Consider the following 112,661-nt stretch of genomic DNA (forward strand, 5'->3'; position numbering starts at 1 on the left):
AACGACATAGCTCATAAAAAAAACCACACACACATATTTAAAAAACTTAGTGACAGGGTTTGAAATGATGTACCTACTGTACGCACGGCCTGTTTAAACATCTTGACAGGATTAGAGTAGAGTTAAACTGCTTTGCGGGCGCAGTTAATTGAAGCGGATGAGGTTTTTAATAAAGCGTGCAGTGTTAGCAGCTGACAAATGGCTCGGCTGACACACAGGGGAAATTGCATTTAATGGCATCAGGTATGTGCTTTGCTGGAGCTTATCACATTACACTGGTTGGTGCACACACACACAGGCACACACGCATACATGCATAGCAGACACACACAGCTTTCACCTTCATTTGCAGCAGTGTCCACACACACACCCATGCACACACACACACACACACACACACACACACACATATGCATGTATTTACGCTTACCTGAGTCAGTCAAGGTGTTTTCCCTCCTGGATTTCAATTATAGTTCAGTAGGATGCCTCCTGTGAAGCAAAGGGAGCAGTGGATAGGTGGATGGAGCTGTAGATAGACAGATGTATTTGTGTACAGACCACGGTTATGTCAGCGTTATTTATGCTTTATTTCAGTCTTGGTGAAATCAATAGAAATAGCACATTTAGTTAATTGCTACTGTTCTCAAAGTGAGAATAAAATGATGACACTGTATGACTCTTCAAGCCAATGGTAGATAAAATGTCAATATAACTTGTCATTGAATGATCAGTTATTTTTTGCCATTCCTCTATAAATAGGAGGATTAGGGTCAGGTGATGTGGTTGGGCTGGATAATGGATATATGTATATTAAAAAAAAAAAATCAACCCTTTTCAATTGAAAATCAGAGTTCACATCCTAACTCCTGCATGTGAGGAAAAGACCGGTTTAAAGCTTGAGAAGGCAAATATCACTGGGCAGAAATTTTATGATAACCTTTAGGCATATTGAAACTAAAAAACAGACTGAGACAAAAGAAAAAGACCTCAATCATATGTCTTTTCAGATATAAATCAAGAAATTTGCAGCTCATATATGCTCCTTGCAGACAAAAGCCACATGGTAGTTTCATGACATATTTTGACTTGATTGTTTTTTTTCCCGTGCTGGATTCTATTTACTACAAATTTAAAGATCACTCAATGTCTGGTGATATTTTTGGGGGGTTTCCTTACTTTTCTATATCAAAACAATCCTTAGTATCTTTCCATGACCATATAAACTGTTTGATAGTTGCATCTTCAGAAAAGACAACACTCAAAAGTATCATGAGCAACTCTAATGTTGATATGTGCGTGTTTAGAAGTGGAAATATAAATGTTTGAGCTGTAGTCTTGTGTATCATTTACGCTGTGTCAGTGCTGTAGGTGAGTCTAGGACCATCTACTGTTGTTCTGGAATAAAAGTAAAAGTTATCTGGGTTGTTTGACAAGTTCCAGGGTGGTGCTGAGTGCAGGATGCTGTAACAATGCATTTGGAAATAGTTTTTTTGGTGGGATGTGTGCTTCAGGAAGTGGATTGTGATATTTAAATGACGAAATCCATACAAAATGGATGGTTGTGGGCACAGTGGTTTGCACTTTGAGGTTAGTCTCACAACACAAAGGCTCTGATTTAAAGTTAAATGGAAAGAGGTCAGCATGGATTTACGAATGTGTAGCTCATTTTTGTTTTGGTTTTTTTTTAAAAAAGGTATGTACGGCAATTTTTGAAGGTTACATTAAATTACCATTAATTTGGTTGGTTATGTTTTCTGTTTTTTTTTTTTGGTTTAGTTTCACTTCTTTGTATTGTTGCTTGTTTGTTTGGTTGTTGGCATTTTTGTTTTTTGTTTTTTCTATTTTGAACGCTGGGTAGCTTAATTTGTTATGAAGGACAGGCCTTTTCAGTCAGTAACCTGTTGGTAATGTTGGTCGTGTTGACAGTGGTTGTATTATGTGATGACTGAATAAAGAATTTCATCATCATCAACCATGGATGTTCTGTTTAGAGTTTGGAGTTTGTTTGTTTGTTTGTTTTTTTAATCTCTTTATTTAGTTTTATATATTACATGTGCAAGAAATATTAACCAAAATTAACAGACAAACAACCAAAAAAAAAGGGGAAAGAAAGAAGGAGAGATGGAGCAGAAATTATCATGTAGTTGAGTGAACACTGTCCGTGTCTTTGAACAGTGTCTATTTCCTCCAGTTTTGTTCAAAGTCTTTTTTACCACTTTTTAAATCGCTTTCTGGTAATGGCCTTCTTAATGACCACAATCATTATTTTGAAGAGATACATGTCTTCTTTCATAATTAACCCTTCTGGGATCAATCCCAGAAACAAAATCTGGGGATCCCTGGGGACCTTATGGTAGAGTTTGGACTTTGATTTGCATCCTTGTGCTGTGTAGGTTTCCGTCACCACCTCAGTTTTCCAGTGCTATCAAAAATATGAGTGCGAGGTTAATTCCTTTGTCAGCACCCTTGACCTAGGTACTGGAATAGATTTAGTCCACTGGTTCTTGTGTGTGTACGAGGGTGGGTGAGTTTGAATGATGCAGTTGATGCTCAGGTTGAATTTCCCTGTGACATAAAAGATGTGCATGTTCATTCAAACTTGACGCTTTTGGGTTGTAATGTTTGCAATGGGAGCATTTTATTCTGACAACTGGGTTGGAAATCATCTGTTATACACCCTTCTGCTTAGTCAACCACTAATCAGGAACTGTGCATTACAATAACAGGATAAAGTGGATAGCTAAAAATGCACAGGACTAGCATACAAAATTATACATAAGGAGACTCACAAATGCATTTCCATGATGGCAGTGTGTGCTGTGGATAGGAGAAGCTGAATTGAAAATGGACTGGTTGGTTGATTCGGAAGTGAACTTTTAAAGGGCCAGTGTAAGAAACATATGCAACAATTTTCGGTATCAACGTCACCAAACACGAAAAACCACTTGAAAGGCCTAAGTTGCATAGGCTGACATCCAACGGCAATTCAAAGAGGGCTGGATTAAAATCGTATAAAATTGTATGTAGCTGCATTTTATTGATTTTAAAGGCTCAAAGACATGCTCCCATAACTCATAATTCATTTCATTGTGGGTGAGATTGAAATCATGACTAAAACTCATGCCAGTGGATTTTCTGATTTCCAAATAGACTGCATAAATACAAATAGTCAGTGGTTCGCGTTGAACAGCCAAATCTGACTCAACTGACTTTAATGTTAGGTATAACCCTAGAAATCAAGAGAAACAGTAACAAGAAAAAAAGAATGTGTATTTGGACAATGAAAGCAAAATTAAACAGAAGTTTCACCAAAACACAAAAAAAGACAGATGTAACAGAGGCTGGAGAGGAAACATCTTTTTATTTAGAAATTGGAAAAGTTTACAAAGTTATTTAAGAGACAAAGCAGAAGTGGAAAACTCAGAAACTCACATCTATTCAATATTAACTGAAATATTGAAGATCGTCTCTTTTGAACAATCCACGTCGCACAGTTCCATTGACATCTACATTATCTTTATTTCTGAAAAGGACTCAAATAAGTGGAAATTTATAGGATCTCAAATGTTTTCTTTGTTTTGTATCTCAACTTTTAAGCATAAGATCCTATGTCCCTATCATAGTTTTTGTTTCTTATGTTATATTGATAGCTGATTTTTGTGATTTTTGCGTGATTTTTTAATTATTATGATGATTGTTGATATATGATTGTTTATATTAAGGGGAAGTAGCTATTTACATTACTGATTTTTAACTTCTCATCTCTCAGGCTATATATGTTAACTCTTACTGTAAGGTATGTGCAAATAAACTAAAAGCTCAAAAACAGTGAAGCCAAATCAAAGCATGAAAATATTAACATGTAGCTTCGATCAAGTTACAACAAGAAGATAAAGGAGGCAAAATACATGATAAAATTTGTTGAAACATGAAAAATGCTCAAGGCAAAATGTTGATAGAAATAAAAAGAAGACAATTAAAGCGAAGATATTGATTGGAATAGAGTGGTTGCACTTTTAGAAAACAGAAACGTCAGACAGACTGAAACATGTGAAACTCTTTCTGTGACTCATTTGGCTGTATTCAGAGTAAACACAGACTTTAGGACTAGGACTAAAGACACCAGCCTCTCTTTGGGGTTGTGTATCCATTTCTGCCCGATGCTGTTGTGTCTGGATGTAACACGAGGCCACTAGATGCCACAAAGGCAAGAAACTGTCAGAAAGGACAACCAGACAACATGAATTATTTCAAGTGATATGTTGGGAGACCGCTGCATAGATGCCCTTTAGGAGTTGTCAGTTTGATATCTCACCCGGTTGTGCACACACACAAATACACACTGTCCAGAGTGCGGGCCTGAACGAAATTCCTCATAGAAGAGGACAATTAGAGTGTCTCATTTTCTCCTAATATCAATCACACAGCTCATGAATAAAGACAATTAGGTCCTCACGATTCCATACAATTGCATCTGCCCTTTGAGCTCCCCCTCTGATTTGGGAGCGATGCCTCTTGGGTATATGGCGCTCTCATCACCCACCGAAGTCAATAATAGGAGACAAAACAGAGGAGGCAAGGGCCCGGTTTCAGACTAGATCAGATCCTCCGGACGCGTGTCACTCTTCATTAGGGAGGCGGGGTAGCAGGGGACGCCCGTAAGGTGAGGATGGCCATAGAGTGGAAGAGGAGGAAGGGGGGGGGGGGTTGCAGAGGAGGGAGGGGCAGAGTGGCAGCTGTGGAACAATGACAGAATCTGTGTCCAAGGGCCCCTCAGGCCAAACACCAGCTCTCCTCCACCCTGAACTGATCTCTCGCCTCTAGATCCACAGTGGGAGGGAGGAGGGAGGGAGGAGGGAGGGAGGAAAAAGACAGAAATAGACCAGTCACACTCAGTGGACTTTCCATCCAGACGCGCTGTACTCAAGACTCGGGCCTGACATTGATGTAACACATCAAATCAATGTGTCTAATGTCATATTCATAGAAATGTGATTGGTTTACCTCAGGCATGGGTGGTTCCCTTACAGCACAGCAGCTTGGATAATGTCAGGTATTAATCTTTTATAGCCTCCATTAATTTAAGCACTTTGATTTACTTATTATTAATTTATACTGATTGCTCCAGTGTTGGTGTACATGCAGGCAAAGGCAAAGGATATCCTACTCTGTAGGTGCCATTTAAGAAGGCAGTGATCTTTTCACAAGTAGGTGTGATCATTTGTAGTGCTGCTAATGAAGTTTGGTTTTCACAGTTAAGATGATTATATTACTAGATAGAATAAATACCAAGTCATTATTTCTTGTAAAATTGATAGTGGAGTTGTGCTTATGTGTGACAGAAATTTGAAATGTGGGTTTTGAGCTATTCTGTTCTATTCTATTCTATTCTATTCTATTCTATTCTATTCTATTCTATTCTATTCTAAGATATTTTTTTCTTTCCACCCAGTGCTGACACATTGAAATTACATTATATGAATCATCATACAATGTACTAAACATTTGTTGATGGTGTCATCAGTTGTCTGGTTTAATAATCTTAAAGATGTATCCTCCAGCCCAGAGCAAAGTAGCTTTTACTTATCAGTAGCTTTGAGGAAAAAATAACTACATTTTAGAAACCAAAAGAAGGAATGCAGAATTCTCAAGACATTACGAAATAAAAGTACAACAACTACGAAGATCTGTGAAGTGTGACAACTTAGAAAAATGACAAATTGGGTAATTTGTTTATGCCAGAGGGGTAACATCATATCAGAAATAGAGTTGAAACCCTGCCCAATCAATTATCCAATGACAATTGTACATCTAGTCTAGGTTGACTGTAATTGTTTGCCTCGTGTCTTTGTTCATTTTGACTCTGATGAAGACACACTGTTGTCACAACGCAAGTCTGTGTGCACAACTAAAGCCTGTGAATTAATGGCTGTGCTCCAGTTCCCTTTTTTTCTCTGGAAGTTTTCTTTTCTTGAAATGATTCTTGCCTGGAAGCTGCGCCACAAACCATGTTTTTACTAAATACTAATTTTTGTACTTCCTGTATCACACATCATTCATCACACCTAGAGGTGTACTTCTAATGCAACTGATGTTTGAGCAACACACGCATTTTGTCATCAGCTATACATCAAACTAATAACCTCATCTAAAAGAGGACAATAGGAGCTGCGATGGAGGCCACAGCGCTCTCCTGCCACACGTAGGTGGCACACACTCGCCTTATTAGCCAGGTCAAACATAATCAGTGATAGACACGGCAGGGCTGCTTAATTATGGCTGGCAGCTGGCAGCGGGGGCCTTCCTTTAGGGGCCGGGTTATGCCCATGCATGAACCCCCCACCAACCCCACCCACACACACACACACACTGCCCCAAATGTAGAATAAATCTAACCTCCCTTTTGTTTGGAGTGAAGCATGTGGCAGCCCCTTCATTTAAAGGAAGAATAAAAATGTGGACAGAATTTGGGATTAATAGAGGGGAATGGGGCATTAAATTAGTGTAATTGCAAGGTAGCAGCAGTGCATGCATGTGTGTGCACTTGTGTGCATAAAAGTAATAAAATTTGTTTCCTTCCAGCACCAACAAAAATTCCTTTTCTGGGAACAAACCATCAAACAAACAAAGCACCTGAGCTAGAGGGCTCAAATTTTTCAATTTCATAAAACAGAGAGCCTGACAGCTTGTTTGCCGCAGTTTGGATGACACAACAGATGTATTCAGATGGCAGCTTCCTCCCAACTAGGCAAACCGCATCTTGAAAAGGCACCTAAGCTCATTTCAAAAACAGCTTGTAAATCTGTGCTTAAATGAGAGCAAGCGAGAGCCCGACTCCTGCCTGTCTGCTTGCCTGCTGCGTCACTGAAGAGATATAGCTTCATGAAGTTTGTAAGCCACTCAAGGGGGAGGAAAAACGCCAGACAGAAGCGATATACGGTGCGATTATATTGTCTCTGCATCTGAGTGTTAGTCCAGTCTAGGAAACTTATTAAGGCTATATTTGTGTTCATCTCTAAAATGCAGCTGTGTGTGAGAGAGACGCTGTTTGAAGCCGCGAGCAGTTGTGCACTCTTATCTCCCAAGGCTGTCTGCCTGCACACATACAGACACTCTCACACATGCAGAGCCCCCCAATTCAGCCCCTCTGGTATATTGATCCACTTCATTCTGCCTCAATGAGATGCAGACAGCATCCCAGCACCCAGACCGCTCATAATCATGATATAACGCTCGGCTGTATTGAAACCTGCCATAGGAAGGCATAAATCGGATAACGCTACGGTCCGGATAATGAACAATATCAGATGACATATCGGTGTTGTCATGCATGGGGCTGTAATGAAACATAAATGTAGCTTTGAAGTGGTACACCGATGAAGGAGCACACATACACAAAGCGACAAACACGTTTTCCCTGTCCTTAACACTGTTCCGTACCTGTGAAAGCAAACGAGCTGCGCACTTTTTCAGCAGGACCTTGGACAGCTCTCTATTCACACTCAAGGGCCGCTCTGTGCTGCTGCTGCTGCTGCTGCTGCTCTGTGTGTTTGTGCGTGTTAAACCTATGGCTGCGCACTTGTGTGCTCATGTGTGCGTTCGCTATGGATGTGAACTTAAATCCACTTTCCTCTCGTCCTCTGCTCCCTTTGCCTCCAGTCTCTCCCCATCACATCCTACCGCTGTAACCATGGCAACTATTCTGATCGATCCAGTGCCATCTAATACCAATCTTTCTCCAAACCAAAACTTAAACAATCAGGCGGCCGTCAATGGCTCGCTGTGGAGGCTGATGGGAGTGAGGTTTGTTTTGTGAGTCTACTAGCAGCAGAAGCAAGAGAGGGGTTTCAGTGGCACTCGAATTATTATTTTCTTGTGCTGGAAATTTGCTTTAAAGACAACAAAAAGGGCTCCTGGGGATCTGTAAAAACCTTAAAACAAATAGACCTCTTTAATCTAAAAGTAAGGTCTAAATTGGTATGAAAGTGTCTAAAAAATATTCTTTTAAAAGTCTGCTGATGCAAAAGATTTAGGGTTTTATGAAGGGGTCAAGAATGTTTTATTCCAGACCAATAACCAATATTCGGAACCAATGCGTTTGCAGTAAAAATTAAAAGCAATGGGGCTTCAGAATAACTCCTGCACTCCTTTTTTTCTTTTTTAATACACTGAACATCTTTTCTCATCTCAGTCAGAGCCTTCACAGTCACAATGTCAGCCTGTGCAGTTATATAATCACACAAGGCTGCATTTCAAAGGTCCAGTGTGTGTCTCGTGATATTTTGGATCCAGTGACACTGAGCAGAGAGGTTAGCATACAACCAAAATGAAAGACAACATATTTGTTCAGTTTGTTCAGTATTTTTTTTACTAGTTACTGGGAGATGCACATTTCAAAATAATCTTTACAAACCAAGCAAGTACAACCAGTCCACAGTTGCAATATTGTCCACAATAATCACAAAAGCTCAAATCACTCTGCTCTAATTTCAGTGTTGGTGGGCCTTGATGTGTACCCAATCAAATGACAGACAGCAGTAGCACATTTTCAGTTATATTTATTTATCACATAAAAAATACCAATACTGTTGGAGCCTATTATCAGTGTATCTTTAATCTTATTAAAGTACTTTTTTTCTGATCTTGTTAGTGGAAATTTTAAAGTATCTGGTGACATATAGTTTTTGTTTTTTTTTTTAAGTGATTTAAGGTCCTGTTGTATTAAAGGTCCACTGTGCAAGACTTAAGGTAAATGAAGAGCATCTAAATGGAAATATTGAACATATTATTAATAAATCTGTTTTTAATGCAAAAATAAGACTACAGACTTCTACAGATGCTGCCAGTTGTACTGTAACTGTAAGATTTCTTTGTCTTTTTTTTTTTTGTATTAATTTCACAACTCTCATCCAGTGTTAAAAGATCCTACTGTGGTCTACAGTGAGTGTAAACTAGATAATATTCCATTAATTTAAAGGGGTCATATTTTGCTAAACCCACTTTTATTAGTCTTTGGTACCTTTATTTGTGTATTTGGACCCTAATAGTTCATACAGTTTGAGTTTGAACCCTCCAGGTGCTGCAAAGCTATCTTTGCGTTCATTTTGGCAAAATCAGAGTGGATTTCTACAACCTGTTTTAATTCCTTAATTTGTTACATCTATAAGTAGTTATGTCATGACATTTGCACATATAAGGTTGAGACTTCTGACGAACATTTCTCCGAGTATGACATAATTGTTTGTCAGCAGCAGCGGTTGTAGTAAAAACTGAAAATATGTCCAAACTTCGAGCCAGTTACCTAAAATGTTCAGCTGTTGGTTGTATTAATGAACACAAGTGGCTAAACGGGACAGAAAGCACAGTCAAAAACCTGGAGGGGGTGGGGCATGAAGTGGCTCATGTGCATTTAAAGGGCCAGCTCTTAAAACAACCTTTCTCGTGTCATTAGTCAGAAATAGGGTTGAAGATGGACCTGTGGAGTTGAATTAATGAAGAATTCAGACCCAAGCAGAGCATTTACAGTTTATGTAGACTATAGGGAAATGTTTGAAAATGCATAATTCCATTTAAAAAAGCTAAATATCACTCCTTTAAAATGCCACTGTAGAGGAGTTGAAGGGGGGTTGTCAATTGGTTGCAATCTGCAATTTCAGTACTGGATTCCACTAATGATTACACATTGAACCTTTAATCTAAGGATAGCAGAACAAATACCACTCTAATGACAAGTGTTGCAATAAGTATGGGGTAAAACTGTTGAACCTGAGCCATAGGTGATTGATTTTTTTTTTTGTTTGTGTTTAATTCTGAGTGGCATTACGATGCAAGAACCCTGTGCAAATATATCCATAAATCGACTGATAACGAGTGGAAATAGAGGCTGGAATAGTGAATATATTTGGAATTTATAAAACATAATACAATGAAACAAAGAAAATATAGGCTAGGGTAGACGTTGCTGTCTGCCCTGCTTCTTGAAGGTTTATGTGAGAAGGGATGTGTCACATGTACTTTATATCAACAGCCATGGATAACTGGTCAGGGTTCAAAGTTCATACTGTGATATTTCACCATGTCTCTGTTCCTGTTTAAAGCCAGCCAGTGTTTATATCCAGAAGCACTGATCTCTGTTCGTCTTTTAATGTCGTTACATGTTTTGTATATTTATATGGAGCAAAATTAGAAGCGCACACAGCAGAGAGAGCAGGAAAAACATGTTGGGAGAAGATGTTTCACTGGTGGAAAAAGGGAAAGAGAGAAACACAAGAAAGGATGACTGAAGAGAAAGCTTATTACCAGAAAACAGATGGCCCCCCAATTCACACCGGCCCCTCGGGGACCTGAAGGGACAACTCTTTGCACCTCCGGGTTACCAGCGCTGCAGAGAGGGGTGGGGTACTTAAACACGACTCTGTGTGTGTGCACTTTTGTTTGTTAACTTGTAAACAAAAAGCAAATTTGCGACATCTTTGGCAAGGTGCCACTCTTAGCTCATTGTCGATTTAAGATTTCCCTGGAGTTGGTATTTAACGACATTTTCATTTGGATGTTTTGTTACATCTGAAAATGAAAGCAACTGTTTAGCACGATGTCGCCTCTGAGGAAGATTTGTTTCTGATGTTTGTGTGGATGCTATAAATGTGTGCAAACTCAACAAGGCAGAACAAACAATTATTTCAAAACGCGCATTTAGGTCCAACATTTTTTCTTGTTTTTTTTTTTTTTGTCCAGAATCATCAAACCCATCACTCAACATCATCGCTGGATGAACTAATGTCACAACATCCGTAAAATGAGATCTCACACACTCTCAAACATTCACACCCTTCACTTTATGTGTGCATATCCAACTGTATGAGTGGACACACACACACAGTGAGATGACAAGCAGTGAGTGGAAATGAAGGATTTGGAGTTCCATCCCGTTACATTATGCAGCAGATGGCGTTCAGGCCAAGCCCGGCCAGGCCTCTCCCAGGAGAGAAGGAGTGAGAGAGAAAGAGGGAAAGAGAGAAGATGGGGGAGGTGTAGAAGGAGGGGTGAGGGACAAAGCTGTTGTTTTTTTTTGTTTTTTTTTTTGCCTTGCGTGAAAGCACGTGTTTGCTTTCCCTTGATTTTTTTTGATGGACTTTCTCTTGGTTGGCCTGTGGGACAGAACCTCCTCCTCTCCTCTCCTCTCCTCTCCTCTCCTCTCCTCTCCTCTCCTCTCCTCTCCTCTCCTCTCCTCTCCTCTCCTCTCCTCTCCTCTCCTCTCCTCTCCTCTCCTCTCCTCTCCTCTCCTCTCCTCTCCTCTCCTCTCCTCTCTTCTCTTCTCTTCTCCTCTCCTCTCCTCTCCTCTCCTCTCCCCCCTCCTGCCCAGCTGAGGCTACACCTGAGCCCAGCCACGGAGGCCCCGACCCCAGCTGACCTGCCACAGAGAGAAAGAAAGACGAGGGAAAAGGTGAGAATGGCGGGAAAGAGAGAATTAAGGTAAAGTTAAAAGAGCAGGTGTAATAGATGTGCATGTGAAAGGCTGTGTCAGGTATCTGGACCTTACTTGAGTATCTATTTTATAACACAGGTATCTGTACTTTCTACTCACTTGCACCATTTCGGTTTAATGTAGTTTATAGGAATTCTTTTGTTTTGTTTTGCATCAATCCTGTAGTGTATCCTTTGGTGCATATCATGTATGACAAAATGTACATATGAAAACAGTGTAAGAAAAAACAGGTAAGGGAAAGAGACTGGACTGTAGAGAAGAGGTGTCTGGAGCTGTCACTGAAAATACTGATTTACTTATTGATGTAAAGTATGTTCTTTATTGGTGGTAACTTTATATAGAAATGTCCTTCCCAGGGCTACTTTTATACTTTCAGTGCATTTCAGAGTCCGTACTTTTTCACTTTTACTTGAGTAAAGTTGATTCTATATTTTAAAAATAAAGTTAACTATAAACAATGTGCAGGAGACGTTAGAAGCAAGAAATGACATATAATCACATTGCTTCTATTTAAACAATCATCATAAAGATATTTAAAAAATGATGAAATTCATCAAAATTTCAAGATCAACTTCAGATGCATGAATGAAATCCATGATGTGTTGACAACCTTCTTGGATGTTTTTTACATAAGGATAATGTACATTGTGTCATTTCAGTGAATATTAATAAAGGAAAATTTGACAGGATGAAGGTCCTAAATGTGTCTTTCAGTGGGAGTGCATGGAAAATGCCAGGTTGAATCCGCAAGTCTGAAATACATTCACATTAAAAATCTGCATTTTCTTCAGCGAGCAGATGAGTTGCATCTTCTAACAAAATGGATCATTCTCAGTAATTTGTATTGGATAGGAAAGTCTCATTGAATTAAGCGTAAGTGGTGTCCTACTTACAATAAATGATAAATGACGCTGTAATAAGAAAAAAGGTCATGGTCTTTTTACAGAACAGTTCAATGAGGTATTTCCATGTCCATTGTCTATTATGACTCTTAGGAATTTAATAACTTGAATTAATTCAACGATGTCTTAGGGGGGCTTTAGCCATTTTCTTTTGTATTGTTTTCCTTTATTTTAGTTGCAAAATATTAATCTTTCATCTTGACAGTTTATTCATTAATTTGTTTCATGGACAATTGTGCTAAAATGTTTAATATCAAGCAAAAACTCTTCACTAATCTGGCCTGTTTTTTATTTTAATTTAATGAAAAAGAAGAGAAATACAATTGTTTAGCTTTCTGGAAGGCAGCTGTAGGCTTACACCTTGACAAATCTGAACAAAATTCACACACTTCCATGCACACACACACACACCGCAGCTGAGTTGATCAAATGCCACAATCAATACACACACACATACACACTTATAGACACTCATACAAAGCGGCCTGTTAAGTCCCCCAGATCTTTGCCCCTGGCGCTTTTTGTTTTGTGTTTTCTGAATTAATTGAGCCAACGCACAAGTGTGGGGCCAGATGTCACTGCGACCTGTGGGGATTATTAGAAATCTGTTTCCCTCATTGTTTATGTGGACCCCTTCAGACCACAACGCCTCATGCTCTTTATACTGAAGTTTCAGGGAGAAACAAGCCCCCAACCAGATTGCTAATGTACAAAATAACAGTCTCCAGCTCCAAGGATGGACACAGAGCTGAATATTGACATGTGGGACATTCAGGGACTTTCTGTCCCACCTCCAGTGCCCATGGCCAGTGCCCAATGGCCACCAGGGGCCCATGATGCCCTCCTAGTTTGGCCTGAACAGTTCCATGCTCCTTGGCAGAGCTGTGGGCCTAATGAACTCATCAGCCAGCTGGAGGCCCTGGATGGAGGGGCAGGGGCCACTTGGGGTGGGAGTGGAGGGGGGGGCTGGGGGCCACAGGGAGAGAGGGGCAGTGGGCTGAGGAAAGATAGAGGTTTGGGACATGTGAGGATAGCTCAGCAGCAAGGTAAATGAGGCAGGTGCAGCTTTGGAAGGGGGGCAGGGGGCCAGGACAAGCAGGTCAGCGGGAGGAAGAGGTATGAGGAGAAATGTAGGTCTGTGGTAACGCAGGAGGAGATGGAGGAAAGATATACGAGTCAGAAATGGAGAGGAACCAGGAGATCAGATGGGCAAGTGTTGAACAAGCCAGAGCAAATGGAATTGTTTGGTTGTATAAAACAGACAAGTGTAACCTCAGTGTTTTTGAATGTTTCATGTTAGCCTTCATATGTATTAATGTGTATCAGTGTTAAAGTGTTAATGGCACGTTTCATGCATATGTCTTAGAAATTACATGCACGTACGCCTTTAATGATTATTATTATGGTTATGATTGCACAGAAATGACATTCATATGTTACTAGTGATTGTTATGGCTACGATGTGTTGAAACATCGGCAGTGCATTGAAATGATTGATTTAATACAGTAAAAGTCTACAACGATGTGACTTGCAAACATCTAGTGTATTTAATAATAAGTAAACTAAACTATGGTGGGGCATTAAAAGTGAAGGTCCCATTTTGATGTTATTTTCACTTGATTATGACACCACTTTTGCTTGGATATAGATGAAACGCCCAGTAAATAATCCTGTAAATTGCACAAGGAATCTTCCAACTTGGTGCATTAGATAATACATTAATAAGATTGGACCCTAAAGTAGTTACATGAATGTACTTTTTATTTAATATGATCAACAAGCACCAGTAAGTGCTTTCTTTAGAGTAGGCAAAACTAGCAAGATAGCAACTAGCTCAAGTTGTAAGTCATAGATAAATTAAGTCAAGGGGGTTTTATTAATTGATGACGGATTATTTAAATTAAAATCAATTTGTTTTAGAGATTTATTGTATAAATCCAGCCCCAGTCTTTGACCAATTATATTCAAAGCACTTGTATGTTAGAAAAGGCCAAAAAAATTAGAAGTTGTGGGTGATTAAAGGACTAACATTTATATATTCACATAGAGAAATATTGATGTGAAAAGGGTTTTTGCTTCTGAAATATAAATGCTCATAGTTTGCAAAAATGTATAATGGCCGCATTTTTCTGTCGACTGAGTTGTGATAAAGCGTTAAAGATATCAGAGAAGTGGGGAAATGGATAATGATGTGATTTTCCATGGATTGCAGAACACAGCTGGGTCGTTTGCTGACTAATAATGCCTCCTCACCCTCCTCTGGCTCTCTGAAGTCATCACACTTATGTCAGCATCATCAACAAGGCACTATCATCCCATTCACTGCACATCCTCATTCTCCAATTTCTCACTGTTCACTCCCGAGTGTTTTCTTTTCCCGTCAGTGTATGTGCGTCTATGAGACAGTAAGACGGAGAGAAAGTGAGCACCTTTGTGTGTCCATATGTGTCTGGGTGGCGGAGAACGCACTGGGCGCCCTGCTGGGAGCACAGATGGTGCCGAGGCCTGCCACGGCAGCGCTGACGATGGCCACATTCTCACATGGGACTCCCAGTTTTCTGAATCCCACACCTCCTGTTCCGGCCTGAACCAACACCCCACCCCACCGCCACCACCGCGCACACACCAATAGTACAAATACACACACTAATACACACGGACATGCAGGCCAGGGTCCAGGATACTGCCTATTTCACTACTCTGGAAGAAAAGACAGAACACAACACATGGACAAGTTGGTGCACACACACACTGCCCTGAATGTTATCCTTTGCGTGTGAGTGTGAATCAGTGGTGGAAGAAATACGTAGATCCTTAAAAGTACTAAAACAGCACTGGAAAAATACTCCAATACAAGTAGAAACTTTGTATTCAAACTATATAAGAGTGCAGCAAAAGCATGAAAAGTAGAATGAGATATTGTCCAGTGTGTGTGTGTGTGTGTGTGTATATATATATATATATATATATATATATATATATATATATATATATATATATATATATATTGTCATAATCATACCTAACACTATTATCCATACCTTTTCAGAAACTTTTGCCCATATGAGTAATCAGGAAGGCAAGCATCAAAGAGTGTGTGATTTGCTGAATGCACTCGTCATACCAAAAATAGTTGGAGTGTCCATAAAGACGGTTTATAATGGAAAGAAGAGAATGACTATGAGCAAAACTATTATGAGAAAATCTGGAAGATACTATTAAAGAAGAATGGGAGAAGTTGTCACCCGAATATTTGAGGAACACTTGCGCAAGTTTCAGGAAGCGTGTGAAGGCAGTTATTGAGAAAGAAGGAGGACACATAGAATAAAAACATTTTCTATTATGTAAATTTTCTTGTGGCAAATAAATTCTCATGACTTTCAATAAACTAAGTGGTCATACACTGTCTTTCAGTCCCTGCCTCAAAATATTGTAAATTTTGCTTCCCCACCCTGTATATGTGTGTATATATATATATATATATATATATATATATATATATATATATATATGATGTTTTGGATTTATTTTACTGCTGCATTAATGCTTGAAACAGACTGATTGCTTCTACATGGAGATTTTAACCAGATTCTACTCTGATGAATGAGAAACTGTCTTTGTAAAGTTTCATTTCTGTTGCCACATGTATGAAGTGAAATACCTCTACTTGGAGAAAACAAACAAACAATATATACATCACTATAAATAGATGTAAACAAAGCCATGCATTTAATCAATGTAATAATTGAATATGTTGCATTTACTGCTGTAGATATTTAAGGTTGAGCTCATTTTAACCACTACAAGTTTAATGTTTAACCCCAACTGGTCAAGGCAGACGGCCATCTTCCAGGAGTCTGGGTCTGCTTGAGGTTTCTGCTGTTAAAGGGAAGTTTTTCCTCGCCACTTTCACCAGTCACAAGTGTTTGCTCCTGGAGGATTCTGTTGGGTTTCTGTAAATTGGCTTAGAGTCTGGTTTAGACTAACTCTATATATAAAGTGTCATGAGATAACTTTTGTTGTTATCTAGCGCTATATAAATAAAATTTGATTGACTGATTGATTTGATTGGTTTTCCCCTGTAAGTCGCTTTGGAAAAAAGCATCTGCCAAATGCATGAATGTAAAATGTAAATGTAATGTACGCTAAGCATCATATTGTACTGTGTAAGACCATTTTCATTCATTCATTCATTTATTTGTTTATTTTGAGCATTTACAGAATACAGGCAAGTTCGAAAATTCCAAAATCATTCATTTACACTTGAAAAGGAGTAGGAAGAAGAAAAATGTATTTAATCCCACCCCCCATTCTCATCATCAAACAACTTAACATAATACGGTACTCACTCCTGTCGTCGTCCTGACTATCATTGGTTTGTAGAGTCGCTGTCCTGTAGCTCAGAAACGCAACCGTTTTCAGCTTTGTGATGTTCATTTCTAAAGCAAATCGGAAACAAAATCGAAACCCTTTCATTGTACGCCATCATTTTTCAGTCATGACCAATGTTAGCACAATTATTTTTGTCTTGTGTTGTTGATTAGGGTTAGAAAAAGTGTGCAAAAAGGCAGAAATAATGAAATTACATGGTGAACAAAGGAAACACAGTATTTAGTCAGTTGAAAACAGAACAGTTAGTTTTTCTTTTATCATATCTTCCCTGATTGCTTCTATTTGTCCCTTTTTGACAATGTTGCAGGACTGATTTTTTTTTCTTTTTTACATTTTTTGCTAATGACCATGTTGTTGTTTCTCTGGTTAGATCCGCAATAAAGCCGTAATGGAGCAAAAAGTACAATATTTGTAGAATAGTAGTTTAAAATATCTTAGCTCTGCACTTGGGTACAGTATTCGACTGAAATTGCTATCCTGCTTGTGTGTCTGAGTGATGTAAGTGATGCGGATGCAAAAAAGAGTCACAGTGGCACAGTACAAGTCGGTTAAATGATCAGTTTCCACAACCTACTCCATACAAATTGCACTTTCTCCCACTCCGTCTTCATTTTTGCACACTTCCATTTCTTCTCCCCCATGTTTGTTCTTTTCTGTCTTTGCGGCCTCTAATTCTTTTCTCTCTCCCAGATGCCCCCTGTGGCTCGCAGTCCACCTGAGAGAAGCCTCATACATCTCCTGACAAAGTGACTAATCCTTCCCATTTCACAGCTCCATCCCACTGCGCCCTGGGAATGTTCAAAAACCGCATGGATGTGTGCGTGTGCGAATTGTCAAGTGTGATAGGTGACAGGTGGGAGTATGTCACGCAGGTTCAAGGTGTTTTTTTATTGTAACAAGCAGTTCAGACAGTGGCAGCATTGACTGAGCTCTGACTGATTAGAAAAATAACTCCATTACAGGCGTCTCATCAGACTGATTCTGACTTTCTGATGACAGCCTTTTTTACATGACACCCACCTATTCAGTTATTTTTACTGGTCTGTATTGTCTTTGCAGGTTGGGTTTTTTTGCTTTAGTTTGAGATACAATTTGCTTCATTTCCGAAAAGTCAGGATTCATATTTGCATCTTATTTCCTCAGAAACTCTGTAATATTTGGGCTCAGCTGGATTGGTGATATAAGCCCTGCAAAGCTAAATCATAACCATAAATCAGCTTCTTGTGTGTCGACCATTTCTGAATCTTTATGAGAAACAAAGAAAGAAGACATTTCACCCAGACACTGCAATCGGAACACTTTTATTACCTACGTTCAATTAATGTCTGATACTAAGCGGCATCTAGTGGTTACGCTGCGGGTTGCAACTAATTAAATACCCCTAAACCTCCAGTACAGTGGCCACTAAAAACCTGACAGGCCCTCATTAGAACCAGTGTTTGGTTTGTCCATTCTGCTTTCTTTTTTTACTTAAGGGGGTATTAACTCTGGTATACACTCAGACATTGGAGATGATGGTAATGCACCTTGTCACTGGATGTCACCCCCCATAAGAAACAGAAAACAAGGACCAGAATTTCATTCTGACCAGTGAAACATTGCAGACATGAGGACTCACTCGCTCTGTAGATACAAATGGCTTCTCCTTAGGTAAAATAAATGTTTTCTTTGAGTCATTTCTATGTGATTAGACACATTTAAAAGGGCAGGGGTGGCCAACCCTGGTCCTGGAGAGCCACCATCCTGCATGTTTTAGATGTATCCCTCTTCCAACACACCTGATTCAAATGATAAGCCTATCATCAAGCTCTGCAGAAGCCTGATAATGACCATCAGGTGTGCTGGAAGAGGGAAACATCTAAAACATGCAGGATGGTGGCTCTCCAGGACCAGGGTTGGCCCCCCCTGTAATAGAGGTTTCAATTTCAACCTGCAATGACAATGTAATTTTTCATTCTTTTACTCATTAGTTAATATCACTCTATCCAAAATATATCCATCCTTTACGATTATATATTCACACAGACTGACATTACAATGGATACAATTGCAGCTCAAACACTGTTTCATCTATTAGATCATGCTCTGTGGATGTTTTTAAAGCAAAGCTCAAGACCCACTTGTTTACTCTGTGTTATAAGTCTTGATGTGCTTTTACTGTTAATGTTTTTAGCTTTTATGTTTTATTGTGATTGATTTTATATCTGTACAGCACTTTGATTGAAAGCGCTTTACAAATAAATTATTATTATTAATTATTATTATTATCCACTTAAATCCACCTTAATTGTAAATACACTCAATGCAAAAGTCCATTACATTTGATGTTTTACCAAGTTGCACTGACCGTACATATAAGGTTTGTACAGACAGTGTGAGATTTATTGCACTAATCCTCTGTTGTTTTACACCAGATTTCATTCAACACATGTCAAATGATTGTTTGTCTGATGTTTAGTCCTGACAGCAGAGGTCACACTAAGCACTGGCTTTGGCCTGTAGACACCACATATAAACATACAGTATCTACTTATTTTCTCATTTAATGAAGAGTCTAGTAAGCAAAAATATACATGTATGCCATGTACAACCCTTAAACTTTATCCACTCTCACTGGTCCTGCATGGAGTGTGTGTATAGTTGTTTTTATGTTCTTGTGTGTCTGCGAGACATTTTGTAAAATGAAGGTTGCAGAGATAGGTTTTCTTTTTTAAACAGAGGAGGAAAATACCCAATTGATGTGGGCTAGAATATAGAAAGTCTTTTACTGGCAATGTCATGACTAAACGAAACGTCATCCTTCTGAAATAATTGACCATTCTCTGGTGACTAAATCACCCCGCAGTTTCACTCCACGTCTCCAGAGTCAGTACATCAGCTGTGGGATGTAATTGCAGCAGGCACAAACAAAATAGCCTTGGAGGGGTCCTTCATGTCTTTGGCCAAGGGCCTTGCTGACTGAGGAGGGGTCCACACAACCCCGACCACCAAGCACCAACATCACGTCTTACGTCTTCGGAGCAATTAGGGTCGTGGGTGTGTGTCCGTGGGCTCCAGCTGTCAGGAGGCTTCTGTCTCCTGGTCCTGACATGTCTCTGATACTCCCCACTGAGAGTCTCTCTGTGTCACACACTCCACGGACACGGCCAGAGCCCAAGGCAAGCTGTCCATCACTTCACACACATGCACATTCACACACACACACACACGTACCACATTACCACTGGTATGGTCCTTCTGGCAAGATGGTGGTACTTCTCTCTCCTAGTGTGTGTGTGTGTGTGTGTGTGTGTGTGTGTGTGTGTGTGTGTGTGTGTGTGTGGTGGCAGTAAGCATGGCAGTGGCTGTGGGCCACAGCAAGTCATCCATGGTTCCTCTTATTGTTTTAATCACCTCGTTAGGCGCAGCTAGTCGCCACACTTACTGGCCGCTGCCCCTCCTCTGGAACCATGCCCTCCTGACCTGACGCTGGTAGTACCACCAGGCACAGGGATGCATGATGGGAGGAGAAGATGAGTGAAGAAAGAGGAGGAAGGCAGGAGCTTTAGGAAAGATGTAGGCTAGATATGTAAAGTACTGCTCTGTGTGTAGACTTAGTGAGATGTACTACAAACTTCAACATTTTTCTGTACTGTGTAATTTATGTTCTTTCTTCACTTTGTAGCTATTAGTTTCATAAAAGCAAATAATCATTCCCTATAAACACTATTATTTACTGCTCTGAGTGTCCTACTTTTTAACTGTTTGCTGTTCGCATGTCCACATATGTCACGGTCTACATCATTTCACACCTGATTATGGGACAGATGCACCAAAACATGATTGATTTGAAAATGTGTGTGAACAGAAGCATCATGGACTAAGTATAAACCAACAGTGCAGTGCACTGAAGTTAAACCATTTTCCCGAGAAGCAATAACTGTGACAGATTGTATAGCCGTACTCTCTCAACATCCTCAACCTCAGGTGTGAGCAATTTAGGAGACAAAAGTCCCACCCACACATGTGTAAAATGAACCCAACATGAATAAAACTACTAGTAATGTTTTTCTAGTAATTTTTAGATGGTCAAGGTGCATATTTATCGGCAGAACAGAGGACAAGAAATGTGCAGGTGGCTGATGTTTTTTAGAAGGATGTGAAGTCCTTCAAGTGAGGTAAAAAGATGTAGACCTGACAACTTTCATGGGCCTTGTGAGATTGTTTTTCACAACAGCACAAAAGGGATTTGTAATTTTTTTTTTTAGCTTGTCTTTAAAAATTAGATGTTTGGTTAAAAATATAGCACAAAAATGATATAAGGTAATATGGATTTTGTCTTTGACAGTTTGAAACATGGAAGAAACAAGGAGACTTGTGTATATATATATTTTTAATATAGCGTTAGATTATGGTATTTATGAAGTAAAGATGTGTGTTTTGATGTAATAACAGGGTAATTTTAAGATCTTTGGGGGTTTTTCTCAACACCGCAAAGGCTTTGGTTTTATATTTTTTAATCTTATGATAAGAGGTTTTGAATAATGTAGAAGTAGATCAAGTTATGAGGTAAAAATGTGTAATTTGATGCAACATTTAGACGAATTTGAGATCTTTGAATTGAAAAGTTTTCTCAGCACCACTTAACACCTTTGGTAGTCATCATTATCTTATCTTATCTTATCTTATCTTATCTTATCTTATCTTATCTTATCTTATCTTATCCTGTGTTGCTGATGTTCCTCCTCCTGCTCCATCTCTTCCTACCTTGTTGAGGTCTACTATTAGATTTCTCAATCATTACCATTCACTTAAACACAAACGTGGCCAAACTCTTAGACACGGGCGCTCCTGTTTGTTTCCATCCTTTATCATGCACACACATCTCTGCTTTCCCTTTGCCCACTACTCCCACGGGAGCGGGAGCGCTTGAGGGCTGAGGGGCGTGAGGAGGGAAGGAGGAGGAGGTGTGTGTTGTGTTTGTGTATATGTGTGTGTGAGAGGAAGAGAGAGGGGTAGAGAGAGAGAGAGGGAGGGAGGGGGCGGCGTTAGACAATACCATTCCTCAAATATATTCCATCCCCTCCGTCCCTGAAGTGAGCCTTTATTAGTCGGGATCGTTTGGATCTTATCTCGCACATGACACTCGGTGGAAGAAAGACTGCGAGAAAGAGGGGGATTATCTGCGACCTGCCTTCCGATCCGCTGATTCCTGACACCGGAGAGCCTCGCTTATCTCGCCCTTTATCCTCATCTTCCACAGGCGGATGGACCAGTAGCCCTGTCTGCACTTTCACCACTATCTGCTCCATCTCGTCTATTGTCTCTCCATCGCAGGGATCACACACACACACACACACACACACACAGGGGCTGACTGTCTGACTGATCCCTGCTTACACTTCCATCATTACTATTACTATTTTTATCTGCCCGATCTCTAATCGTCTCCCAGAGACTTCAGGATCCGCAGAAATATTTCCCCTGCTTTGACACCCCCCCCCCCCATGCGCCGATTCCCATGTCGCAACTTTGCAGGTGAAAAAGTCAAATAAGTTTGTTTTTGCATTTTTTTTTTTTTCCTCTGAAGACCCCCTCTGTCGATGTCAGACTTTAACATCTGATGCATGTTTGGCCGGTGGAATATGAGTTAATTTTGGAGTTTTTAAGTTCATCTCAAGAAAAAAAAATTGCCTCCCAACTCTTTGTCAAGGTGAGTCTCGAGTGGAAAAATAAACAAATCATGCACTTGCATATTATTACTAGTTTATTCTGAAGTTTTCGCTGTATTCTTCTACTTCTTTGTGCATTGTCAGTGAATGTTTTTCCAACGAATTTCTAGAAACACCCTAGCTCCAATAATTTTATGTCCAGCAGATGTCAACATTATTTTTTGCCGTCTTCTGCCTCCATGCTGTCAAGTCACTGTGGCCTCAGCCAAGCAGATGTGTTCATCACACTGTGACAGATGGCCAATTTTGATTATGGTAATTCTAAAAAAGGAGCTTCTTCTGCAAAAAAAAAAAAAAAAAAATCACAAGTTGCTTTGGTGTTCTGAAGAAAAACACTGAAATCAAAACATTTCAATTGGGGAAATTGAAAAAAAAAAGTGATTTATCAAATACAAGGCGCTTTTCAGATGCTGATTCCGTGCGCTTTTGGAGGCCTGTAGGGCTGTAATAAATTAACCATTTCACGAATATCGAGCCATTCATTATTTATGGAGTTTAATGTTATTATGCAATGGATGTAGACTGGGTTTGGATTTATGGAGAGGCCCTGTAACCCAAACTAGGACCCACTGTGGGATTTCTCATGCAGGGCCTCAGGGTTGGAAAACATAAAAAAAAAAAATAATAATAATAACAGTAGACCGTTTTAATTGTCATTTTACTGGAATTTATTCAGATTGACAAAAGAATTGCACTGGTCAAAAATTATATGGAGATTGGATTTTTAAAGAATTTATTTCAATGTTTATATGTGATACAGGTAGTTGCATTGAAAAGCTGCAGGAATAGATGTTTTAATGGTTTTTTGCGTATATGTAGGTATCTAAGGAGGTGTGACTGTTAAAAAAAATCCGGAGGTGAAAATGATGCTGAGCCCGGACCAGGCTGAGGCGGACCTCTCTTGGACTCAGTCCGACCCGGAGACGATGCTGAACGGCCTCAAGTCGGCCGGATGCGCGTCGGACGAGCCGGCGGAGGGCGAGGAGAAGGCCAAATGTAAAGCCGAGCAGCCCCTGAGCCGGGAGGAGAAGAGGAGGAGGAGGAGGGCCACGGCCAAGTACCGTTCGGCCCACGCCACCAGAGAGAGGATCCGAGTGGAGGCGTTCAATGTGGCCTTCGCGGAGCTGAGGAAATTACTCCCCACCTTACCTCCGGACAAGAAACTCTCCAAGATCGAGATCCTCAGACTGGCTATATGCTACATCTCCTATCTCAATCACGTGTTGGATGTTTAGACATGACCCCCTTCTCCCTCCACCACCACCACCACCACCCACCCACCCATTGAAGACAGAGATGGTTTGGTGGGGTTGTTAGGATGGACTCAAACGCATGCTGGGCGTCAATGGGGCATGGCAAGGTTGGCATTTAGGATCAACTGAAGGAGGAGACTCTTAAAAAGCAGTATTTTGTAATCTGCGCCAAGCTCCATATGTCTGTGTTTTACGCAGGCATTCGCTCCCTTTAAATTTGTCCAATTTCAGGTAAATTATTAATATTGAAAGCCTCATTAGTGTAGATCTGTGAGGCGCATGGGGGCTCCCTTTTTAAAAATGCCTCACATGGCCTGATTTTAGATTTTAATGATCATTTTTGAAGAGGGAAAGTCATTATTGATACCATATTTGGTTTACGCACATAAGGAAATTCTATTAAAATCTGACTTTTATTGACAGAAAATCCATTCGTTTGGAAACTAACTGATGCCAAGAAGTGCTCCGCCTGTTCCCTAATGCTGACAGGGACTTTGCCATACCTTAGTTGACTTACATGTGGCTCCAGTGTTGTGCGTCCGCAGAAAAGCAAAAGGAGGAGAGGCAGCGGCGCCAAGTTGTTGCTCTGACTGAGTGAAAAGCCTCAACTTTTCAGTCCAGACCGCTCACTGAATAAAAAGCATCAGGCGCCTAGTCGTTTGAGCTGTTAGATGCAATAATGAGAATACTGATTATTTTCCGATACAGGGGAGGATGGACTGGAAAAAAAAAAAAGCCCCTCAGGCGTTTTAATGTCTGTCTCCGCCATTGAAGTGTTGGAGAACCACAAATGAGGGGGGCTGTCACTCAATTTGGCTTCAGAAATAAACAAAAACCACTTTATTTTGATTTCCTTAATGCCATGTATTAATTTGATCGCATTAAATCAGCCTAAAATTGCTCCAAACCGATATTTCGGCCTAAAACCGTGCGTAAACGGACACCTCCCCTCGCTCCATCACTCCTAAGGTCTGTACAAACAAAACACTGGGGCATCTTTCCGGTTTTTATGAGACATGCGCAAAAGGCAGGTGTAAGAAAAACCAGATGGAATTAAAAGGATGTTAACGAAAATAGCTGCTTTAGATCTAGTTTAGACGATGTTTTCCGTGAAGGAAGAAAAAAAAAAGATTCAATGCGTAAAGTGCCACTTATGACATATGAAATTGTGACCTTAATCATTTTTTTAAAAAAAAAGGTGTATTGGATAATTTATTTAATTGTGTTAATATTTAAGGTAATTTATTTATGTTGGTATCATAGGCTGGCGTCTTTTTGTATAAATGTATATTGTTTGTTGCTTCTATATTTTAGGCTGTGAAATTGAACTTGGAAAGTGATGGTGTTACTCTTAAAAATGCACTTTCTGTTTTTATGGGTTAACCATAGCATAACTTATTCGTTGATGTTTGTTTGATGTTTGTCATTACGTTTTGTTTTTTTTTATTTGTTTGTTTGTTTGTTTTAAATGTCACGTCTATTGTCTATCAATAGCAACGATAAGCACTTCAAGATGGGGCGAAATGGCCTCAAAAATGTTTATTTCCCTAAATTGTTGTGTTCAGAGGTTGCTCGACAAATAAGAATTAGGCTTCCCACAAAAATATTCAATTTCCATTCAATTTTAAATCATTTTTCCTGCCAGGTTAATGTGTCGGTAACACTTAATCATGCGAAGAATGATTATGTCAAACCGTTTCTAATACGTTATTTTTCAATTTAGAGGCAACCCTCTTTTTTGCTGTGACCAAATATTATATTAATAATAATTTCGAAAAAAATAGCCTGAATTATTATCTTCAGTGTTTTGATTTATGTGGCTGGTTTATTTAGACCAATTGGTTGTTAATTAATTTATTTGTCTCTGCTTTGTAAAATCCAATAAGTAATTTTATAGTGAAGAAAAAGAAGAACATATCCTCTATCCAAAGATTTTTTGTCTCTTCAGGGTTGTGTAGGCTACTTGTTGCTTTATGCAGATCTTTTTGTAGTAGAGGTATCGTGTGACAGCTGGTTTCTAATGGACAAACTTTTCATATTTTCCGGTGTTATTTTTAATTAAAACGGAAATACTTGAAAAAAAAAAAAAAAAAAAAAAAGTGTCTTTGTCATTTTTAAACATTGCATCCCAATGGGTTCAGTGTGCTGTGGGACCGGTTTGAGGAATGATGGTACGGGTGAGGGTGACGTCACTCTCGGGCACGCGCGTCCGGGTGCACGCGGTGACATACGTGCAGGGTGATAACATGCAAATCAGCACACATGGCTTTCTGAACACAAGTGCACATGAATGCAACCTACTGTACACACACACATACAGAGACACACACTCATGCACATGGGTGATATAAGTGCAAACCTACTTTTGCATGCAGATAGGAGAAAAAATTCACCCTTCTGTTACTGTATACACACACATACACACACATACATACACACACATACACACACATAGTGGTCAGCAGCTAAAGGCAGTGGTAGCCTACATGTGTGCTCCTGGCTGAAAGGCTCTCTCCCTTCCCCAGAGAGGGGGCAGGTGTTACTCCAGACGAGCCAAGACAACCAAATTACTGGCCGTCTGGCACCTCCCGTGGGAAACCCAGGGAGAGAGAGAGAGAGCGAGAGAGAGAGAGAGAGAGAGAGTGAGGAGGGATGGGAGAGATGGAAATTTATGAGCGAGCAAGCACCAAGATGTAATATTGCCAAATGGTATGAGCAAAAGATCCAAATATTTATATTCATTTGTGATATAGGTGCATGCCCATCGATTGTGCTATAAAAGGCCTGTAGTTGAGTCACGTATCAACAGGGGGATGTGTGGATGCTTTTATCCCAGCTACATGAGATTAGCAAGAGTCAAGCTTTTTTTTTAGCATGGGTGGCCCCAGTGGGAATCAGACCCTTCACCTAGGAAGGGCCACAGTTAAGCTGCACGCTGCAGTGTCCTATCTATCTATCTATCTATCTATCTATCTATCTATCTATCTATCTATCTATCTATCTATCTATCTATCTATCTATCTATCTATCTATCTATCTATCTATCTATCTATCTATCTATCTATCTATCTATCTATCTATCTATCTATCTGAAAAGTTTCTTCAGAACTGTACCTTCAAATGTGCTTTTCTTGTCAGTTCAACTGCATCCCTTACCTTTTGTGTCTTTATTTGTCATCTGTCAGTCCTCAGTCATCTTCTTCTTCTGCTTTACCAGTAGTTCATTTTGAGTTCTTCAATAATTGTGCACGAACCCACATTTGCAATGATGTAAAATGTCATAAAACACAAAGACAGAAGGAAATACTTTTCAACAAGTAACACAGACCATGGATTGGCTAACCCATGGAAAAAGCAACTCTTAAGATTTCAGTAACAACACAAGCAAAAGCAGTTGGATCGAGTTTGGTTTTTGTCAGATAAGGAGGTGATGTATTTTCTCAAGCATATGTGATAATAGAACACCAACCAACTTTTTTATACTAAATACGAAGTGTTGAAACTCATGCAAAACCAAAAGTGCAAGTTTGATCAGAATTACTTGATGACATCGAGTAGAAGTGATAATTGCAGCATTTTCAGCCCCAGTACTTCAAACCACTATACACTTTTACAGAAAAAACATCAGAAAGCACCGATTTGTTTGCATCAACAGATTGTCCACTTCAGAAACACAAAAACACGCTCTGTGGTTCTGGCATGGCGTTGGGACAGACTTCTGCTCAAGCTTATTGAATAGAGGAGTCCATCTGTACGTCGCCATGAAGCACAAGGCCATTTGTGCTCCTCATCCCCGAAAAGCTTCCGTAGCATCAGTCCTCTTCAATTTATTCTTTACAAACCCCCAGAAGGGGCAAGGGGAGAAAGTGACAAGCAAAGCCCAAACTGCTGAGGGCACTGAACAGCCTGGCTGACAGTGTGGCCGGTGCATGCTTCGGTGTGTGTGTGTGTGTGTGTATATGTGTGTGTGTGTGTGTGTGTGTGAGAAAGTGCCACGTTTTACCACAACCCCCCACCCTTTTTTTGCACTGTGGGCTTATGTAATGGTGGAGGCCTAGGAGTGACCATATGTCAGGAGGTGTGTGCAGACGGCAGGGGATTATACAGCAGCCATTATCAACGTTTGGACATCCTTCTCCTCATCATCATTCAGGTATACAGCAAAAGCCAGGAGGAGCACACACATGCACATAGTGTACCGCACACACTCATTTAATTCTGAGAGCTCACTAGCTCTGTATAAATTGGACAGGGAGAAAGAGTATGACAACAAACAGCCATATGTTCACAGTACGAGGAACAACATTTGGGCTTTTTGTGCTGCCTCATTTTTTCGCCTTCTCCTTTATTCTTCACGTTGTTGGTATTATGGAAGTGTTCATGTTCAAGGCGAGAACTCCCCCATCAATTTTGCTACTCCTCCCTCCCCTGTTTTTCCTACCATCTTGCCTCTCTCTCTCCCTCTCCCTCTCTCTCTCTCTCGTAGAGGTGTGTGTTTGGAAGCACACACCCCTATGTGTGTGTAGCATGAAGGGTGCTCGTGCAGCAGAAGTACAAAGCCCTGATCCATGTGTTGAAATGCAGCCCCCGGGATGGGCCGTATTATCCCTGCCTACTTCACCAGCAGGGTCCCGGGGCTCGAGCTGGCTCGTGGCCCTTTGTCTCCAAACAGATGGAAATGGGCAGAGGAGAGAGGAGAAGTGGAGAGTGAGAGAGGGGAAAGAGGGGGAGGAGGAAGCGAATGAATGGAGGAAGGAGACGGGGAGGGGAGGAGAAAGAGTCAGTCTGTTCTCATTAAGTGCTGTATTGAAGACGATGTCCCCCCACAATGCGTCAGCAGCCGCGGATGGTTCCCCTCTCATTCAGACTCACGCTCGGACCATCTGTACCACGGGCCTGTCATAAGGTGTGTGTGCATGCATTAGGCCCCGGCACACGGCCCAATCTGGCGAGTTAAAATGGTGATATTCATTGGGTTTCAATTTGATTAAGATCTTTTAAATCCAATTGTTGGGCCTTTGTTGCCGGTGCCTCATTGGTTGTGAGTCATTGTGAGTCAGAGCGAGAGTTTATTCAACATCCTGCTGTCCCTTTTTGGAGTCTCGGACAGCAACACGCAGACTGGACGCAGATTTATAGTCACTGAATCATAAGGATGTTGATGATTTCCATTTAAATCCCATTTCATTTGTACATCAAAACAACTTTTAGCTTGTTGCTGTCAGTGCGCAAACTGAATTTCAATACTTTTAGATGAAGTGCTCATAAAAGTGTGTCAGATTAATCAAGTGAAACAGTTTCACCAAGATAAAGACTGGTCTTTATTCAAACTTTAAAATTTTGCAACAGTAAAGTCTGAAATATTTCTTGCATCACAACAGCAACGTGACAGAAAAGACAAATGAAGACATTTAATGTTTTACATTCACATTCCAGCCATTCACTCCTACCAGTGGCACCAACTAGAAAATTAGGCCTTAATTTGATGTTTGTGGTTTAATAATGTTATGGAGCATAAAATGAGAACAGTTTTTAAAGTTTCCAAATACTGTACCTCAACTTTCCACATGAAACATCTTGCAAGTGTTAAAATTAGTCCTGAAAGTAATAGTGTTGAGTGAACTGAAGTGAATGATCAGAAGTGGTGGTTTACTTAGAGTCCGTAAATTCTAGAATTAAAATGTTTTAACCCCTTCATGCATGAATTATGAGAACCTTAATCAAGAATTTTTTCCTGAGTGTTTTTATTCCTCTTTAGGCATGAAAAACAACAATGTGACTGAAATTTTTTTTATGAACCTATTTTTCATGGAGTTACAAAAATGTCCACTCAGCTGGACACCATGCATTTAATTTTTGAAGCACTGTGTGAAAACTATGAAATACAAACATTTTTAATGATGCTAATCTGATGTTTTCTCACATTTTAACATACTCTAATACTAGTTATTACTCATTTATAATAATATGCAACAAAAAAAAATTTTTGTTAAAAAAAACAAACAAACTGATAATTACAGTCTAATGACAATTAGCAATTGATTCCCACTGAAATATGTTAGTGCAGATCAGGTTTATCAAGAACAGAAAAGTTACAGTAATGGTATAAATTGCAGTGTATGGGATGATGCATGAGCCTCCACTGTCCACTTGATCAACAACTAAAACAACAAAACCCATGAATATACAAGAGAACAGCTGTAGAATAGCTGTCCACTGTAGTGACCACTATGCATGAAAGGGTTAAATGTCCATCAGAAGTCTGACTTGATGACCTCAGTTTGGGATATTTACACAGATATGAATCATTAAAGATGCTCAAGTAGTGATTTTACTTGTCATGGTTTGGAGTCAGGTAATTGTTTTTGGTTAATTTGCTTAAATTAGAAACAAGGACACGCTGAGGCTCAGAGAGAGGTAAAACACATAGGAGGGTGATTATGAGAGTACTTTCTTGCCAGATCTGAGTCTGATATTTCTTAAAAAAAAAAACACAAAGAAAAAAACATCAACAACAATAATGAAGACAAGACACATATAACTGTGCACAAGTCAGGATTTTCTCTGTTATTGTAAGCTGGTTTTGTACTGAAGAAAAAAGAAAGATAAAGTGGAAATGTGTGTTGCCTCTCTCACTGCACAGATTTGTTTATTTCATTCAGCATTATTGTCTACATATTGCACTGCACATACAAGGGTTGGACAAAATAATGGAAACACCTTCTATGATGCCACAGTGTTAGGTGTTTCCATTATTTTGTCCAACCCCTGTATATTGCTCCAGTCCAAAACCATGCAAAAAAAAAAAAATCAACATTGGGTTCATTGTCTGTTTTTTGGATGTCATTCTGCAGTGACACCAACACAAACAGATGAGTAAGTGTGTTATTCTTAGTCAGATGACTTCATTCTTAGAGGGTCACTCACCACCCTCCAGAACTCAGGGAAACCCCTGCAGAAGTGGAGGTGGATTTGGTTTTGCATGTGTTTACTGTCATCCCACAGACCACCTCTAGTCAGACTCTGATGTTTCCCAGACATTCGGACTGGGTCTGAACCTGCTTTGTCCTGCACTGACTGTGACTGTGTCCATCTCCATCTCTGACCTCTACTGTACCCCTCCCCTCTCCCTCTGTCTGTATGTATGTGTGTGGTCTCATCAACTGCATCTCGTCGCACTTCGTCTTCATTTTTACGCGCTTTCATTTTCCTCCTCTATTTACCAAAAAAATCCGCTGCTTAACTCATAAACTCCGTGTCTTTGGGGAGGAATCCATCCATCTTCCGGACACCAAATTGAATTGATCTCAGCCCCCCCACCCCACCCCACAGCCGCCTCCTCAATAGGAGCCATCTGCGCGCGCTTCCCCCTTTGAATAAACGTGAAAAAGTGACAGCACGTGCTGCACACGATGCGCGTGCCCTCCGCGTAAAAACACACGCCCCCCCCCCCCCCCCCCCCCCCCCATACAAGTGTGTAATCTGATTTCATCGCTTTCACTGCAGCTGATTGATTCACACACTGGCACGACGGGCTTTTGTTAAATCAAAAAACTGTTGTTGAAAACTTTTATTTTTAGGTTAAAACACTGAAACACATTTTTTTTGTCTTAAACCCATAAAATAATTGCTAAAGTGTTTATTACTTAATTAGCTTGACGACAAATATTTATTTTCCTACATTTAACATAATCACATGTGTTTAATGTGGAAGTGAAGCCTTCTATGTTGACATCATCTGTCTGTCAGTGTTGGTGCGCTCAGGCGGCTTTTAACCTCTGTAGTGTAATGGCCGCTTGTTGCCACAGGGTGGCGTACTAATCTTGAACTATAATGTCTGCAAACTGCAGAATCACAATACTGATTTAAAATAAACGTTCAACGTTATTACACGGATGGAAATTCTAATGTGCAAATGAAACAGAAGCACTGCCACAACGTGAAGTTACTATATAGTTTAATATTAGTTCTTTATATAGCAAAAGAATAAAAGTGGCTACATTGATACACTTTTCTTAATTTTCTTATTTTTCTGATTTTTTTTTATGAACACAGAGCATACAGGTTTTATCAGTTGTCATCATTTTTAAAATAACCCTCCAAATGAGTAAATTCTGTATCCCTGAAGATGTCTACTTTCCCTTTGTGATGAATTTAATGATATTTGTACAAAGTAAGTTTCATATTTTGTTGTAGCTGACATCTGATTAGTGCAGGCTCTTAATTGTTTTAACATTTGATGGCTGGATGGATGGATGGATGATGGAAAATAAAACAAGAAGAAAGAAAAATATATGAAGAAAATGTATTTACAAGTGAAAAAATAAATGTGTATTTAAAAAATTATAATAATATAATTTTTCAAAGAATGTTTTAAGCAGATTTATTTTTTTGATGAGTACTAAAAAACTGAATATCAGACGGTTGTGTGAGGGAGGTATCATACTATTTCCAAAATGTTCCAAAAGTGTATATACAGTATCAACTAATGCAGATGTGTTATGGTAGCATAGCCTGATGCATTTTTACAGATTAATAGCAGGTTTAGGCCCATATGCAAGGTTATGGATTAATATTACATTTGTTTATAATTGAATTTACAATTAAATCATCTTTTCATTAAATTAGCAACTCTGCAACACCCTCAGCCAGTCAGTAGTATAAGGCTGTTTTCTCATCCTAAATGTACCTGAATTCACTTAAATCTTTTTCTTGTTTGGAGTGGTGTTATGGGGGGTTTTTGGGGTACCCCCCCCCCCCCCCCAATCCACAGCACTGGTGTTTATTCGGCTCCCAGCAGGGAGGGAAACAGGGAAGCTCAGGGGTCATGTCCCAGCTATGACCTCCATTGTGTTCTGGAGGGGATGAGATATATCTAAGAGTGTGTGGTGGAGAGATGGTGGTGGTGGGGGTAAGAGGAGGGGGCTTGGTGGGATGCAGTTCAAAGGAGGACAAAATATTGATTCATATACAGCCGTGTAATTGCTGGAGGCATCTGTTGCCTTGTGGTTTGAACTTCCATGTGTGTTTGGATTGTGAATGAAGTGGCGTGCACCGCTTTGTCAGTGACACAATAGGGGAGGAACAGCAGCAAAATCAGAGAAATGTGAAATCAATTGGTGCAGATACATGTTTTAATTGATGCCATGTGACCTTTGTTTAACCAGGGGGCTAAAGGGGTCATGACAGGGGAAAGGGAAATTGTACCCATGCATGAGATGCTGCACTGAGTCATTTTATTTCCTGTGATTGCTTGTAAAGGCAGCAGTCATTTGTTTGCATACATTTCTTGCGCCAACATTATTTTCACTCAGATCACGTTTGTTCTGTCTCATTCCCCTCAAGATTTTGATGATAGATTACGTTTCCTTGAGGGGAGAGCAAAACCTAAAATCAAATGCCTGTGTGTCTCCCTTTACAAAGTGAGAAGAAATAATCTGGAGGCAAATCAAAACATTTGTTTACATTCCCTGTGAAGAGGCAGCTTGAAGGCGTCAGTGATATCATTGTGCTTCTTCACTGACTGTGTCCACACCTGATTGTTATCTCCATGCTGTTTATTCTTTTCTTTGACTGGGTGAGAGCTTCTATCACTGACAACTGTTTACCTTATTCGACTTCATGAAGTGTAACGAAAACAGTGACATGAGTACATATGAGATTGAGAGACTGTGCTTTTTCATGTCTTGATGTTTTAAAAGAACCAAGAAAATCTGTGTTAATTAAACTTTACAGAGGAATTACTGCTTAAAGTGTGTTTTTGTTGCACACAGAACAGTTCCTCTGAAAACAGACTTTGTACACACTGGGCCTTTGTTATTCCAGTATGTTGCCATGGCATCGGTAATTTTGTTAGTCGCTGTCATTTTTCGCTGCTGACATGTGTGACATCCATGTAATGCAGATTTAAGACTTGTTGATGCAACAGCAACTGTGTGAGACACTGCCAATCTCCACTATCTGTGAATCCCATCTGCCAGTTCAGAACGCTGTCACTGTACAAACGACTCCTTCTGGATTCAATATGTGGAAGAGGATTCACCATAAAATACTGTAAAAGTTTTAACTGGAAAGAGATGATCAGTAACAGTTACTTGTTTGTTTGAAGAGTTAGGTTTGTAAAGTCACATAAGTAAGGATAACATGCAACTTTTTCCTCAAATTCTTGGGTGCAGCAAGAATTTAAAAGGATTTAGAGTTCATTTGGTTTGAGCAGCGGATGTTTTAATCTAATATTGGGCCCATACCCGCTCCCATTAGGACATACACTGATGTAACGTTGAACTATGTACATATTAAATGAAACTATTACAAATGCTTAATGATCCAAGCCATGACAGAGCTCAAACCAGCCAAGTCAGACAATGTTTTTGCACCCGAGTTGTTACAGTACAGAATATGTAACCCCACAGTGATATATTTATTTATCTATCAGTAAAAAGTTCTATTTATCATTGTTTTTCTCTAATTCAGTAGCTGAAATGATCTGTGGTAGAGCATTTAACTGCATTTTAACTGTACTTTTATATATATATGCTGGGGCGCCACTACCAATTGTGGACCCCATGGAAGCTAAACGTTGTGGGCCCTTCAGAAAAGACATTATCTGTAAATCTGTCATTGGAGCGGGGTTGGGGGGGGTATGAACGTACTGGAACAACTGGAGGTATAGGGGTGCATTTCGTAAGTGCCGTAATGTGAAAACGAAAGTTAAACTTAACTATGAACGTCCGACTCCTGGCTTCTATGCCTCTCTTTGACTGCAGAGCTTACACGAAATTTTTGCAACTTCTAACCTATATATCCACTAGGCCCCCTGGAAATGCTGGGCCCCATGAATTTGTCATGTTTACCCCCCCTTTACGGCACCCCAGTATATATGTGACAGTAAACTGATTTGACTCACTCATTTTTTAATGACATGATTATCTGGTTATGGGATACTCTGTGATGGGCTAGACTGTGGAAATGTGTATGCAGTATATTTGGGCTGTCTTTTGTGTGGGGCATGCCGTTATTAGACTGTGCATGCATTGTGTGACTGACATTTTAACTTTAATTCGCTGTTGGTATCTGTCTGTCCACAGGCTGCAGACTGAAATGAGCTAAATATGGCACAAAGCATCCTCTATCATGAGATTAATGTCTTTGTACATGGGCCATCGGGAAACTGAATTAATAGGTAATTACATAAATTAACTTAAGCAGCACTTTGAATGAAGATATTAAGCGGTGATTTTCAGATCAGTCCTGTAATATGGTGTGTGGTGACCATTTATTTTTCACAATAAAATCTTTTTTCTCTCTTTGAAATGCAACCAGTGCATTTACATCTAACATTCAGTTGGAGGGAATAAATGTAAATTTATGCGTCATATCAGCAGAGGGTCAATTCTCACACCAAGTAAAAGAAATGTGTGTTATTGCCATTTTAATGTTTATTAATTTTCTCTGATAAATGTTGTTTCTTAATTACTCCATTTGTCATTTTTCAGACATGGCCCCAGGGCAAAGTAACTTCAATGATTCCTGATGTCAAGTATAAAAATGGAGATATGTTTATTTTCTGAGCTTATTTTTGTCCTGTTTTATACATGCGTAGATCTATATTTGTTTTCGCCTTTACTTTGTGTATATATCCTGAACATTTCCTGACATTACAGTATTTAGAATTCAATTTGTACTGCTTTTTCATTGCAAAGTCATTTTATTTTTACCAGGAGCTTGTCCCAGGTTGGATAGTGCAGGTTGCTTCCTTACAAAATGTATGCCATGATTGCATACAAAAAGAACAATGATAACTAGAAAAGCACTCGGAGAGTGCTGACCTCCGCCAAGGCAGATCAGTGCCCCCCCCCCCATCACCACCAAAATTTAATTATTTGTTCCTTGTGCCAGTATCAACATTTCCTGAAATTTTCATCCAAATCCGTACATAACTTTTTGAGTTATCTTGCACACAGACAGACAGACAGACAGACAGACAGACAGACAAACCGATGCCAGCAAAAACATAACCTCCTTGGCAGAGGTAATAAAGACTTCAGTGCTTTTTTAAATATTGCATTACATTTCTTGGAGGTGGAAAACATTAAACCGTTAAGAACTAGTATGAACAACTAATGTGGAAAGTAAGATATCTGTTTAAAACTATATGACTATAAACCAATGCTAAAGTCACACATGGGAAAGGCCTGAAGTTGATGTATGTTTTGTTTTCTAAACTTATTTTTGTCCTGTTTTGTACAACATGTCTAGCTCTATCTGTTTTTTGTTTTACCTTCTATACAGATCCTGAATCTGACAGCCCTTGCAATTGAATCTGTTTTTTTTTTTTAAATATATATATCTCAAGATGTTTTTATTAGATTTTCATTAGTGTTTTATTTGGGACTATTCCCAGGTTGGACATGTACAGATTTCATGCTTATAAAATCATCAGTGCTGCATAGAAATAGAACACTGTCCCTAAAAACTTCAAGCCTGGCATGCTTCTTTAATATTGCATTGTATTTCTTAGGCTTGGCAACCCACTAAAATGTTTAAAACATTGAGCTGTGCATACCAGATGTTTTGCTTGAACAATGACTTCTATGCACACATCATGTACAACTGTAACCTATCTATAATATGACAATAAACTAACAAAAGCAGCACTTGAGTAAGAAGTGTAATTCTGATGTGTGTTTATTTTCTAAGCTTACTTTTTTTTTTAAGCTTTGCATAGTAGTGGTTTGTTTTATAGTTTTGACAGAGGATATTTTGTGTTTTATGTGCTTTTCGGTTCAGAAAATCAATAACAGAGAAAATCTAGCAAAATACAATGAAAACTAAACAAGTATTGTGACAAAAGTAAACTAAACAAAGTAGCTGAGTATATACAGAATCAAGAATTACTCACAGTAAAGAACATGGGAAGATATACGACAGATTTATATGCATTATACACTACCAGTCAAAAGTTTGGACTCACCTGGTTTTTCTTTATTTTCATGACTATTTACATCCCAGGTGTCAAACATGCAGCCCGGGGGCCAAATCTGGCCCTCCAACAGGTTCAATCCCACCCCTGGGATGAATTTGTGAAATACAAAAATTACACTGAAGAAATAAACAATCAAGGATCTCAAAATCATTTTAGGTAATTTCAGTCTAAAGTGGATCAGACCAGTAAAATACTATCATAATAACCTATAAATAATGAAAACTGTAAATTTGTCTCTTTGTTTTGGTGTAAAAAAAAAAAAAAGTAAAATTACACAAAAATGTTTACATTTACACACCATCCTTTTACAAAAAATGTGAATATCTGAAATGTCTTAAGAGAAGTATGTGGAATTTTAATAATATTCTCCCTGTTATTTATTTGTAGATCCACTGTGATCTTTAAGTTGTGATTCACATGTATAAATGATAAACTAAGGTATAATATTGTTATCATTGCACTTATTTTACAAACAAATTTTCAGGTTCATATTTGTTCATGTTAGGTTCAAGTACAATTCGTAGATGTAAACATTTTCATTACAGAATTTACTTTTTTCACTCAAAAGTTCTTATCCTATTATTCATATTATTTTACTGGTCCGGCCCATTTTATATCATATTAGGCTGTATGTGGCCCCTGAACTAAAATGAGTTTGACACATCTGATTTACATAATAGATTCTCACTGAAGGCATCAAAACTATGAATGAACACATATGGAATTATGTAGTTTTAAAGAATGTGACATAAATCAAAGCATGTTTCATATTTTAGATTCCTCAAAATAGCCACATTTTGCTTTTATTACTGCTTTGCACATTCTTGGCATTCTCTGGATGAGCTTCATGAGGTAGTCACCTGAAATGTTTTCCAACATTCTTGAAGGAGTTCCCAGTGATGCTGGGCACTTGTTGGGTATCTCATGTCATTTAAATGAGAAGATGAGTCCAAACTTTTGACTGGCAGTGTATGTGTTTATAAAAATGGAAAATAAGGCTGAACCTCCTACAGCAGGGGTGTCAAACTCATTTTAGTTCAGAGGCCAGATTCAGCTAAATTTGATCTCAAGTGGGCCGAATCAGTAAAATAATAACATAATAATATATAAATAATGTCAACTTCCAACTTTTCTCTATGTTTTAGAGCAAAAAAAAGTTAATTTACAATATGAAAAGGTTTACATTTACAAACTATCCTTTCAAAAGATGGGAATAACATGAACAAACTGAAAAAATAAGTGTAATTTTAATAATATTCTGCCTCAGTTTATCATTTATACATGTACATTATAACTTACAGATCATAGTGGATCTACAAATACACAAAACATTTAATAACAGGCAGAATAATGTTAAAATTGTACTTCTCTTAAGACAAGGGTGTCAAACTCATTTTGGTTCAGGGACCATATTTAGCCCAATTTGATCTCAAGCGGGCCAGACCAGTAAAATAATGACTTAATAACCTATAAATAATGACAAATCCAAGTTTTTATTTTTGTTTTAGTACAAAAAACCCCAATTAAATTATGAAAATATTTACATTTTACAAAAAAGATGTGAATAACCCAAAAAACTGAAATTTCATTTGAAAAATTAGTGCAATTTTAACGATATTATGTCTCGACTTATTATTTATAAATGTACATTACACACAATGTTACATGAACATTTGGTAACGGGCAGAATATTGTGAAAATGTTGGAGTTTGGAACTAAAATGTGAACAATTTCTACAATATTACATCTCTTATTATTAACACAACTTCAGATCACAGTGGATCCATAAATGCACAAAACATTTAGTAACAGGAAGAAGATTGTTAAAATTGCACATTTCAGGTTGTTCATCTTTGTTTTTATTCATATAATTATTTGCATTTTATTGTGAAAGAATAGTTTTGTAAATGTAAATATTTTCACAGTGTAATCTTTTTTTTTTTTCCACTTAAATTTTTTCCACATAATTTTTCACAAAGAAAATGTGTCGTTGTCATTATTTATGGGTTATTGTGTTGTTATTTTTACTGTAGATCACATTGGTCTGTATGTGGAACCTGAACCAAAATGATTTGGACAACCTTGACTGTTCAGGTTAATGTTTGGGCGGGCCAGATTTGGCCCCCGGGCCGCATGTTTGACACCTGTGTCTTAAGACACTTCAGGTTGTTCATATTTGTTCAAGTTATTCACATTTTTTGCAAAACTATACTTTGTTTTAGTGTAAATACATGAAAATATTTACATTTACAAAGACACACATTTGGAGTTGTCATTATTGATATGTTATTATGATAGTATTTTACCAATTTGACCCACTTGAGATTGAATGTGGAACCTGAACTGAAACGATTGTTAATATCTAAGTGAAATTTTTGCATTTCACAAATTCATCCCACGGGCCGGACTGGACCCTTTGGTGGGCCAGATTTGGTCCCCGGGCCGCATGTTTGACACCTGTGTCCTCCAGGATTGGTCTTGTGGAGCTGGTAAACTTCTGCATGGCTTTCAGGTGGCTCCTGTATGAGACGCCCCCCTAGCGTCCAGTCCGGGGTACTACAGCCCTCCTGTGTGAAGCACTGCCCCCTGTGAAATTCCTGACTGCCAGGGTGATTCCTACGGTTACTAAGGGCTGCTTCCTACTGGAGCTGCCGTGAGCTCTGGGGCAAACTAGTTTATCACCTCTGGATAAATAATCAACCGCGTGAATGATACCTCCACCGACAGAGGGTGAGTTGTCTTCTCCTAAACCAGCAGACAGTGTCGGTCCGGTGTATTCTGCAGATGTTGGAGTGTGTGGGTTCACTAGTGTGTGTGTGTGTGTGTGTGTATCTCCTTATAGCCTATAATGTCCTGTGTTGATTCCTGGAGCCTTCACAGATGTAGGTTACGGTGCGTCTACCTATTTTTACGCGCAGAACAAAGAGTGGTGCTGAGTGTTGGGCTGTGTGTGTGCTTTAATAGGAAAGACTTGGGAACACGCCCTTGCTGTGTTGCCTACCTGTGTGAAAGGGAACGCTTTCAACTTCATTTCAATGCCCTCAAACTGCGGCCACACTAACGCAGAGGAAGTTCACAGTCTCAGGTTCTACGAGTTATCCTGTTACTTTGTCAGTTTGGGGACACGGATCCTCCTGTGGCCGCGTTGTCAAGCAGAAATTCCAAGAAATTACAGCGAGGTCAAGGGAGGAAAAAAAAAGTCAACTATGTTTCCAACGGTTGAGTGGATCCGCATTACCCGGCTAGTGTGCCGCCGCTCAGCTGTGAACTGTAACCTGCGGCGGAACAGTTGACGCGGACGGATACACCGAAGCCCCTCCAGCCTCCGGGAAAAAACAACCAGTAAGGCTAAAAAAAAACCAAAACAAAACACACACTCAACACCCGTTTTCGAACTGCGGTGCTCTGCTTTCTGTTTGTGTCTTCAACTAGTCGCGTTAATACCGGGGTAAAGGGGGGGCTTCCGAGGCCACGGTGAAACCGGGGAGTTTCCTGCCTGTAGGTCCGCCTGCCTGCCGGGTCACAGGTAGGAGCAGGGTGGGTAATCCGGCTCTGGAGCTCCAACTAATGACTTGTGGCCACGTGAGAGCTCCACAAACTTATATGTGAGCTGAAATATGGCCAGGCATGTTATACCTCTACTTATTTTCTAATATATTCATGGGAATATGAGCTAATTTTATTAATGAAATGTAAAAAAAATGCAGGTGGTGATACAGCACGTGTGTAATTTAGTGCATAATGAATGACCTTTTATTCTAGGAGCTGCAGAGTAGACAATAAACAGCTGGTTTCCTCAGTTTGTTCAGTTTCTATTTTTTTATTATTATTTGACAAAATCTTTTTTTTTTTTTTTTTTTTGCAACGTCTTGCTTTTATGTAAACATAACATTCACGTTTTATCACGTAGTTGATACATATTTATGACTGCTGAACATAAACACACCTTATTTGATCCTTTTCCAACTTTTTTTTTTTTTTTTTTTTTTTTTTACTGTAGTGCAGGGGTGTCAAACTCATTTTAGTTCAGGGGCCACATCAGGTCAAATTTGATCTGCGGTGGGCCGGACCAGTGAAATAATAACATAATAATATAGAAAAAATGGCAACTTTAAACTTTCCTCTGTGTTTTAGAGCAAAAAAAGGAAAATTATGCAATGAAAAGGTTTACATTTACCAACTATCCTTTAAAACAATGTAAGTAACATGAACAAACTGAAATTTCTTCAGAAAACTAAGTGCAATTTTAAAAATATTCAGCCTCAGTTTGTCATATACACATGTACGTTACAATGTACAGATCACAGTGGATCTACAAATACACAAAACATTTAATAACAGGCAGAATATTGTTAAAATTACACTTCAGACATTTCAAAATGTTCATATTTGTTCAGGTTATTTGTATTTTTGTGAAATGTTAGTTTGTTTTAGTGTAAATACAGTAAAATGGCATGAAAATGTTTACATTTACGAAGGGAAAAATGTGAAGTTGTGAGTATTTATAGGTTATTGTGATAGTATTTTACTGATCAGACCCACTGGAGATTAAATTGGTCTGTTTGTGGAACTGGAACTAAAATGATTAATATATTCAGTGTAATTTTTGCATTTCACAAATTCATCCCGCGGGCCAGATTGGACCCTTTGGCAGGCCGGATTTGGCCCCCGGGCCGCATGTTTTACACCTGTGCTATAGTAGTAGCTATATCTATCCTATGAATTCTCCTTTAAATCTACCTGACATCTATAATCTTCAAACGCGTACCGTTTCAAATATTTACAAGAAAATTTCTCTCTCTTTTTTTTCTTTAGAAGTGTTTCATTCAACAGTCTTCTTATCTGTAAACCCCATATCGAAATAGTTTATAGGCTCACAGCAGTAGTTTGTAATAGCTGGTTCACAGACTTGGAGGTTTAAAGCAAAGAAAATGCTTTCAACAGCACTGTAATTCAAATAAATTGCATTAGAAACTCCCATCCCAACCCCATGTAGGCTAGCTGTTAGAGGCAAGGCTGCATGGTAAAATGGGCTGACATTGTCAAAGCTCAGAGCAACATTACATAGTGACAACAACAGTTGCTTCCTCTATATAAATTATGCAAGACCCTCATTATCATCAGGACTTTTATGTTTGGGCTGAGGCTAACGTTTGAGCGTAGTGTGAATCTAAACACATTACACAGAGGTTTGATGCCTTCCCTCCACTTACGTCCCAGAAAGCAGCTCTGGTTTGTGTGACAGCTGAGGGTATTGATCGTGATGATGACACCTGTCAGGAGCGCTCAGATGAGAGGTGTTTGGCAGAATGTATAAGTGAGCGCTGGTCTACGATGAGCAGATGCTGAGCTGTGCATGTGTATGTGTATCTGCATACAGAATTCACAACATGTTTGCTGATAGTAATTAAAAGAATTCTAGTGCACATGTTTAAGGATGCAAATAATCCACTGAACAATGAATACAAATTTACTTATTAAACTGGAGATCAGGATTATTCCAGTCACATCTCATGTATCCAGAGGGCATAGTGCTGCATTCGCTCTGCATTGGAATATGTCAGTCAACGCTGGTTGCTATAGAGATTTTCATAAACAAGAAGTTCAACTGCTCAGTGTGTGCTCCAAGAAAAAAGGCATGGAAAGCATGAGCCGCAAAATAGCCTGAAGTAACTGCAATATTTCTGCATCTGTTTCAAAATCTCTAAAGGAAATTGTTTAGATAAGCGTTTTCATGTTTCGTCTAGATTTTTTTTGTTTGTTTCACTGGTGAGCAGAACTTTAAAGAATAATGTCGCTGGAGTAGAAGAGGCATTAAACTGCTGTTGTTTTTCCCTAAGGTCTAATGTGATTAAAATGAAGGCGTCCTCACTGAGACATACTGAACACAACAAACAAGAGGGAGCAACTGAATTATTTTGGTAACCACAGTAACCAAATAGACACAAACACTCACAGCAATCCTAATTGTTAACATTACATGTTAAGTAATCCATTAATGGTCATCAATTTGTTCATCACCTGACCATTAAGGATCAGCACATTATTGTTGCCTGACAATACCAGCAGAAAAATGCAACAGGTGAAGGCAAAATGTGAAACTGTGATTTTCCTGTTACTCACAGCATGCAGGAAACGGTAATAAATGTTTATAGTTGTGTGTAGTTCACACAGTCACTGGGATTTTCCCTCGGTTTTTTAGGAGCCGGTGGTTGCTGTGGTGGGTTTGTGTGATTGTGTGATTCAGGGGTGCTTATAGACCATTACAATCTTTTCTTTATGTGTGAAAGCCTTATAGTCACGATTAAACGTTTTGGCAGTGACATGAATAGATTATTTTGCTTAAATGTGATTCATCTGCCAATAAATGTGTTTTGAAGCAGAAAAACTACTATTATATATTACTACAATATGTATGCCTATACTATAGAATTGACTTAAGTTTGGGTATTCTGCAAAAAAAAGATGAAAAGGTGATCTTAAAACTGTCATCATGATAAGAATTTTCATTTCAGTTGATGTCAATAATTAATATGATAACTAAGATAAATGTGACATTATTATTTCCTTTAATCACTGATTTTTGGTCAAGTCACACTTAGAGAAACCAGATGATTTAATTGTTATAAACTAAATGAAATTAAATTGAATCCTTCTCAAACAGCAGAATTTTCCAAAATCTAAGACATGGAGCATAGAAAAAAGTATTATATTATTTTTTTTTGCAACATCAAAATATGCAGGAATAAAATTAAATGAAACAAAATCCTGGAAAGATTGCTGATAATGCAACTCTAAACAGCACAAATCAAACTAGATATTTATATCATAATTATAAAAATCATTCATATTATATTCTTTCATTGCTCAGTCCATTAATGCCATATCATTTTGAACTACAGTAAAAAGCATAAACCTAATGTGTGTTTATTTACTAAGCTTAATTTTTTTTTTTTCTGTTTTGCATAATAGTGGTTTTGGGTCAAATATTAAACATTAATGTCTTGTAATAGACACTAGGGATGCACTGATTGCAAAATTTGTTGGTGATATAGATCTTGATGCGTTTTTTCTGGTCATTTTTTATTTATGAACCTCACACTGTGCCAGAGAAACAAGTAAATCTTCATTATATATGTATGAAAATAGTTTAACTTTAGCATCAAAAAGTTTAAAATTAACTACATATTACAACATATTAAAAAGTATTCATTTCTGAAGAGCAATATTTAAAAAAGCCCTTTAATAAAACACAGTAGATAAATGTAAGTAACTGCCACCAGTGAAACTTCATCATATAGGCCCATATGTGGGGGCATTTCTGTTTTTAATTATTATTACTGCCAAATATGTGTATAGATATTTACAATAGCTCTGATAGATAATAAATAAACAGCTACAAAGCTTAAAAACTGCATTTGCTGAAGAAGACCACTGGGATCTAGTCGAACCTCTGGATTTGGGATAGGTCATTTTAGTTTTTGAGGCTCTCCACATTGATTTTACAAGCCTTGTGAGCTACTTGTAAACCTTAGAATGTAAACATACTCATCAATTTCATATAGAAGCTCTTGGTCTGAGCTTGAAGGTTGTGCTTATTGGTTATCAGTTTTAATCGATATCCCTTAAGCTGCTAGCTTTGTCTCCGTCTGAATATGTGCGAGGTGTTAAGTTCACTGACACTCGGGAATGCTGATTGAATTCCACAGAACTAATGACCCTCATTTGCTCAGTCATGGACAGCAACATAGCAAGCATGTGACGGAGCCAGACTTAGACTTCCACAGTGACTTGTTTTCTTGTTCCCTCGTGTCCCTGCGCGTCTCGTGACTCTGTTGTTCATCTGTCAAGCATCACCTTCTTTTCCACCTATGTAATTATTTCACATGAGCTGGATGTCTCGTATTATGAAGTGTGATGATCGTGATAATACAGGCAGAGATACGAGGGCGTCATGGTTACAGACAGGAGAGAATTGTCTGTGTGCATCTGACAGAGACACGGACAAAATGAGCTGCGGGGCTAATTAAAATTTTGTGAGCGACAAAGGCAGATATGATGAACAGATTATGTCTGAGAGATGAGCTCTGGAAGTCGAGTAAAACCTGTGATCCTGGATTTACTGAAGCAGATATTTAGCGACAAAAAACCCTCATCATGTATATAATTGAGAGACTTTGCTCTGAGTAATTGCGGGTCATATGCACCATTAATTCTGAATGCTAAACAGCTTAAAAAAGCATCTTTAGTCCAATTGGCATCACTCCCACACTGTTGTCAACAAATGTAGCCCCTGTGATTTCAGTAAAAGTAGCAAGAAAATGCATGGATTTAGCCAGAAAAATGTCTCCTTTTTGGGTTTTTTTTTTTGTTTGTTTGTTTTTAGCTCCATCTTTAAACATGTAAGGAATACGGACAGTGGTAAACCAAGAGTAAAGTTTTTAAGAAATAATCATCAGGAAAAAATGAAGACCTGAGTTTTAAAATACACTTAATGAGAAAGTTTCAACTCTGTTTATCACCTCTACACTTTAACTTGAACTTATCCACTTGTGGGTCATATTATTAAAAAAGTAGGCTAATTAATGTAATTTGAGGTTAAATATTAATGTAAATATGGGGGGGGCTCTTGTACAAGTTAGCTAATACATTTCTGTGAGAATCTCTTTTATATATAAGAAAAAAATAGTCTTGCAACTAAAATATTCCACACTGACATTAAATTCAATCAAATTAAATTGGAACCTTGTGAATTATTATTGAATTAATTCTGGAAATCAGTGGTCAGCCTATAGTTAATGTAACCTAGATAGATATATTATTATTACGACTGTAGGGCTGGGAAATCTCATCATGTTAGCTCATTGATTTGTCATATGATCTTCTTCGATGGTGATCTCATGGATCATGTCATTAAGAAAATTAAAAGTAACACTGTTAAAACACTCTTACTCAGTGAACATTTGCTCTCAATGTCCTGGCTGTCAGTGTAATTGTTGTATTTTACAGGGAGTGTTGCACTGACCAGTGGGTTTATAGCTTTAATGTCACTAACTCAGATCACTGGTCTAGTGAGTTTATTTCGGTCCATTTATAGTAATACTTTAGCGTCTGTCTGCACAGAAGTGTTTGGGTTTAGTCTGTTTTAACTTGCAGAGTTTATGTAATGCATTGTTTTCCTGCTGCTGACGAAAAAAATGCTGAAGAACGATTGTGAGTCCATCAGCTGTGACTGTTTTCGGAACTCTAATGCACAGTGAGTCTGATTTACACATGCATTAGGTGAGCTTATAGAGGGTAAAAACGTTCTTGATTCATTATTAAACTCTGGCGAAGGAAATTATTATGTCACAGTCAACGTAATTAATGGAAACACTGCAGCTGTATGTGGAGGAAGAAGTGTACTCATGTTTCCTTCATCTAGATATTTTTGATATTGGACTAAAGTTAGGCCAAAATGATGCAAAAATGCAGAGCTTCTAGTCAGCAACTACACAAAGCTGTCACACACAGACTAGGCCTCTAGAAACCAGAGAAAACTACAGGTAAACTTGTGTAAGTCACCATCACTTGAAAGAAAGAGAAAACTGTGATTCGGATCATGGGTCATGTCCCTGTCTTAAAAGTTCCAGTTAATTTGGCTATTGTTTCTTTAATTCTGTTTTATCCAATGCACATTACCACTGAAACATGTATTTACTACCCTTAGATTCTGATTTCCACCGTAGGAACTTTAACTTTACCGGGGATTTTGAAAAACTCCAGTGCATATCTTCTAAATTACCTAGGTAAAAAGTTTCCCTCAACCCCAAACATTCTCTGAAAAAAGTTCCTCGTACGGGGGTAGGACTTTTCAGATTTTCCCGAGTTCTTGAGGGTGGGACAATTTGCTGAAGAACACTGATTGGTGGAACATACTTGTAGCATTTTCCACAATATTTAACCCAGTGTGCAGCTGCAATCTTGCTCATTGTATTTCTGCAAACTTCACTTTGTTTGCATTTGTTGTATTTGGAGAATGGGACAAAATAAAGGAGCCTATGAGAAGTTAATGGACGTATTTGGCTCGGTACAATTACATTGCAGTCATCTGTCTGTCCATCTGAATATGCTCTGGGTAATAAGCCTGGACCTTGTAAAATGTGAAATGAGCCTGATTAGAATGCATTTTAAAAGGAATAAAAAGGAAGTCTTTGACCCAGGTAAATAACTTCCTGGTAATAAATGTTCCTGGGACTGTTGGTAGAAAAGGTTTCAGTAATTCCAACCAAACATAGTATTATATTTACGTGGTGAACATGAACTCAGTAAATTGCTCCATCTGTTAAACCAGGAAAAAAAAATTGGAATAAAACACCAGTAGAAGTCTGCAGGTGAGATTCATGTAAAACAGTAAAGAGTTTTCTGATGGAAGTCATCCCTTTGAAGGCTGTGAGATTATTCTTTAATCAGTAAGTCATGCGTGACTGAACTGTGGGGCTTTTCTTCTCTGTTGGATGAAGGAAAGAACAGATGATGGGTTTGGCTGAAAGGTGTTTCTAAATGAAAACGTAGCGGGTCGTTGTATCTGGTTCATTAGATGCTTAATTTGCCACCTTACACACAGACCTGGAGTCAGTCTCTGTGCTTCATGCTTAACTCCCACTCAAGTTCAGGATCAGACCGTTTTGAGGCGAGTCAGCGACTTCAGGCGGTGGCCACAGCCTGAACTCTGCATCAGTGTGCAGTGGGGTTTGTAACGTCAGTCTGTCTATGTAAATCATAGATTATCAGATCACACAGATTAACATAGACAGCAGACGTTATATAGAGGGATTGTATAAAGACATCATTTTGCCAATTAATCAATTAATCCTCTTTGTCAGTCTGTATTTATTTATTTATTTAATTTGAGCAGCAGTCCAGGCTGAAAACGTTTTCATGATGAAGAAAAGCATTTGAAGATTTATCTCAAATATGTAAAAACAGTAACTTAGAAAACCAAATTATATGAACAGGAAATGAACAGCAAACAAATAGCCTACAGTGCATTCATTTAAACAAAATATGCAGATGGGAAGAATTTTTTTAAAACTTAAAAACAACTGTTTGTTATGCATGAAACGGGTGTTGTATAAATGAACAGCTGCCTCTTTTAATAGTTCTTGTCGAAAGAATTTGAAGAGTCACTGTGATAGTGTTTTCTACATCATTCCAGGATGAATGAGGTGTTAGGAAACTTGAATACACTGTGACTTACACCCTGGTAAATAAATACTGAACAGTGGCCTTGTAGCTATGAGCCACAATGAAGAAATAAATGACTGTAAACATGCTCAGATAAATTGCACACGAATAATAGAACATTAATTTATGACTTCTCAAGATATTTTGCATTATTAGACTATAGTTCCACATAATTGCATGATAAATATCTATTGATTTATAAACAAACCACTGGTGAAACAAACAGAAATAACCCTTTTTCATTATTTTCTCATAGTTTGACTGCTGTTCTGAGTGTTATTCATCATCTCATATTAGTTCACTGGAGAACTAGCGCTTTGGTGATTTATTTTAAGACAGTATTTGCTTATTTTACTGATGAGTTTTGTTATACCATATCCAGGCTATTCATCTAATACTAACAAAAGTGGAACAGAAATATAATCCATTATGTATGATTCAAAGCACTATGCCAATAAACGTGTCTTTTTCATTGGGGGAATAATTAAACTCTTATTAGAATTGCACTACAGAATCATTTGTAATATTGATAATCTCTTTTGACAATTAATCATCAGCTCAGATATCAGTCTAGTGACATCCCTATGTAATTTAAGCTAAGACTTGTCTTGAAAACATTTTTCTTACTATGTTTCAAGCAGTCTTTTGTAGTGTGTTTGTCACAAGTTTAGTTGATGTCACATCGTAACAGTTATGTTGATGATGGAAATGCTACTTTTCAGTGAGCACGAGTGACCTGAAAGACATGATTTAACATGATGTTTATCCTAAATTTAGACTAAAGTAGAGGAAGGATGGACAGGCTGTATTATAACTATGCAAAATTATCTGTTGTCATTGCTGGGTAGTCAATTTTAATATCCACCAATTGATTGCTTGGTCTAAAAATGTTAGAAATGGTGAAAAAGTGTTTCCTGAAGCTCGAGATTTTGCCCTCAAATAGTTTATTTTCAGACAGAACCAGAAACTGCACATTTAACCCACAAAGACCCAAACAGCCACAGTGACCAAAACATCTACTGATCTAAAATGTTGATCCACTAATTTTATCAGTAAATATATAAAAATAATTGGTGTAAACAGTTTGTCATCAGATATGACATTTTTAGACGTTCAGAGGCTCTGTAGTGAACATGGAAACACCGTCATCTTCTACAACATTGATTCACCAGTAAAGCCCATGGAGTTTGATCAATGACAGTGAAGGAGGTGCTTGTTTTTACATTTGGTTCTTGGTATCTTTACTGAAAAAGTAACTTTTTCGTCAGTTTTTTTTGTTTTTGTCTAATAAACTTTGAATTTACTTGTTTTCATGAGCATCTGAATTAAGTATCAGAAATTAAATATCAGAAAATAAATGATTTACAGTGAAAAATGGAAAATATGGAGGAAAATACTATAATAAATGGTGACAAATTACTTAAAGTTTAATTATAGTAGAAAAATTCATTTGGGTACTGCCAAAAATTAGCCTAGAACTGGGTCTTTATGGATTTAGAAGGTGGAAGAAGAGAATTTCTACAGTTTTTTTTTTTTTTTCTATGCTACATTACTCAAACTCATTATTGGTCACTGAAATGGTTGAGATTGATTTAGAGTAGATAAGTAATCGATTAACCGCTGCAGCTAATTTACACATAACGTTGGGCTGTTATTGGATGAGATGTGACAGTTGGCGCTGAGTTGCAGTGATTTGCTTCTGGCAGCTGATCGTGACAGCAGACGGCTTATGGCTCTAGTACAACTCCGCTTTGTCTTCGTGTTCATGAATGGAAGGATATTCTTTGGCTGTTCTGTGCAGTTGTTTGTTTGCGTTGACAGTTCAGGCTGCTGGATATTTACTGTTTGGTTGTTTGTCAAAGAATACGCTTGGGTTGCCACACCTCTTGGCGTATGTGTATTTGTGCGTCTCTGCATTTTTTTAATGTTTTTTCTATGTAGTTGTTTTTATCTACAATAAAGGGTCTTTTGTTCCGTTATAGCTTTTGGTCTTTTTCTTCAGCAGATGAAATAAAAGTCATGCTTCGTTGCCTGGGAATTTGTCCTAGATTTGGCATGCAGAAGTTACAGGGATTTATGTTTGTATGAAGGGAATGAATTGGCCTTGTGAGACACCGTACCCTTCATGCCTGATTGCTATGATATAATTTTGCCTTCCCTCCGCTGCCTCTGCCAGTATTTGCCAGGACAAACAGACATGCCGGCAGCTCAGCAGGGGTCTTGGATTACTGTGAAATACCCGCCAGGACTCCCTCCCTTCCAGAGTCGGGGATTCCTATTTCAGCTCTGGACTCTCCCCACAAACTTGAAGTGGTTCCGCTTACCAATTTTCTCTGGCATGGCAAAGACACAAACCACATGTAAGAACACTCGCGTATCCTGTTTCACTTCAATCCAGACCTCAGAGCCAGGCCTCTCCGCGGATTGCTGCTTTTGCATTTGGACTGTGAACAACCTGCTGAGTGCAGACATGATCAGCGATGATCCATGTTAAATAAAATGTCAGCTCAGGAGACACAGGAAGTAATCGATCAGCTTTTAACCTGGCTGCCCTTTGTTACTCATCACTGCACTCTGTCTGAACCTGGACCGCGCACTCATTTAACCCATTAATCCATCATTTACCCATGTGCCCTTGCTTTTAAGAGGATTAAAACAGGTGATGGAAATACCTCTGTGATTGTGTCCAGCTTGCCTTAAAGCCTTTATTAAACAGGTAAAATCCTGCAGAACATTAGCAAGGTCTGATTACTTACCATTCTGAATGACTAAATCATAGAAGCTAATATGGGGCTGCAAAAATCAGCCTTAAAATTAGGAATATTAAGTATTAATAACATAAAAATAACATAGGCCAAATGAATACTAATTTAAGTTATGCTACTCTGGCTCTGATACATCTGCCTCTCAGTCTGCAGTCACTGGTCTGACCTCAAATAATGAAATTATGTATTTACTAGTACTTAGTATTATAGTGCAACCTGACAAAAAAATATAAATTGTTTCTTTTATTTATTTCAACTAAGTGTTGTGTTGGACCCAATGTAAAATTTAACAGAAACATTTAGTTTTTTACTCCAAATATATGGTATCAGCATCAAATTACTTGATTACTAATAGTTAGTGATCATTTGTTACCTAATATGTTGAATTTTCCAGTTTGTCTCAAAGACACTTTAATTACACAAGATCTTTTTTTTTTTGTTCCCTTATTCTGAAAAAGGCAGTGCAATAAACTCTTACTTAGGGATATCACAGTAGACAAAAATCATGGTTTGGTATGTACTTTTCTTGGGTCCTAGCACAATACAATACAGTAAAATGCAGAAAAGCAACAAAAATCTCTTTGTTTTCATTCAACTTTTTTGTTACTTGCAGCTGATGACAGAAACATACTGAAAATAAATGAAACCTAATGGGTTAGATGCACAAATTAAAGAATAAAAATGTTTTGTTATGCTGTTGGATGTCAGACTTTGAAAAACTATTAAAAAATTATATTCAGTTTTATAAAATACCATTGTAAAAGACGCTGTTTCATGTCAAATAGACTGTAACCAAACAGACTGAATACACTAAATTCATCAGATACAGTCACTAATCAGGAAAATCAAAGCAGAGTATTATTCTATCCTTATGACAGACTGGAGCTACTGTTCATTAAAAATAGCCCCCCCATTTACAAATGTATTTAGTTACATATGCTATAGAAGCCACATAACCCAGATAATCTTCCCTGATCCTTTCACACCCTCTGAATGGAGTCCAGTTTTTTCGTTGTAAACATTTGGAGGCTTGATTGTCTGAACTTGACAGGATGTCATTACATGTTGTTGATGACAACCAGCAGTCTCAGTGTAACTGTGATGTAATATTTTTTTTATACATTGTCAGTAATATTTTTGGTAATTTAAGCAGTTAAGCTTCAAGAATAATGAAAAAAAAAAAGTTTATTTGAACTCAGTCAATGGAAAACTTTTTGTCAAGAGAGCCAGATACATTGCTGCAGTTCACAGACTTGAGTTTTTGATGATTTGTTTGTTTCTTTATTTCTTGATTTCAGACTGGAATGGTGACTTTGCTGGTGAATTTGCTGTTTCAAGTTGACGTGCAGGGAAAGACGGCAAATTTATGAGCATATAATAACAAGGGAGAGGATCAGGAGAAAAAAATGTACATGCAAGTCACGTGATTTCTGATATGAATGTTCAGACAGTGGTTGCATTGTAAAGGATCTGACCTGTATCTGATTTAGGAAAGCATATGGAAATGTGTCCCGAACCAGAACTGAAAAGCACATTTGATCTTTCCTTACAGTCTGAACGTGGCCAGGGACGGTATTCAGTAAATACTTGGAATCAGTAATGCAGCTGGCTGGTGGTGAGACTGCAGCAAACTTGTTGAGGGAGGATTTGTCACCATGTGAGGATGATTCAAGCATTTAAAATGATTAGCAGAATGAGCATATCAAAAAAATGCAGTTGTGCAGCCTTCAAAGCTTTTCCAGTCGTCTGTGACAGTCAGGCGAGCATGCATCCACACAACAGAGCTTCACACAGATGTGCCGACACCACACTTCCTCAGAACTGGGTCACACTAGATGTTTTAGTGTATTTTTGGACCTGGTGATTTGTGTTTCCCTCCAAGTGGCAGATAAGGAGTTCAGATTGTATGGCCTGGTAACTCTTTTCCAGGGGTTGTGAATGCCGACAAGCAGGGATATCGTGTAGGGGAGGGAGTTTGCTCCATTTCTCGGCACCTTAAAGGCCACTTCAGCTGTAAATCAGCCATAAATGTTTGTGCTTGAAGACTGGCCTGGAGGTTTCAGCGATGGGGAGGCATTCCTTAACTTGTTGCGGTCGATGTGGGAGGACAGACTAGATGTAAACATGTTCGGAGCCAAAAATCAAAACACACCTGACATACTGCAGGAAGAAATTATGAGTCTTTTTTTGAGATAGCTCATATTTAATTCACACTATCAGTCTTTTTCTCTTTGATTAATGTCAAGTCTAGGCTCAAAGTGTAAAGTGTATAAGGGCAGCGGGTGTTATCTGATTAGGAACATGATTTAGGGCTTTCTACGTAAAGTTTTAACTGCCTGTGTATTTTACTTTTTACATTTTTCCTCTTGCCCTGAGCAGTTTGCCGTGTGTGTCATGCAGGTGCATTACACAACAGTGTTTACAACCATGCCTCGAGCTACACATGACTCACCCGTCTCACTCCGTGCATTTATTCATTCAGGTACAGGCATTTAATCTCACCAAATATATCTTTTATGCATTCAAGCACCCCTTCCCAGCTTTCACTTTGTCATTTGAGACTTAGTGTTGACTATTTTCCCCCTTACCCTGACCATACTAAATCAAGGGCACTCGATAAATAACCTCTTATCGGACTGCGTTTCCCCCTTAATGCAGTCTTTAAACCCTTCCCCCTGCTCCTGAGGCTGTACATGGAACAGTATAATAATAATAGTATGGACTGACTCTGCATCTGCGGTTCTGCTTTCAGTTTTATTGCATGTTTATCCTCCCGGAGAAAGAAAACAGCTCGGAAAGTGAGTCGAGGCAAGAATATAGATAACATCCTTCACATCCATCAGCTCACAGACCACAAATTTAAGTACCAGAAGGGTAATTTGAGCTAATTCTGATGTAAAATAGTTTAGGTTGGGTTTGAGCCCATGCTAACATACACTGTTCCCCATAAGGTTGGACTAATTTTGCTTTCATACACATTCTTCTTGTTATTCCTATTCCTTGTTATTCCTTTATGTACCAAGAATAAGTCACATTATCATAATCATTTCATGTGAAAAGATAAAAATGTTTTATTCCAACTTTTCTGTGGAAACCAGAATGCGTTTTCTTTCAAATGAAAACACACACACATGCATTCTTGTGGATGTTGAAAGGTTAAATATATTACTTAAGGGATTAAGTCGGCATTATTTGCTTTGAAATTTAACGCATCACTAATTTTTCATAAGCTGCTGATTTAGAATAAAATGCGTTTTGTATCTGTAGAAACTATGCACAGTGTCGTCTACACACAACATAGACTATGGACTCGCAATGAGGAGTCAAGCTGCATGTTTCATTGAACAATCTATTTTATATGTTTTCTGTTTTTTTTTAATCCATTTCATGGTATAAGAACACATATATAATAAATTCTGCTTTTTCTGGTGATTGTAATGTTAAGTTCCAAGCAGCTCTTTGGAAACAAAGTGAAAACAAATGTTGTACTATAGATGTTTTATTTCATACAGCTTTATCTGTGTCTTTGTTTACTTTCTGTACTGGTTTTCACTGAATTGATGCTGTAGAAAATAATAGGTCAAAAACAGACTGCACTTTCATTCTCTTATCCAAAAAAAAAACAAAACAAAAAACAAAACCATCTCAGTGCTGTGCTTTTGTGTTCACATACTTAAAACTTACATTATGTTAATATTCATTCTTTGGGGCTCCAGTTTATTTAAGGTAGCAACACACTGTGAGTGCTCGTGTTCTTTCATACAGTTACATACAATATTTATCCAAAATATAGAAATAAATTCTTCACCTCAAGTAATCTAACAGAGTGTGCTACAAATGAGACTTAAGGGCAGGCTTTCAGTAATCTGTAAGCTTAAGGGTAACTCACTTTATTATTCCTATAGGGAGATTCAGTCTCTGCATTTTACCCATCCTAATAAACATACATTTTTTACTTTTGTTGGGAAGGGAGTGGCTCCATTGTTTGTTGTCCTGTATTGTGTAATTTTATTGGGGTGGCATCTGGTGGTGCTGTTTCTGTGTATGTGTTTATGTGTATGTGCTTTTGTGTTTATGATCCCTGCTGCACACCGAATTTCCTTTCCTAAGGATAAATACAGTTGAAAGTTGAAGTACCTAGCATGAGTATCAGTAGCATCATCAGTAAGAGGGGACCAACTTTAGATGTTCATCTTCTGAATTAGAATTGGGTTGATTCAAGCTGTGATGCAAAAGTACCGACAACTACGCCACTGTACTGCCCGTGTGGGATACAATAGTCAGATACCTTTTATAACATTATTTTTGGAATCCGCATAATTTTTGATGAAGAAAAGTTAGCAAATGCCATCTTTAAACTGGAAAAAAAGGTATTTCCAAATGAAGCATGTCCTACCCTGCAAACAGTTCTTTTCACTGTATCCTCCATCCCCTCTTCTGAGCTTGTAGTTTGTCTCAGGATTAGGCTATATCATAAAAATTCAACACTCTTCCACTGAATTATATTTGATACATTGACTTTGTTAAAATATGTGACATATAAGTGAAGTAAGGATACACTGTTCAGCTGTAATTCATCTTATTTTAGTTTACCATCACATCCAAAACTCCCTGAGAGTTTCTCCCACACTGGCAGCTCCTCCAGCTTATTGAAGTTTTCCTGTGAAAAAGGAGCTTTTTATCTCCACCGCAGTCTTCGCCGTCTTACAGCTTGTCAGTGTCAGGCTTAAATTGTTTGCAGTGTGTCAAAGACTGCAGACGGCCTCTGAACAACAGTTGTCAGCCATATGGGAATAAAAGCAAATTGCTGTTTCACGGCAGCAGTTTCTCTTTTTATCTCAAACAAGCTGGAATATGAACCTCCTGAGAGCTGCAGAGGGTTGGCAGCATGCAGGTTTGTCTCGACAAGATAGATTTTAATGCAGTGGGAGATAAAAACAAACACATTTAAGTGCTTGTGCATAAAGGGAAGGGATTTAATTACCTGAAAACTTGCACAATATACTTCTAAAACAACTACAGCTTCTTAAAAGAACAAAGAACTGTATGATTTTCTCATAAATGTGTTGAGTTATAAAAGGTCTTTATTTTGTCTAAAAATGTTAAAGGGCATGCACTAATTGGCAGAACCCTGTGTCGGATATGAAGTGGTGGCAAAAATGATTAGAGCACCTGGCAGATCTGAAGATATTGACCTTTTTTGCCTCTAAAACATGATATTTCATGTTCATGAAACATTCAGATGGCTGCTCTGAGCACATCAAATATCAGATGAAGTGAGTTTTTATCCACTTTGACCATTGATATTTATTTGATGAGCAGGATTGGTCTTCTCATAGCTCTTCATCGCCATCAATTTAACCACAGTCACACCTGATGATGATCACACAAATTGTTTGGCTTCTCCTGTGAGGGAACATGATTGTGTGACATAAACAGTGAAATAGGCCTAGTTTGTTTTTACCTCCGCCAAGGAGGTTATGTTTTTGCCAGGGTTTGTCTGTCTGTCTGTCTGTTTGTTTGTCTGTCCGTTTCAGGGTTTGTTGGAAATGGGATAAGGAAGAAATGATTAAATTTTGGTGGTGATCGGGGGTGGGGGGGCCCACGGGAGGGGCCACTGATCAGCCTTGGCAGAGGTCTGCGCTCTCCGAGTGCTTCTAGTTTTATTAGTAAAATGACCTAAGTCTTCTTATGATGGCTCTATTCTATGGTTTATAGAGCATAATGATGATGTTTTAAATATTCCATTTGTTTTATGGATATTTTAATAGGCAAATTAAAAAAAAACCCAAAAAACAACAACATATGAAATCTCTGAAATATGACATATGTTGTAATAATTTTGGCCTCCACTATATGTATTGTTAGACGAGCTGTAGTTAGCTTTTAATTATAATGTTTTCGAAATGTACAGTATATGTTTGTTATATTTGCAAAACTGAATGCATTTGTTTGCAAACTACACTGTGTTTTTTAATGCATTGTAGAGAAAGTAGGACAAAAATGATAAAAAATACATTTGGTAAAAGTGTGGGTGACTTGATTTGTTGATCGGACATTTTCAGAGCTGTCTCTCAGAACGCATTTGTGTTCTTTTTACTCTGTCAGTCTCTCAGTTGGCGCCTCCTGTCTGTAACAGTCAAATGTGGGCTACTTTCCCAGACATTTCACATTTTCAATTCAGATTGTCCGTTTGTCTTCCTGTCCTCGCTCAGGTTGATGTTTCCTCCCAGGGCTTTCCAGCCTGACACTGCCGACAGCTCGCCACCTCTGTCACTCTCTTGAGTGAACGAGTCGGTCACCTCCAGCTCGAAAAGGTCCGCGCACAAGGTTTTTCCGCTGCGTCAGCCAGCGGTCGAGCCAAGCACCGGGGCCAGCTGCCTGGGCAGGACTGCATCAGCATGGACACTGAGTCCACCTACTCGGGCTACTCCTACTACTCTGGGCGTTCCCGGGGATCTCATAGACACGGGTGAGTCAAAAATCCTGCTGTGTTTATGCTCTGTAGTGTTTATAGTGTTAGGATTTCATATCTGCTGAAAAAATACCTCCTTATTATCTCCATGTGAGAACTGAATTGAGTTGTATATGCTTTATTGTCTACTTTTTGCAACCAAAACAGAGAAATTTGTCTCTGTTTTGAATGTGCATAAATATATTACTCAAAAGAAGTATACAAAAAGAGAAACACATCATATCGCATCCAGACAGAACACCTTCAAGGATGTTTACATAAAAAAGCTTTGCTAAAAGGAGCTACAGCTTCTCAATGGTGAGGGTTGAGTCAGGTTGAATAAATAAATATGAAGTGTTTTGTGCTGAGGTGGCAGGAAGGCTTTGACATGTGGCTGTCCTGACTCTGTGATATTTATGGATATAGAAGCATTTATTATGTTTATCATTGCACAGGGGAGTCTACTTACTGCTATGAGGGCTGTAGGTGTAAGTACTTATTTATGGGTTAAGACTGTTTCATGTGACAACATTACATCTGTTGTTTCATATGACTCTCCTTTTATTTCATTGTGTCACAAATCACACTCTTTATGCCATTAGGGTTTGTCTTCTGGATGTTGTTTTATGTCTTTTCACATGAAGGGAGGCAGGGAAGGAGAGCGAATATGACACAGAACGCCGTTATTCTGATCTGCAGAAACCACTCTGACCAGCTGAGACAAACCTAGGAGATAGATAGGTTTTAAGGCAGTGGTTTGGGTTGTCAAAGACTGATATGCATCTAAAAAACCAGTCAAGGATGTCCAGAGGTATTTTGCATATGGTGGAGATGGATCTGCTGACAAATAAGCCTTCCTTTAGGTTCAGCCATTTTGAGTCTCATCAAGAAAAATCCATGATATAAGCAATGCATTTTGGTATAAAAAAATCAGCATCGGCCATTGATAAACTTCTAGTAGTTTTATACAAATTAATTCAAAAGTTCTGAATTAAAGGAGACAAATCATCAATTATATTCATGTTTCAAAATGTAATAGAAATTCAACTCTTTCCTTCATTCTTTATCTTGGCTTTGTCTTTTTAATCTCTCCATTTTTACATCTTTCCCTCATGCACATATTACAAAATAATATTAGGACCATGCTAACGTCCTAATATTTTGAGAATAAGTCCTAATATTACAAGCATGAATTTGTACTATTTAGAAAAAGAAATCATATCATAAGGAGAAGGTTGTATGTTTAGAGAAAAATACAATATATTATAAAAAAAAGTTATAGTATGTTGAGAAAAGTTAAATTTTTAGTAGCCTTAATTTTTCAAGAGCTGTCAAAATTCCCAACTTACTTAAACATTATGTTGATGTTACATGATTTCCTACTTTCTACTAATTAATTTCAGTCAGATAAAAATAGACTATTAAGACTAACATAACTTTACGCTTCTAATATTGTTCTTATTTCTTTGATTATTATAGCACTAGTGTCTTTATTCCGTGTGGCCTTGCTTCTCCTTCGTACCATACACTATCCTTGTGTCCGTCTCTCTGATCCCACTTCTCATGTCCGTCTCTCTGCCTCTGTGGGCGGGTGGAGCCCACAGCTAGCGTAGGCACATTATGCTGTCAGCAGTGAAATGGCCACAGTTGACAGGCCTCAGGAAGGCAGCAGGAGACAGGTGCTGAAGAGGCTTGACTGACTGATGGCTCAGCGGATACGTGGAGAGCCTAAGAGGAGATGAGGGGAGGCCATACGAGAGGAGGAGGAGGCTCTTGTTCCACAACAGCCCCTCCCTTGTCAGCGGCGGCCCCCTCCTGTTTGCTTGCCATATATCTGTTATGTTATTCGCTGCCACCTGTCGCAGTTTGAGAGACTTTGCTTCCCTTAAGGACCTTTGGAAACATGAGAGCACTTTTTCCCAGTGCTCTCTTTGTATCGCTGTCTCATTTCCCTTCACTTCCCTTATCTCTCTTGTCTTCTTTATCTCTTCTTCTTCCTTTTTCTCATCGTATCACTCATTTTCTGCTCCCATGTGTCCATTGTGAAGAAGCATCTGCCCCGTCTCGTTCACTCTTGACCTCCCCTCTGTATCGTCTTCTCCCTGTCCTCTTAAATGGATTCCTCGGTGCTTTCTGAGGATGGATCGGCGCAGGCGTATCGTTTGTTCACATTCCCTACAGAAGGAATGTGCCCTTGTGGCTCAAAGTTACACAGGCAAAAGCACCCTCACTTGGTTTGGATCGGGGGGAGAGGTCAGTGTGCAAAGTGGTGGCGATGATGGTGGCAGTGAGAGCTTTATGTCTCCTTTTTATTTCCACATCTCTGAAGCTTTTTTATGCAAGTGACAACTGGTCATGGGCTGCTCTTTGATATTGTATTGCACTTACAAGGTGTAAAATTGAATAAGAAAACTACTTTTGCATCAAGGTTTATTTTGAGCTCACATAGGTAGTTAAAACTAAGAATGGTCCAGAATACTGAAAAGAAAAACGCAGAATTTGTTTTATCTGTTTGTAGAGCAGTGGAAATGTCTCTGTTCACTGCAGAAACATATGCATTTAGATTTTGTTATATAAATTTTAAACAGTTGTAGTCTGATATTTCCAAGCAGTTTCTCAATAAAGGGGAGTTCACATTTACGTTGTATTAACTGATGTAAATGTACCTATCTGCAATTATGCTGAATAGTGACAATGTGATGCTTTGAGATGCACCAACAATTACTGTGCATTCAGAGCGCTGATATGTAAATCTTAATACACTTACAACACATATCTTGCAAAAACCTTGGCATTTTTTCAAATGGTTGACACAAAAACTTGATTAATGACTTAAATTCGCTATATTGCCCAGCCTCAGTGACGGAAGATTGAAATGAACATATGGGCATCCCTGCCAGGCACTTTTTCTTGTGCCCTGCTCTGTCCAGAACTGTGCCAAAGCCACCAGCTGGGCTCTAATTTGATAAACAAAAGCAAATTGTTGTCTTTGAAACCCCTTGCCATCCTCGTCTGAAGGTAATCTTTTTACACATGGGGGTGCCATGCATAAGACAGTTCTGCATCACTGTTGTGTAATTACTCTAATACCCTGGACAGAAGCAGTGTGTTTGACACTTGTATGCATGTATCCATACAGATAAACCTACAGTAACACCAGAAGGTTCTCATTGTATTGTATCATACTTCTTTTTTTAGCACAACGATACATAACAGTAAAGTACGTTGTAGCCCATTGCCTATCTCTAAACTATATATGAAATAAATATATGTATAAACGGAAATGTGCAAATAGTACACATTTAGTATCTATAGAAAATAATAAACATAAGGCTGTTGCCCATGACATTCAGCTTGTTGTAAAATATGAAAATAAAGATAGTTGCTTCCAACTTCCATCCATCCATCCATCCATCCATCCATTTTTCTAGCTGTTGATCTAAGCAAAGTCAACTTGAAAACACATATAGACATATAATAATATAAGTTTACCAATGTACCTGCTGTGACCCAGGCTACATTCATACTCTTTTTGTTAAACCAATGTTTTAAAATGAAAATGATCTCTGTTCATGCTTTCCTTTTTGTTTCAGAAATAATCTCCATGTGCTCTAGTATGCCTGAAACACATGTCACATGAGCAGATAACTCCCCTTGACATGGAGAAAAAAACCCTTTCTTCCTAGTTGACATTTTGGTTTCTAAAAACAGGCAAAGTACTGGCGTGGCTGATAAAAAGTGATGGTTCTGTTCCATATTGTTTCCTCAAGAGGGTTTACAGTGAATCAAAGTGCACAATTCAGTGTCCTCAGACTAATACACTTTAATGGGATATAGCCATTTTTAATGATATCTGTTGGACCTGTGTGTTTTCTGTCTTAGCAAGTCAAAATATCTGCTGTGAAAGTGCTCTGTCTGCTTGCTTGAATTACAGCTTCCCTGTTGTTAATGTAGTCAGTTGTAGCATTACAAAATCAAAAGACAGGACAGAATCAGTATTCATGCTAAATTAAAAGCTGGTAGTCAAGACCTTCATCTGGAAAAATCATGTGAAATGGAAGTTACTTATCAGGCCAGGATGCAAACTTACTGATAAAACCCAAACAGGCAGTGAATGTGGGAATTTATCATTGTTTCCAAAAATCTTAGTTATGCCAAGAGTACACATACCAAAATCAAGTATTTTAAAACAAGACCTTGGTAGTGTGGACATCCTGCACCAAATGATGTTATTTCAGTCACTGAAATAGATTGTCCTTCTGCCTTTAGGTGCATGTTACTGCAGCCTAATATGTACAAAATTTGCAATTTCTCGGTTATTGTGTCACTGTGAAGCTCCATCTTTTCCACAAAACCAACTCCACATACTTTCTAGGAATTAATTTTTTTTTTTGTTTTACATATTTAGAAAGAGAGACTTAAAACTGATGCTGCCAACATTATGCGTATTTAAGATAAGAGATCAGACTTCCTTAAATCTTCTATAAAATACTATTGAATACACATATTTTCAATAGAATGTGTACATACTGTCAAACATTAGTTACTGCCATTGTATATGTTTATGAGTTTGTCCTAAAATGAGTAGAATACAGTTGAAAAAAAGAATTAGATTGGCTTAGGCCTTCATTAGTGGAGGCATTTGGCATTGCCCCCTCTCATATCTGGCCTTTTCCCCCCTACTGTGTCAGACAATCCTGTGTTGGTGTCTAAGACACAAAAGATTCCGCTGTCTCTGGGTTTTAGCAGAGTGGAGATCTGTTCAGGGACAATGCTTCCTGCAAAGGGCTGAGGCCAAACATGCTGATGACACCAATTTCTGTATTTGCATGTAGTGAATCTGTTTAATTCCCCTCTAACCAAGATAAGCTGCACTCAAGCAAGAGAGTATTCCTCAAGAAGGCTTTTGGTAATTATGCGTATGAGAGCAATGCCCATTCGTTTTGTATTAAGCCCAAATCTAGGATTGTTTAATGAACTGGGTAGAAGTGCACTAATCTGATTTTGACTTATTCTGCTTTATGACATGACCTCTTGAAATGAATAAGATGCTTTTATAGCTAAATTAAATCAGGCTGTACGGTATGTACGTAGTTTATCTGACTCACTCTCCAACTATTTAGCCCACATGTAGAAATACTTTAAGAGTTTCCCAAAGATTGGCTCCTTCACTCTGTCAATTTTGAGTATTTAACTGATTATTAAATTGAAAATCTCATATTAGTGACTGCTCATGTGGAAAATGGGTTCTTTTGATTGGTGTGACTCCAATTATAAGGCAGTGCACAGGATTCACACAGCACAGAGTAATTTACGCAAATTCACTGACACAGTTTTCACACTTCTAATACTCTGTGGAAACTCGTGGATGACACATCTCTTTGGGTCAGTGCATTTGTAAAGGACATGTTATACATTTTGTATACAATAGTCTCTGTGCAAAATGTGTAGCAAAAGAAAGTTGTTTCCATTCAAGCCTCAATTGACTCAGATGGTCAGATAACTCAATGTGAGTAGATATAGATAATAGATATGTAGAATATTAGTATTCTCAAAAAATACCAGCATGTTTCAGTATGACATAATACCACTGTAAAGGGACAAATTTAATTATTGATCATCAAAGTACAGACACAAGTTTTAAAGTAAAACCTGATTTTCCCATTTGTGCATGTGCACTTAGAACACTTGCGGAAAAATGTGCAAGCTCTCATGTTTGTGGATTATGGCACATTTCTAGAGGCAATGTGTTATTTGTCACTAGAACGTGTCATCTGACTGATGTTTGGGTGGAAAAAAAATAGAAGCCCCACCTTGCAGCCAGTGTTTTGTCTCTTCTGGAGGATTTTTGGTTGAGTGGATATTAACCCATGAAGACCCAGTGCTACTTTTGTGGCAGTTCCCAAATGCATTTTTCTCTCCATTTAATCTTTCGTAAGTGATTTATTTCCATTTATTATGATATTATCCTCTGCATTTTGCATTTTTCACTGTAAATTTTGTCTTTTCCTCTATTTAATGTCCTATATTTAATTTAGATGTTCATGAAACTCAGAGTAAATTCAAAGACTATTCTATCAAAACAGAAAAAACTAAAGAAAAACTGACTTTTTCAGTAAAAATGTCAGTAACTGAACATAAACCAACTGTCTCCATCCACTGTCACTGATCCAACTCTGTGGTTTTACTGGTGAATCAATGTTGTAGACAGTGTTTCCACATTTGCTATGGAGCCTCTGAATGTCCAAATGGGTCATACCTGATGGACGTTTGGGTCTTTATGGATTAATTCATGAAATGAAGTAGGTGATAATAATCCACCTTAACACTACCTCTAACCTGAAAACATTGCAGAGAATCATTGCAGACTCTGTGAACAGTGACTTGCTCCTTTTAAACAGCTCATTCATAAAGCAAAAACACCATTCTCATTTTCATGTGATTGTACACAAATTAAAATCTAGTAGAACTGTAGTATTCCATTTCTGTATGGTGTATCCAGCAGCCATTGGTGAGTCTAATTGCACTGTGTGCTACAAGTATAATGTATCAAGTCTTTTAATTTTCTTTACACAGACTGTAATTGCTTCCCTGTATTTGTTTATGAGTTTGGGAAGATTTAGCTGAGCGTTTGGTTGCTCAGTTTTTACTTGGCTTGAGGACTCTACCCATTTGGCTGTGGCCAAGCGTCCCACAGTGCCGTTGGCTCAAATCTTTGCATCGACACAAAGCTCTGTGTCACACAGGTGTGTGGGTTAGCCTTCTAGCCAAAAGGAAAACAAATTGGTCCGCAGACAGTTTGGCGTACCCCGCTAGTTGGCTTCAGTTTTTAGTGTGATCCTGTCTCCCCTGAGCAAGGCGGAGAATGTGATCACAGACACACTCATCCTCAGGTGTTAGAAGGAAACTGTGCTTCCAGGGCCTAATTGGCAGGACTCGGCCCAAGCTCTCCATGTATCTCTGCCCTCACAGGACCCTTCCCTCTTCCCCTCTCCGCCAAAAAGCCATACCCATTTCAGGGATCCACGCTGGAAGTCAAATTCCATTAATCAAATCATAGCACAGTACGCTGTTGGAATACCAACAAGGCTGCTGCATGCTAATGAGGCAGGAAGAGGATGTGGGAAGGGGGAGGAAGCAGGAGAAGGTGTGTGTGTTGAGAAAGAGGTTTCCACACTGTGTGATTGCCCCAGAAGCTTGCCGAAGGGCGAATGAGAAAACTGGCTGGGGGAGGGGAGGGGCTGGTAGACAGAGGCTGATCTGTTCAAACCACTCCCTGGATGCCCACAGGTCTGGACGCCTGTGTACGTTTTTGTCTGTGTGTATTTACACTGCACACTGTTATTCACACTTTGGATCTTTGTTGGTAGCCAAGAGTCATCAGGTTTGCAGCCTCCCATTTGTAGTGGATCAGAGACCAGGTGTTACCTTTACTTTTATTCTTGAATGCATCATGACTTCCACAGTGAGTCATGCTTTGCTGTACTGGTCGACCGATGTGTAAAGGCCAATGTAATAATAATGCTGTGATCTGTAACTGAACATAACATTAATCTTAAACACCTAGGTAAGAAAAGTTTTTCTTTTTTCTTCTATTGTTTATCTTCAGTTAATTCCAAGATTTGCCAAACATGATCAGGATTTTCTCTTAGCTGCATCATCCAATCATTTTGGGCACCACATAAGACAGTTTTAATCCAGGATCAAAATAAAGAGCATCATCTCCAAGATCTAATGGTTATAACTGGTCTCTAATGGACCTGTTTTCTGAGTTTAGTCTTTACATTTTTTGGATATCTATTATTTGTCATAGCTTTTCCAGATGTTGCACATGGTAATAATAATGGCCTAAAATTTGGTCATAATGATATGACATTATATATATATATATATATTTTTTTTTTTTTTGATTAAAGCAGGTGAAGTGATCCACAAATGTGTGGAAAATGATGTAATAGTGGATAATGTAAAAATGAGTGCAGTTTTTAGTCAAAAAAGTTGTTTTTTTTGTGGAAGAGACCCCCCCCAACCTAAAATCTTCATTCACATACACCCCTCCCCACCAAAACCCCCCGAAAAATTGGAAAAACCTGATCCTATTCTGTTGAAGCTGATAGGTAGGTACAAATTAAATAAGCAACAGGTAATGAACAAAGATATGTAACATGAAACATAATTTAATTGAACTGAATATTTATTTGTATGTCTATATTTGACATTTATATTTCTGCACAGAATGGAGACTGTAAAAGGATCTGGATTTCTCTGTCTAGACAAAACTGGTTTATTCTTATAGTCTGTTCAGTTTCATCATGTTGTCCATTTTTTTCTTTTTATGCACAGATTGCTCTCCATCAACTCATATCCCACATCATATCTGTTTTAACACATTTTCTCTTGTTATATTATCAGGGTGTTGAAGTCCTTATGGTTCAGGTCCATTATCATGGCCTAGAGTTGTGAGAATTATTAAGAATATTAGCAAATATTCTTACTATTAGCACACTACATGGACAAAAATATTAGGGCAGCTTGAAGGACTTCCAAATCCCGATGACCTGAAATGACGATCAGAATGTTCTAGTCAATTAACAAGTATTGCAATTAGTGTGGAATCAATATTTGTTGAATGTTTAAAGGCTTGTTTTTCAGTATAAATCTTGAGTCAAATTATTGTTTATGGCCAGAACATGACAAATATTTTAGAAATGTAGAGGTAGAACATATGCAACAGTTCTAATAATGAAAATAATGATAAATGTTGTTGAATAAATGAAGTTAAAAAAAGTCTTAAGTATTTTGTTAGTGTTGTAGATGACAATGTGAAGAGAATTAACCATGAACGTGAAGTGTTTGAAGAGTAAATCTATGTTCTGTTACTTGTGTTACCTGTTAGCCATGAAACACCTGAATTCAGTGAATCCCAGTACTTATAATGAACACTTTTATCCCAATCCTCACTCCTTTCATCAAGTATCTGCCACTGTTCTCTTACTTATCATCAAGTGCATCTTATTATTCTGCTCATGACTTTGTTGGAGGATCGCTGCTTTTCAAGCCCTGCTGCTCCTCCTCTGCTTCTCCTTCGCAATTAAGAGTCAGACAACATTTGACTGATGATTGCCCTCACCGGAATAACCATCTCTACAGTAATGACAATAGCTTTAGTAGTGTTTAAAGCAATAAGCAAGGCTGTTATATGAAGGCTTACACACTCCTAATCCCCTGGATTTATTCTATTAGAATATGTCAGTCACTGTCATTGGAGAAAGTTGCCTGAGGCCATTGAGCTGGAAATGGAAAATGTGTTTTCTCTCACCGTACTGGGATAGGGACTAAAGCAATAATCTACTGCTCTGACATGTGCTCTAATGTGTACTTCGTGAAGGTTTGTGACAGCGTTAATATCATGTTTGTGAGCTGAGAGGAGTTTTTACACCATGTGCTGATTTGGAACATGAGTCGCGGTCAAGGCTGAAAAGGAAGTGCAAGAATAGAGGCGGAAAACAGTCGGGTTAACTCCCTTTAATCCAAACACTTGGATCCAATACACTCTATTCAACTGCAGCATTTCCACTGCTGTCCATCATACTGCTTCCTCCATTAGTTAGCAGGCAGGATATCCTGTACATTATGGATATGAATTGTGTGAGAGAGTAATCAATGGTTACTTTAGAGTTATTATTTTTGTGCCTGAGCTATTTGTCAGTCAGGTGGTTTTTATATTCCTGTTTTCTTGTGCTCTGTCTTGATTGTGCTTAAGCAGTTAAGAGTGTCCTAATGAAGCTTGTAAAGAGAGCAACACTAAAAACCCTCCTGTGTCGTGGAAATTAGATTTGTTACACTTGTGTTGTAATGTTGCTCATACAAAAGACGTGATTACCATTAAATAACAAGCTTAGAGACTGTAGGAAACTTAATTAGCATTTAGCAAGAAAACAGCCCTTCTATCCTCTGCAGCAGGGAAGTAATTTAGTTATTACATTATTTATTTGTTTTTTTGTCCAGCGCAGCATCTATGATTGTAGATTTTCAGCTTTCGTACAAATTCCTGCATCCTGCATTGGCAGCATCAAACATCAGACAAGTGTTTGTATTGTGATAAAAATGTACAATAGGTATATTATCCAAGATGTCAGCCAAAGGGGAAGGAGACAGATGAGGGATTAACTGGGGCTGCTGAGCCTTTCTGTGGTAATGGAGCAGCAAAGCAGGGCACTGTGCCATGTGGCTGCAGCGGTGCTGGGCGGAGGACGCAGAGACCCACTGTTCATGCTCTACTCAGGATTAGGGCGGCAAGTGCAGAAGGTCATGGCGTCTAATGGAGCTCATATGGTGGAGCTCACAGGGACCCAGGGCCTCGCGGAGAGTAGAGAGTGGTCGAGGAGGAGGAGGCGGGATGGGTAGTGTAGTATGTGGGGCAGAGTTCACCCAGGCTCCATACATCCATCTGCAGTTATCGGAAATTAGAGAAGAAAGAAGCAGCAGTTTAATTTCTTCACTTTCACACAGAGAGCAGCTTTGGTCTTATCTGTCTCAAACAGGATGTGTTTTTTTTTTTTTTCTTCATATTGTCCCTGGTCTCACTTGTGTATATACACTGGATCTCTGTGTCTGTTTATAATGCTTTTCTGTCTGGTTTATATGCTGCTGAGAAATCACAAAGAAGGTCTGTGCAATATGATGGTATACTGTGAGCTTTGTCCTTTTAATTCATTACACCTCAAATCACACTCTTTGCTAGAGCAGTACAATACTGATCAAACTGACTTTTTAATACAGGTTTTCTGCTATACACTGTATATTGTAATTCGAAAAATACAGGAATTTCATCTTTTGACATGAATAGAACTAAGTAGAATGGATTGAGCAGATATAAAATAACTACTTTGAGTGTTTAATTTTAGTGCAAACCTTGGTTATCTGTACTTAAATTACTATTACATAATTGGATTCACACCAAACATAAAAGCAGGTGAGTGTTGTTGTTATTCTTAAGAGGAAAATTATCAGTTTAATACGCTACTCGCTTTTCCATTGACCCTCAAATTGCGCGAATATAACTTGTGTATAAAAATGTACCTAATGGAAAAACAATTGGTATATCACACAAAACTGCAATGGAAAGACCGTTTTCCTCAACTAGAGTCACGTGAATAAAAAAAATAAACGAATGTTGACAGATGTTGCAACAAGCGAAGAAGAAGAGTTTTAAAAGAAACATGGCGCGGTATGTGTGGACACACCAGGAAACCAAATCATTTTTGAATTCAGTATGGGATAGAGGGGTGTATTTAATAATAATGAATATATCTGTAAATCAACGTGATATTTATGTTCGTCGCTATGTTTATGGAATGACTTCTCGTGTCATCTTAAGATAATAAATTATCAAATCATCGCATTTGTGATTTAATGGAAAAACCGACATTACGCACTTCTGTTTTTTTGACATTTAGTAAAGTTTTGCACAGATGTCCAATGGAAAAGCCACTACTGTTGGACAAAGTATTTGATTCTGTTGCTGAAATAATTCTGTGAAACTGATATTTGCTGTACTTAACGCCACCACAACATGACTATTGAAACGATGCAGCACTTCTTTTTTTGACCAGATTGTCATTGAGCTTCTTCCATGAACGAAGGCAGGAAATTTGCATGAAGACACTGACCAGTAAAACCTAAGAGCTCAGATTGAAGGAGGTGCTGCTTCTATTTGAGATTACATTGAGCTTTGTGATAGTTCAGGGAGGCACAGAATAAGATCTCCTCACTAGCCTCTTCATTCTGCTCCAGCCCAATTATTTGTACGTAATAACTTAGAAAAAAGCTGTAAATCTCAAGCACAGCAGGGGTTTCACAATTTTGAGCATCACTTGAGCAGAGTTTACTAGAACACAATGAATTCAAAATCAATAAATCTGATCCTCGCTCTTTTTCTTGTTTTCAGGGAACGAAGCCGAGACCGCCACAAGTCCCGCAGTAAAGACAGCCGCTCAGAAAAGTCTGTAACCATTAACACGCCGCCTGCAGAACCGCTACTGGGCGACTCCTCTGTCCGTGGTGAACAGGTCCAGGTAGGGCTGGCCATTGTCCTTCCCAGTTTATTTGCATTAATCCTAATAAGCCGAGTTATCCACAGCCCCTTGTTTTTGGATGCCATCACAGTCCTGCTTGTGTGATTTATAAGGGATTTGCAGAGCAGATTTATCAGTCACTAGTCAAAATGAAGTGGAATGATAATTGTGTTTATCTGCCTTGGCTAGGACAGGCCATCTGCTATCTCAGGGTAAAAGCCAGAAGGACCAGTCCACTTTGGGTAAGGTCTGGGCAGTAGCTTTCAGGATTTTTATTATTAACAAATACCGGAGATATAGATGTGGATATGGATGCAGCAGGCTGCTTCCCCGGTCATCACAACTTGACTTTATCCCCTTTTGTCAGATGCAGATGCTGTATTTTACTCTAGCAAAGGGGTCAATTATTGATTCGGTTCACTGCAAGGTAGAGTGGCAGCTTCAATGACCCCTGTCAAAATGGACCAGGCCAAAACCTAAACAGCGGTTTATCTGTTTTTAGCTGTCAGTCATAATTCAGAGTCTATCACCAGATATCATGCACGTATTTGTGTCTGTGGTTGAATGCTCCAAAAATGGACTATGTGATGGATTACTTATTAAGAGAGAAATATAAGGTAGGACATTAGAACTTGTTTGCGTATCAGTACAGAAAAATTAATGTTAATAATGTTGTCTGTGCTGTCAAGAACCATATGGGTTTATTTATATTCGTATACCAGCCATCTGATTATGTTGCTTGGCTTGGGATGAAAGATAAAAGTGGATTAGATAGTATCACGACAGCTTGGCAGGTTGACTGCAAGTTAAAACATGACACAGCACTCGAGGGATACAAGAGTTCTTGTCCAATAACAATAACCGTGAAAGAAAATGAGTGATTGCCAATTTGTTTCTTCAGGTTTTCTGTGGTGTACTCTTAACCTAACATGATCTAAGAGCTGTGAAGGGTGTTCATATTGTCACCTGTAGCTCTTTGAAACCATAATCTCACCTGAAGATTCATAATATGCAACAGAATAGATTATTGCAGGGATCTTGCACAGAGGAGCAGAAAACTTGCATCAGGGGAGTCTCAATTTTTCAGCTTTAATGTGAGAACTGGAAGATAAATGATTTGACTGTATGCAATTTTTACAACAGCACACTTGACTGGAAATTGCACCTTTTTTTTTTTTTTTTAAATTCACAAGCAGTTTATTTTTTCAAAATCCATCCTAGTATTTATTCATGCAAACCAAAATGTTCTTTGTGATGTTCCATCATTTCCTTGCAGGCAACTACATTTGTATCTATCTAACAAGCCTGTATTTATGTTGTTACGGTTCATAGAGCAGCTCAGTGCCAATGCATTCTGATAATAGATTGAGAGCTTGGTTTTATGAGGTTGTGATGAGTTGATTTACTGTCTGACTTGAGAAATGCGGGCGCATCTTCGACCAGCGTGCTTTGGAAGCCTGAATTTCAACACTTGCTGCTGGCAAGGGTTAAACGCATTTAATAAAACGAAAGAGGAAGATTTTAACGCACAGACAGCCTTGACTTACACATGCCTGACCCACGCTTTGAGCCAAACAACTGTCTGGCACTGTGGCCTTCATCAAGTGTTTGGCTTAACCCGCCAAAGGGAAAAGATGACAAATACAAACCCACACAGAATAACCGACGTTCATCCTCAGTTACTGACCTACTTGGCGCTCACTTTTCCTTTTGGCGAGGCTCGTTAGCAGTGCCCGTGTATGTGTGACTGTTTCCTCTTCTTTTTTGTCTGCATGTGTGTCTAATTTTAACACATGATAGGATTTGCCACAGCGCGCAGCCATCCTTAGTGTTCTTCGCTCTTCATATCTTATTCATGCCGTGGCCTGCAGTAGTGCTGCTGACAGGGTGGGGAGTGTTTGGCTTTAGTTTGAGTAATCAGGGCCACCAATTCCGCTGAGAAAGAGGCTCAGCTTAAAGCCGCACGTGTGTTTGTGTGTGTGCTCAGCGTGTGTACTCTGCTGTCGAGCATATGCTGCTCTATGTGAGTGTTTTGTGTCTGTGTGCGTCAGTCTCTTCTCAGAGTCAAACTGTGCTGCACTCATTACTCCACTGCTGGGACTTAATCAGAGTCTTGGCTGACAGAGCAACGCATCGCTTCAGGCAGGGATGTCCTCACAATCCTGCACAAAAGTTTCTCATGACTGATGTGTCTATGATGCGTCAGTGTAGGAGTTACAAAAGAACAGGGATCTCTTTACATGGAAATGTGTCTAAAACTACGGACGGATGTTAGTATTAACAACAATACTGCTTTTATGAAACTACTAATTGATCCATTTTATTTCTTTGTGAACAAATAGCATTGGCTTTTGAATGTTCACAGTCGCTGAGTTATTTGCAGCAGCTCAGCCACTTGGCCTTTATCAGTGAGAAGAAAGTGAAAACCAAGGTGACCAAATGAAAGATCTATGACTCATCTCAAAAACATGCAATAAAAACTACTAGACAATGGAAGCAGTTCAGTCCCACCTAACCCTGCAATGTAGATGTGAGAAACAAAATAACCAAAAAAAAAAAGATTTTAATAAAGTTTATAGATAATATACTTTTTTCTCTAAGTAATCTCATTTTAATACCATATATGCAACTGTATTTAGCTCTGTTTAATTGTCCAGTTGCTCGCTCCCTCTCTCTCTCTCCCTCTCTCTCTGTTATATATACATATACATACATATACATATATACATACATACATACATACATATATATGTGTGTGTGTGTGTGTGTGTGTGTGTGTGTGTGTATATATATATATTTATATATTTTTTTTTTTGTATTTTTTTTTTCCCCAAAATTTTATCAGTAACAAGCAAATTTCAGTGAAGGATTAACAATGTTGTTTACTTATTTTAAGAGTGTGACAACTTGTAAAACCTCTCATATAAAGAATATTACATCTGTCTTAAACAGCTATCTTCATTGGTTGTAACAAGCAAAGCACTGGTAAATGTTACTACTGGTTTCAAGTTTTATGATCCGTTTAAAAAATCTCCTGAGCAAAATTGGCCTTCTCCAGTGACAGAATTTGTTTAATACAAGAAAATTGTACATATCCATTTTTCGTTTGTATCTAGTTATGTATTTCCATTGCATACTCTCTTAAAACACAACTAGATTAAAATCAAACCATGCATCGATCTACCTCATGTTATAAATATTAAAAAATGTTCAGTTCGTTAACAAAGAGTTCTCAGAAATCAGTCCCATTTTCCCATCACAGAAGCTGTCTCCTCTTACTATCTCCCAACATGATCTCAGTGCCACTTGTAAGTGCGGCTCATCATAAACATGTCTTTATGTTCCCAGTGATTGCTTGATATGTTTGAACAAAGCTCTTCAGCAGGTTCCTCCAATTTCAGGAGGCAGGCCAAAGCTCCAGGCAGTACACTCATGTGTTAAATGTGAAAAATATACTGCGAGTGCTCACTCAGCAGTGAAACCTTTAGGTGGAACAGTGTGGAATCAGTTGATGGCTGTGACGAGTCTGCTTCTGACTGTGTGTTAGTGAAGGATAATGGAGGTGTGTGTGGCCTGGACTGAGGTATGCAGCGTCTATAGGTGGAAGGGCACTAAATCATCTTAGTAATTGGGTCGATTTATCCTGTTATTATTGTTGTGTGTAACTGGATATTGCAGTGGATAGTGAGAGGTGCATTGGAGTAGCTCAGGTCAATGAAGCATGCCAGCTTTGCGGCTTAGGAGTGTGCATTGTATGAGGTGTCAAACATGAGAAATGTGATATCTTTAAACCAGGAAGCATTCTTTGAGCATTAGCACCTTCCTCTTCTATCAAGTAGAGGTTTACTGGAGAAAGAAAGTAGAGATGGGCTTATTTTTAGATGATTAGGTGAAGTTTAAAGCTGCCAGTGTCTTGTATTTGTCAATGCATTTCGCACTGTGTATTGCGTCCACATTCGCAGCTTGTTTGATGTTCGAGAGATAAGATATTCTGGCTCTAGATGTTGTGTCTTTCTGATTGGCATGACTGGCATTTACTCACTCAACTTACTTACTTCCAAAGTCAGGACAATTGATACTTTAGCGCTAGTTTATATTATTCGTGTCTTAAGTCATCATTCATCATCAGGTCTTTTCTAACACAGATAACATAGTGACAGTGTCTTAACATGATTAAAAAAACAAATGACAAGCAGAGGAAATATTCACAGTGTCTCAATTTGCATACTTATGTTGGTACATTTCCAGACAAACATTCCGAGCTTTAGTTTCAACAGTGTAGTGTTATCTGAAATCAAACAACGGTCGCACATCCAGCCCTCTTGTTGTTTTTTTTAGTGGTTGTTTCAAACCAGGTGGAGCATTATCCCCAACATGTGACTGTCAATCCCTCTTCTATTTTCATATGTTGGGTGGTCTGTTTCCTTTTGTAGCCAAAATAGTGACCAATGAGTGCCTGAAACGTCCAGCATTCCTGATTAAATTTTTTGTGCATATAAACTCAACATATGGGTGCTTGCAGTGCACTGCTTTTTGTCATGTTTGACAGTGTTACTGCATTTTTGCATTAGAAATAAGTATATGAACTAGTTTTACCAACAATTAGCATCAGCAGAACTTGGCTCTGATTGCTGCTGAGAGGTACTGTTAGGTGTCCTTACCAGAATTCCTGACTTTGAGGGAAAATCATGGGTAAAATTGCTCCTAGAGTTGCCTATTTTTTTTAAGCATTGATTTGCTACTCAGATCCAGATTAATGATTGATGACCTGGAGTTATTAATTCATTTATTCATTCATTTTTTTGTATTTAGATGCTCATTTCAACAGTCATCCATTTGTTAATTTGCAGGTGTTTGAAACGGTGCGAAATGTTTTTTGTTTTTCCTGCTCTAAACTATTTTTATACCAGTCTTTAAATATCCATTAATGATAGGCCTCTAGTAAGTAAAGAAAAAACACTAATTGAGATTTACAGATTTTTCTTTTTACCCCTTAATGGCAGTGTTAGCTTAAAGAATGAAAATAAGAAAACATGAAACAAGTCCATTCTTCTTTCTCCCCTCTGTGAACTTATGGCCCTCAACCTCCTGCTGTGCCATTCACCGTCCCTGCAGCTCAATTCATTCAACCCAATTAAATTCAGCTGCTTTGTGAAGTCGGCCGCTCGCCAACTTGAGCCAGACCTCAGTATTTTAACAGCAGCTGCTCATGGCATTCCTCTGCAGACCACGGTACACACAGGTAGCTTCACTACTCAAACTGCAAGGGGTCCATAAACAGCCATGTCAGGCTCCTGGAGGAGGCGAAGCTCTTGCTCTCAGATTTGGGAGCTTGACCCATTGGTGAGTGTGTCCTGGTGCAGACTGAATCCTATGGAGCTTCTGTGTTATGCTGATGCTTTGACGGGTGCATCTGTGCTTCTTGTAAGCTGCATGCTGTGACCACACTGTCCACTCTGAGGGTGGCAGAAAACCAGGAGGCAGAGAGCAAAAGATATTCGTAGCACTTTCATGGTTGATTTGAAGATGTGTTAGAGAACTCAGGGACGATCTTTGCATCTGTGGCTGAAGATAAGGTAAGGTCAGTGTGAGGGAAGAATCGTCCCTCGTTCACGACTTGGCTTTAGTTCTGTAGGACAGTTCCTTTTGGTTTCCAGGCTGATGATAAGATCTAATACTGTATAACATGTCTTACTGCACAGACATCACTTATAATCATTTGTTATTCATTACTGAATAGTCTTGAAATTTAACTGATTCTGTTTCTGCTTATTGATGCCGGCATTTATACTGGTCTACAGTTTGTTTTTTAATTGTCAACCTCAGAGATAAAATGTCTTAGAATTTCCATACTTTAATGAGATGAATTGGAAAATAAATTACCAAAGTGCTGCTTATCTAAGTTTTACAAGATAAATGGTAAAGTCTTATTACACATGCATCTTGACCGATCCTGTTTAATTTACTAATCTTCCAACGCATAGCTGTGACCCATTTTAGCATTTTTTTTCGTCTGTGTGAGAACGCTATTACCCCTTATTCACCCTTCCATGATTCACACACCATCCCAGCAATCAAAACACATAAAGACGTCACCTAGAGGTAAATTTAACCAAACAGTAAAACTAGATTTCAACATCAGTCAGTCACTCAACCTTTATTTAAGCAAGAGACAAGACTGAGCCTCATTTGAAATGACTTAAACACCAAACAAACCAATGAAATATCACACCAAAGGCAATACCACAAAAAAAAAAAACTGTGTCTTGTTGCATTGTTAAATAAACAGGACAAAAGTTACTTGGATATGTCCTGACAGCTGTGTATGTCCTTGCAGATATGTAAGCTTTTATGTGCTATAATAAACCCTTATTATGTTGACGAGCCAATAACCAGAGCCAACATTCATCTTTTTAGTTTCAGCTCCCACCGACGGCATACACTTCAGCCGATATTGTATGTTTGTCTTCTGTTGACCAGTTGATACAGACAGGTTTTAACTTACCTTCCAAACACACTAACACACATGCAGCATGCATTGCCAGTGGCTGCAGTGCGATGCCAGAGTGCTCACTGGGTTAGAAGCAATGGACACAGAGTGCTGCTGAGGCAAGAGGCGAACCGAGAATGAGAGGAGATGCCTAGAGGGAAAGACAAATAAAAGGAAAAGAGGGAGGGAGAAAGAGAGAGTGATGGGAGAAACTCATCTCTGCCTGGATGGCAATGGCACCTAATTGGTGTGTTATTTTGTTTACAGGGAACTGGACTCGCATGTTTATTTTTTTGTGCACTTCCACCCCCTCCCCCTCTTCCTCTGTCCATCTATCTCTTCATCCCCCCCTCCTTCCCTGCTGCTGTCAGGACATCCCATGTGATCATCACTCTCCCTCTTCCTTTTACTCTCCCTCGCTCTCTGTCTTTGTCCATAAAGCCCCTTACATTATGTGGCAAGTGAGCGCGCAGTCCCATACGATACCTCCTAAGGCATCATGGGAGATAGTGCTATATAAAGCTGGATAAAGCGGGGCTGGGCTACAGATCAGCAGGGCATCAGGGAGGTCACACACACACTGGCATGGATCAGGGGATGGAAAGCTGAATACTGGGACCATGTTTGTGCAAAGGGGACTCACTTTTCTGTGAAGTTCAGCAGCAGAGGGTTCAGGGATGGAGTCGCCAACGGTGATGGAAGGGGAGGAGGAAGTGCTGCAGGTGCTTGAGGTTTGTGAGACCATAGAGGAGATAAAAGAACTGATTGTCACCACCATAGAAGAAGACCCTAAAATAAACCCACCTCCAGTAGTGAGCGCTGGACCGGCTCCGAAGCCAAGTCAGGTAAGATGTGAAGGGTGGAATTATTTTGACAGGAATCTTTGAAATTCAGCGCTGATGTGACCCAGGACACAGGCCTCCTCAGGCTTGAAGTATACTATAACATGAGTCACTGTGTACATTATGTAGTGTTTGTGTGTGTTGTGACGTTTTCACAGAGCTCAGTGATTAAATGCATTGAGCTTGTTTGTGCTGTTAATGTTAGCAACACTGGAAGATGTTTTTGCTGCAGAGAGGGAGACGTTAGTGTTCATGTCACACCTCTTAAAATGCTTCTTGTGGTAGTTAGTATTGCCGTCAATATTACCCACATCTTTGATCACCTTTCCAGTTGAATCCATCTTTAATCTGTGAGGGGTGGAGCCAAATGCAAAAAAAAAAAAAATCAGATCATTACTATTCATTTATTGTAGCCGATGTTGTCGCATGAGTCAGAGGTGATTGTAATTTTTGCATTTCATTTTTAGTGGGAAAAAAAATACAAAAACGATGATGATGTGTTTTTGGTGGGGTCTGAACTAAGCAAGCATGTGGAGGAAATGATTTGCTGGCCGGGGCATCTCTGTAGTACCCCAATGCTTCATTTATAATGGTATGTTGTGACACATTGTACCTTCATCAAAAAATTGCAGTTCCTTGCAAATCTGGAAATATTGCATTTGCAATCGTATTTTGATTAATTGTTCAGTCCTATTTCAGCCAACACACAATTTAGGCACAAAATTTGCCCTTGAGTTAATGTCATATGAGGCAAATATTAGCTATGAAATAGTTTCACAATACAATATATGTACCTCAATTTCTAAAGTCACACATTTGTGTCAAAGGACTCTAAAATTTGTACAAATTACAACACCCTCTCTCCTATGAGACTCAGTTGAAGTAAGTATAAATTCACCCAAAATAAAGGAAAATGGAAGAAGTCACAAAGGAAGGATCTCAGGCATGAAATGTGCACAAACCGTATAAATTCAGCAGATGAGTCATTAATTCAAAGTTGTCTATTCAAAACTCAGCTCAAGGATGTCAGATGTCAGAAAATGTTTAACACTTTGACACTTCATGTGCATTCTACTGTGAGTTGCCTGCACAACAGAGCCCCTTCCTTGCACTGAAATGAGGGCAGGTTGTGTGGCCCCGCACCAGTCACAAAAAAAGACAAGTCACTGTTTGCAGTAAAATGATTTTGTCATGGATTTGGAGTCAGGTCAAGCCATCTCTGCTGAAGATGTTTGGCTCAGAATTAGGGATACAGGTGGTGAATTACCTTTGTCTGGGGTAAACCTTCCAGGGAGAAATGTTATGGCCACTGCTCGGGATACAAGGACATTTAACCTTTTTCAGTCAATTTTTTAAGCCAATATAACTTGTCATTGTTAACACATGCCCTCCATCTAAATTTAATAAATAATTATGTTTAAAAAAACCTGACCAACAAAGTGATGAACCGTAAGTATAATTCTTAAAACACCTTTTTGGACGTCACTTAATGTTCTATGTCTCTATGAGGTAAAATAAGTCTCGTCCCACCCCCACCCCAAATAAAAATGAGTCAACTTAAAAAAAAAAAAAGAGGTTGACTCTACTTATCCTTTTGAGGAAAACACTCACGAGTCCACTCAGTTGTTTGCTTTTAGGCTGTGACATTGCTTGACAGGGACCAAAGGCAGTTTCATACACACAAACATGACTTTTTTTTCTATCTATATTCAGTAAAGAAGAATGTCAGGGTCAGAGCCATTCAGATGCAGTGAAGGGGTGGGGATTTGCAGAGTAGAGACAGACCTGCTAAATGTCAGGTGCATTGGTGCGACCAATGAAAATGTTAAGTTGTCCTTGACAGGTCTTTGATGACGCTTTGACAGCCATACCAGGATTCTGCATCAGCACGTAATACTCACAGCAGATTCTGGCTAAATGACAACTTATATATTGTCCTCATGTTTACAGCCATGTCTCTACATAATCCATATTAATTGGTTATTTGATCAAATGCTGCTCATGTGTCAGTCTTGTGTTGTCTCAAATTCCCTCTTCCATCCTTGGAATTAGCTGCAGAAACTTGTTTTAAGTGCTGTCTTTCCTTGACCTGACAAGTTCTTGGCAGCCTTGCATGTTGTCCGCAGTTGGAACAAAGGAGGTTTTAAATGGCTGTGAAGAGCACTTTGGGAATGCATGTTCACTGTTGCTATATTTTACACACACCTTGCCTCCCAGGGGTCAGTAGAGTGCACTTGTTCTTGAGCGAGGGGCTTTGTTTGCAGCCCACTTACAGCAGAACAACAGAAAACAGGCATTAGTGGACATCTGATTTACTGTGAGAGACAATGGCTGTTATTTATACTCTAGTGGAAAAAGAACTCAGAAAACACTCCTTTGAAAGCTTTTTAAATGCAAGCTGGCTGCCATAGCATACTGTGTACTATATACACATAGATACCCATATAAATATTGTGTGCTCATGTAATGTTTTTAAGCAAATACATCAGCTGTTTGTGTTCAGTGGCAGGAAATGAGCATCAGGGCCATTTGTGAGCTGGAAAGCTGACAGTGTGGTGTGTGTGTTTCATTGTAAAAGGTTGAAACTTTATGCTCTGAAAATGAAGTCTTCATTGGTTTTGCTGATGTTTTGCAAAATCAGTTTAATCTTTAATGCTTCCCCCCCTAAAAATGACTGTGGAGCAACAGATACAAGATCAGAAAGTCCCTTCTCAAGCTGTCCTGTAATCTAATATGTTCCATGTGCTTCAGTGCAGTTCACATGTCCTGCCCGGTGATGTGTTTAAAGCTCAGCAGCTCCTGTATCATATTGCTCTACTTACTTTGCACCCTCGCCAAATTTATATCAAAGAAATACTTGAATGGCACATTCTGAGTCTTATCTCTTTTCTGTCTTGCTTCAAAAGTCTCCCGTTTTTACGCTGCCGTATCTGTTGTTGGATGGAAACCGATGGAGAAATATTTCCTCAGCTGCACATGGCTGCTGTTATAGCTGCTTGATTAGAGCGCTTTTAGATGCCTTGTTTTTCTTTGCTCTAGTTTTTCTGACTTCACGCTCGCTTTAGTTTGGAATTTGAATGAGTCTGAACAAATTAACTCTGGAGTAATTTGGGTTTTCTATGTGAAGAGCTGCCAATTATATAGATTTTTTTCAAAAAACAAAAAACTTCATGCAGAGTGCGCGGATGATATCAGGGTTTTCTTTGTGTTTACTAAATGTAGGAAATAAAAATAACAGTTTCTTTTGGATGAATAAGGCATTAACAAGGACTGGGCATGCTAATGTTGCAGGGAACTATGCGACATTTACACCTGCATTCAGCTCCATTTTATGGATCTACTTACAAATTATGCTGAACTAAAGATATCTTGTGAGTGTGCTTCTTCTTGTTTGTAGTGGAATTTCTAGTCTTTCAGGTGTTTGTCGGCATGTTAGCCAGTATTGGTCCATTATAAAAACTGCAGAAATAAAAAAAACAAAAAACAAGCACCAGGTTGTATGTCTTAAATTAGCAGAGACATACACACACAGCTCTCCACTATCAAACTGTTTCATTCTTCTATTGTATTTCATGTCTATAACACAATTCTACTGAAATGTTTAGCAAAACAGGCTCCTTTTATTAATTAATTAAAACTGATCTGAAATGCGTTTGGTTAATATCTAACTCTAAAAACAATGTTGTGTGTCACTGACGATATTTGGGATTTACCTGAAATGGTGTCTCAGAGCTTCAATCAATAGATCATGTATGTTGTCTGTAAGTGTTCAACTCCAGGATAAAAGGATAATAAAGATATACAGCTATATATGGATGTAGTAAAGCAGTCTGATGATCTGCACTTTTCAAATTAAAATAACCAAAACTCTAAGATAACAGTATACCGACTTCATCCCTTCAAAATTTGACTGAAGATTTCAGGCCTGATATCATTAAACATTAATTCAGCACCATTCAAGCATCACAAAGACAAAGATGTGCAAAAAGTCCGAGTTATAGTGCGAGGCAGTGAAACAGGGGAGTCAGTTAACACCTGCTTTCATCAGGTGTTAATATCACCAACTTAACTGCTTGCAGCAATTTGCACTGGCCTTTTGTGAAATAGGCTATTTTTGCAACAAGGTTTATTTGCATGAAGAGGTGCAGATTTTGCACCAGAAATATGAATATTCCCAAGTTCATATTAGTGCAAATGACAAAGGTTGCAGTCCAAACACTATGTGGACAGTGTAAGATAACGACATAAATCTAATCAGGCCAAACCCAGTTTTGGTTTTATATTAGCAACCAGTTGCACTGTTAGATAATCTGATGATACTTTTCTTAATTGTTAAGACTCCAGAATGTAATCACTAAATTAAAGTGGCGTGTCCTTTTCCTCTATGTTTTTGAACTCATTTTACTTTATGTAATTGGACAATGCAATCACATGTTCAGAGATACAGTGCAGCTTAGAAACAGGGCAGCTAGAGGCAGATTCCCACATCCTCACAATGTCCATGTCTGAGCAAAAAAAGAAACCAAGGGTGAATAATGACATCTGACATTATAAAAGAATCAAAGAATGTAACACACATGAAACGGAGAGAGAGAAAGGGGGGTAAAAAGACACTTGATTTCGATCACTATCTCTTCAGTGTAATAATGTAATGTAATAATTAGTGACCGTTTAGTTAAGCAAAGTCTGTTTTTAGTTCTTCCCATGCTTTGAACCTTTCCTTTCTTTGAGTTGCAGTCTCGGACACACACGTCATGTGGATGTTTCTGTACTTCGTCTCTTTAGTTTCCTTTGAAAAGGCTTAGCCCCTCCCCGAGACAAAGAATGGCTTGTGAAACTGTCTCAGAGTTGAATAAATCACTGCAGACACAAGACAAGAGTAAATCTGACAGGTGTTCTCAGTCACAGTGAGTGTGTTCATGACGCACATGTAGTTGAGAGCGGAGGACTTCACATGTCGCCTTGTCTGTGCTGTAATCATCCTCAGCCCTTGCCCTCGCTGCCCCTCCTCTCCAGATCGATCTCTGTCTTCCCTCTAATTGGCTGTCTTGCGATTGAACCCTTCTGCCACTATTCTCTCCTCTCCCCTTTGTTCCTCTCACCTCTTTGCTTCTCTCTCTTACACGTATTTTCAAGTGATGAATGGGACTGGGACTTCTCCAAGGCTGCTGGTACTGAACCAGATCAGGCTGTGGTGATTGGTTAATCCCGTGAGGAAATGTGGGTCACTAACGCCTATTTTTAGTGTTACTAGCAGAGGGAAAGCCCAGGTACTGTAGAAAGGATCCAGCAACAACACTGTCCTGAATTTCATTAGCACTGGGTGGGTCAGGTATGATGATGGGCAGTTTACCTCTTCTGCCTTTTATTACAATATCATAGTTACGAGTTTGATACTTGGTATTATGGCTGTGCAATTTGGTGAGAAAGCCATTTTTTGTAATTATTCTATACAATATTGTGATTTGAGTGTTTGGTTGCTGATCAAGGAAAATGCACTGATACTGAAATGCGTTTTTTTGTCCCCCAACTTAACCCATAAAGACCCAAGCATCCACAGTTGACCAAAAGCATCTACTGTTGTTCAATATTTAATACCTGTTGATCCACAAATCCTATCAAAAATGTCAGTAATTGGTGTAAAATACAGTTTGTCATCTTTTCATGGTCATCAGCTATGACCCATGTGGACATTCAGAGGCTCCGTAGTTACCATGGAAACACTGTCCTCTTCTACAACTTAGATTCACCGGTAAAACCCATGGGGTTTGATAAGTGACAGTGGATGGAGACACTTGTTTGGTTTTTTTTTTGTTCAGTTAATGATATCTTTGCTGAAAAAGTCACTTTTTCTTCAGTTTTCTTTTGTTTTCGATATAACCCTTAACTTTAATCTGAGTTCTAATGAGCATCTACATGATCAGTAAATGAAATATAGGAAAATACATAATTTTAACTGAAAAAAAAAGCAAAATAAAGGAGATAATATTACAATAAATGGTGATAAATAATTTCAGAAAGGTCAAATATAGAGAAGAATTAATTTGGGAACTGCCACAAAGGTAGCACTGGGTCTTTAAGGGTTAAACAAACCAACAGGAAATAGATTGAAATGTACAGTACCTGTCTGCTCGGTGTCTTTGAATCAAAAATTTCACCATTCCACCAAATTGCAGATTTTTGTGATTATACCATTACACAGGCTGACTATGTGATCATGATTCATGTAAAAATGCAGTTCTTGATAGCAGAGATTGTTTGGCTGCATGGACTACTTTCTTTACTGAAACTATATACATTTGTGACTGTAATATGATGTGCAATACAATTTTTATTATCACTGGGCAAAAATTTCATATTCCCATTTTGCATATTGTACTTCATATGGTCTGAGAGGACATGAGACCCCTGCATCTACTCTGTGCCTGTGCAGACTTTATCTAATTATGGACATTTTCATTCAGGTAATGCTATATATGTGATTGACAGCTGTGATTACCGGTCACTCATTAGATTCTGTCAAAAGCAACCAGGGTACAACTCAGCTGCTCTGCTCCATGGTTCAGTATTAAAGCTGAAAACAAGACTTCACATTTCCATAACAGCATGCAGCTATGTTAGCTCATCTATATTCATATACTGTATATTCATTTGATTTGGACTGACAATTTTATATAAATTAAGGCACCACTGGTATCAATGACCAGAGAAGGATATTTACAATGAATATGTTACATCAAACAATCAAAGGCCTCCAGAGGAAATTAATCTTGAGTTTTCACATTTTGATTAAAAGGCAAAACCTGTATCAGTCATCTTAATGTGATATATTCCCCTCCTCTAATTTGAAGCTGGGCACATTTGCTTAGATATGCAGTAATTACAGCTCAATAACCTATCCATTTAACTTTGAAGATTGACTATACGTTGTGTAAAAGCAGTGATAAAGATCTGATGGAGTCTCAGACAGATGTGATTTAGAGCTTTGCGATGCGGCCAACAAGCGATGAGTGTTGATGAGTGAGTTTCAGCCGCGAGGCACGAGGAGCTGTGATTCGCGTCTCCCCTGGGTGTCGGTGAGGTACGCCGTGGTCAGCCTGACACTCTTCCCTACATGTAATACCTATTGATTTCCTTTCTCACACATACTCAAACAGCTCATGCTTGTCCTCACCAGCTCGACGGCGGTCAGACAGGATTAAGACCTGAGAGTCTGTCACCAGTTAAGGCAGAAAAATACTCAGTACATCACTCCGCAAGGGATCAACTCGTTCACTTGGGCTATATTTACTGTTTGGGTCACTTCATACCTCGCATTTAGATTCAGGTTATGGAGCTGGCAGCACCTGCTTTGTCAAACAAAATACCTTCACTGCTGTGGTGAAACTGTTTAGTCGTCACTCCCTGATGATTTGTAAATCTCCATGTAACTAACACTTGTGCCTCGGCTCTTGTAAAGCGAAAATAATTAGGTTTGCTTACTTTTGTTCTCTGTAGGGAAGAATGGCTTCATGTGAGTAAACAGCCTGTTGCAGGAGTCTCTGTGGAAAAGCTGAGGGCCTCTCCAGTCCGCCTCACTCATTATTAATGAAGAGGCTTTCACTTGTCTATTCCAAAAACAATCTCCACTTCAATTGACCGGACTCAGATATGTATTATTTATACTTGTATGTTGCATTTTCAATCAGAATTTTACACACAACCGGGATGTTCATTCCTGGTTTGAATGTGTGTTTTTATTTAGCTTGGTTTTGTTGCATGAATGAATAGATGCAGTCACTAGTACACCTTAAGATCAGGTTGCAGCGATGTGGTAACATCTTCACTCTCTGAATGTTTGAACTCCGGTCATGCATTCCTCCGCCTGGTTTATGGCCCGGAGGATCAGCCAGTCGTGATGTTCGAGGAGTTCTGGAGCAGCGCCGACAGAGAGTTGAGAATTTACGACCGCATTGTCATGTCAAAGGTCAGGTGAAACCGAGACAGTTTGGGGTTTCAGAACTCATCAGAGACACCGACGTGAAAACCTAAACGGATAATTGAACAGTTAACATGTCGTCGTCTCCAGTGACTGACAGTGAGGCTATAGATAGACAGAGTTTACTCATGTTTAAGGCTATTTAGTTTTTAGCTCACAGAGGAATAAGATACATCAAACAGGGCTGTTTCTTTTTATGTTTCCCGGGAAACAGATTTTTACTGGGATTTGTACCAATACTATTTTGTGACATGTTATTTTAATTAAAACGGTGCAGCTCCAATTTTTGGGATATTCTGTTTGGACATATTGCTGTTTTGATCCAATTTTGGTAAATCGTTCAGCCCTAATATTAACCTTTTACATCATCATCATCATTATGTTTTGTCCTACAATATTAATGCTGGGTTAATGACACACTTATGCATTACTAGTATTTTTGACCCATAAAAACCTAATATTTTATATTGTGATTTTTTTGTTAATTATGTAATTTCAGATCTAATTTGAAGGTTGAGAAGTAGTGCTCCATTTGGGAACAGTATTTGTAAAATGTGACTTGAGTTACATTTATGAGATACTCCTTCTGATTTGAACTTTTCATTCATAATCTTTTTTTTACATTGCCAAATGAATGATTATTTTTATGTCCATCTCAACAGCAGCTTTGTCAGATAGTCCCTGATTTTTATTTCTTACATTGTGTGTATGTATTTGATATAGTAAAAGTGAAATGGCTTACCATACTGTTTTAAATTTAGGAGAGTTATATAATGTAAAAAGTGTTTGCTTGATCCAGTTGAAGACATGTTACATATCGTTAGCCTCATAGCATATAGCATAATTGCCTAAGTCATATTTTTGGCCAATTTGGGATTTCTGTGTAAAATGAATGGGCAGCGGTAGGAGAATAAAGTTATGCAAATATCACAATTTGGCCAAAAAATATGATTTGGGTAATTATGCTATGAGGCTAATGATATGCATGCTTCACGTGTGTAGACAGAATCAGAATAAACCTGGAAAACCCCTAGTTAGCATTTGTATTTTCATAATCATAATTCCAAACTTCTTCCATCACTAGCATAAAAGCGAGGAATAAATTACAGCTGCAGTGATTCATTGATGAGTAAAAAATAAATAAATCTTGCCTGTGTCCCAAGGTAGAGGAGTTACCAAGCTTAACAGGACATTTCAGGATGCCCTCTAAGTCTGTTTTCTGACAATTTATAGACCAAAAACTGTTCAATTAATGAAAAATTATCAGCAGATTCACTGACAATGAGGATAATTGTTAGTTGCAGCCCTGGTGTAAGTGTTTTTTTTTTCCTTTTTTTGGTGTAGTGGTGAGATGCTAATGTTAGAACATGTGTATACTCAGTAGATTCTTTCTAGCTTCAAAGTCAATCTGCACATACTGCCTGGAACCTCGCATTGTTCTGTCTCATCTCTCTTTTTTGCTGCTGTTAGAACCCTGAGGCCAGTGGGACACTCTCCATCCCAATGCAGCATCCTCCTCCTGCATCGCCCAACCCCCTCCCCTTAGTCTGAAGTGATCATAATGTATCCCCCACCCACCCACACGCAAACCATCTTCTCTCTTCTAGTGTGCTACTAATGTCACTAAAAAAGAAAGATGTCAGCGAGAATCAAATTACCACAAAATTCATCGCATTTTGTTAACATCACCTTCGGGTGATGGGGGGAAAAAAAGAACTGCTATTGAATGTTCCTGTTGCTGATGGCAGCTCATTATCTGCACTTTCTCGTTGGCAGTGGCAGCGTTCAGCCACTCACAGGGCCACGTTAGCAGCTTGTTATGACTACCATGTAAAGAGTCCTTATCTTTGTTGTTCTAACGGCTCTGCTTCGACACCGCTGACCTTCATTATCTGCGGATGCAGTCAGACCCAGACGTCAGCGTGGCCCAGTTGGCAGTTTGCTCTGTTTACTTTTTCCACTTCCTATCTTCTATTCCTTTCTTTCTCACGTGCTTGGAAACAATGTAGAGCACCTTCACTGGACAAATCCCTGCTATTTGGCATCGGAGTGTGTATTGGCAAGAATCTGGCAATATGATACATTCACAATACCAGGATCACGATATGATATATCGCGATATATCACAATGCTGTTAACAAGGCGATATTTTTGGTTTTGTTTCTTTTTTTTTTTTTGTTAAAGTTTATTTCCTGGAAAAACTTAAAGTGCAGCATTTGGATAAATAAAGTTTTAACAGGCAGGTTTACCAGGACAAAAATCTCACAAATAAATAAATAAATAACGTACAGACATTACAGTTTAAGATCCTGCCTAAATGTTCATATTCTATTAGTTGTGAAAAGAATGCATAGTGTTCAGTCCCTGAATCGTCCAACATCAAAACATTATTTTTGTGCGTTCCCAGTAAAAAAAACTAACATCTGCCTCTTTCAGACAGTAAAAAGGGCTTTTAGGATGCCTGAAGTAACCATTATAACAATAACCGTTAATAACCAACAACAGAGCAAAATACCCATGTGAATATATAAATAAAAGAACTCGATAAACAAAAAAGAAAAACAAAAAGCAAAAATGAATCTCCGCCTTGTCTGCATTTGAATAAATACTTAAAAATATCGATACAGTACTTTTTAATATTGATACAGTATCATGAAGTGAAATATCATGATATATTGCAGAACCGATATTTTCTTACACCCCTGATTTGGTGTTGTATGTCAGTGTGATCTACTGGTCTGAAAACTGTCATTTACAGTGTATATAAGCATTTTCATTTATTTAATATCCTCAGTAAAATATTGAGCATTAAATAAGTTTTTGCATTTTTCAAAAACTGCATCAAGTTATATCCTTTTTCCAATAAATTAATAAACAGAAGATTTACTGTAGCACATTGAAGCAAGGTCCCAATACTTAAAATGGACCATCAACTACAGATTTGATGTTTGGCAATTTCAGATCTAACTTTGCAAGTCAAAAAAGTTGCAGTTTGTCGTAAAAGTTTTGAAGTAACATCTGGTTAAGCTTGAAATGACCCAGTGGACTGCAACTTCTGCCCAACAAGATACATGTCGCCAACACTAAAGCTTCTGTTGCAGAGGTGAAATAATATTAAATCAGGTTAAATTCACTACAGGTCTGGTCATGTTGAAGCTGCAAAGACATCTTCAGCAACTCAGAACAAACAGTTGAGGGAGACGGTTCTGATGACATCACTTTTCATCAACTTTCTATTTCCACATTTTCACTGTCTGATATGTCAAATACTTTTCCAACAAACTGACACTTTCGTGACTTGTAAAATTGTCTGTTAAGCTGACAAGCATCATATGTGTAAATTATGTTCCACTGAGCACCATTTATTCTACAAACAACCTATTATGCAACGCTCATGATTTAAAATGTATTCTCGGAGATTGATTGTTTGTACAGTGCTATTATTCATTTATTGAACTCTGCAGTCTGTGTAATTTGTCTGAGTAAGAAATTGACACCATCCAGATTCTAAAATCATTACACTGACCAACTCTACTGTGATATGATCGCATGTATTGTCACATGTGAGCGCAATGTGACCCCCCCCCCCCCCCCCCCCCCCCCCCCCCGCACACACACAGAATCTGATATAAATTCACAGGTTGCTTTATGGGCTTGACAGAAAGTCAGAACAAAATAGAACCATAAAACTATGGAAATGAAAAGAAACAAAACATGAAACAGTACATTAAAAGAAACACTAGAAATCAAAGTCATCGGAACTAATTTAACTAATAAGGAGACAAAGACACTTTTGTATGTTGATAGCCATTTATACAGTATATGTCTAATTTGCACATATTTCTATTACACACTGCTTTATATTTTTGAATATATTTATATTTTATTGTGTTGTTATTAGTTGTAATTGCACTGTACTGCTGGGACTACCCAAAATTTTGTTGCACAGCCTGTGTAATGACAACAAATTCTGTTCTATTCTGTTTTATTTTGTCCTGTGGTTGTTGTTGTGTACATGACGCAGCAGTGGAAACACAAAAGATGAAATTTGACCTTATCATTTACTAAACTCACCATTTTCCATTGTCACAGAGATACAAAAAACACATTTAAAAAAAAATCTTAATTTTAATGTAAATCCTGTTTGAATGTGGACCACTGGCCCCAAATATGTAGGTGACAGTTTATTTTGTAGGGACAGGGCCCATCTCTGGTCAAAGCTGATTAGTCATTCATCTGTGGTTACTGTGTTGGGAATCTGCTCACTTACAGTAGATGCCAAAGAGTATTCTAGGATCACACTGAACATCAGAGCTTTCCATCTTTTTTATTTATTTTCAATTCTCTGAAACCTTCTCTCACATTTTCCCTACAGTGACTCTTTTGTTTTTGCTCTGTGTTTGGTCATCACCTTAACTCGCTCTGTCTTTCTCTTCGTGTTCGTAGGATGACAACTGGGGCGAGACCACCACGGCCGTCACGGGCACGTCAGAGCACAGCCTCTCTCAGGAGGACATCGTCCGCATCACCAAGGACCTGGAAGACAGCGTGGGACTGGACTGCCGCCGTTACTTCACTCTGACCCTGGCTGTGATCCTGGGTCTACTGGTGTTTCTCACGCCGCTCGCCTTCCTTGTGCTCCCCCACCTCCTCTGGCCTGAGAAGCTGCAGAGCTGTGGCACAGCCTGCGAGGGTCTATTCATCTCCGTGGCCTTCAAGCTGCTTATTCTGCTGCTCGCCGTCTGGGCACTCTTCTTTCGGCCTCCACGAGCTGGTCTCCCGCGGGTCTTCGTTTTTCGTGCACTGCTTGCTGTGCTTGTGCTGCTGTTCGTTGTTTCCTATTGGCTGTTTTATGGAGTGAGGATACTCGACTCACAGGTCAGTAAAGACAAGGAATTACTAGTTTTTAATATATAATTTTTTTGGATTTGTCTTTATTTTGATTTTGCTCTTTTTTTGCTTTTGTGTGCTCTGCTGCTGTAAATCTGGAATTTCCCCTTGTGGGACTAATAAAGGAATGTCTTATCTTGTCTTATGTTATGTTATGTTATCTTATCTTATCTTATCTCTTCTTATCTTAAAAAATGTTTGATCCTGATAATACAAATTTTGGACTTTGCAAAAAATTTTCAATTTTCATTCCTGTTTTCAATGAAAAATTGAGAAATATATCAAGAAGATGGATTTCAAAGAAAGTCTGGCTGCAGACCTTCACTTTAATGACACATTTGGTGCAATCAAAGATTACAAAAAATTATTCTGTATACAAATTTTTTAGAAATGTCAAACCACCACAACCCATTTTCAAGTTATCTCTAATTTATAAGAACAGAAAAATTAACATTAATGTCATTTCCACATCACCTTATGTGAGTCATTTTTTGAAGACACTACACTCGATTAACTTGTGTTATTTAAAAAAAAAAAGCACGTATTGAAAGTAGTCAATTATTTAAATGTGATAAAATAAGTTAAAGGACTCTCAGCAGAATGTATCTTTCATATTACATTGAATTTTACCGTTGTAATAATAAAGTCACTGCTTTCCAAAAACATGCTTCTCATTGAAAGTTTTCAGAAATCCTTGAATTTGAATTACTAGTTTTTGCTTTAATGCAGTAAAGTTTAATTCTTGACATGCAATTATAGATAATGATTTTGTCTTTTCTGTTGGCTTCGTGCTTTGTTTGGCTTAGAGGTGTCTAGGTCTGCAGCCAAACTGACTAGGTACTGTACTTCTTATTCCTCATGAGGGTTGTGGGGATACTGGAGCGTTTCCTGGCAACCCGTGAGTGAAGGCGGGGTACATCCTGGACGTCTCACCAGTTCATCGCAGTGTTACACTGCACTACATTCCTTAATTTTTTCATTCATTAAAGACAGAATTTGCAAAAAACAAAATTGATCTGTTAGTTCAAAATTTCAATTGAATACTGCTCTATTTTTTCCTCTGTTCTTGTTTTCAAAAGAAAAAAAAACTTTCAAGACACACACTGACCCACATGGTGCACACTCTTATCTAAAAATACACTTAGTGATTCTCCAGACAAGCACATACACACATTGAGAATCAAATATTTCCAATACCACCGGGAGATGTCTCATATTTTGCAGATGTGTTCATTTTTAATGCCTTTAGGAGCTCAGCAAAATCACAAACAACCAAAGCAGAGATATTTAGTTTCCCCAGTGCTATGTGTTTACTGTGTTAGTCATAATTTAAAGTCCCTATTGGTCGCTCATTCAGAATGCTTGTAGCTAAAAAGCTTTCAGTCCTTTGAAATGCCTCTAAATATTCACATGCTCTACATCTTGTCTTACATGTGTATGCCTTTTATCCCTGCAGGAGCATTTTTTGCTTGTTTTGTTTCATTCTTTGCACATATTTATAACTTATACAACTATAAACACAGACCATAGATTTGCTACCAGATGAGCTCAAAACATGCAACCGTTTTTAATGCACCTGTGTGCTATGTTTGGAAAAGCAGTTTACATCAGTGCAAGGATTTCCACTGTTACAGCTCTGTTTCTGTTGTAAATGCCAGATTTTTTTGTTGTCAGTTGCAGTTTGTGGCATCATCTAATATGATTGAGGACATAGATTTACTTGCTGTGGCGGCATTTCTAATTGAGAAAAGTGTAAAATTTGTTGCATCTTTTGTAATTTTCATCGTGTTATATCTTTTTCATCATGTTGAATAAGAGGCACTGACTCATGAAATCAGAAACATTTATGTGGTTACATCCAATTATATCTTTGACTTTTTTTGTTGTTTTTGTGTAATTTTTTTCTTGCAGCAAGAAACGGTAAATTTACTCAATTAAAAACCACAGGTACAAACAGTCCTAGATCAAATGTATTCAAATTAGGGATCAGTCCCTCTAGCTGAGATTAATGGCCAACTTTTGGGTTTGTTCCATTTCAGTGGTTTTCCGCACAATGCAAGACACAGTATGATTTCTGCCCTGAACGGTGGAACTCATCATCTGAGCGAATAAATCTTTGTGACTTAATTTGCATCTGATACCTTAGTTTAAAAAGATCACAAAATGAAATCCACATTGCTGTCAGGAGAAAATGCCACGGCTGATTAATGAATTAACCATCCTCCCCCATGTCCTTAACTTTTTTTTTTTTAATTTTTTTTTTTATCATGAACATTTGGGCTGAACTGCGCTCACCACTGGACATTCACTCTACTTACCACTGCACTCTTCACTCTCTCAGGATGAGAACTACCAGGGCATAGTGCAGTACGCTGTGTCTCTGGTGGACGCTCTGCTCTTCATCCACTACTTGGCCATCGTCCTGCTTGAGCTCCGGCAGCTGCAGCCATGTTTCTCTGTGTGCGTGACACGTTCCACCGACGGTGAGACGAGGCACTACAACCTGGGTCAACTCAGGTGAGACGCACATAATGATTAGTTTCTCTGCATCTTGCGATAATGTTGTTTGCGTTCATTTTGAGATGATGATAAGGTGAATGATAAAAGAGAAACTTAGCTGTGTACTCTACCAGTTAATCTGATGATAGCTGACAAGTGGCTGTTCTGGATCTGATGTTGGTGTGCTGAGCATGAATGCTTCAAATGAGTAAATAACATGATTTTTCATAGGTTGTGGTCTCTGTGCTCTTGCGTATATTCTCCCATTTTCCTCTTGTGTGTGTGTGATGACTTGTTCTTGTGCTCAGTCGGATGGAGAAGGTTTAATGACTCAGTAACTTAGATGATGTTGTGTTTAGACATTTGTGTTTCTTTTACCTTAGGTTTTTTGGTGGTTTGTTTTTTCTTTTTGGTATATAAGTCTTGATACGCGTCAGAATAAACAATATACAGAAGGTCTTTGGTGACCTATCTTTGTGTTTTCTTAACCAATTTTTAAAATAATTTTAGTTTGCCTACAATCTAAAATGAGAAACTATTTTTGCAGATTTACTTTTGGCAGGTGCATATTTAACCCATAAAGACCCAGTGCTGCTTTTATGGCAGTTCCCAAATAATATTTTCTCTGTAGTTAACATTTCTAAAGTGATTTATCACAGTTTATTAGAATATTATCCTCTGTATTTTGCATTTTTCACTGTAAATCACGTATTTTCCTAAATTTAATTTCATATATTCAATTTAGATGTTCATGAAAACTCAGTCAATTCAGAGGTTATTATATCAAAACAAAGAAAAGTCAAGATAAAAGTGATTTTTTTTTTTCTGCAAAGATATCAATACCTGAACATAAAACAAGTTTCTCCATCCACTGTCATTGACCAAATTCCATGGGTTTTACTGGTGAATCAATGTTGTAGAAGACGGTGTTTCCACATTCACTACAGAGCCACATGGGTCATATCTGATGACCATGAAAAGATGACAAACTGCATTTAACATCAATAATTTACATGTATCGATAGGATTAGTGGATCAAGATTTTAGTTCAGTAAATGCTTTTGGTCACTGGTGGAGGTCTGGATATTCATGGGTTAATTGCACAGTTCCTTTCAACAGATTTTACTATTTAATGCACATGTTGCCATTTGGAGAGCTGAAAATACACTGTGCGAGTGAATGGATGACAGAAAAAGTAAGACGAAGAGACAAGATAGATAGAGGCAGCTTGTCTGACGTGAGCGACCAGGGGATAGCGCAGGAGAGAACGTGGATGGATGAAAGGGAGGGGAAGAGAGGACTTGTGGGCGAAATGAAGGCGGTGGAAAAGATAGAAACTGGGACAACTCAAGTGAGAGAAATGGGAAAAGGAGAGGGAAGGAGCCGGTTTCACACGCTCCGTGATGGAAGTAAGGAATTTGTACAGGAGGCACTCATGGAAGTCAAGAAAGCACGGGATGTATGCCTGAGGAAAAAAGACAGGAAGAGAGGAAGGTGATTTAGGAGAAAGAAGGAGTGAGTGAGTGAAGGAATGAAGAGGAGACTAAGAAGGGTGCCTTAGACAAAGTGGCTGACAGGGAGAGGAAACCGTGCCAGGAGAAAAAGGAGAGGGTGGGGAAGACTTCAGAGAGGAAACTCCTCAGAAAAGAGCAGACAGCAGAGGGCGGAGAACAGAGGAAAGACCCAGGAGACCGAGGCTAGAGAGAGGGAGAATAGAGAGAGAGGGATTAATAGTTAATAGGGGGGGTGGTGTGGAAGAATCCTAAAATGTATGTGAGAATGAAAAGAAGGAAAGGTGTGTGTGTGTATTTGTGCTAACAGGAAAGAACAGCTCAGACGAGACAAACCAGGTTTTTATGACCTTACTATCTCCAAGGAAAAACAGGAAGATCCCATTTTTAGCTGTGATAGCTCAAACACAGCAGCTCTCCTGTTGCGCCCCCGTATCAATATGCAGCCCCCAGTCTCCCAAACATTCCCTCTGGCGGGTAACTATAAAACCTGAAGGATTTATAGATGAACTTCTTTTATTACAGGATGGATGAAATACAATCCTATATCAGCTGTTACATTCTTTCTCAAATTTGAAGGCGGACTGTTTCACGCCTGGAAAACGAGGCATTAAGCAATCATTAGACAAAAGACAGATTTGCACTTCATTCTGTAATAACAGCCACGTTTTCTAATAATCTGCAATAAATGAATTTACATGGTAGTGATTATTTAAAAAAGTTTTGTTGAAAAACTGCGAAAACTATGCATTACACGATAACTGATAATCAGGATTGGATATGTTTGTCGTAAAATGTCTAACTTTTTATACCTGATTGCAGTTTTTTACTTTTCTGCATCATATAACAGTTGCTACTTAATTATGTAATAGCAGCCATTTGTTTTTTGTGCTACAACATAATACACCATGAACATAATCTTTAAGAAGTTGGCCTGCATTTTGCAATAAAGTATTACATATTCCCAATGTAATAGCACAGTGCATTATGCAATAATCATCATTAAACTATGTCTTTACAAAAGTTCAAGTAGGCTGCCTTTATAGGTGACTGAGGCCCTAGACAAAATAGCTACAGGAAGTAACGAACAAAATCAGCTATTTTTCATATTTACTTGTAGGGACTTGATGTCAAAAGCCAACCTGTGAAAAGTCTTTCACACTTGCAAAGATCTTTTGACAGAACTCCAGAAGAAAACCATCAGAAAGCTGCAGCTCATTCACAGTACAGCTGCTAAGAGTACAAGATTATGTATTTTATAATAACCTCCACACATATGGGACTATTATTTAAAATATAGTCATAAATAAATGAAGGCAGAGAACTGGTCAGACTGACAAAACTGCTGAGGGAAGGATCTAAATAATGGGATTATTTATTTATTTGCCGATCATTCTTATTGGTAATTACTGAAGTATTCTTTGTGGGGTCGAGACATAAACCATCGACTCAAGGTATTCAAACATTTTTTAACCAATAATAAATGAAAAGTCAAGTATTTAGTTCATTACACAAATAAGTATTATGTCAAATAGCAAAACTAAATCAAAGTAGAATGATTTACATAAATAATTCATACTTAGTTCAATGATACCAGTTTATAGTGATTATTATATTAGGTAGCACCACAAAAAAATCCCCTTCAAATCGAGATGATAGGCTGCCTAAACTGATTTCTTTTGAATAATGGCTGTCTTTAATTTCATTTTGAAGCTTTGATGCTCATTTCTACTATCCTCAGTTACATATGGTGGTAAATTGTTCTAGTTTAACTCGAGGAGTAAAATGAGCAACTAATAAAAACAACCCTCGAGAAAAGAGGGCGGTGAATTTCCTGGTCTGGGTTCTTCAGGTAAACTGTGCAAAGGGTTGTTGCCTTGTTTTCAGCCTTCAGCAAAGAACTGGATGACTAATATTCAGGGAAATTTATAACACATTTCCTTCTGGCTGTTCACTATTACCAAATGCAGCAAGTAATTAAAAAAATGTAGGTGAAGTGTAATATAAAATGTATTACATTCTGTCATATCATTACGTAATGCAATGTTTTTTCATAAGACTGTGTGACAGACGTGTTCAGACATTGTCTTTACATTTGTAAGGAGTAATCTAGTTAAATATGTGTTTTGTTATAGAGTCAGAATTGACATAAGGAAATGCATTTACTGTGCTGACGGGGCTTTTTCATTGAAAAGGCTATTGATTTTCATATTGAACTGCATTGTTAGAAGCAGGTCAGGCAAGTGTCTGTGTGTCTGTGTTATGGTCTGGTTGGTGTGTTTGCTGGCTGCCTTGGGGGTGTTGTCCTTTGTAAACTGTGCCATTCATCCCTGCTTGGCCAGCAGCAGGCCTGGCCTCGCTCTGTTGTCCGTCTGTGACTGTAAACACATAGCTAATTAGTGCTCCCTGCAGACTGGAGCGCAGCATCTGGTCAGGCCGACACACACAAACACACACACACACGCACATGTGCATGGGTAATTGGACCATATACATGTAAATGACACATTTAACCACAAATATGAACAATGTAGGAAACAGGAGCTGGATTTTTATCTCTCCTGCTGCTGACATTCCTGTTTCTTTGGCATCCATCCTATGCCTTATCATAAAGGAGACCCTGCCTCGGCCCCCGGGCCCTGAAGGCTTGTCTCTGTTTGTCTGGCCTTTGATGCCAATCACAGAGCAGCCTTTTTGTACCCATGTCAGACCAGACACGTTAAATATGAATGCATTCCTTACAGCCTGGGTTTTTGCAGAGGAGTTCAGGGTTAAATGCATTAATTGCTCAGGACTTTTCAATGAGGCATTCCTGGACCACTCACTTATGAATAGAACTGCTCAAATCACCTGTCTCGATTTCATGGTGTCTAGGTTGCTGTGAACACTTTTTGCTCATTTTTTCCACAGGATTTTGGGACAATATTAATGTTTAAAATAACAGCTGACTGAATTACTAATGCTGATTTTTTTTTTTTTTCCTGTTTATTTAGTTTTTGTCATTGTTTTCTCCTCCCTTTGTGTCAAGGAAACCACTAACTGATCTATTTCATCACAATAACTTTTAATGAGAATGAAGTCAATCTTACAGTTTTCTGGACAATTGTGATATCAACACGATAGAAGTATTTGTATTTTCTTATTCTCATTTATTTGCGCTGAAAAAAAATGATGACCAATAAGACCTTTTCACCCTATTATGAATGACAAGAATAAGAAGATAGATTAAAAGTAACTGCTACTGTCTGTGCATCTTTCTGCCACATGGAGATGCTTCTGTTGGCTTAGATTTTTTGGTGAATCCAAAATTTTCCAACAGGCTGACCTGCTGATAAATAAATGATGGTGCAGACTATGTGGGAAAATGTGCTTTATTTTGGTTAATGTCAGTTAAAGTGGGTGAAATGTACAATATTACACTGCCTCTCTTTCAACCCCAGGTGAAATATTGATAAATCGCCTTTGAGCGTTAACCACACATCAATAATAATAACCCACTTTTATGCAATTATGCAGAAAAATGTAAATCCAAGGAAAAACACCACGTTGACCCTATTTGGTAGACACCACCACCATCCTGTGTCTCTGTTGTATTTCTATATAGGTATTTTTTCTATATCCTTTTACTTTCTGTGGTTGTTATTTCAGCTTCAGCAGTTCAGACCCTGTGTTCAGTTCCTCATCAGGGCGAAGTTTACATTCCTGATGCTGCTCTGTAAGCCAGTCAAGCTGCCAGGTTTGAATGGTTTTGTGTCATGTTTGCTTAACTTAATAATTGATCAAAGTTAGGAAGCAGCAGGGACTCTGACTCAGCACTTGTGCAACTAGTTGCTAAACAATGGTCTAGTCTGTAGTCCTCAGGGTGCTTAATGCATGTCAGGACCTTCTGGGTCATTTATATGGACCAAAGGAGTTCCTATCACACTCCCTGTTGTCTCTGTGGCGGAAATGAGCAGCGACTCTGGCCTGTTTACGCCCTACAGTGTGTTTGTTTTGCTGAACTGTGCTCCCATATATACGGTATATCACTGAAATCATCTTAGGTTGTTTCCTTTTTGCTGATGGTTGGAGATAATCAAGACAATGACTTGTTTGTTGTTCAGGAAATGATCAGTATACACCATGTTCTGCGATGCCTGTTTGTATTAGAATGGAACAGCCTTTACATACTAATGCAGGTAGAGTGAAATCATATTCAGAGGCTTTTGAACTCTGCCTGCTTTTCATAAATGTTGTTTCTAGCAATCTTAATTTAATTATAACATGTCTTGAGCATGTCTGTCATGTGTTTCCACTGGCACACTGTTTTCTCTGCATTTATTTAAAAATACAAGTTCACACCCATGCAAGTACTTCACAGATGAACTCTTGAAACACCCACATATTTTTTATTTGAGTACAACTGACAGTGCCAAAAAAATGTTAGTACTTCTTTTTATTTCACATTTATTTACTTAATAATTTCACCTCTGTATATAAATGTTAAACATGTCAATCATTGTAAATGAATCTAGCAAATTTACCAACCATGTTACTGTATCCAATGTTATATGCATTGTATGACAGTAGCTCCTGTAGGAATACTATGTATGAAATCATTGCAAATCAAAGAAGTGCAGGTTAACTGGGGATTTTCTTAATTTCACTGTTGCTTTTGCATTGTTTCAGTGTTTAATGGGGTGTTGAATTGTCGCTTTCACTATCTAACCTCTTCAGCTTTCCCTCTTCTTCAGATACAGAGCAAACATCAAACTTGAGTCAAAGCTAAAAATTGAGGGTTTTCCGTAGCTCTTCAGGTGCTGTCTGCCTTCCCTACCTTTGTTGAAGACTCACATAAATAAGCATGGCATGAAGAGGTTATGTTTTATCAGTAAACACATACCTTGTAATTGTACTAAGTCATTGCCTTCACCAGATCTGGGAGCACAAAATTACAAAACCTATTGAAAATGATAAAGCTGAAAAGAGAAACAGGTAAAAGTAACTTGGTTGATTTTACATTCATTTGACATAGGTGGAGCCAAAACTGGCTTTGGTGTTGCATCTAAACCTTATAATCATGGGGAAATCCCTGGCAAGTAAAAGATGTGCACTGAAATATACTGTTTTTTCTGTAGGTACTTAGGGTTGCCCAATAGAACTGCTTTATACGCTTTTGTTGTTAAATCAAATCATCATTTTCTGCAAGATCATCTTATGTTTATAGCATCCCATCCCGTCTGAGACACATATCTCTAAAAAGTCGAGTTTTGATGAGCTCAGACATTGTATTTTCCAGCTCATCTAAGGGCGTTTATGTAGAGCGCCTTATTGTTTAATTTATATGGTTATCACTGGACCGACAGGGGATGTAAGATTGTGAATTTAAACTAAGCTGCCAGACAAGTGTAGTGGAGTGAAATAGAGAATATTTCATTTGAGTGAAAGTGTAAAGTTGATTTCCATTACCTCCTGTGTCCTGAGATTCCACCCTTAGATAATCACACTGGATACACAGACGACCTGTATCGCCCTTTCATGAGTCACGTATTATTTTTAAACCAGTCTAAACATCTGCGTTGCAACTGTGTTGGCCTGTCATGTTGCTGCTGTCAGCTCTTATGCATGTGACTGACAACAGATGGTAACGTGGCAGAAGTGAATGACATTTTGACTATGTAGCTTTAGCTGTAAAAGTGCCTGCGTAATGTGGACGTCTAGTTAACCCTTCACTTAATGTGTGGTTTGCCCTTTGTTTAGGATGGAGTAAGTGTTACAAGCGTAGAGAAAGGTCAGAAAGCATCTCAGAGGGCTTTTATCAGGGTCAGAGGTCATGATTTGATCCTCCATAGAGATAATGTAAAGCACATGACTGCTTTGTGCTGTTGTTTGTGTATATTAAGTTTGTTCCCCGCGTGGCTGAAACAATGAAACACTGAGGTCTCACTCATGTTTAGATCCATGTGAACACGCAGTCAGGATACTATGAAGGAGTGTAAGTTTGAAGCTATATAACATGTAAGGACACCCAATGTGTGTACAGTTAGTTTAATAGTAATGTGTAATGAAGGACAAGACCTGGCATGTTCCCTGATCCACCGTGTAAAGGATCAGGATCCGGGCTATGGCTGCAGTCAGTCTTTCTCTTTCATGCTGCTTTCTGCTCCTCCTGTTCTTTTTCTTTTGGATTTTTTCCATCGCCTCAGAAAAAGAGGAGCGATCTTGTTGTTGTTGTTGTTGTCCTGTTTTTGCATTGTATTTAATTTGACACACTCTTATCTGGCTTCCTGCTCTCTTTTTCATCTTTATATAAGGCAATAACTCTCAAAATGATGAAATTTGCGGACTGCAAATACTACATGTAACTTAAAAATAACACATAGCTGTTACGTTTAGGCTGTGACAGGCCCTGGTAAGTTTTGTTGTGGTCTTGGCACAAAAACGACTAGGTTAGGGTTGTTGTCACACTTGCTTATGATGTCTAGGTCCAGTGTTTCTTACTTTATAACCATCCTGTTGGACGAAATCATCTGACTGTGATCACGACAATTTTTGTACAAACATGAACTTATTCAAATGACTACAAGAGAGCACATGGCTGCTTTAATCTGCTTTCAGAAATCAAAAATCAATCAGGTATGGTCTGGCTGGTCACTACAGAGACCCATTATTTATTCATCAAAATCACATCCTCAAGGCAACACAGAAATGCAATTTTCTTTTTACAGCTTCTAAGAAATTAATGAAGTTTGGCTGAGTAGTTGATCATGTTGCATACAATGACAAAGAACCATGTTTTTCTCACTCTTTCTAATTAATTTGATTTTCTTTTGTTCCTTTCTCCTCTTTTTATCCAGTTTATCACGCCTCGTGATAAGTCTTTTCAATCTGGACGTATGAGGAGTGTCCATGATTAATGATGATGGTTTCTAGGAATGTGTTTTGTTTTGGGAATTTCCCATAAGGGCATTAACCCTCCTCTTGTGCTAGCTTATTGTTACCATCTCTTATGTTAACGGGTCTGTTTTGACCCATGTCTTAAAACAGCTGTAAAATACACTAAAAACAATTATCCATCATCCAATTTGTTTCTCATCTCTTGGTTACTTTGTTAGGTTTCCTTATTCATGAAAATATTGGTTTTAATATTTTTGGGTATGAGCCTCTGGTCCTTTTTTTTGTCATTATACCCTCCATGTGCACTCTGCAAGTCACCAACTCCATACTGGACATCTTCTTTGCTTGTTTTGTTTTTGTGCAGGAATACTGGATAAGAAGGCAAAATGAGATATCCCAAAAACTCACATGATTGGGAGAGGAGCTGGCTGTCAGTGTGTTGGCTGACAGTGCACTTATGATTTCAGTTTTGACTCTAATTATTGCTTTATAATCTTGTTTTTATAACTGGGTCGAAACTGACCCTAACAACGCAAAGGTCATAATTTTAACCACAGCATTTCATAATTTAGTGGAGAAAAATGTTTTGTATTATTTTTGTTGAAATAGAGGTTCCTGACAAAGTCAAAAAGCCTTGATGCAATAAATACATTTTATGTGGTTCATTTATGCATTTAAAACCTAAAAGGGTCGGTGCTGACCCTAACACAAGAGAAAGGTTTAATTTAAGTATTACCGTGTCCTTGGGTTTTCTGGTTAAAATTGTTAGTGTTGCATTACTTGTGTCAAAACACATGCACTATGAAAAGAAAAGTATTGAGACACCAAACAGTCACATCTACAAATTACAGGACATTACGTTCCTGTCTAATTCATGCACCTATTATTTAGGGCAAAAATATTATCATGATAAAAATATCCATGCCAGTTGCTATTGATAATTATCATAATTAATGTAAAATCAATATCTTTTACATTTATAGGATAGTTTGTGGTTTGAGATGATTATTTATGGTCAGAATGAGACATTTTGTCAGTGTTTTAGCTGATATTGTACGACTCCTGAATATGAAAGAACAATTTATATTTAAATTGTATTTATTTGAATTGTATTTATCACAATATAAAATTATACTATGATATTTGTTATTAGTTTTATCCCTTGAATTCAATATGTCTTTCCCAATACTTTTGTCCATGTAGTATTTATTAGATTTCACATTACATCTGGGCATTAGGAAGAAACAGGAAATACTGATAATGTAAGCACAATGTCCCATAGTAGTCATTATACTGCACATTATAGAAATAATCATTTAAATGTACTTATCGTTTAAATATTGTTGCTAGAGCTCTAACATGAAACAGATCTAAATCTCATCAACAGTTTAGAGGCTCTTAGCTTTTCCTCTGCATCATTCTTCTGTATTCAGCAGAGGTTGTTCATTCAGGGGCATTGCTGGGGGGATTTCTTTGTATTTGGTATTATAAGTAAGAGTATTAAGCTGCTCACAAGAGCATTAAGCTGCTGAAGTTTTCATTTTATGTTCAGAAAGTAAAAAAGGAAAATCCTCAAGCCTTTCCTTTGCTCTGTGTTCTCTTCCTCCAGTATTCAGAGGGCAGCTCTGGCCATCTTAGAACACTATTACTGCGACTTCCCCGTCCACAACCCCGCTTTACTCTCCGCCTCCAAATCCCGAGCAGCCAAGCACCTGGCTGGCTTAAAGGTCTACAACGTGGATGGTGAGTTCCCAGCAGCCTCAGCGGAGGGTGAGTGGGATGATCTTTGCTTTATGTGTTGTTTCCCTGTGTGTTGACCTTTGTATTCTTGGATCTTCCTCATTTTGTTGTTTTTGTGTTTTTCTTTGAGTGTTTCCTCTGTAATTTTAAAACAGCTGGTGCTTTGGGCAATAATTATAGTTTTGTCTCTCTGCTGTTTGAGTCTTAATTATCTTTAATGTTGTGTTTACAGTCTCACTTCTTCTACAGCATCCAGACCACACTAAGTTTATTCATAGACAACATAAACCCTCATTATAATGTCTATACATACATTTACAGCGTTGGTAATTTCCTCGCTGTGGTGAATCCCTGTGAAATGAATATAGAGGAAACATTATTGTTTCCAGGCATGATAAGAAAAACACACTGCGGCAAACTGAAACATTGTCATATTCCACCTTTTTAATTAAATCTCCATTGTCACACAACAATAATGCAATCTTTTCTCAAAAAAATGTTGTTTCCTTTGACAGATTACCTGTCTCATGTCATTTCAAGCCTCTGCAAGTACATTTTCATCTTGTATTGGAATGTGCTGAAATAAATGGCTGCCTGGGAGGAAGAAAATCGATCTACATATGTAGTTTAAATGAAAAGCTGATGACAGTAATATAGGTGATTTGTAGCTGTTGCAAAAATATGAGACTGGTAATTTGATATCTGACATTAATGAATCCAATTTGGAGATGCAGCCTGTTAAGTGCTCCAGAGTTAATCCTCTCTTCTGCTTATGTTTGTCTTTACATTGATGCTAAGAAGTCTTTAAAGCTAAACTAAAAGCCTACCTTTTGGACAGTAAGTACATGCAATGCTGTAACTTACTAAACACCCTCAGAGGCTGCTGGTGTTCACTTGATAAAAGCTCCCCTTGCATCTGTACCACCTTTAGATACCCTTAAAGCATAAGGACACAAACACTCACTGCTGTGCTAGTGATTCACTGACTCCTCCTGCTGCACTCTTTGCATGCCACAGGTTGATGAAAAAGTTCAAAGTCGTTCTTACACAGCTGGCAGAATGTAACACAAACCCTCTATTAAATTATTGTGCTCCCACAAGTGTACTCAAGCTTCACTTAAGCACACTAACATGACTCCCTCCTTTTTTCCTGTTGCTATCAATCTTCTTCCTTTCTTCTGCTTCCTCTCTAGTCCTTCTCAGATGTGAGTGGGAGACGGCTGATAAAATAAAAATATAGCACTGTGCACTACATATACAGTCGCGGAAAAAATTATTAGACCATCAAAAGTCATCAAAAACAGTGGTTATGCAATCAAGTTCTAACTCCTGTGTGTATCATGTGACTAAAACAGACAGAAAAGAAAACATGGAATGCCTAAAAGCACTGTTTTTGTCAGTACAACGCCATAGATATTGATGTAAGAACTGAAGTGATTTTGGTTATTATCAAGAAAACATGGAAAATGGATAGATATCAGCTCTGAAATTAAACTGTTATGAGCTATTTTTGTTGTTATCATTATATTTGTCTAAACAAATGTACCTTTGGTTTTACCAGGCATTAAAATGACCAAGAAACTGAGGAAAACAAGGGGTGGTCTAATAATTTTTTCCACGACTGTCTAGCATTTATAAAGAACTCTGTACTAGGTTGGTCACCATAGCACTATGATTTAAATTGACAGTGGCTAGATTACATAACGATGGTTCTCATCTATATAAAGGCAGACCAGTGTGCTTTTAAAGACATCTTGTTCCACCCCATTCTTTGAGTTTGGTTAAACTAGTAGTACAAGTATTAGCATAATTATTTGTATAGTAAAGTTTACTGTCCTGGACTCATATGATATAAAGTTAACAACAATATTATTAATCACTGTCACTATTAAAATGACTTAATTTGAACAATTTCTATACCATTTTGGTTGATGTTTTGGGACTTAGCATTTTCATTATAGTGTTTGCAATTACAATTTTTTGTTGGTTTAAAGCATCACTAGTTGAAATTAAGACAACGATTGAGATGTAACAATTATACTGTTTAAAATGTAGCTGTAAAATATCTGTCTAAACTGAGTTACTAATTAATTGGTCACCTAAACTGTGCATTGAAGTTGTTTAGCAAAGGAAAAATACTATAATCTGATTAACATGTTATGAAATCTTGATTGAGGTGCCATTTCTCTTTTGTTCATCATCCTCCATTCTTCTGCAGCTACATGCTCAGGGAGTCTCTCTGTTTTTCTTCTTTAAATCCCTCTAACTTTCTTTGTGCAGTTGCACCAACATAACAGCTGTAATAAATAAGTCGAACTCTGGGACAGACAATAATCTTTCCCTGATTAAAGACTGGTGAAGCCCTGAGCACAAAGCAGCCATAACATTCAATTACACCGACTCCAAATGAGTTCAGGTGATTTTATGATGCTTCTAATGCTATTGGGTGCCTTTATTTTTCTCAGCTCTAGATATTAGGTATTGAAAGTGAATCCCAGTGGAGAAAGGTGTTTGTGCAAAACAATCTTGCAAAGATGTGTAAAAAAAAATATATGGTTAAAACAAGGCAGAATTGTTGCTCCTGATATTCTCCACATGGCTTCCAACCTAACATTTCTCACCCATAAATTTCCTACAAAAACCAGGGCATGCTGTTTCAACCGGGTGCTGAAATCTCCCTCTGCTTTGTCCATGAATTATTCTGTTCATGTGTGATCCCTGCCCCACATTAATAATTCACGAGCTCTGCCTTCTTTTAACCCGCATTAACATCAGGCAGAGTTCATCAGAAACCCCTATCCTAATTCCAAGCGCTGAAACATAAACTTTTGAAGTTGCTTGAGATGCTCATTTAATTGGACATCCTGTGCCTCCTGAAGGCACCAAGTGGCAGAGTAATAGGAATGTTTGAATACCAATAGCCATATCTGGGTGAGCCATGTGTTTTGATTTCAAGAATTCAGGCTTTCGAATGATCTCAGAACAATTAAAATTTCGACTTTGTGTAGGTGTTTATATCAGCTCCTGGGATTTTAATATAGCCGGCGATGAAAGGGAACAGACCAAGGGTTGTGCACATTCATAATCCACCAGTCAGTTCCCCCACATTGCACTTGATGTCATCACCAAAGACTCCCTCATTTCTTTACCTTTCTCTGTAAGGCTGCGATTTGTACTTTCACTGAATAGAGATTGTTTCTGTCTGTTCTGCTTGTCCAGGTCCAGGAAACAATGCAGCAGCAGGACTCGCCCATTCCCAGTCCAGAGCTATGATCGCAGCGGCCGCCCGCCGCAGAGACACCAGTCACAACGAGTTATACTATGAGGAGGCCGAGCACGAGAGGCGAGTCCGCAAGCGCAAAGCCCGGTAGGTCAAAACGAAGCTTTAAGTGTTTCTGCAGCTCCTTGAAAACCCATCTAATCATTTGAATTTGAAGGCCCTTTGAGCTACAATTTTTACAGGTCTTAAAAAATGAATTTAAAGGTTCAATAATATTGAGTGGCACATCCAAACATACTGTAGAGGGACACAAGAAAGAAGAGAAAGACTGTTCAGAGCTACTGTAGAAATAACAAGGTGAACCATTAACAATGACCTAAACTCTAAGTACATATAAACAGTTCACTCTAAGACAGTGTTGCTCAAACTGTGGGGCGGGCCCCCTAGGGGAGGCATGAAGGCTTGCCTGGGGCGGCATGGGATCACTCCTGGGTGTTTTTTTTTCTCTTGGTGGAACTAATGTTTTAGCGTTGGAGCAGCCTGGACTCATTTTAGGGCGTACAACAAAGAAATGTACGGTCATGGTGATCTGTCACTTGACTAGACAAAGAGTTTAGGTTTGGAGAATGGACAAGGATTTGACTGGAAAAGAAAACTGTGCAGTGTTTCTGTTTTTGTATAATTTGAACTTTAATGTTCTGAGATGTGCAATGTAAACGGGCTAATTGCAGCCACTGTTATTGTTAAAATGTTCATCTTTGTTACCAAAATGTGTTTGTTGTTATAAAAAAAAGTAACTTTACTGTCATAGTTGTAAGATAATTGCACATTCCCTATTTTGTTTGGAAAAATATTGTCTCGGGAGCATTCTCGTTGAGTTTATTTGTATTGTTCAAGCTAAAATCTAAGTTATTTTTAATTCGAACAAAAAATTATTCAAGGATAAGCAAAAAGTATTGTTACAGTATTGATGTTTCTTTCAATAAAAGTTCTAATTGCACCACTGTTACAACGTTGTTGGGGTTGAGGGGCGGCTGGAGATTTTTCGTCCTCCAACGGGGGGCCCGAGAGAAAAAGACTGAGAACCACTGCTGTAAGACAAGACTAATGAAATCTTTATAATGATTATCAATATCACATCATATTAATATTGTTTTGAAATCACAGCCTCCTAAGCTCTCCAACATTATACACAGTGGATCTATCAGTTTTTGTTTGTCCTTCAAAAGCACCTTCTCTGTTTTCATACTAAATATTTTTTCCATTGCCCCACTGTCCAATCTTTCTACTCTCTATCAAACTGAACAAACTTTAAACTGTTAATTTTTGTTGTTTGCAGAAAATGTTAATACAGAGCTGTCCAAGTGTGAGAGTCTCCCTACTGAAACTAGCCTTGCATCATGTTGTCTCTTTTGGGGTTTGGGTTATTTTAATACCCCTGCCCACTTTGGTATATGTTGTTTGCTATATTAACTGTTTAACATCCACGCTATTCATAATCCTAAGTGATGTTTGATTAGTTACTAGCCTTAATCCAAAGTGAGGTTTAGGTTTTTGGTGTGTTTTAACCTATTTATCCTTTTAAGAGATCAAGGTACACTAGCAAAGGATTAGTCTTAGAAGTGTGAATTTGAATCGTATTTGACTTCATTTGAAAAGGAACATGTTCACATTTCAGTGTTTAACATGTGTCTGAAACACAATTGAAACTACAGCAGTTCAAATATGGCTCAAATCTAATCCCAACCCTATAATTTGTCACTGCTAACCTGTTGAATGCATGTTTCCTCCAGTCTGGTGGTGGCAGTAGAAGAGGCGTTCACTCATATCAAGCGCATGCAGGAGGAGGAGCAAAAGAAGGCTCCAGGAGACGTGATGGACCCACGTGAGGCAGCACAAGCCATCTTTCCTTCCATGGCACGCGCCCTGCAGAAGTACCTGAGGACCACCAAGCAGCAGCACTGCCACAGTATGGAGAGCATCCAGCAGCACCTGGCCTTCTGCATCACCAACAACATGACGCCCAAGGTCAGACTTCAATCTGCATGTCATTTTTTAAGGGGTTCTGATTTAACCCTTTAGCCCCTGACATGTGAGCGTCCTGAATGTATGATTTATTTTAAATATTCCTAAAAATTCAACCATTTGACCAATTGGAAAAATTTCAAAATGCACTGATAGAATAGACCTTGCACTTTCCATAGCCATTTGAGCATGCTCAGTGCACCCCTCGCAGGCTGTGTAACGGGGGGCAAAATTCAGAGAAGTGAGTGAGACAGACTCACTGTAAAAACAGTTTGTGCTTTTTTTTTTTTTACACCACTTTTTTGTCCTTTTTTGTTTTTATTGTTGTTTGTAGTGTTGTTATGGTTTCCTTAATTTTTTTTTACTGTGTTTTTACCGAGTTTTGACCATGTAACTGCTTTTTGGAGTTCAACCAGGTGTAAAAAAGCAGCTGGACTGATTTAGAAGAAAAGAGCCCCAAAGCAAAAAATACTGGGCCTAAATGCAAAGACTTGTTGTTCAGTGTATTCCAGTTCACTGTTCAACATCCTAAATCTCTTATTAATGTACTTTCTGAGTGCCTTATTTTGTAAAAACCTGTCAAACTTCAGTTCCTCTCTTTATCTTTTTCTGTTATTTCACCCTGTTTTGACCCTGAAACACACAGCAAAGCAAAACCACTGAAGAAAAGGAACACAAGCACAAACTTACAGCACCTTTTATGACATTTCTACAGCTGGAAATTCCAAGCAAAAAGGGTTACAGAATAATTGAATAGTTTTTGAGCTGAAATAAATTCGTCTGTGTCTGTTCTGCCCAGGCGTTCCTCGAGAGCTACCTAACCCCGGGTCCAACCCTCCAGTACAGTAGGGACCACTGGCTGGCCCGACAGTGGACGTTGATCAGCGAGGCATCCGTCACCAGCGGCCTGAAGGACGGCTCCGTGTTCCTGCTCAAGTGTGTGGACTTCAGCCTGGTGGTAACTGCAAAGAAAATCCCCTACATTCAGATGTCAGAGGAATACATCGACCCCAAGTCACACAAATTTGTCCTGCGGTTACAGTCTGAGACCTCCGTGTAGGACTCCAAACACTTTAAAAAAAAAAAAAAAATTCATCACACTGTTTTCATGCTCATTTTGGGTTTGCAGTTTTTATTTTTACTTTTTGGAATTTTTATATATTATATATGATTCTATATATTACATTTGAATATATTGGTCTTTTATTGTTGTGTTTGATTTCAAGGACAAATGGAGGAATCACACAGGATTTTTCTCACCGCATTTTGATTCAGACACTCCGTACTTTTAAAATGGTCGAGCAAGTTTGTGTGTATGAACTGCGTGCGCGTACACGTGTGCCATTTTGTGTCACAGGAGTCATATATTTCTGACATGCTGAAGCCAGATGAGATGGGAACAAGGAGCGTTTGAGGTTTTTGACACGCCTGTAGAGACTTTACTTTGTTGTTTTGATCATTCTGTTTTTTTATCCATCGGACAAAAAGACAAACCACTAAGGATTGTGATGATCGTGATGGATGGCTATTTTGTTTTCTGAAGCCTGATGGAAGTATCTCACCTGTGTTGCTGTCTTCTTTACAACATCTAAACATATCTGGATTCTCCTTTGGACTACTTTTTTTTTTTACAAGGGAAAATTGCTTCCTTTGAAATGAACCGAATTAAACATATTTGGCAAAAAAAACAATCTACCAATCTTTGCATTAAATGCACATTTATGTTTGTTAATTAAATGAGTATGACTAAAACAGGCTGGAAAATATGTGTGTGGAAATCACAGTCTGCTCTGTAGGGACATCAGACTGTTTTCTCCTCCCATCTCTTGAAGTACATCAATATTTGAGCACATGTGCAAACATTTCTTTTGACAGGTGAGATGTCAAATTTCAGTCCACCTCATGCCCAGCCTAAGGCGTTGCACCCTTGAGTGTTATTTTTGGCAAAGTGAGACATTTTGTGTTGTGGTTTTTTGGGGGCACAGTCCCTTTTCGGGTGCAATGGAGCAAAATCAAACATTTCCTGTCCAGTTGGGAACACATGCACACGCTATGTTGAACACTGGGGTGAACTCTAAATGAACCGGATCATAAGAGATTCCCACAGACAGTTACATACCAAGACAAATGCCCAAAACATTTGCCCTGCCTCGTCGGTTCAGTAACCTTCTCAGGGCTTTCGTGTCTGCTGTGTCTGCTGTGTCTGTGTGACATGATGGAAAAGATGGCAACAGAGCAGAAAACAGAATGAGAACCTATTGGAATCATTGCAAAAAATGTTACAAGTAAATAAAAAAAAAATACTACTGATTATTTTATAATGCAGATTCCCCGCTCTGTGGGTGACTTAGCAGGAAATATTTAAAGTATGATTTCATTTTGGACTCACAGGGTTTGCTTGTGTTACTAATATTCATTATGGATGCTAATGTATTATCAAACTGTGTTTGTTAATGGGAAAATGCTGAAGGAGGGCGGAACCTCCTTCCCAACTGGGCCGTCTGGTTTTCGGTTACAGCTTCGTCACACCTTTGTTGACAGACGCTCACGGTGAATCCTTTCAGGTCAGCTGTGAGGAGTCTTGTGTTAGTTTCACCGGAAAACTCAGAAGTCATTTTTCTGATCACTCTGACCTGATATGTCAGTGTCATCCCCTTAAATCCACAGACCCTGGTGATGTGTAAGGTCGTCACACCCCACTACAAAGCCCAATACTGATACAGTCATAACTGATTCTCCAAATTCATCAAAGTGGTAAAAGAGAATCACTCTGAGCTAAACTATTCAAAGAAAAATATTATGTCTGTTTAATAACATCTTCTGTGGTCATATGGAAGACTGTCCCATACTGCCCCCTGGTGGCAAACTTGATAATGTCTGCCTCAAGACAGTAGCAACGTGTATTAATGTATCATAAAGATACTGTTCACTGTTACAGAAACATTATTTCACTGTAAACTTGTGCACCACCCAGACGTTTCTGCTGCATCCCGTGACGTGGTAACAGCAAATCCCCTTCTGAAAACACCTGCCACTGGTCATATTTTGTTCCTACTGACAGATGAACTTTGTATGAACTTATGATCCCAATGTGACTGTGCCTCCTGTTTTTACACTGTATCTATTTATGTAAACATGCATGTGTGTACGTACACCATTCCAGTTCACATGACCAGCCTTCTCGCTCTCTTTTTTTTTTCTCTGTCACCATCTGTCACAGTGTTGCCAAGTTACGGTCGTCTGTTGGGGGTTTGGTTTGTGCTGGACAGCTTTATACTGACATGACATTGCAATGTAACAAGTACGGCAGTTTCACAGCATTAGTATTTGTAAAAAATAAAATAAACATTTTTATGAATATTTGTAAAATTGTTGAGTATGTGCAGTAAGTGATGCTGACCTGTCTCTGACTAGGAACTATATCTAAGAGCATATTTCACTCATTACTGGTCCTTTTGTGGCATTGTTTAGTGTTTTGCATCTATGTAAATTAGACAAGATTGGCCTAAATACCAAACCTCTGCCGTACCTCAGAGTTCCCATTCTGACATCAGACTGAAAGCGCCCAGGCCTGTCCAATCAAGAGGAAGTAATTATGTCAAGTAATTTGCATACAAGCCAAATTATTACTGAAGGTAGTGTAATACATGTTATTTTACATGCAATACAATGTTTTGGGTTTTTTTTCTTTCTTTTTTTTACATGTCTGCCCTTAAAGCTGAATTCTTTAAACCAAAAACTTTATGTAGAACCACTTCAAGAGTTTGTCGGGGGTCTATTTCTGGAGCATTCAACACAACATTTACTGCATTATTTTGAGTGTGGCTTACTACATACTCCACGTAAACAGAATAATTTGTTTGTCTTCTTTAGGTGGCAGAAACAAGAACAAAGTTTGTTCTGGCCAAGATATTTCGTAATTGACGAGAAAAGCTCAAGTGCTGAACTGTTTGGGTACTTGAAAAGTTAACGCTTTCCCACATTAACCCCGCCCACTTTGAATATCTGACCAATCGCGCAATAGTTCTCCCACACAGCAGTATCAGTGTTATGATGAAAACAGGGACTAAAACTGCTTTACTGCTATGAGACTAAAGCTTAGAAAAAATTTTAATGAACATCCATAATATAAAAAATTTGGGGGCCACTAGTGCTAATTTTTGGAACTACAGTATATGACATTATGGATAAGATAAGTGGGGTACAATCCACTCATGAAATGACTATAGTTACAGTCTCAAGTTACAGAGGGGTCATTTTGGTTTTTTGTGGGAGAGTCTGGTCTAGGGTCTTGGGTCTCTGCTCCCCCTCACAGGTCCACAGCTGATGTCTCCTCTGATGTCGTCTACACAGTGTTGTAGATTAAGGAAAAAGCACCAAACCAACAAAAAAAATTGATGGAAGTCCATAATTGATAGCTGTTTTTAAGTAGCTTTCTCTCTTGATGAAGTGTTTCTATGGAATTTCTGCCTGTGTGTGTGTAGGGGGAAAAAGATCCTGCATGTCAAAATAATATCTAAATTATAATATCTATAGAACATCTAAGGTTCAGTGTATGATATTTAGTGGAATCCTTTACCTATAGTGTCTGCTAAAAACAGTCAGTTCTTGGTGTATGACTTAAGGAGATATTAACTCTGGTCTATTCTCAAGTATAGTATGTGATGATAAAAGCGCTTGATTGTTGATGCTACTGTTGTAAAGTGGGAAAAAAGAAGATATAAACAGGTATTTCTAAGGTCCTTGAATCACAATTATTCTCATTTCTGTGTTTGTCATTATTGTATAGTAACTATTATATTCCATTTCTGCAGACAGACCTTTAAAAGCCCTCCGGTATAAAACAGGAAAACGGAGAACAGGAAGTTCATTCTGGGCTACATGCAACATGGCTGATTCGGTGAGCAGTGACCCACTCTCTCCATAGATTATGTGTCATTGTGCATTGAATAAAAATACTCCAATTTTTATTTTTCTTGTGATCACACTGTAATAAAAACGTACATGTGAATATTATATCCCATTTCTGCAGCTGGATCTACCTACATTACCCCAAATGGTAAACATTAGACTTTTAATGTCTCAAAAACGATGCTATCCATGGGAAATTTTGACTTACTGATTCAAAAATGTGAAGTTAGTATTTCAAAATATAGTGACATAATGGCAGTCACTATTTTGCGATACTAAGTTTGAGACAGTTTTCCATTACTTTGCATTCTCATCCGGCACAAATTCATTTATCACAGTAGCAGGAATGTCCTTGCATAGTTGCAAATACTACTTCCACAGTAGTATTAAAGGTGCAGCATTAAATGTTGTATTAAATGTGTAGTATC

At 38.5% G+C, this 112,661-nt stretch overlaps 2 protein-coding genes and 1 long non-coding RNA gene across 9 annotated transcripts; 2 read left to right on the plus strand and 1 right to left on the minus strand.

The window, feature by feature from the left end:
- The first annotated feature begins 21,836 nt into the window (after positions 1–21,836).
- LOC115435303 (helix-loop-helix protein 2-like) lies at positions 21,837–25,525 on the plus strand. Its single transcript, XM_030157624.1, has 2 exons — positions 21,837–22,472; positions 23,311–25,525. The coding sequence occupies exon 2, from the start codon at positions 23,355–23,357 to the stop codon at positions 23,724–23,726; it is 372 nt and encodes a 123-aa protein (XP_030013484.1). The 5' UTR covers positions 21,837–22,472; positions 23,311–23,354; the 3' UTR covers positions 23,727–25,525.
- Positions 25,526–39,308: 13,783 nt separating this feature from the next.
- On the plus strand, positions 39,309–109,623 carry LOC115433109 (vang-like protein 1). 7 transcript variants are annotated; one of them, XM_030154339.1, is made up of 10 exons: positions 39,309–39,459; positions 56,936–57,192; positions 69,125–69,251; positions 89,008–89,439; positions 91,793–91,968; positions 101,947–102,107; positions 102,879–102,914; positions 105,297–105,444; positions 107,091–107,325; positions 108,122–109,623. In XM_030154339.1, exons 2-10 carry the CDS (start codon positions 57,122–57,124, stop codon positions 108,380–108,382), a joined length of 1,647 nt encoding a protein of 548 aa, XP_030010199.1. In that variant the 5' UTR covers positions 39,309–39,459; positions 56,936–57,121; the 3' UTR covers positions 108,383–109,623. The 7 variants fall into 7 exon arrangements, with proteins under 7 accessions (XP_030010199.1, XP_030010218.1, XP_030010244.1 ...); XM_030154358.1 differs by having other exon boundaries at positions 101,947–102,080; XM_030154348.1 differs by lacking the exon at positions 39,309–39,459 and adding an exon at positions 39,640–40,071.
- LOC115433140 (uncharacterized) lies at positions 66,685–76,087 on the minus strand. The gene is made up of 2 exons (XR_003937314.1): positions 75,757–76,087; positions 66,685–67,624 (listed from the first exon to the last, which is right to left on the minus strand). It is a non-coding gene; the product is annotated as an uncharacterized LOC115433140 (long non-coding RNA).
- Positions 109,624–112,661: the final 3,038 nt, after the last annotated feature.

Source organism: Sphaeramia orbicularis, chromosome 2, assembly GCF_902148855.1.
Source record: "Sphaeramia orbicularis chromosome 2, fSphaOr1.1, whole genome shotgun sequence".
In the NCBI taxonomy this organism is placed as follows: domain Eukaryota; kingdom Metazoa; phylum Chordata; class Actinopteri; order Kurtiformes; family Apogonidae; genus Sphaeramia; species Sphaeramia orbicularis.

Bases quoted from the DNA above. Each gene is read 5' to 3' on its own strand.
- LOC115433109 (XM_030154339.1), top strand. From the start codon at position 57,122: ATGGACACTGAGTCCACCTACTCGGGCTACTCCTACTACTCTGGGCGT. The intron at 102,915-105,296 runs GTAAGTACATGC...CTGCTTGTCCAG, and splicing joins AAAAGCCTACCTTTTGGACA to GTCCAGGAAACAATGCAGCA. The intron at 105,445-107,090 runs GTAGGTCAAAAC...TGTTTCCTCCAG, and splicing joins GTCCGCAAGCGCAAAGCCCG to TCTGGTGGTGGCAGTAGAAG.
- LOC115435303 (XM_030157624.1), top strand. From the start codon at position 23,355: ATGATGCTGAGCCCGGACCAGGCTGAGGCGGACCTCTCTTGGACTCAG.